The 144,179-nt window shown below is 46.1% G+C and overlaps 3 protein-coding genes and 3 pseudogenes across 3 annotated transcripts; 4 read left to right on the top strand and 2 right to left on the bottom strand.

The window, feature by feature from the left end:
• Nucleotides 1-12,618: 12,618 nt before the first annotated feature.
• On the top strand, nt 12,619-13,587 carry LOC146195193 (sulfotransferase 1C2-like). Its single transcript, XM_084596744.1, has one exon. The coding sequence runs from the start codon at nt 12,619-12,621 to the stop codon at nt 13,585-13,587; it is 969 nt and encodes a 322-aa protein (XP_084452870.1).
• Nucleotides 13,588-35,201: 21,614 nt separating this feature from the next.
• Nucleotides 35,202-36,286, top strand: LOC146195192 (uncharacterized). Its single transcript, XM_084596743.1, has 3 exons — nt 35,202-35,402; nt 35,641-35,812; nt 36,161-36,286. Exons 1-3 carry the CDS (start codon nt 35,269-35,271, stop codon nt 36,284-36,286), a joined length of 432 nt encoding a protein of 143 aa, XP_084452869.1. The 5' UTR covers nt 35,202-35,268.
• Nucleotides 36,287-37,495: 1,209 nt separating this feature from the next.
• On the bottom strand, nt 37,496-44,744 carry LOC146195191 (uncharacterized; annotated as a pseudogene).
• Nucleotides 44,745-60,024: 15,280 nt separating this feature from the next.
• On the bottom strand, nt 60,025-104,943 carry LOC146195190 (uncharacterized; annotated as a pseudogene).
• A 269-nt stretch (nt 104,944-105,212) lies between these two features.
• LOC146195189 (uncharacterized) lies at nt 105,213-106,993 on the top strand (annotated as a pseudogene).
• Nucleotides 106,994-136,657: 29,664 nt separating this feature from the next.
• On the top strand, nt 136,658-140,222 carry LOC146195188 (uncharacterized). Its single transcript, XM_084597721.1, has one exon. It carries the CDS (start codon nt 137,184-137,186, stop codon nt 139,656-139,658), a length of 2,475 nt encoding a protein of 824 aa, XP_084453847.1. The 5' UTR covers nt 136,658-137,183; the 3' UTR covers nt 139,659-140,222.
• Nucleotides 140,223-144,179: the final 3,957 nt, after the last annotated feature.

The following is a 144,179-nucleotide window of genomic DNA, read 5'->3' as shown; positions in this document are numbered from 1 at the left end:
CGGTGAACTGCAACTTTATTTTAGTCGATGCATGCATATATATTTCACATATGACATACAGGGTACCTCATCATTCGCGACAGGTCTCCAGTAAGCCGTTACCCTAGCACAACTAGAAGTTTTCACTGACTTTCGAAATGCTTTGCAACGACCAAGTTTGGTACACGCATATAGGCAGCCTACTGCCGACAGCAATGAAGTTCACAGAAAAGCTAGTGAGCTACACCACAGTATTATGCTGTTCTCGGTATTTCCTTACTGTGGTATTGCAGGCAGTGATGCAGTCGTCAGCGCAGCAAAGGCGGCCCATTGTCGCGTATAAGAGGTGATATTCTTTCCTATCTATACCCTCTTACAGATCCGCCCTCATGTACCCTCGAGAGCTCTGCCACCTTCATCCACTGATACATAAAATGCTCCTAACCTAAGCAATCCATCGTCTGGACAAAGTTGCAAAAACATACCCCAACCTCCATTTCCTCAAGATCCAGCTACGCATCCAGTCCTGAATGTGGCAGTACGCCTACCGACTACACCGTCACCAGAGCCAGTCATGCATGCATTACATTCTTCTCCGACTTAAATAGTTGGTGGCCGCGCTTACCGGGCTGTCTTTGGAAGGCCAACTTGCAGTGATTGACCGGCCAACTCGTGCATCAAAACAAGTTTGACCTTTGGAGCTCTGGAGAGCCCACCTGTTGCTACAGCAAAACATCCCCCTAGCTAAAACGCTTTCCGACTCGACTAGACCTACTCCCTTTTCTCAACGTGATACCGCAAGACCTGCGGCTGGTGTAGCATGCCGGTGGCAACGCTTCTTGTGGTGTGAGCTAACCTTAAATTACAGTACACTCCGCTGCAGCGACCACACTCATGATTTCCGCTTGCTATGCAATGTGAATAGACGTATCCGCAATAACCTGCTCCGAATCGTCAGAACGTTTTAAATTCGAACAAATGGAGATTTCAAATTCAATGCAGTTAATTCTGTTCGACATGTCATGTGTGCGACTTGACGCTTTCATAATTTCACTGCGTACCACCGGACATGGAGCATTGCTTCAAATGTATGCATTCACTTAGCCTCTGTAGTGATGCAGCTTCTGTGTCAGGGAGAACAGCAGCCTTCATACGTTTTATGAAGGTTTATTTGGGACACGCGTCTAGCGCTGACCCTTTGAAAGTCTCTATTTGTTACTGAGTGCGCAAATCTTTTCTCTGCGTATTTTGTCTTGTCTTCATTCGCCCTTTACAGTGGTAGCTTGCCGCGTACACTGAAAACAAACACCTCGAACAATAACGAAAAGCCGACACTACTGACTTAATAGGAACATCGGGCTTAGTTAGGCATTCACCAAATAAGTGTTGACACCAACTATTCGCTACACCAATTTCAATAAAGCTCTGTGTGCACAGTGGTGGGTACCGACATATTCCCACCCTCTTTCTAGCTGGCACTGCGAGCTGGCCGCAAGATGTTACTCTCAACTATAGATGCGTTTGTGTGGTATGCTTTGGCAGCGTTTGAGATAAAAATGATAGCCCCATGCCCTCCTTTTGCGTTTCCTTTTTTGTTTTCTTGGCTAACATTTTAACCCCTCGATTTTTTACTTGCTTTTTTATTTCGCTTTACATGCTACATTTTGTATTTTGACGAGCCAAACGCTACCGGTCAAGTTACTGCCACATTGTCAACATGACCCGGTATTTTGTGCACAGTCGCATGCAGAAATGTCCTAATTCTTATTCTCGCAGGTGATAATTTTTAACTTAACGTCCATGAGCTGTCAAAAAAACAATAAAAGTACTACTTTCCCTGGGCGAGTTATTCCATGTAACAGATTTCACTTTGTGCTTGCTATTTAGAACTGAAAACTTGCAATTTACATTTATCATGTCAAAAAGCTAGAACTTAAACCTCTTCAAAGAACTAGCAGCGACTGGCGAATGATTTCGCTGCGTGATATCTGTTACCGTCTCTGTGAGATAAAGCCTATGAGAGGCGAACTGCAAACGCTGCAATGAAAGTCAGTCTGCGCAGAAGATGAGCTTTCGGACAATAAGCATTGTGAACAGAGCTATTTATTGTGAAAGATTTCCCGTTGACTCTGTCAGGCAGTTATTTCATGACATATCTAAATCCAAGCAAGAATCTAAGCTTGCACATCTCACACACGTTTGTACGTCAAAAAGTAATTTCTATCCTGCTCAGCACATCGTAAACACAGGCACTGATTGCCTGTTTTTTTTTTTCTTGTTCTCGTTTCCGCACAACACCACCAAGCAATCAATTAGTCTTCGCTGCCGCAACATTTACTCCATTTTCTGTAGAAACGTTCATTTTGAATGGCCTCCTGCATTCCGAAGCCCAGTGTGCAATTGTTAAAATGCGACTCTCTTCGTTCCAGTTGACAAAGCGGCAGTCTGCAGATGCCAGCAACAGATGACTCAACGAGATCCCTTGAAGCAGCTGAGCGAATGGTGAGGTCTACAGACATCCACAAAAGACGCTCCGTCTGCGCATTTTCTGTCCGATCCGATGCTTGCAAGGATTATATTTAGACTCCAGACTAGCTGTGCCACCATGCGATCCCCGACAAGCGTTCCTTCATCAGAAAATTGAATTCAAGAATAAGATAGTTGCACTCTCGGCCGCATTTTCTTTGTAGAGGTCCATATGCTTTGCGCCTGGCTCTCTATGCGGCATAAGCAGAATCATTGTGTATTGTGACCCGCAACTTTCTCTCCAATGCAACCGTTATCAAAATGGGCCTCGCCACTAATAAAAAGAGGTACCTTCGTTTTCGCGAACGTGCAGCCTGAGAAAATGTTATTCGTTGACCCTACATTGTAACCACTCATCTTCGATACATTATTTAAGGATCTCCTATGGGTCAAGCTGCTTTTGAAGGTAGCAGAGCTAGCGAAGTAGGCTTGTCAATCACGGCTAACTACGTCGGATGCGGGCGCAATGCGTGTAACGTGCACATCTCCTCAATCGTAGTGTTTCAGATCTACAGCATGTGCAAGAGCAGCGCAAGAAAATGTTTTCTTATTGACCACGATGACAATTACACCTTCGTACCAGAAGCGCAAAATATTTATCTCGATTTTTTCGGTAAAGTTCTCGCCTTATTTCCTTGCGAACGCGGCACTGATATTATGCAGTCACGTGTTGTTTTTTTTTCTTTCTACCACTGCCGCCGCTTTGGCTAGCTGAATATATATATAAAATGACGGGACGTTGATTCGGCGATGGATATCGAGCATTGGCTCATTGAAAACTATCTGTTGACACCACTGACGCCGCCGCGGCGGCTCATTAAGAAGTCTGCCTACTGAACCGGAGTACCTGGGTTCGACCCGACCGCCAGCGTCTGCGTTTCGATAGAGGTGAAAAGGAGAGGCGTGTGCGTGTACTAAGCGATGTCAGTACATTTCAAATGTCCCCTGGGGATCTTTAACGTGCGCTGACATCGCACAGCACACGGACGCCTCTTCGATGGAGGCGAAACGAAGAGGCGTCCGTGTGATGTGCGATGTCAGCGCACGTTAAAGATCCCCAAGTGGTCGAAATTACTCCGTGGCCCACATCGCACAGCACACGGACGCCTCTTCGATGGAGGCGAAACGAAGATGTGTCCGTGTGATGTGCGATGTCAGCGCACGTTAGAGGTCCCCAGGTGGTCGAAATTACTCCGTGGCCCTCCACTACGGCTCCTTTTTCTCTCTTTCCACTTTCACTTCCGTCTTCCTTCCTTCCCTTACGGCGCGTTTGCGGTGTCCACAGAAAACAAGCGAGACAGTTACCGCGCCTTTTTCCTCCTATAAATAAATAAACAAATAAACCAGTCCAGGTGGTCGAAATTACTCTGGAGCCCTCCACTGCGGCACCTCGTTCTATTTTCTACTTTCCTTCCTTCCTTACTTACTTCATTCCTTCCTTACTTCATTCCTTCTCTTAAGGCGCGCGTCAGGTGTCCACGGAGAAGTCTGACCGATACCGCGTCTTTGCTTTGCTGTAAACAAATTTACAATTTACATAGGTCAAGAGGTACGCCTTGCTGTACTGCGATCTATTGCTCGATGTCAGTGCACGTTAGAAATCCACAGGGGGGTCGCAATTACCCTCCAGCCCTGCGGTAATGCACCTGTTTCTATCATCCGACTTTCATTTCCACCTTCTTTCCTTACCTTACGTCAAGAGTCAAGTGTTCAGGTGTCGCAGGTGGTCGAAATTACTCCGTAGCCCTCCACTGCGGCTGCTCTTTCTCTCTTTACACTTTCACTCCCACCTTCCTCCCTTCCCTTACGGCGCGGTTAAGGTGTCCACAGAAAGCAAGTGAGACAGTTACGGAGCCTTTCCCTTCCTATAAAGCAATCCGTTTTTTTTTTTCAGGTGTCGCACGCGCTGTGGCTATGTCATATATTATTCAAGGTCAAATTTCGGAATAACGCGACTTCGAAGAAGGTCAGCATTATAACTCATGCTCTAAAGGACGAATCACACGCCAATCAACAATGCGTTTCTTCATCATCGCATTCATGTTTCTTGCACTTAAATTTTTACCTTTGTATATATCATATATAGATATGAGCTCCTGCACCAGAATGTTGTTCCTCCCTTTTTTCAGGATTGGTTGTTTTTTCTATTTTGGGCGTGCTTATAACATATGTGGAACACTTTTCAGCATTGGTTGTTTTTATATTTTGGGCGTGCTTAAAACCTATGGGGAACACTTTCCAGGATTGGTTGTTTTTTCTATTTTGGGCGTGCTTATAACATATGTAGAACACTTTTCAGCATTGGTTGTTTTCCTATTTTGGGCGTGCTTAAAACCTATGGGGAACACTTTTCAGAATTGGTTGTTTTTTTCTATTTTGGGCGTACTTATTACATATGTGGAACACAATGTGCGTTATTCGTGCTCTGTTGCTCAAGGTTACTCATTTTGGCTTTTATTTTTTAGATTGTCAGTTTTTCTCTTGTTTACATGTTTAGAACACGAGAAAGATCAGCGCAAGATGGAGCTTCACATTTTCCGCCTCTAAACATTGGAAAGCGGAAGGCAACTAACGTGGCTAAATAATGAAATCGACAACGCATACTCGCAATGAATATACACTAAAGGAACTAAACTGTTGCATGCAAAAACAAAAATAGAGACTGCATCATACATGCTGAACTAGTCACGCAGCGTAAAAATTGTAAAATGGGCAGATAAAAACAGACCGGTATAGGGTGCGCATGTCAGGTAGTTGTTGCATATTTAAGCCATGAGAGCGGCACATAAACAACGCGCGTCTTTCCAGTCGAATATCACAATATCCTCGAGATACTGTGTTCCACTCACAAAGTGACCGGTTTCGCCGAAAACGCAGGCCTAATAAGATAGAAAAGGCAAAGCGAAATGCAGATGCCGCCAATTAGGGCTTTCTGAGCAATCTTTAATTGCGAAATATTTATTACCTAAAGCAAAACCTAGACTTTAGTCTACACGCCTAGACGATGGCCAGGAGATATCGACTCTTAGCAGCGACCTCGGCCAATCGGGTGGCTTCTAGTTGAATCTCTCAAATAGAGCTGAGTAGAAACGCCTCCCATTGGTCGAGTGAAATGAAGCCACTTAGGGGAGGGGGGCAAGAGGGCATCTTCAAAGGATATTAGTAAGGCTAGCCTTATATTTACAATGCTTATAGAAATGTGAATATTGATCCGGATAATGAAAGCTGCGCATCTTCATGACAACACGCATTGCTTGCATGCGCAAGGAAACTGTGCGATGACAGCGACTTTTAGGATCGAATGGCTGAGTACGTGCCGTGCCGTTCACTTGGAAACGAGAATAATTCCACTTCGGTGTGGACAGCAAGATTTTTAATTGAGGAAAGGGAAAACTGTTAAACTCCAATTTCCTCGACTAAAAATGCGTCGTTTGCCCATTCTAGGTTAACATTTAACACGTTACACAACACGAAGCAAATGAGCAGTTTTAACTGACAGCAACTGTTGCCTACGGAATTCTCTCCAGTTTCTCTGTAGGCGAAATATTGACCAAGCGTGCAAGTTGCTCACATTTTCTTGCATTTTGTTGTATCTTTCACACAAATCAGACATTATTCATTTCAAATATATTCACAGTATGACAGAAATTGAATAAATTAATTTTTAACCTGTGAGTGATATTACCTGCTACAACTTCAGACTTCGGCTATAAAATGTATAATTTACTGATCTTGGTGGCTTTAATACTTGCCCGAACTATGTGGATATAGATCATATGCTAGAGTCTTAACATTGCCTAAGACTAAATTAAAGCACCGGTGAACAATACCTGTGACAACAGCAAGCTTCTTAATAATAGCATTAAATTGTCCCTTCCCACCTAAGTTAAAATGTGTCCTTGATGTCTTCATATCGTTCATTGACTATATGTATTTTTTCCAAAGCCAGCTTCAGATGGCCAGATAGGGTGATCCTCACATATATAATGCAATATATAATACCCATCTAGCGCTTCAGGTTGTGTTTTCACTTTTCCCTGCCATTTTCCTGCATCTTAATTCCTATGCTGTTCTATAAATAACTTTTGAATTGAGGCAATAGTTGATGGTTAATCTCATGCCATGAAATATCCTAAGTGCGGTGGTTAGGGAGCTCTACTACTGTGTCCAAGAATGCGAGATGGCATCCCGGCTGCAGCGGCCACTTTTAGCTGGAGGCGACAAGCAAGAAGCCCACTTACTGTGCAATGTTAGTGCATGTTAAAAAAGCCCAGGCAGCCAATATTTCAAGAACCCTCCACTACAACGCCTGTCATAGCATGAGTCAATTTAGAACGTTAAAACCCCACAACTCAAACCAACGAGTTTTATTATTTGCTTCACGTGTCTGATTTCATGCCCGGGGCCATAAGGAACTTGGAAGTGCAGTCAGGTTTCATGCATTTTTCCTCTAGAGAGAAACGGCGCGTGAAACAATAAAGAAATGATAGCAAATACAGAATACTGCCATGTATTCATGCTTGGATTCTGAACACTAACAAGACAAAAGAACATAGAAAAAAAATAGAACACGAACGCCGCGCTGACTGAGAGCTGAAACCTTTATTTAGACAATAATAATATATGCGCGTTTAAAATCGAATCAAATCCCGATCGCACGGACCTATCATATTCCCATGGTGTCAGTCAACCGCCCAAGTAAGCCCGTATTCTTAATGTGCGATGAAATTCTTTTTTTTATTTCACCTGTTATGTGTATTTCTTTTGTTGTCGCATATCCAGACGTCACCTACAGGTAGTGCCCGCGCGACGCTCGAAAGGAAGTCACATGTCGCTCTGCTACTTTGCTTGGCACATCAGGCCGGTTAGTTTCGGCTCTAATCGCTACTTCGTTTACCTCATGCCCTACATCTGAAAAAATTAAATCTACTTCTGTCTTTAATGAAGCTCCTCGCCGAATGAACTTGCATTTGCTGTATAAGAACTGAGTGTCCGCTGTTGGAATGCTGCGGCAGTGAACAATGCCCAGCCCTACCTCAGCGAACACGTTGCTGCCACCCTGCACATACAGCACTCGAACTGCTCAGAAGCATTCAGGAGCTAGCTCAATCCTGTGAGAAAATATACGAAAAGTGGAAGGTGCGAAGCTCCGCGGCACTCTGCGTAACGCCATAAACAAACATTCATGAACGAGGGAAAGCTCAATGATGGTTTATGTTCGTGGTGGCGAATGAACTATATTTAAACTGCTCGGTTAAACTTAGAGTTAACGAGTAAGTGCTGGACTCGACGTCCGAACTTGGATGCATGGCAGAGGGTATTTTTGAAACGCTCAAACTCTGGGGGTGTGCTTCACTCAGCAACTCCGGCGATGCTATTAAGCAATTTAGCTTCAATGCTGGGAGAAAAAAAAACTGTTGCTCCATAAAATGCTTGCTGCACACACCACAGTGCGCACTCACTGCAGCACCTAGCAGATACAACTCAATGTCTTACATACGCGTGTCGTTAAAAATTAAGTGAATAAATAAATTACGTGACGTCAATCAGTGCAACACGGAATTCGCTCTAACACAAAACTCAGAGAGACTAACTAGTGTCTTTTAAAATAAATGTTTGGAGTCAGGATATCCGCTTGGCTGCATCCTTCAGCGTGCGCCCTATACGTTATTTTATGGCTGAATAAAACATCTTGTTCTGAATCAGCTCTCGCCCTGGGAGATCGTTTACCGCTGTGTTTTCTTCCTGCTCGCCCTGGTTTTCGGGAAGTAAACTGTATAGACCAGTGATGCAACGGCACTAAAGGCTATATGGCATCTACTGCTAAGAAAAGCCTAGAATATCAAGCGCAGCCCAACCAATACTATACACTCGGAGAGAACATGAAACAAGCATCACGTGCCACTCCTGAGTGAAAAGGTGCAGGCGTCAGGTAGCTTTCGTTATAAACATGAAGTGGGTCCATAAGGGAATCTGTAAGATGGGCATTAGCGCAGGAAGAATAAGAATTCCGAGCTCGAGGAAACACCTACTTGTTTTTCGCTCATTTCTTACTTCGCCAGTTACCCTTTTCCTGGCCAAGCCTCTTGTGTCGAATGTTATTATTCCGGGCCACCGACCGATCTTCCCCGATCGAGGATTGACGACCGGAACGGAGACCGAAAGCAATGACCTGACAGTCACAACGGCGTCATTCTTCAGTCATTTTGGTCATTTGGTCGCGGCGATGTAACCCGGCTTTGTACTCATTCCGCGCACTTTACGCGCAGCCGTCTATCGGCACTTCCTTGTACCTTTGCCACTGTCCATAGCTCAATGAAATTTTTCTCTTGCAGAAAAATTGGTATTACCGTCCGTAAGCTTGCGTCCATCGCTGACACATCCATTGCCTCGGGCCCGACGTCAACGTGGCCCGAATCACAATTAGCGGTACCGCACAAGCGGCGACGCAAAACCAACGATCCCCTGTGTCTAACCATCGCTTGGCTGTGAAAGAGGTGCCGACAGTGACATCATTTCGCACATCTCATACATAGGTTAGTACTGTCACTTCTATTTAAAGTTTCTTCTTTTTGGTTTCGGCTGTTCTGGAGTAATTGCCATGCTAAGATCTCTAGTGCCTAAATAAACTTTTAATTTGAAACATTTCAACAATTTCCGCCATAGGATTCATGAACAGTGGAGAAAAAAAATGTTGCGAAAATTTGTAAACAAATTAAATATCTACTGACACTAACGAAGGTAGCCTGTTGGCTCCGTCTGCGGAAGAAGGTAAAATAACAACGGTATGGTAAGGAAAGAAGGTAATGTTCACTGTGATGACCTCCGAAGGAGGAGGGAGGAGGAAACTACTTTATTTAACGCATTACTAAGCGTCAAGAAGTAGACAACGCCTCCCTAACTCTGATGACAGTGCTTAACATTAATTCGAGTGTCATAGTTCAATACTTCAAAATTTGAGGTGCACGAGCCCCCAATAAGAGAACTGACAAATGGGAATTTTTTTGGTGGCTGGACATCGTGATCATAAGCCAGTCCCGATATGGACGCATATAATCTGCCAAAGATAGACAGATGATGTTCCGTTATTGTTGCTTATTTCGCTCCCGAAGTAAATGAAGTGCAATATTTAAAAATGTTTTAAAAGATAGAAAATGTTTTTTCTCGATGAATTATTTGTTCGGTTATGAAAATTATCAGATTTTCCTGACTCCGAAAAAATCTCGGAGGCAGTACTGATCGTAAAATGCAAAACGTGTGCAAATATGTAGTGGCACATTGAAAAGTGACATAAATGTGGGAAGGAAAAATGCTGTCAGTGATTACGATAATGCAAAACGTGTGCAAATATGTAGTGGCACATTGAAAAGTGACATAAATGTGGGGAGGAAAAATGCTGTCAGTGATTACGATAATCATAAAGTTCTCGATAAAATGAACTTCTTTTGAAAGTCACGGAGGGCTGAAGCCGCAGAATTGCGGCTCTGTCTCATGATACTAAAATTTATCCTCGAGGAAGTGTACCCTAGATGCCGAAAGTAACGAGGCGGTGAAGTTGTTTCTTAGCGTTGTAGAGAAGCACTTGTAGTACGCCTCAAGCTGAGAATCACTGGGAGGTCATCAGAGTCCTTTTATTTACATTTCGAAGTTGTTTGGCTTTCGGGGAAGCCGTAAAGGCCCTGGATGTCTTTTGTAGACTTCAAAAATACAATGAGCTCACAATTAGTACCAGTACCTATTTTCCTTCATGTTTTATGTTTACCTACTGTCTGTGGAGCTCGCGAAAAACTGTGATACAACTTGGTCTTATAACAAACACTCGCTAATGGAAATGAGTAAAAATGAATGAAATTTCAGCACGTATACGCGTCTCTTGTTTACGTAACTAAAAACGGCTCAGTTAAATTTATAAACGGAATGACCGCCGCATTGAGGCTGCGTATGCCTCCGGCATAGGCCCGCGTACCCGGATAAAAGTGTGTGTGTGTGGAATTGATTAGATGTGCGAAGATTCAAGAAGTAAATTTATCCAGCGTTTAAATATGGCCCAACCGTTTTTCGTTTTTATTGTGAACAATAAATCCGAACGGGTTCCAAAGCGTCATTTATTTCCATTCTTTGCCTTTTGGCGAGTATTTATTTTGTTTAGAATCAATAAGCTTTCATTGAACTTTGGACTACATGTTGACTTTAAGGTACTGTTTAGAGAAAAGACGACCTACAGTGCTATGATTAAGTGCGGAAGCCCTGTAAAGCAGTACAGGGCATGGATGGATGTTTTATTCCTCTTTTTCACTCTAACAAACGTGTATTTTATTTTGTTTTACGTCACCTTCAAAGGAGGCACGTGGTCAGTTTCGTTACCTTCATGAATAAGTTCTCATCTTGGACCATTGGAATTGTGTATCAACCCGCCTTCGGTTCCAACGTAATTCTGATGCTGTGTCTGTCCTGGAACTAATGAGACACGTCGTGGCGTTGAGCGGGTAGGAGCGCCGTTGGGTAACCGCGTTCGAGAAATGATGGGGGAGCCTTCAGCTTCACAACATGACGAGTTCAGTTGGCTTCGAACAGGCGAAGCGATTGGACAGATTTTCATGTGTACCCAAGTTTCTTAGCAGCGTCGAGGAATCGGCTGCGAGCGTTGGAGCAGCGAAATTCAGTGAAGTTTTGCAATAAACTGACCAAGCCATCTATTTCTGATGATTAAGGTAATGATGCGATGTGCTCAGTACGAATATTGTGATGGCAACAACCCCCATACAGACAACCATGAAGAAGTCGAGCTCGGAAACGGTCAAGGCGCCCGCCCGCCACGGATATGGACGGCCATAATGATTGTGTGCGTTTTACTGAAAACTAATTGGCATTTTACTTTCCCTACGATTACAGCAAAATTACGCATTCGGTTTTAAACATTCCCAATCAATGTATGTTAAATGCATGAAAGTAAATGCTCTATTGATTTATTTTTCTTATTATCACATTAACAAGACCTTTCTTCGAAAGGAATTTACAGACCGTCCAAGGAGCACAGATATAAAAAGAAAAAAATTAGGTGTGATTTAGCTAAAGTTAAGTCTAGATATCTCGAAGTGAAAAGCCGCTCGCCTAGCCTTGCGCTTTTAGTATCTTCGCTGCTTTTTAAGCTAACTCCCAAGCTTCCACTTCAGGATCGGTGATTCACTGCCGGCCGACTGTTGCTCCTTCTTTTTCTTCCATGGCGAGTGTCTGCGCCTATTGAGTGAGCGCGCTTATATACACCCCTGCCCACCCAGCCCCGCCCCTTTACAAATGCGCCCTGCGCACAACTGCGGCGAAAGGTCAAACGGTGGCGAGGAGGAGAAGCGGCGGCGACGGCGGCCACCTGCCTCGTGCATGACGTTAGTCGGTTTCGCGCATGCGCAGAAGTGGCAAATCTCGTGCTTCGGCACACGCGAAGCGCGGTGTTGACGAGCCTAGTGAAGCTTTTCGCTTCTAAAGAAATGAGTTAGGTTAGGTGTACTGAGTCAATCAATCTATCCATCTAATTTCACACGATACCGCAGGATGCACAATAGGTTCTCAGAAGAAATTACGAAGACAATACTAAAGCAGAATTATTATTCTAATGAATCTCATTAACTTTGGGGTAATCTAAACGGGCATACATTGTAAGAAAGTGGGAATTCCATTCTATGAAGTCTAATTTTTTCGCCTCTTAAATATTATAATATGGCGTTTTATTTTCGGTTTTGAACGCTGTTTTTTATGCGTTATATATACGTGTCTTATGCGCACGTGCGTGCGTGCGTGCGTGCCTGTGTGTGGAGATGCGCGCGCGCGTGTGTGTTTATGTGTGTGTGCGTGTGTGTGTGTGTGTGTTGACAATCTTTCAGCTACCTTTGAAAAGCGAACAAGAGTGAAATAATGGAAAGCAGTACGTACTGCATAACAGCAAAGCCCGAGTTAGTGTTATCTATGTCCTAATGTTTCCAATTAAATAATATTAACATAGCTTGACCAAAGTTCTCAAGTTATAAGCCCACCTGCCCGTCTTGTGTCTTATTTCCAGGTGACTTCACGTCCACTTCTTGACTTGGCAACCGGTGAAAAAAAAAGCAAAAAGCGAGGATGCCCCGCGCGCGCGTGAAGCCTTTCTACCAAGTCATCGATGGGGTCGAACGCTGTCCGCTCATCACACCAGATCGCCTCAGCGACATCTTAAACTTTGTGCCAAAGAAGGGGGACATCCTGCAGTTTTCTTATCCGAAAGCAGGTGCCCACTGGCTCCAGTTCACTGTGCAAACGATACTACAGGACGGTGAGCCCGTGCAAAATTATGACGATTTCACGACAGCCACATGTCTGCTCGACTACATTGGTCTGCGTGACTGGGACCGTCCTACCTCGATTCCCTACGGTCTTTACATGTCGCACGTGCTGCCGCCTCCGGAGAACTTCAATCCGGAAGCCAAATACTTATACATAGCTCGAAATCCCTGGGACTGCTGCGTCTCCTTCTACCACATGGCTAAGGCACTCGATGTGTATTGCTTCCAGGCGGGAACCTTCGAAGACTTTTTAGAGTCCTTCTTGGAGGGGGACTTCGGCTACGGGGACTACTTCGAGCACTTGCTCACCGGATACAGCCTCAAGGACAAACCGAACGCCCTGTTCCTCACCTATGAAGACATGAAGCGAGACACTCGCGGAACGGTCATGCGCATTGCGCGTTTTCTGGGAGAGGGTTATGCGCGGTCCCTGGAGAAGAACAAAGGGGAACTTCTAGAACGTATTTTGGAAAAGCTCGCGGTGGATCGCATGAAGGGCATTCTCGTCCTCAACTTGGCCGCTCACAAGGACCCCAGAATAGACGCAAGGCTCAAGGAGAAGAACGTAACCGCGTCGGAAGGGTACGAGGGCTGCCACACAAAGTTTCCTTTCGTGAGGAAAGGGGAGGTAGGAAGCTGGAAGAGCTACTTCAGCGCCACGCAGCTCCGTCGCATGGAGGAGATGATCGTGCGGAAGACACATGGCTCTGACGTCATGGACTTATGGCGCGACATTCGTGAGGAAGCCCGTCGTCTATGCGAGCATTAAGTGCGTTTCCCTCACTGAAACTGAACACAAACATAAAAGCACGACCCCAATTCCGCGGGGATCACTATAAACATGATATCAAACTTCACCAAATAGGCTGACACAAGAAATCGTGTCGTTTAGCGCAGTAAATTTGCTATTTATCTTATTCCAGCAGTAAAGCTACGTGTGATCATCTTGTTTGGTTTGGTTTGTGGGGTTTAACTTCCCAAACGTTTGTAACACCAAAGTACAGTGTATAAACCTATGAATAAACAAAATATACAATGGCTGCCCTCTCTCCTTATTTGACGTTTTACAAACCATTTCTTCACAAAAGGCCTTCAGTATGCAAAGTTCAAGTCAACTAACTTTGCCTTACGTTTTGCTTCACGGCTAATCTAATTATGAAGTGAGAAAATTTCAGTGCCTGACAGATTCAAGCAACTGTTGAGAACTCAAAAGCTGATGTGTGCACGGGCGGAAGTGCTAAGCCGACATTCGACTTGAATGACGCACTATCTTCCTCCTGCCACATAATCAGCACTCCAAACCTCCAAACATTCTATGTTTCTAGTGTGAAAACGCCCATACGCTCACCTCCACCGACCAAGAATCTTGTCCATCCGATCTTCGTACTTTTTTCGTCCCCTTTGATTGCTAAGTTGTGATCTGAGGTCAAACCCAAATGTCTCCGCGCGCGCAATTCAAACTCAGTCAGCTTAGCGGGTCATATAGCCAGCCCCGAAATTTGCTCTCACCTAATTTACCCTGAAATTGCTGTTCAACCGAATTCGACTAGGGCGAAAACGATGGTGATCTCCAATTTTGCCGCTCCACCCCTTAATTTGGCCCGCCCACCGCCGAAATTTTACGGGGGCCGATGTGGATGAAAATCAATATCCAACCTAATGTGACTACACTTCAAATATGACCCAAGCCACCTCTGTTTTGGCCCAACCATCCCCCGAACTTTGATTTGCCCAATAAGCAGCAAAATTGATGTCGAACAATGATTGGTCATCCCCAACACGACGATGCCTTCCGAATTCGGTCACGACTATTTCCAAAATTTGTCTAGTGCCACTCCCAAAATTTGGCCCGCTGAAACTGCACCAAAACCGATGTCCAACTATAACTGACTATTCCCAACACAATATGGACATCCAAAACTGGCCATGGGCATTTCAAAAATTTAGCCCGAGCAATCGCCAAAAAATCCCGTGCTTTAGGACTATAGTCAGTTTAACAGAGGTAACATCTGCCAATGTTTTCCTAAACAAATATGAAACTTCTGACGTTGTTCGAGTACTCAGCGTGCAGCGGCTCCACCGCATAAAGGCGGATGATGACGGAAATTCTAACAGTAGTAGCTAGTGAGCAACGGACATCAGTTGTGGGTAAATCTGAAAATGTACAAAAATGCTTTCGGATACATTTACTCTGTGCGTCTGCAGATACTACATTTGTCCCCTTAGCACTCCATCGTACTAAAAACAAATTGGCTGTGGTTTGACCAATGGCCATCCCGAGTAGAATTGCAGAAGCGCTCTTCTCGTTGTTTCGGTGTCTCCGCTGCACGCTCGGCTTTTATCTTGTCTAGCTTTCTAAGATCTGCTGCCATATGCCAGGCTGTAACTTCTGAATCCGACGAATTACGAAGATTTGCTTGCCTACGCTCTCAGTCTCTGATCGGCTCAGCTTCTCCATGGCTGAGTGGTTCGGTACCGGCGTGATGCCATATTATAGGGTGCGTTCCAATACCCCTAGCAGACGTCTACTTAGACGGCTAGCCGAGCAGCCACCATTTTGGGACGTGTTTCAATTATCGCGAAGCAGTCTCACGTAGACTGCTTCGCCGAAGTCAACATCGATGCAGACTATACTTTGCTGTCTAAACAACATGGCGGACAGTGCGCAGTTCGCGCTGAGCGAGCCGTGCTTGCGGTGGTTGCAATAGCTGTACGGTGGTCGTGTTCTTTGCGAACACCGGAGTATGCATAGGCACGATCTTTCAGTTTTGAGTTGTTACGTCAGTGCGTACGGTAGCTAGAAGCTAATGTAGCTGCATTTAAGGTAGTGCGGTTCATAGCACTGCAGATTCTTGAATCGCGCTCTAAGAGGAGAGCGTGCGGTTGAGATTGTAAGGCGGAAGCCTTTAATGGCTCATCCGTGTCAGTAGAAATGAGTCGACAAAAATGTCCAGCTCTTCCCGTTTTCAGTTGGTCGATCGAGGTTTGACGTCACAGGCCGTGAATTTCAAACGAGACCAATTGTACTTAGGCAAGTAGTCGCTTAACTAAATAGAGGGTTGTTGTGGCAGTACCCAAATTGAGTCTGGGTTGACTTAATTAGTTAATTACCCAATGAGACTAATTCACTAACCAGTACTAATGTCTAACTAGTCACTGAGCAGTACTAAGTAATGATTACCTAGTCATTAAATACTTCTAATTAGTCATTAGCCATGACTAATTCATATTCATGAGTAATGACAGATGACTGAAGCCATCACATGGTGACGTCATCACCAGCAGTCATGACTGGTGATGACGTCACGTAGATTCACTGCCTGAACATGGAGGAGCATCTGCAAAATTATACGGAGATTCTTTAAAATTACAAGTTAAGTAGGAGACTGGTGCCACCACCTGATAAAAGTCCAAACAATAGGGAGGCCATCGCATGGCGGCGCCTGCAAGCTGGGAACTTCGCAAACCCGGTCCAGATGGACGATAGAAAAAGCGATAAATGCAAGCACTGTAAGGAAAGAGGGACCCTAGACCTTATAATCTGGGAATGTGCCAGCAAATACAATCTTTGATGTGCAACGCTCAGTCGCCTGCAGCCAACGCTTTCGCTCCACATTCGGTTCAGCAGCATTGAAAGCCTCAAATGCACAGGTGGCGCAGCGGCGACGGCACCGGAGACACCCGCGCAGCGGAGGAGTCGGCGGCGGCTCCGCGCTGCTCCAGATGAGCGCCATGTGACGTCACTCGCTCCTCGCGCTCCTCGACAATGTGAGATGACTCCACTTGTCATTCTTTTTTACGCGCACACGTTGTTCAATTTGCAAACCTACCAAGTTATTGCGCGAAAAAGAAACGGTTGCGCGTCAAAAGACTTATCGCTCGCTTAAGATTTGCCGACCAACAAATTCTCATCTGTCGCGTCGTGCGATGTTTGTGTGCTCCCCTAACAATCAAGCTCGCCGCTGTTGCCGGTCCGGTAGCGCGATAAGATCTACAGAGACGTACGGCCGTGCAGAAATGAATCCAACATTAATATGTACCTTGCCGCATTTCTGTTACAGGTGAACCATTCACAAAGGTTGCGAGACCAACCTCTACAGGTGTGGATCCTTTGTAAAAAGTGGGGTTATGCTCGCAGTTCATTGCACCTGTATGGCAGGAACGGGAGTGGCATGTTCGCATGTTGGGGCCTACCTCTATGCAGATGAAACAGGTGTAAAAATGAAAAACTCCACTAGCTGCACTTCAAAAAGCAACATCTGGCTTCCTACATACGTGGAAAAGGTGCAGTTCCAGAGGCTCAAAGGTATAGACTTCACTTCATCCACGATGAGAAAGCGAAAGCTGGACAATTCGGTCAACAACAGCAGTTTAGCCGAGACAGAAGCGAAGAAACGGATGGATATTCCACCGTCAACCAAAAAAGAGCTTGGAGACCTCTACAGCGCTTTCCAAAACACCAGTGGTGCACCCGCAATATTTGCAGTGCTGCCACAATATTGTGAGAGCTTCCAGGAGCCAGTCAAAACACAGCCTTCTCACCTGAGAAAGTTGTACCACAGGGATAATTTGGCTGATAGTCTTGAAGTGCTTCTAGAAAAGGCCAACAACTTTATGTCCACATTCTCAATTCAAGAGAAAACAGTGACGAGAGTTGAGGGTGCAACAAGAGGCCAGAGCAACTCGCAAGATTGGTTTCTTTACCGGGCTGGCAGAGTGACAGCTTCAGTGATGAAAAGTGTGTGCCACACAAGTGTTAACAGTCCCAGCTTGTCACTGTTGACATCATTATGCTAACCTGAAAAACATTGTGTGAAAGTTCCTGCCGTCATGTGGGGTTTGGACCGTGAGCGAGATGCTTTCCAAGCTTATGTAGCTAAAGAAGCTACCAATCATCAGGACTACCAGTGCCGAAGGTCTGGGTTGCACCTGAGCACTACATACCCTTTTGTAGGCGCGTCACCAGATGCCATTGTCTCATGCTGCTGCAGTAGGAAACGTGTCGTAGAATTCAAGCGCCAGTTTTTGCTGAAAGATGCCAAGGAGATCACTATCAACAAATAATGTTTGAGTGATGCCAATGAAAAACTTAAACTTCACGAAGGTCACGCTTATTACTGCTAAATCCAGACCCACATGACTGTGTGCCAGGTCGAATTCTGCGACTTTGTGGTGTGAGGGCCAAATGTATTACACATAGAAAGATTAAGCCGTGGCGACCTGTTTTGTATCAACATGTTTGCTCGAGCAAGGCAACTTTTTCAGAGGGTAATTTCACACTAGCTGTTCAGCCGCTATTATACCAAGCAACAAAGCACTCTTAAAGACAAGCCGTCTTAAGGGATACAATACTGCTTTTGCCGTGGACCACATACAGGCAAAATGATTGCTTGTGACAGTGCGTCACGCCAGTACAAGTGGTTTCACTTTTCGTGTGTTGGACTCAAGCGCAAGCCAAGATCAAAAAAGTGGTTTTGTCCTCAGTGTAAAGAAAACAAGAGTGATTAGTCTTTTCTCTCTTTTTTTCTTAAAGTTCAGGTTTTCAGTTTGTTTCCAAAGCTGTGCCTGTCGATGCAAAGGATTTGACCAATATGAAGAAATTTGCTGCAAAGACTATGAAATGTTTGTCATGTTGGGAATAACCAGCACTTGCAATCTCAAGAAAGCATGTTTCTTTTTTCAATCCCTCTGTGTCATGGTGCTTTCTATGCAACGTGCAGCTGGCAAACAGAATACAAATAGTGTTCAAGCTGAGTTGTAAAACCACTTTATCTGCGTCCGTCTACAACCATCACAAAGCTATAAAATACATGGTGGTGTACATTATGGTGTCCATCATGAGCATTGACAAGGGTAGGAAAACAATTGTACTATCTATGTTGCTGTAAAAATAATGAAAGATCATGACAGGCAGCACGATAAACAGTCTTGAAATGCACTCACGGCCCTCAAAACTCAATAATCAGTCACACCGGTACTTGGAGATATCACACACAATATAAAAGTAGCAGCTCAAGGACGGAACATAAACTTCTGGGCCCTTAGCCATGTCCGAATTACAGGTAACTACAGAACAGATGTGTGTGTTGTTCAATGAAGCGACTTGATGTCATCTCTGCATGGACACACACATCTAACACAACTTCATATTAACAAAACAGGAGAAGCTTTTCATGATGCATGTGGAGATGAGCTAATCACAAACCACATTTTAATATTGTGCTCACAACTTGAAGCACAAAGAAAGAAAACATTTTACGCTCTTTTATAGTGAACACATTCTTTCTGCCCATCATTACTTCTAAGTGAAAATGTGCTTTCTGATATGTCATGCATTTTGAGGTTTCTAAAAGAAGCAAATATCTTATGCAAAACATAATTTGGCACAACTACACTCCATAAATATAAAACAGGCGTGCAACCTAGTGTCTGGTGCATGAAAGCCCTACTTGTTTATTGGCCATAGAACACGAGTAAGACAAATTCATATTTGCATATGTTTACAATCACTGCAGGCCACAGTATGGCACACCCGAAAAAGATAAAAAAGAAGAGGTAATGTCAATTTTGCCACATTTTTTTTACTGCCGCTCTAACAGAAACAGTTCACCTTTGCTATGACGAGATTGTACACATTTAGAACATGAAACTTGGAGCAGTAACTGACAAAAAACACTCACAAAAATTGAGGGGCAACCACACAGATGCCATACGCTTCTGCGATAGCATTGAATCTAATAAGGGAGCAATTACTAACTGACATCTACCCAAACGCAGCCACACGGCTACAAAGGAAAGCTCACCTGCTGACCGTCCTGGTTAACTCAGTTGGTAGAGGGACTGCCCCGGTAAGACGGTGGTCCCGGGTTTTTGTTTTTCTATTTGAAACAATAATTTTACAATAGAATATGCACTAAGATTTTGGACCATAGCCAAGGGCTAGTGTCGGGTCCATACACAATACAATACAATGCAACATAACTGCAGCACAGAAAGACAAACACATTCCATTCATGAAATAAACGTCAGAAATTCGCAACACATCAAGAGAAAACAAGGAAAGCAAACACAATACACTTAAAAAAAACACACAATTCACACCATAACGTTACATGTTCATCAGGAACATTTTCAGAATTTAGCAAAAACTTTGTTCCAATTTTAATGTCCTAAGGAATGCCATTCCAAATCAAAGCTCCACTGAACTCGATTAGACGTTGCCCATAGCTATTGCGACACACTGGTAAATTGAAGTGTTTACCACTAGCTGCTCTTGTATCTCTTTTCGGACGTGCGAATATGCTATCAGGAAGTGGTTCATTAAATTGTATGCTTTTGTGAATTGTCTGCACTACCTGGATGTCAACGAGTAATTACTTCCTTACTGGAGGCGAAAAGCACGGCGGCTATGTGCTGTGCGATGTCAGTGCACGTTAAAGAACCCCACGTGGTCGATATTTCTGGAGTCCTCTACTACGGTCTCTCATAGCCTGAGTAGCTTTGGGACGTTAAACCCCACAAAGCAATCCAATTACTCCCTTGTTACAAATCTACTCCACCTTGGAGGTTTCCCATAAATATTCGAACAACATTGCCTCTATTTCAAAAATTGGTGCAATACGCATAGTATTTAAATTCTCCCTGTAAGGTGAAATAATTGGTGAAAAGGAAGAAACGTTGCTCAGAGCCAAAACTTCCATTATCATTACCCAGCCGAAGGAGGAACTTACTTTGTCTCTTTTAGCGATGCAACTATTGAAGGGCATAGAATAGACATGGCGCAGCACACAGTGACTATCTTGTCGAGAGGTGTGAGCTTGTCTCCAGGTCTACAAACAACATAATCAATGGGCAGCGTGGCTTTCAGAATCGCATACTTATTTCTGATCAGCTCGATAACTCTTTCAACATGTATTCTGACATTTGCTAGTTTTCGAGTGGTCAGAACATCTGCTGCTGATAGTTGCTTTTTATCTTTTGTAAAAGCTGGAACATGAACTTCAGCACAGTAGAAGCCGACGCTTTCAGCCACATTGAACCCGCGGCCCACAAGCACTATGTCTCCTGGAAGTAGGTTGTCTAAAAGACCACAGTGCTCAGTTATGTGCTGGTCACATGCACAATTAATGTCGCCCATTAGCACAACATTCTTATCACAATATAGGAGGTTAGCCATGGCTTCAAATATATCAATACGCTCAGCTGCACTATTGAACGCATAAATACTGATAAATCTCCACTGCTTCCTGTGGAGCGAAATACCACAGCTTATTAGCCGCCCTTCAGAGTCAGTATAGTAAGATAACGCAGAATAAGGTAGAGCTTTTCGCAGAAACAAGAAGCAACCCGCCGAAAAACCAATAGCATGCGTCACAATAACATTGTAATCACAAAAAAGGGTCCTAGTGCCCTCTCTGCATCCTGCTCACTCTCAATCTTCGTTTCCTGGACGGCGACAAAATCAAGCCGCCTGCTGCTGAAAAGTCGACGAAGTTGCACTTGCTTCTGATGAGACCTAAGGCCTCTCACATTCAGCATTGCAAACACTAGCTCCTCAGGAGTCGCCATGGTGACCACACAAGTGCTAGCTAGGCTTGCATTTGTCTCTGCGGAGACGGCGACGTCGCCTCCGGACCTCCACCCCGACTGCGAGAACACGAACGTTGGCCCTTCCCCTTGTGTTTCGACGTGCGCCGGCGGCGGCGATGCTTAACGCTTACCAGATCACCATCTTCGCTCGAGTCAGATGTGCACTGTGCCCGGCGCTTATGAAGATGTTCTTCAAGAGGAGGGACAGCCTCAGTTGCAGGTCGAGTGGCCTGAACTGCAAGCTCTTCCTTGGCATTGACCTCAGTGGCTGGAGTAACCGGGGCGGCATCTTTGGCAGGATTAGAACAGGTGGCAGACTCCATATCATGTGCCGGATTCGGCGTCTCATATCGAGGCAGCGTCTCACATTCCTTGGAATCACCTTGAGGAACAACCGTTATATTAGCTGTGGAAGCCGTGTCCACAGCAGCGGCTGAAAGGACACCAGCCGCGTCAAGCACTTCTGTGGCGTCCATAATATGTTCTTGTAGAGCGTCGTCCGGTGGCCTCACACGATGCCGCAGCTTGTCCGCATAGGTAACGACGCACTCTTCTGCGGTGTGACCGAAGCGTCGGCAGTAGTCACAACGCGGCGTACGGCAGTGCCTACGAATGTGGCCAACACGGTTGCATCGGAGGCAGAGCGGTGGCCTGCCTGGTATTAAAACAAGGCTTTGTTATACCACAAATAGTCAGTAAATGTGGGACGTCGCCAATGCCGACTCCTTCAGCGAGAGACACAACATCCCGGTTCAGCATTCTCAAATCTTCCATTTCCGCCACTTTTCAGTTTTCCGTCGAAATCGAAGTCACCTTCCTCACGTAGTGCCTGTAGTGCCTCACGTACGAAGGCGTCTTCCAAGAGTTCGGGAAGACACAGAAGCTTCAATTTCACCACTTTTGGTTCTGGGTACACGACGACACAACGACGGTCCTTAACAGCGAGGTCACCGCAAGCCCCCAATTTCTCTTTCCATTGTGCCGATTTGCAGGTGACCATCCATACATGGGACATTTGAAATTGGCCAATTGGCCTTGAGGTCCAGAACATTCCGAAGGGAGTCTGAAGTCTTGCGCCCGGTACGGGCATCCGGCAAGGTCCGCATGCAAGAAAACGGAGTCAGCGACCAGCTTACCAGTTGGGAGACGGGGCAAAACAATCCGGTATTCATTACTGCTGGCATTAGTCTGAGCAGTACCTCGGCCAGAAGCCGATTGAAGCCTTTGAGTGAAGAACATCGAGAAACGCAACCGCTTGGAACAGAGTCTTTGTCTTTCTCACAAAACGCCACTAAAACGACGGGAACAGTGGCCTTTAAATGCGTTCTTTTTTTTGCGAAGTTTATTGCCTCAGGGCATAAAAGGAATGTTATGATGGATGAAGGGTGTGGTCAAGTAAATGAAAAAAGGTTGGCTGATGCAATGAAATCGAGGAGTGAACGGTGATGCGGTCCTAGTGTCCAAACAGCATATGACTGCGGATTATGGGGGGAGAGGCCAGCTGCCACCAGGTGCCGGATCCGCGTTGGCTTCAACGCTGGACAATCCCACAGTAGGTGATGGATGTCAGCTTCTATATTTCTAGACTTGCAGATGGGGCATCCAGGGTGTGGATATAAATACCGAAATTGTGGCCACTTTCGGATCACTGCTGGTGTTAGGGCCACCCCAACTCTAATCCTCCGAAGCGCCACCTCTTCCGCACGGGTTAGACCGCTGGGGAGGCTTACCGTACACGGAGGTATAAGAGCACGTGTACGGCGCCGAATGTGTCCTTTCTTGTTAAAAGCAGGGTGGCATTGTCCAATTTTATGAGGTTTGGCGTTCTTATTCGTTTTAGACATTATATACACTATTTGTCGCTAGGTGGCGCTGCTCAGAAGAATCGCATCACGCGCCAAAGCGTCGTCTGCTCGAGTGCTCCTATGGGATATGGTTTACTATACGCATCAGGGCCAGGAGCAACCACCCCATTACAGCTTGGAACGATTCTGTTAATATCTTGGTGGTAACGCGCGAACAGCGCGCCGGGTGCTTTCGCTTGTTATAACCAGGTTTAAGTGGGAGTAGACCTACATTTTTTATTCAAAGGTCGCACAGATTAACCCTACATACAATCGTTAAGCAGATAAGTCGAAGCTTTTCAGCTAGTGCATTGAAACGAATAAATTGCGTTTGAGAAAATGGAAGGCGCTGTAATAGCCTCGCTTCATGACCAGCCTTTTATAGGCCCCTTATAATAATAATTGGTTGGAAGGGAAAGGCGCAGTATCTGTCACACTTGCTATGTGGACACCTGAACCGCGCCGTAGGGGAAGGGAGGAAGATGGGAGTGAAAGTGGAATGAGAGAAGGAGGAGCCGTAGTGGAAGGCTACGGAGTAATTTCGACCACCTGGGGATCTTTAACGTGCGCTGACATCGCACAGCACACGGACGCCTCTTCGTTTCGCCTCCATCGAAACGCAGCCGCCGAGGTCGGGTTTGAACCCGGGAACTCCGGACAGTAGTCGGGCGTCTTGCCACTGTACCACCCCGGCCCCTTGAGAGAATAGAGGAAAGTCGGAGTGAACGAAGAAGGAGCGAAAGAGGTGGCGTAGCAGAAGCGCGGCTAGCGCCGCCGATGCCAAGGAACGTTGGACAGTTCTGGATCACGTGAAAATGGCTCCCTCTACTTTGATCTCCTTTGAAACGGGTGGATCTGAAATAAAGGCTCGTACGCTACTTAAATCCGACGCTTATCAAGTGCAAAGTTGGTATAATATTCCTTTTCGCTGCTGTGCAGTGATTGCGAATTGAAGCCCAGAGAGAGATTTAATTATTTATTTTTAACTCTCGCTCTAGAAAGCGACAACGGAGAGGCATTAAAGTCATTCGCCTTAAAAAAAAACACGGCGATCGATGCAACTGCACTGAAACGCACAAGTGTCGTGGCACGGTTTTCAGCATCAGCTGTATTTAGCCACCATTTTAAGCTAAGTCAGGCAACCATCGTTTTGAAACAACGGGGTACTTGGTGTCGAGCACGAACATGATCTGAGGTCGAACATGAAACAAATATTTTACATTTTTCTCCGAAATCGTATACACCATGAAAAGCGAGCTTAGCCCTTTCATGGTCTCAGCGTCTTGATCCTATTCCTCCTCGTTCAAGTGGAAAAGAATGCGGACGATTCCTGCGTCAGAAACGCTACGCTCTGCGCGGCAATAACAAGAGCTGTTCTAGCATCTTCAAGGCCGTCACAGCGCCTCAAGCAAAAAGATGCGGTAAAGTTCGCCAATGCCTGTTGCCGGGAAATACAGCGCGGAAGATAGGCCTACAAATGGCTCATGCACACGTACTGTAGCCTAACAAAACCTGTCACCATCCTCATCAGCGAAGGCTAGCTCTCCCATATTACTCCAATTAAGCCAGTCTTGTGCTAGCTGCGTCCACTTGACCGCTGCGAACTTAATTCTTAACCTCGTCCGCCCACCTATCTTTCTACCGCCCCCTGCTACGCTTTCCTTCCGTTGGAATCCAGTTCGTTACCTTAAGCGACCATCGATTATCCTTTCCTCGCACTAAATGTCCTATCCTTGTCCATTTCTTCTTGATTTCTACTTAAATGTCAGTAACTTGAGTTATTTCTCTAACCCACTCTGCGCACATCATCTCGTCTGTTTCTCTCCAGCGCTTACCTAAATCTAATAATGCTTTTAACAAATACTTCCTACCAGCCGCATTTCAAGATGAAAACCAGCGTCCTGAACATATAACTAAACGTGATCCTGTATGTTTTGTTACATTTGGGGTGCGCGAGCGCCTGAGTAGCGTACCGCTGCGGCGCGCGGCCCCTCGGTAGCGTTGGCCTGGCGGCTCCGTGGACGGCGGACGGCATCAAAGGTGCCAGCAAAGACGAGGCGTCTTTTAACGAAACAACCTTTACTGTAACATCAGGAAGAAACGGGCAGTGAAGCTGACCCGGAGAGATTACACTCTCACACAGCTGGTGTCTAGCGTCGTGCCAACGGCGCGTCAAAGTAGTCTCTGTCCCAGCGGAGTCGGCCGCTGCTTTTTATAGTTTTTCCAGTTCACAGGGAAAGGGTAAACCCTCACAGGAAAGGGAGAGCCAAACATGTTGGTTCACGACGAATGACTCAATCGCAGGTGTTCCGACCTCATCTCCTCCACCTCCTGCAGACAGGAGAGGGCGACGCACTTTCCCTCGATCTCCAGGCTTGGCCAGCTTGTGCACACACACGCACGCACACACATTTGGCGCGTGGCAGGAACACGCTGAGACTTGTCGGCGGGAGGAAGCGTTGCGCGGCCGATGAACGGCGTCGAAATGGCCGATCCGCTCGCGGTTCTGCCTGTTGCTATGCGGTGGCCGCGTCAGCTGTCCCACTTCTCGGTGGAGAAACGTAACAGACTGCCCCGCCGGGGGAGGGAGATCCCGAAGGGCAGGGGACTGCATCCGCTGTCCGGAGGGATCGGGATGTTGCTGCTAGCCGGGGTCGTCCGACTCAGCTTCTCTTGAGCTCAAACAGCCTGAAGAGTCCTTGGCAAGTCCGGTTTCCAAGGCACTCTGCAACTTGTCTTCAGGAGAGATTTCTGACAACCTACAGCATCACAACCACGCTAAAAACTCAACCGGTCAGCCAGCAAGCACGGCACAAACTTCACTAAGTTTTGCCAGACTATTTCCCTCTTATGCCCCCATCTACATTAAAGGGCAGCTTAGCAGCACTTGGAACGCGTCCACAAATTTGAAAATCGCATTTTCAAAAACACCCTTCTCAAACAAAAATAATACAATGCAATATGTTTAAAATCCTAGGCCAGGAAGAAAAACACCAACAAGTGAATACAGGCTTCTTACGTTAGGGGCTCCGACTTAAGCCATCGGCGTTACCGTTGAGATCACCCTCTTCACTAAAACTTCGGTTGTCCGTTTCACGGAGCAACCTTACCTTCCTGTTTCTGTGCGAAGAAACGCATGAGCATAAGTCACTCATTTTTCTAAACAACCTATCCCTCTCCTTACGTGTGGCGCACCAATCACGCATTTTCTTTACACGTGCGCATTTGTGCCTCTGGGATAGTCGCTTTCTCTTTCGCGATAGCTTCAACTTTCTCGCTTCTTTCTCGCGCCTGCCTTTCCGTTTTTTTCTACGGCAGCACTGAAACACATGCTTTGTGCTTTCTTTTCGCAATCTTTGGAGTTTGCTCTCCTTACGATGGCAGCATTCTTTCTCGCGCCTGCCCTTTCGCGTTTTTCGTCGGCAGCGCTGGAATACTAGCCTTCTGCTTTCTTTTTGAAACCGTTTGAGTTTGCTCTGCTTACGATGGCAGCATTCTTTCTCGTGCCTGCCCTTTCGCGTTTTTCGGCGGCAGCACTGGAATACTAGCCTTCTGCTTCCTTTCTGCAATCGTTTGCGTTCGCTCTCCTTACGATGGCAGAATTCTTTCTCGCATCTGCCTTTCCGCGTTTTTCGGTGGCAGCACTTGAACACTCTAGCCCCACTTTCTTTCGGCGCGAGCAATGGCAAACTAGCGGTCAACGTTCTAGCTGTAACCGGTGCTAGTAGGGCACCGGTGTCGTCTGAGTGGTCAAAGTGCGGTGCCGCGTCTGCATCGCGGCCAGCAGCGCATGACACACTTTCCGTCAAGTCCGAACGACAACTGCTCACGCCAGCACTCAAGCTAGGCATTTCCTCTGGCGGCGCCGCGGCTGCATCGCTTGACTCACTTTCATTCAAATCCGAACAACCGCTCATGCCAGCCCTCAAGCTAGGCATTTCCTCTGGCTCGCCACTCACGTTACACGGGTCCTCCGATGAGCCGCATTGCTCAGCGCTAACCGGTGCACGATCAAGCTCATTCGAAAGCTGGGGCGCTTCGGATTGCGTGAGGGCCATATGTGCCACGTCCGCGTTCGCACCGGAGTTGCTTTCGCGAATACAACCTAGCGTGGTATTGAGGCACGAACGATTCTGACTTTGCACTGGTCGTTCACTGTCGCCATCGCAAGTCTCGCTCTCTACAGCGGACACGCACTCCTCGTCGGTCTGCCCTGGCTGATCACAACTCGCGGGCTGCGCTGTTTCCCTGATCGGCACTTCGTTTTTCTGCGTGCCCTGCTCTACGACACAGCTGATTTCGGAAACCGAAATTTTCTCATCTCCGTCGCGCTCTCCACAAGCTTCTGCTTTCGACTCGAGAGACGGTTCAGTTACTACCAGTTCCCCACTCTCATTTGATGGAACTGTATCTCCTACAGCTACTTGGGTTGGCATGCAGTTCACCTTGCTTAACGGCGTCACTTCGGACTTCTCGCCGATTAAGCATGTGCTAACCGTCTCAGCTAGTGGCTCGACCAAGGTAACAGGATACTCTTCTGTTCGAGGCTCGGTCGGCTCGCTACTGCGGTCACATTGCTCGGCCGCTTCCCCAAGCTGTTTCTCACACTCCGGTGCAAGTTCGATTTGCTCCGGAACTTCCGCACTGTCTAGCCATTCGCTTACAGCGGCTTTCAACTGATACGCCAAATCAAAGTACGACTTGTAACAATTGTTCTCGCTCTCATATCTCTTCCGAAGATCATGAGGCGTTATCTGATATCGTATCAGCAATGACTCTTTTAGTGCATCATAATTTTGAAAGCTGTTGCCAACCAATCGCTTGATTTCTTCTGACGCTTCAGCGAAGAGAACAGCTACCAACTTTTGCGCCCAACTGTCTCGCCCGATGCGTTTATTTCTGCAGACACTTTCGAAGTCTGCCAAAAACTTTGCCATATCCTCGGCGATGAGGAACGGTGGCGGACCGTCTCGCGGTATTGAACTGTTACAATGAATGGCATTAAAAGCTTTAATCTTTTCCACGCTCATTCCATGTGCTGAAATCTCCAGCTGTATCAGTTTGCTTACGCGGGCGTCCTCTTTCTCGTAACGTTCCCTACGTTCACGATCCTCTTTCTCGCGACGTTCACGTTCCTCTTTCTCATGACGTTCACGTTGCTCTTTCTCATGACGTTCGTCAATGATCTCAAGGCATTCCAAAAGCTCGTCATCTTCAGCTTCCAACTCAAGAATAGCCTTTAACACTTCTAGTTTTCTGAGTTTGTCTGACAAATTCAGACCCAACTCCTCCGCAAGCTCCAGCAATTTCGGTTTGCGCAACGACTTCAGATCCAAACCCATGGCTGTTCCGAATGCTGCCTTCTCTACTGCCCACTATTGCCTTGCTGCAATTAACCCAGCAACAACGACAACACAATTACCAGCTCTGTTCTCTACTTAACAAAAGCCTGGCAAAACTCAGTAGAAGAAAGTCCCGCACTCACCAAACCTCGCAGCCAAGAATCCAACGCAGTCGTTCCGCTGCAGGCAACCAGTCATCACACAGGGCTCGTTGCACTGCTCCCGCCTTTCCGCTGAGCTGCTTTGATTCACGGGTCACGCCTGTGACATCTCCGCTCTTCCCACCAGATGTTGCACCTCGGTCAGGCCTGGCTCGTTTCACCGACCACGGTCACTGCTTGGTCGTCCTCGTCTCTCCGCTTTCCGCTGTTCACCAGTTGTTGGACGACGGTATCGCCTGGCTCGTCCCTCCAACCACGGTTACGGCTTGGTCGTCGTCATCCCACCGCTGTTCACCAATTGTTACGTTTGGGGTGCGCGAGCGCCTGAGTAGCGTACCGCTGCGGCGCGCGGCCCCTCGGTAGCGTTGGCCTGGCGGCTCCGTGGACGGCGGACGGCATCAAAGGTGCCAGCAAAGACGAGGCGTCTTTTAACGAAACAACCTTTACTGTAACATCAGGAAGAAACGGGCAGTGAAGCTGACCCGGAGAGATTACAGACACTCTCACACAGCTGGTGTCTAGCGTCGTGCCAACGGCGCGTCAAAGTAGTCTCTGTCCCAGCGGAGTCGGCCGCTGCTTTTTATAGTTTTTCCAGTTCACAGGGAAAGGGTAAACCCTCACAGGAAAGGGAGAGCCAAACATGTTGGTTCACGACGAATGACTCAATCGCAGGTGTTCCGACCTCATCTCCTCCACCTCCTGCAGACAGGAGAGGGCGACGCACTTTCCCTCGATCTCCAAGCTTGGCCAGCTTGTGCACACACACGCACGCACACACATTTGGCGCGTGGCAGGAACACGCTGAGACTTGTCGGCGGGAGGAAGCGTTGCGCGGCCGATGAACGGCGTCGAAATGGCCGATCCGCTCGCGGTTCTGCCTGTTGCTATGCGGTGGCCGCGTCAGCTGTCCCACTTCTCGGTGGAGAAACGTAACAGTTTGTAAGAATGCCTGACTTGTCATCTTGCACAGTAACTTACTGTTTCCACTCCTATTAATTACTGTACCTCCATCAGTTGAAGTATGTATTTGTACTTGAACCTATTGAATATTTATGCTTCTTTTTGGGCCATCAATGTTTAAGTTATTTTATGTAATACCTCCACACCCTTTAGTATTACCCAATCCGGAACCGTTAAGGGTTAAATAATTATAATGGTGGCGAAAGGATAGAGCGAGGATGTGCAACTTTCCAAGCATCATGACAACAAAACAGGAGAAATAAAAAAAAAACTTCATATTTCTTCTACGCATTTCGGTGCAGAATAGCGGCAATTTCGACACTGAACGGCGAGAAATATTTTTGCGTTGTGTCGCTTGCTCTTACACCGAAGCGCAACAACGCGCGCAGTGAACTATAGATGGCTGATTGTTTTTGTTTTTCACACAATTAATGTTCTTTACAGAAAGCACGAGAAAATTTACCCAATAGACATAAAGGCACGAGCTCCGTCGCGTTCCAGAATTTCATGATGGACTCTTTGTCACACATTTAGGGGTCGGACGACAGGTGAGAGCAGGGACACGTACACAAACAGACATTCACCTTCATAAACACGTAACACAAGGGAAAAATGACATTGGTGGACGACAACAAATGATTGATTTCCGTATCTAGTGGCATAGCTCAAGCGAACGAAATGCCGCAAACAATAAGCGTCGAGCTGTCTGCCCATTTGATGTAAACACGCTGGCATACCCAAGCGATTGTGGCGCAGCAATTTCTGGCAAATCGTATGGCTGCTTTCGCACACCATGGGGCTGCCGATTCAAAAGACGCCTGCTGCTAGCTAGAAATGAGATTGCTGTGCAGCTCAGCTGCGGCAAGTGGCGTTGGCAGAAGCCAGGGATAGAGATCCCGTCGCACTGCTATTATTCGGGATAGAACACTTCAGGAAGATCCGGGGAACGTGATGTTTGCTCCCAGGTGATCCGTGTAGAAAGCTACATTAATGGATGTTATCCAGACGAGGAACCGGAACACGCCAAAAGCAGGCCTTGATTTCTGCACTTAACACTGTGAACACACTATAGCTGCATTTCGATCGCGTAATCCTTAGAGGGAGATCGAGGATTACGCGACCAAACTTTGTGAACGAAATTGGTGTAGCCGATGCGACGATATGCTAAAATGCATAAGCCTCTCTAAGACGTGGTCTATTGAGACACCTGCAAAACCCAAGTAAATCAAAACCTCGATCAGGAATCAGATTATCGAAAACCAGACATGTTTTCGAGGGGATAGACGAGGAATTTCTGGACAAAGTTGCAAACACGTACATGAAGGACACCATAGGATCGCCCTCCCACAGTACACTGGAGCCATTAACAAGGACCTTGATGCGCATATCACAGAAGCAGAGGTCAGAGCGGAACTTTTAGGACTTCCAGGACTCGACGGGGTCACCAGAAAATGCCTGAGGAACCTAGATAATGACTCAGTAAGTGCCCTAACAAAGTATTGGGCGCGAGGACATACCGTGGCGCCACCTCTCAGCAGCGCCCGGGTGACGTACTAAGTGGGATTGCCGCGGGGAGCTGCCGCAGTGCGAGGCTTTTTCAGGGGGCTTGATAGCGCTATATTTATTTATTCATTCATTGCACACTTCAGATTGGGCCTGTTTAGCTTACTTGAGGTACCAGGCTTCCTTATTTAGCAACAAATACCGCACCGAATCAGTAAGCTGTTGATACCCAACGAGTTTTAGCTACCGACGACGACGGCGTGCACCGACCAGCGCTGTTTGCGTCGTTATGGCGAGCACGGAAGCCGGCACATCGCCAGTCAGAGGTAAGCGATCATTGATACTCTAAATTAAAGACACCTCTGTCACGACTGCTCAATCTCGTGACTCTAACTGTAGCGGAGCCGTTGTGTGCTGCGCGGGCGGCGTCGTTCGGCTCCTCCCTTCAGCTTGTTAGAGTAGTCAAAGTGAGCGCTAAGCATGACGCAGAGAAGTCCTTAAATGTAAATGTGCGGAGGTGCGCTTCAGGCAACGGATTTTTGCGCGCTGAATACGCTCATTCCTCGGGCTTCGTGTGGATGTTTACCCGACCATAGAGTAGACCTTTACCAGAGCAAACCAAAACATTCAATGTTCCAGCTCGTTTTTTTTTTAATTCGGGCTTCATGTGGATGTTTACCCGACTACAGAGTAGACCTTTACCTGAGCAAACCAAAACATTCAATGTTCCAGCTCGTTTTTTTTTTAATTCGGGCTTCATGTGGATGTTTACCCGACTACAGAGTAGACCTTTACCTGAGCAAACCAAAACATTCAATGTTCCAGCTCGTTTTTTTTTTAATTCGGGCTTCATGTGGATGTTTACCCGACTACAGAGTAGACCTTTACCTGAGCAAACCAAAACATTCAATGTTCCAGCTCGTTTTTTTTTTAATTCGGGCTTCATGTGGATGTTTACCCGACTACAGAGTAGACCTTTACCTGAGCAAACCAAAACATTCAATGTTCCAGCTCGTTTTTTTTTAATTCGGGCTTCATGTGGATGTTTACCCGACTACAGAGTAGACCTTTACCTGAGCAAACCAAAACATTCAATGTTCCAGCTCGTTTTTTTTTAATTCGGGCTTCATGTGGATGTTTACCCGACTACAGAGTAGACCTTTACCTGAGCAAACCAAAACATTCAATGTTCCAGCTCGTTTTTTTTTTTAATTCGGGCTTCATGTGGATGTTTACCCGACTACAGAGTAGACCTTTACCTGAGCAAACCAAAACATTCAATGTTCCAGCTCGTTTTTTTTTTAATTCGGGCTTCATGTGGATGTTTACCCGACTACAGAGTAGACCTTTACCTGAGCAAACCAAAACATTCAATGTTCCAGCTCGTTTTTTTTTTAATTCGGGCTTCATGTGGATGTTTACCCGACTACAGAGTAGACCTTTACCTGAGCAAACCAAAACATTCAATGTTCCAGCTCGTTTTTTTTTTTAATTCGGGCTTCATGTGGATGTTTACCCGACTACAGAGTAGACCTTTACCTGAGCAAACCAAAACATTCAATGTTCCAGCTCGTTTTTTTTTAATTCGGGCTTCATGTGGATGTTTACCCGACTACAGAGTAGACCTTTACCTGAGCAAACCAAAACATTCAATGTTCCAGCTCGTTTTTTTTTAATTCGGGCTTCATGTGGATGTTTACCCGACTACAGAGTAGACCTTTACCTGAGCAAACCAAAACATTCAATGTTCCAGCTCGTTTTTTTTTAATTCGGGCTTCATGTGGATGTTTACCCGACTACAGAGTAGACCTTTACCTGAGCAAACCAAAACATTCAATGTTCCAGCTCGTTTTTTTTTAATTCGGGCTTCATGTGGATGTTTACCCGACTACAGAGTAGACCTTTACCTGAGCAAACCAAAACATTCAATGTTCCAGCTCGTTTTTTTTTAATTCGGGCTTCATGTGGATGTTTACCCGACTACAGAGTAGACCTTTACCTGAGCAAACCAAAACATTCAATGTTCCAGCTCGTTTTTTTTTTTAATTCGGGCTTCATGTGGATGTTTACCCGACTACAGAGTAGACCTTTACCTGAGCAAACCAAAACATTCAATGTTCCAGCTCGTTTTTTTTTTTAATTCGGGCTTCATGTGGATGTTTACCCGACTACAGAGTAGACCTTTACCTGAGCAAACCAAAACATTCAATGTTCCAGCTCGTTTTTTTTTTTTTAATTCGGGCTTCATGTGGATGTTTACCCGACTACAGAGTAGACCTTTACCTGAGCAAACCAAAACATTCAATGTTCCAGCTCGTTTTTTTTTTTAATTCGGGCTTCATGTGGATGTTTACCCGACTACAGAGTAGACCTTTACCTGAGCAAACCAAAACATTCAATGTTCCAGCTCGTTTTTTTTTTTTAATTCGGGCTTCATGTGGATGTTTACCCGACTACAGAGTAGACCTTTACCTGAGCAAACCAAAACATTCAATGTTCCAGCTCGTTTTTTTTTTTAATTCGGGCTTCATGTGGATGTTTACCCGACTACAGAGTAGACCTTTACCTGAGCAAACCAAAACATTCAATGTTCCAGCTCGTTTTTTTTTAATTCGGGCTTCATGTGGATGTTTACCCGACTACAGAGTAGACCTTTACCTGAGCAAACCAAAACATTCAATGTTCCAGCTCGTTTTTTTTTTTAATTCGGGCTTCATGTGGATGTTTACCCGACTACAGAGTAGACCTTTACCTGAGCAAACCAAAACATTCAATGTTCCAGCTCGTTTTTTTTTTAATTCGGGCTTCATGTGGATGTTTACCCGACTACAGAGTAGACCTTTACCTGAGCAAACCAAAACATTCAATGTTCCAGCTCGTTTTTTTTTTAATTCGGGCTTCATGTGGATGTTTACCCGACTACAGAGTAGACCTTTACCTGAGCAAACCAAAACATTCAATGTTCCAGCTCGTTTTTTTTTTAATTCGGGCTTCATGTGGATGTTTACCCGACTACAGAGTAGACCTTTACCTGAGCAAACCAAAACATTCAATGTTCCAGCTCGTTTTTTTTTTAATTCGGGCTTCATGTGGATGTTTACCCGACTACAGAGTAGACCTTTACCTGAGCAAACCAAAACATTCAATGTTCCAGCTCGTTTTTTTTTTTAATTCGGGCTTCATGTGGATGTTTACCCGACTACAGAGTAGACCTTTACCTGAGCAAACCAAAACATTCAATGTTCCAGCTCGTTTTTTTTTAATTCGGGCTTCATGTGGATGTTTACCCGACTACAGAGTAGACCTTTACCTGAGCAAACCAAAACATTCAATGTTCCAGCTCGTTTTTTTTTTTTAATTCGGGCTTCATATGGATGTTTACCCGACTACAGAGTAGACCTTTACCTGAGCAAACCAAAACATTCAATGTTCCAGCTCGTTTTTTTTTTAATTCGGGCTTCATGTGGATGTTTACCCGACTACAGAGTAGACCTTTACCTGAGCAAACCAAAACATTCAATGTTCCAGCTCGTTTTTTTTTTAATTCGGGCTTCATGTGGATGTTTACCCGACTACAGAGTAGACCTTTACCTGAGCAAACCAAAACATTCAATGTTCCAGCTCGTTTTTTTTTTAATTCGGGCTTCATGTGGATGTTTACCCGACTACAGAGTAGACCTTTACCTGAGCAAACCAAAACATTCAATGTTCCAGCTCGTTTTTTTTTTTTAATTCGGGCTTCATGTGGATGTTTACCCGACTACAGAGTAGACATTTACCTGAGCAAACCAAAACATTCAATGTTCCAGCTCGTTTTTTTTTAATGTTTGAAATACCATCAGCACTACTGAAGCTCCTTAAAGCGGCTCATTTGTGTACCGCGCCACAGTATTTTTGTCTGTTACTCTACAGAATCTTTTACTTTGTTTCAGTGAAACTTCCGTTGTAAAGTATTAACGAGTTTATTGAGAAGAAGTTTGAGAACTCCAGGCTTTTAATAGAAGGGGAGGCCGTCTACGAGGCAAAGCACGTCGTGGTCTGCAGCGTGAAGATGTACAAAGACAATGAGGTCACATTTGTTGGCCTTGTCCTTCAGACCTCTGCTGTCAACAAAGAACCTCACCAGCTGGAGATCGAAATAAAAGGAAGGACAGTGACTGCTGCATCTTGCACCTGCAAAGCAGGGTATGAGTCCCAGCAGTGGTTCAATGAAAGTGATATCACTGTCAGTTTTTCTTCTATATACTTATTTAACCATGATGAATATTTCAAAGCAAATACTGTAAAATATCCACTCTGTATCTGCTGCTAAAACAAAAGGGAACATTTATAAGATGTTTAGGAAGAATTTTCAGATTTATCTGTATTTGCATGTCTTACTTCTGAAAATAAAAGTTGTTTACCTTCCTCTTTTTTTTTGCAGCCAGCACAAGCGCAAACACATGGTAGCTCTCCTGCTGCACATTCATGATACAGAGACCTTTGACCTCGTGTCATCCACTGATTTACCTCAGCAATGGGGAAAAGACCAGAGGGCTAGTGTGAAAGGCAAATATGCCGCGAGAAAGATAGTGGACCTGCCCTGCACCAAAAAGGTAAGGACAAGTCAGTTTTGTGGGGTGGTTAAGGCATCAAAATACTGTCTTAGCCTAGCCCTGGCAATTACTACTGCTATACTTGTACAAGAAATAAACTCCCCCCCCCCCCCCCTTTTTTTTTCAAAGCTACACTTTCGTTTAGTGCAAGCTTCGGTTTTGTCTAAACATACAAGTTGTAGCAGCAAAACCAAGCGCATAGTTTGATCTGACTACTCCTTTTAACTAGGAATGCGATACAGTTCAGTTTTCATAATCTTGATACGGATTAAAGTGTTTGTATGTAGTGAAGGACTATTTTGGGGATGTGCTCAGGAAATGTATCTGATGGAACCTTTCTTGTTTTAGGCTAAAAAAGAAAACATCAAGGTGCCTGAAGGTGATATCCTGAAGAGATTGCTCCAAGAATTGCCATACAACAGTGCTGCACTTCGCCACAGCGAGGGCAGTAAGTGGATATGTCCTGCTTCATGAGTTAGTGCTTTGAAATGAAATGCCAGTTGAACTGTAACAATTAGAAGCTTATTTCTTGCCTCTAACAAGTTTAACAAACTACACTCTCATTGTTTGTGTATGTTATTTGAACCTCTGATTCCCCATAAAATAATCATTTTAACCAAAACAAAACTTACACAGATTTTTTTTTTTTGAAATATGCTAAGCTTTTTTTCCTGTCATTTCAGGGAGTCAGAATGACCATGCAGACACTGAAATCCACACAGTGTCAGTTAACGTTGCTGACAGCATAGCAAGTACAGCACCACTGCTACCTGCACAGGATACGTCCTTCACTGTTCAGCTATGTGAGCTTCATGAAGGAATTGCTGCAGGCACAGCAAGCCAAGCGATCCCTGGCATAAAAAAGCCACCTAAACTCATGGAAGCTGCCAGGAAGGCTCTCACAGAAGGAGCAGTTTTAGTAGAGGATATTTACTGCTACCTCCAGCAAGCATACACAAACTCAGAAATCGACTTAATACATAATTTAACAAAAACCCAAGCAAATTGTCAAGATTGGCTGATCTACAGAAAAGGAATGGTAACAGCATCAATAGCATACTGTGTATACACACGAGTCAACACAATCAGGACACGGATGGGCCCACATGATGTGCGGGCTCTTCTAAAGGTCGTGCTCAAAGAAAACTCTGTGCAGACCACTGCTATGCTAAGGGGCACGCTGCTCGAAGAGACAGCAAAGAGGGCATATCCAAATGGAAGTCTGCACAGAAACTTGAAAGTTTAGCAATGCGGACTTATTAAGCCAGCACCCATGTATTGGTGCCAGCCCAGATGGGTTAGTGACATGTGACTGCTGCACTCCAGGAGTGCTTGAAGTCAAGTGCCCCATAAGCTTAGAAAAGTTCAAGGCAAAAGAAGTAGTAAATGATGGCTCAAGCTTCTGCTTAAAAAAAAAAAACAAGCAGGTACTTCTGTCAGGTACAGGTCCAGATGGGATTGGCGAAGGTCTCAAGTGCTGATGTTTTCGTCTTTCAAGACAGCGAGAACTTCATGTTGTTGCCTGTAAGTTTCAACGAGTCATTTTTTAATGATGTTGTAGACAGGGCCGTCTACTTCTTTAAGCCCTATGTGCTACCCTGCCCTGTTATCTCACTAACAGTGAGCACCTGTTAGCGAGATAACAGGTGCTCACTGCTGGCAATGAGCAATAAAGAGTCAGTGTTCTCTTTGTGCGTTACAAACCACTGTTGAGATTATGGATAAAATGCACGTGCACCTAATGTCCTGTTCTTCCCTGCATATACACTGATGTAGAGGAATGCCCTGAGAGTCTAAATGAGCAAAACTTTGCATGTAATCACACAAAGTAAAATCATGAACAATATGAAAACTAGAAAAAAGATTACAAAAAAATGCTTCATTTCAGACATATAATACAACACTGTTTCATATACAGAGCAAGTGAAGAAAGTGAGGGATATAATGAAACCTTCTCAAAATAAGATGCAAAAAATATATCAACACAGTGGCAAACACAATGTCAAGCTCACTTCAGAAAATATTTGAAAAAAAGAAAAGTCCGTTACTGGGTTGAGGCAAACTAATCAGCCCTAGGAAACATCATTTATAGAAAGAACTGCTATAACACATTGCCCATAAACTTTGCTACACTTTTCTATGACGCCAAAAACTTGCCGTCACTGAATATTGGTTTAGAGAGGTTCACAATTCCAGCAATAACTTGTACAATATCATCAATGTAAGCGAAAAGCTCAGTGGCCAAATTCCCTGTCAAAATCTGAAAGGCTTTCATACGCTGGATTGCATGCTCAACATGAACACGAGCGGCTGCTATGCTTTGATTTTTCTCAGCTTCATGTTTTTCAAGTTGCTTTCTCTTGCGCAGGAACGGAGGACGCACCAGTGTGATGTGATGCTCGAGGCAGAGTTTATCTATCAGGAACCCTTTATCCACCATGACACTATCAACTGACGGCAGCAACCTTTCTAGTATCTTGCTTTCTTTTGTTATGTGGGAATCAGATGCCCGGCCACCGTAAGCTTCACTTACATAACTAATGTGGCCTCCTGGGGTCTCACAGACTACAATTTTAGCTGTGTACATGCCTTTGCACCAGCTGTACGTCAACAGCTGGGACTCCACATCTTTCGGTCATTGAAGCGGTACCTCTGTGCAATCTAACACAGCCCTTACACTCGAGTATTCCTTGAAGTACACAGTCAAATTATCCACGACAGCTTCCTTACTTGGCCAAAACACTGCATTTTTCATGATTGCAGCCAAGATTACCACACTAGTCTTGAAAATTTGAGGTGCAAGTAAATCGGAGAATTTGATATCAAAGTGGAGGGAATGTCTATACAAAAGGTTCACCAACTACGAATCCTGGAGCTATATATTTAAGAGAACGGATACAGCGACGGGATATTGACGCGGTAGCGTTAAGGAGCTCGTGTCGCAGAAAAGCTGGTGTCGCCGGCGGCGTTGGCCGTGAGCGATAAATCCCGGCATGCACTTCATAAATAAAAAGCAACTTCCAGGATGGGCTGGGTGGGAATCGAACCAGGGTCTCCGGAGTGTGAGGCGGAGACGCTACCACTCAGCCACGAGATTTTTTTTCTTTATTGCCGACTTGGACATTCAAAACAAGACGATGAACAATAAAACTTGCCAGCACACTTGCGCGTGACACGGCGGGTCACTCAGCCACGAGTTCGATGCTTACAAGCGGTACAAAAGCGCTTCTAGTGAATGCGGTGTTGCCTTAGAAGCGTGCCGTAGAACGTTATACTGCGGTGTATTTCGGTAATTATGAGCATGTTACTTACAGAAGTCGCAGTTACACGAGTAGCGAAGTACGTTTCCGCTACATTTCTTCTGCTCTCTGCGCACATGCAGAGCCATCTTGCGGCAAACACAGAACCCCTCCTCGCAATCTGCGGCGCTGCCCCGACACGTGGCGCGCCACTCGCCCCTGACGTTTCGCCGTGCACCCTCACGGGTTGTAGAATCAAGCGTCTTTCCTTTCTTTAGATCACTATCTTCGCTCACCCGCTTCTCCCCTTCTAGACCCAAGAGCATACCGAGCGAATGAGTGGGCGGTGCGAACGAGGTGCAATAACGCTATCGCGTTCCACTCTTGAAGGCGAAGCTTAAGCGTCCTCCAAATTTTTTTTAAAGAAACTGGAAGGCTACACCCCACAAGTCTTAGGCATATTCAGGAGAATAACATTGAAGGGCCTAGGCTTAACCCCCTCATGCATAGCATACGGGCCTCATATGAGGACACTTATTAATTCGGCTATAAAATTCCTTCAGTCGCTCGAAGCGTGTCACTGCCGCATGGAGTCCTCAGCTGAGGACATGTGAAGTTTCCTAACATGTTTCATAGATTGCACTAGCTGTCCATGTTTTTTCAAACGCCAGGCTCTGAGGGGGAGTCGGCTTGTTTGAGGTTTCTGAATCTTCCTAAGAGACAACATTATAGCTCTTTTCGACTATAAAAATTATCTGCGCCAAGTATAACTCTTGAAAATTGTCAGCGAGATTTGTTGCCAATTTTTTCTCGATTTTGACTTGTATACGGAGAAGAGAACATGTGTTATCAAGTGGGGACATCATGCATTGAAGGTGTAGGCTCACCTAGAGCGCCACCCAAAAACCTTACCTGCAGAATGCCAGGCCTGGGCATTCTGCAGGCGGGTGATGTCACCAGACTGTCCGAGGGACTTCAAGGAAAAAATCATAAACTTTATGCCAATAACTCCTTCACACCATGGCCCTCATCAGGAAACTGAGAGAGGATTGCATAATGTTTGTCGGGTCATGCCGAGCAAACCGTCTGCAAGGAGCAGATAAAAAGCTTAAGTCCTTGAAGGAGCTCAAAGCGCTCGGAAGAGGAAGCACATCCATTTGCACATAAGCAGAAAACATCACGGTGACAAGGTGGCTGGATAACTCGCTTGTTCACGTTGTTTCAAGCTATGCAGGACGGGACCCTGAAGACACTACGAAAAGATTCAACAGGAAAAGAAATCGATGTCACCAGTCCATACTCCGTGGAAGTATACAACACATGGGAGGTGTCGACCTCATGGATTCCTTGATTGCAAGGTACAGAAATGACGTGCGGAACAAAAGGGGCTACTTGAGAATGTCCTTCCATCTACTAAATGCGGCAGTTGTGAACCCCTGGATAGTGTGGAGGTGGGACAAAGGCACGGACCAATATATGGACCAACTTGAGTTTCGAAGTCACGTTGCCAAGGCGCTCATATTCTGCGGTGAAGTAGCGCAGAGCTCGAAGCGACGAGGTCGCCCATCCAACGATCCTCCTCCACCATCACTAAAGAAGAGGGTGTTTCGCCATGTGTCACTGGGAAAAAAGGTTGGACGGCGGGCAGCATTTCCCAAAGAAGAACCTCCTGAAGTACGCCAGCCGCTGTCGAAGTCTTGCCTGCCGTATCAAGACAAGGTACCTCTGCGGTCGCTGCAACGTCCCCTATGTCCAGAGTGCTTTTAGTCTTTCCACAGCGCATAAGCAGAGTATGCAAGACTCATCGTCATCCTTTCAATGTGATTTGTTGCCTCTTTCAGTGTTCTGGTATGAAAGCTCTATATTTTTGAGACTGTCGCTACTTTTTTGCGTACTTAAGGGAACAGGGTAGGCAAAGTTTCCGGAAAAAAAAAAATCGATTTTTTGTTTTTGTGTAATTTAAAATCTTTATTCTTTCCTTAACATAGCCAAGTCTTTCATTTGCGCGCACGCGAAATATTTACCTCAAAATCAACATTTTTCGAAACCTAGGCAGCATCCAGCCACACCCCCTTTGACACATGCTCGGGATCTGTGCCTTTCCTAAGGTAAAAAAAAACAACTTCAGCGCCTATTTTTTTCCACGTTTAGCGGAATGGCAGTTACTCATCTGGCAACAGTGAAAACCTAGCTAGCATACTTCATTTAGCCAAACGAATCCTAAGACGCAGCTGGATTACTCGCAACGCGCGGCATTTTGCTTGTGTTTCGGCGTGTTTTTGCGGACATACGAGCTTGTTTGTACCTTTGCGCTGGTTATTTAGCGGTAATGCAATGACAAAGCCAAAGAAGTGCTTTAAAAAACGTCTCTTTTACGGAAACCGGCATAAGTCGATCTCCAATGGCGCCAATTCTCCGCAACACAACCCAGGAGTGGGCGCCACGACTGGTCACTAAGGAGGCCCGGAAAACAAGACAGCTAGCGCAGAAAAGAAGTGTTGATGATGGAGGGGACTACCAGGCTAGTGGCTATTGAAAAAATGCGTGAGAATTTGTTTCTACTGTCCTATATTGCAATAAAGCTCTTTCTTCCACTTCAAAGCCAATTATCTCAAGACACCAAATTTTGCTGCATTTGACCCTTTTTTTAAGAAACTACATGCGTAAGGGAGATAAAATTTTCCAGACATTAAGAAAACATTACATATGGTCTACTGAACTAAAATTATAAATATTATTGCAGACGATTTTTATTTACAGGCTATTTACTGCAGATTATGGCTCTAAAAATTGGTGGGTCCAGTAAAAAAAAAGATAAAAAAACTTATCTTTAAAAAGAAATTATCCTAGTTCAGTAACACTACCTAACATTGCTGATTACAATGCCACCAGTGTTATTGTTCTAACCCCAGCAGATCATGAGAAAAAGGTCACGAACATAGCCTAAAATGCATGGCAAGAATAGGACCTACCCTGTCCCCTAAAGCCAATTACCTAGACCACCTTATGGCATGTTGTGCTCATATGGGGACACATAAAAAATATAAGGATGTTGTTGATTACTTGAAATAAATTATTTTTTTATCTTTGTGGCATATAGCGACATTTTTAGGCGATAAGTAATATTTTTATACACTGTGCTTAATTCATGAATGAGAGGGTTAAAAGAAAGAAGCTTGATCAGACTTATGCAGGCATATGTCATAAGCCGCATAAGCTACTCTACACCATATTTAAAGCTTAGAGCAGAGGAAAAAAGAAAAATAAAAGCACTCATTAAACGATGCATAAGGAGGGCCCTAGGCCTACCAATGATTACATCCACAAAGAGGCTGCTCGCTATGGGGGTACACAATACGTGGGAAGAAATAGCAGAAGCAGTCAGAGTGTCGTAACTCGAAAGACTAAGCCAGGCAACTACAGGAAGAGCCATTTTAAAATGGTAAGTCTGCAGACAGACAGAGGGATGCAAAGAAAGTCGAGCATCCCACAGCTAATCATTTCCCCTCTTCCTCGAAACATGGACCCCATATACAATGCGGAAAGAGGCAAAAGAGAGCAAAAGCACTCAAAAAGCGATTCGAGCCACTGGACAGCAAGGCAGTTGCATATGTTGATGCAACGAGTAGAAAGTCGGGTGCGGCGGTAACCTCGGTAGTTGACGGCCGAGGTGCCCCAGTATCGGCAGCCACCATCAGAAGCCGCAACTCCGAAACAGCTGAAGAAGTTGCGATAGCGCTCGCTTGCGTAGGAACGGAAGCAAAATTCATAATGAGAGAACAAAATAGCCATCTACAATTACATGAAGGGCAGGATCGCACAGGAAGCGGTAAGAATCCTGACCGGAAAACAGCTTAATAGAAAAGTAAGCTTAATATATGGACTCCAGCGCACGCGTCTGTTTCTGGTAACGAGGCGGCGCAGGAGTTAGCCCGAGCTCTCTACTTCCGGCTAACTTCCGGGTGTAAAGAAAAGGAGAAATGTGGCAGTGAAAAAAAGAGAGAAAGAGGTGCCGTAGTGGAAGGCTTCGGACGACCACAAAGCTTCCTTCATGAACTGTTAGTGGAGTGTTTCTTGAAGGAATATGTGTGAAAAAATTAAAAAAAAAAGTTCTGTAATTTTACATGCCTTGCTCGAACTCTTTTCCTCATTCTATAGAAAAAGGTGAAACAGCTGATAAGCTGCGCTCAGATTTCGCATTAGGAAGTAGCGCAATCTTCGGCAATTTTTTTTTTTCTCGTCTCTGGCAACGGGCGATCCGGCGCTGTGCTCTTTCTGTGTAGGCTTTTGGTTCTATTTTACTTTTTTTCCCCTTCTGGGCAGTCTTGAGAGGCGGTGAACAGAGGTATCGCGCTTCCCCTTCCCTCCCCTTAAACATGCTTTCTTGGGAACCGCTTGGTTTCAGAAACTCGGCTTGACGACCTGCCATTGTGAATGAAGGGTGACAAATCTTCCGAAAAATAAAAAATCACGTAGGCGTGGCCCCTTCTGCTGCTCGATTTTGACCACTAGTCTCCGCGCGTAGTACTTTGTACATGATCGCTCAGTATGAAAGGGGACGCTTGCGCAAAAAGACGATTCCTTTTTTCTCTACCAAAGTGGAAAATGACAATTGGGCATTACATATGCCAAGAAGGATTCTAGTAAGCAGAACAGAAATACAGTTAGACCAAGACCAAGCCTTTCGACTGTTGTCAAGCCAAAGCAGTTTTATGAGTGAAAATACTTGTTCCGTCATTCTCGTACTCAACGGCGCTGCGCGCTTCGCCTTGCGGAACGAACGCCACGTTTGCTCGCCTCGGTAAGGTCTGTTCATGGCTCTCTTGAAGCATATCTCAATATGGACTCCAATGAAATTCAAAGCTAACCAGCGAAAACAAAATGATCAATGAAATAAAATATTTGTTCACGTTTTATTCCGCGTATTAAAGTGAAAAATCTGGGGCATATAGGTAGTAGAAAAGGAGGGGCAGGCCATGCGGTAGCTGTCACGGAAAAAACGTAACAATAACAATGATTCAGTGAAGAGAAAGTCAAAGTTCCTCAGTGATTTTTCATGAGAAATGAAATGCGTCAAAGACCACAAAAAATACGAACAGAGTTTAAAAAACGAATGCTAACACATTCCCTGCTCCCGTATATATTTTTTTCTCTTTGCCACCAAGCTTCCCACCTCGAGTGAGCGGAATGCTAGTAAAGGCGCACTTGCCTCCTGCTCTTCTTCGTGCTGTTTTATCTTGCGTAGTATGAACTAGTTCGAGTTATTCAACGTGTACGTATAGACCAAAACCGATCTGTGACGTAAGCAAGATGCGGTGGCGCTTCTGTCACCAGGCTGGGCAGACTGGGAGTGAAAAGTAGGGTTAGTGCCCATAGGAATACATGAAACCGAAAGATTTAAAAGCAGTTTTCTCATTTCACGGGGCATCTATGATGTCGTTATTCGGCAGAGAGCAACCATGAACATCCTAGAACAGATCGTGAAAGAATTAAATCTCATTACCGAGCCGAAGTATCTTTAAATCACCGCGAAATGTATGGAGGTGCGAAATGGGAGGGCGACACATAGAAACACATGTAAACTCAACTTACCGCAGCACTTTTCTCCTCTCGCGGTGCACCAGAAGTGATGGCCGGTCGTTGAACGTTGGCCAGCGCTTTGAAGAAGTGTGAGACAAAGCATGCTGCTTCATTGCGGAGGCAATCTACTTTTAAAACCCCTCGTTGTCAAGAATCTGTTAGAAATGCATTGCGGTAGCCAAGCCCATGCGAAATATATGTAAACAACGGTTCTCAAAGAAGCTAACTCAAAGAAAAAGGCGAAAGCAGTCATTTGTTAAGAGCTGGTGCATTCTTTCAAGACCATGAACATACGTATGCAACAAAATTTCGTGTCTGACACCTCTGTACAATAAATATGTCAGGCGCGTTTCCAAACGAAACCCCACGTCTAGGAGGCGAGTCGCCCAAGCGGCGTTTATTTTTTTATTTTATTTGGTGAACGTCTTGTGCCACGCCCCGAGATCATGTTGCATGGCGGAGGTAAAAAAAAGAGAAAAAAAAAACATTCCAAGTGTTGTCGAGGCGCATGAGCCGAGTAATGATGCCGTCGACGCTGTTCATTTGTAAATTGGGATGAATAAAATGCAAAATAACGGGCACGACGTCATTCCGTTCTGAAAACATCGATCGTGGCTAAGTAGAGGGGGTATTAAAATGAATGCATATGTAGTTGAGTCGCGATACAATAATGTGATGAGTAAGTCATAAGTAAATATTTTAAGAGGCTTTATATTCCGACGTCCGTGCACGCACTGGATGGCCTGCGTCATACGGAAAGAAAAAAATAAAGACGAGGAAGCCGCACAGAAAGCGCAGAACGATATAGGGAGCTTGCATGAAGCGATGCATGCTGGGTAATCCGCCATGATGTTGTCACTGGCAGCAGACGGCAGGCAGGGCAGCCAGGCTTAATTGAGAAAGTGCCTTGTCATTTTCGACGGTCCACTGAGCAAATACGCGGCTTTTCGTGCGCTGCCCTTATGCGCGTGCAATTGTCGGCAGATTCCTAAGGAACGTACGTGTCGACGCTCCGCCCGAAAAATCGGGCGCGCTATGAAGAAATGCAAAGCAGTGCGATGCGAGTCTGTTCACGCTACGCGAGAACGACTGACTCCACTATACGTCTGGACCTGGCTACCCGTCGACTTCGCCAACATTCATGATTTCTAGTTTTGACAAGTAGTTTGATACTTCCCCGGATTGGCGTCTATCTCGAGTGTGCAGGCCCGTGCGTGCCATTCGCGTCGGTGTCGCTAGAAGAATCCCTTGCCTTCTCGCCCTCATGCCGACGTATATTTGGAATCGTGAAGAACTCGCAGTCGGCCTGTCCGATCGCGCCAGCATCGTCTGCGTGCACTACGCGACCACGTAAACGAGGCTACGTGGTAGTGCCGTGCTACGTCGTCTGCTGCCGGCGACATCGTCATGGCGGATTACCCAGCATGCATCGCTTCATGTAACGGTGTTTACAAACAAAGGGGGCGCTCGCGGCGCCGCAGCCGACTGAGGGTTAAAAGTAGGGTTAGCGACCATAGGAATACATGGAATCGAAATATTCCAAAGTAGTTTTCTGATTTCACAGGGCACTTGTGATGTCGTTATTCGGTACAAAGCAACTATGCACATTCTAAAACAGATCGTCAAAATTTGAAATCACGTTACCGAGGCGAAGTATTTTTAAAATACCGCGAAACATGTTGGGGTGCGAGTTGGGAGGGCGATCCGTAGAAAAACATGTAAACACAACTTACCGTAACATTTTGATCGGTTCAACAGCGTTCAACCCTTCTGATTTTTTGGTGAACGCCTTGTACGACGACCCCACGTCATGTTGCATGACACCACTACATTCTCTTGCAAGTAATAAAAGTCTGACGACTTGCGGGACCGCTCACAGCACGATAAACTGACCGCGTGCAGTTGCAGACAACCATGCACCACCCGCTGACGCTAGCAGACGCTCCAGAGCTGGAGGCGGCCGCGGTGGGTAACGCCAGCTATGCTGTCGTCTGCTGCAACGCGCGAATCTCGTTGTGTTCATTTTGTTACGTGGCGGCAAGCGATGACAACAGGAGAATAGTGGACAGAGAGAAGATGCTCGATGGTCGTGAGATAACGTTTAATGAATCTGTGTGCGGGCCTACCGCGCGTGCTCCTGCCCGCGCCACTGCCCTCTTCTTCCTCCTTCGTCCGTAACATGACCCGGGGTCACCGAGCGATCGTCCCGATCGTAGACGACGAAGTTTACCGATGATGATTTCATGGCATGATGATGGGCGTGTCTGGATGAAGAAGAGGAAGAAGTAAGAATAGAACGGGCTGAGCTCGCTTGACGATCGGCTAAGTATTGGGTTGCTGGTCCTGGTTTTGTCTTTCCCCTTTGCTTCTTTTGTTCTCTGTTGACTAACGCACGCGGTGACGATGTCAGTTTAAGGTAACGTCGACGCAGTCCCCCGGCCAAGGGCGCTCCCCTTGGTCGGCTTCCTTTCTGACCGATGATCTGCCCTTGGAAGCTTTTCAGAGCTCCGGTGTCCGCAACATCCTTGTGGCACTCGTACCTAAGGATGGGGGCACCATTAAAATGAACAACCCAGGAGCTGTTCGAGCTACCCTTCAGGAAACAACTTTCTTCTACGAAGGAATAGCCGAGGTGCGCCAGTTTGGTCGCGGGGGGATTCTTTGCCGTTCACCAGACCTGTCATGCATAAAGGATCTGCTAAAATGCTCTACTTTTGCCTCTCATCAGGTAAGCAGTTTTATCCCTTCGCACCTGGCCTGCACAAAAGGTCTAGTCCGAGGTGTAGATTCCTTATTAAGTCCAGAAGAAACCCTTGACCTTCTTTCCGCGGCAGGCGTTGTTGCGGTCTATCGCTGTAGCCGGGAGGTCAATAATGTTCGTGTGCCGACAGAATAGGTTATTGCTACATTTGCAGGCACAGTCTGTCCATCGGAGATTAAAGCGTGGCCTTTAATATTCAGAGTAGATCCCCTACCATCAAAGCCTCTGCAGTGCAAAAACTGCTGGCGTCATGGCCATACTGCTGGCGGTTGCAAATCCACTTTGCGGTGTTGAAAATGCGGCGATGCCCATAAAGCACACTTATGCTCTGATCAAAATGTCAAATGTTGTCTTTGCGGCGGACTTCACTCAGCAAATTCTTTGGAATGTCCTTCTAGAGCGCATGAAATGCAAATTCTGGAGATTATTGACCGCAAACGTTGCTCGAGGCGTGAGACAATTCAAGAAATTAAAGAGAGAGCTCTTGGGTATGCAGGTGTGTCAGCCCGTTCAGTAGCATCATTAGATTCCACGATGTCTAAGACCATAATAACTGCTGTGGAAGCAACCATGACCAAAATGGTGGATAGGATTGTGACAACAGTCACAGAATGCATATCCAACATTCTGGCAGCACACATTTCTCCGGCTGTGCAAACTGCAATGGTTTCTCCTACGGCACCTGGGCATTCACTATCAGTGCAGCACTCATTAGCTGCAATGTCTTGCTCGCAAAATGAGTCTCTTTCCGCATCACCTATGCAAAATTCCGACAAGTCAGACGAAGCTCATGATGCAGATGTGGGAGAGACAGATACGTGATTTCTAAAACGTAGTGGATCCCCGTTGTCAAACCCGTCATCACCTCGCCCACAGGCAAAATCAAAAAAGCAACAGCTAGGATCTAAACCAAAGGAAAACATTTTGGGTCAGTCTGTTGCTGCTGCCCGGATTACATAACCATAGGAACGTTAAAAGCTCTTCAGTGGAACTGTAGATCTCTTCTTTCAGCTACTACAGATTTAGTTTATCTTTCTTTAAAACATAATCCAGTAATAATTGTTTTTGCAAGAAACTTGGCTTACAACTGAAAAACATTTTCACTTACAAAATTATCGATCATTCCGACAAGATCGGCAGTCAAGAGGTGGTGGGTTACTAATTCTAGTTTCTTCAAAATTTTGTCATAGGGCTAAGATTTTTTTTCAATATTCTACTTTAGATTCTGAATTATTGGCTTTAGATTTTCCTCATGGTGTTCAGGACACCAGATCTCTAGACCACCTACTAGTTAATTGTCAAAATTCGGTTATTTTGGCTGGAGATTTTAATTCGCACCATGTTTCGTGGGGTTACAAGACGGATCCCTGCGGCAAGCGTCTGTGGGATTGGCTTTCAGACAATAACCTTAACAGCATAAATTCTGGCTTACCGACTTTTGTACGTGCTCACAGTCAATCTGTGATAGATTTAACTTTTTCAAGCACTAGTGTTTCTATACTAAATTGGTCGACAGTTAATAGTGGCACCTCTAGCGACCATATACCTATTGTTTTTGAGGTTAACTGCCGCTTAACTCCATCGACATCTCAGTTGAGATCATATGTAAATTATAACCAGTTTCACTCATTTTTGATTTCGTCTCTTGAGTCAGTGGTTGAGGCTACGGAAGAGTTAAAATCGCAAACATTATGCCAGGCTATTGCATCCTGTCGTAAGAAGTGTGAATTCTTAGTACGTGCATCTAAAGGCAATACATCAACAAAATGGTGGAATGCAGGTTGTTCGCGTGATTACAGAAGAAGAAAGGCTGCATGGAAGAAGCTCCTTCACAACCAGTGCCCCAAAAATTGGCATGATTATAAATTTTTTGCATCTACATTTAAACGCACAGTCGCACAAGCGAAAGATAATTATGATACTGAGCATTTCAATTACCTTTCACAATTTAATAAACTACGTGCACTTTTCAGGTTTTTAAAATCACGGAAAAAGATTCCTGTCTCAGAAAATTTACCCTCACGTGTTTCGACTCCTAAAGAAGCTCTTAAAACAGTAGAAAACATCGCTAAAGGTTTAGAAAAGCGTTTTTTTGTCAACACTTCCCAAATGCCCCTATGTTTGTAGGCCCAGTATATACGGTTAAGGATGTCCCTAAAATTACATTTTCTCAGCTTTCTTCGATTGTAATGACATTGCCAGTTGCTGCGCCTGGCCCTGATGGAGTAACGTCAAAAATGTTAAAGATCCTCTTTGAGGTGTCTCCAAATTCCTTGTTAGAATTGGTAAATTACTCAATTATTCATTCTTGGATACCTGGTGACTGGACACTAGCCAAAGTGATTCCTTTACGGAAACATAATCGTGGTGGCTATACTTTGGACAATATCAGACCAATATCTTTAACATAAAACTTGGTAAAATAAATTGAAAGGGTCGTACTCCAACGGGTTACCGAGTTTGTGGAACAAAAACATATTCTTAGTCCCTGTCAAATCGGGTTTCGCGCAAAATGTTCAATATGGAATGCACATACCGACCTTGAGAGTCGAATTCTTCTTGCGCGGCGCAAAAAAATGCATGCTGCATTGGTGACTTTCGATATAGAGAAGGCTTATGATAGTGTAGAGCCCCGAATTTTATTGCACAAATTAGAAACTCTACGTTTTCCACAATATTTAATTGAGTGGATATCTACATTCCTACAAAACAGACAATTTTACTGTTCATTGAATGGAGTGCATTCTGGCAGATACCAACAAACCAGAGGTGTCCCTCAAGGGGCAGTTCTCTCGCCCGTGCTCTTTAACATTTTAATTAACTCAATTCCCACTCATCAAGATGTTCGCACGTATGTCTATGCGGATGACATCGTATTCTTTACGGCTGCACCTGACATTCAATCCCTCAACAGGCGCCTGCAATCGTACCTAAGCTCCCGTCAAGATTGGTTATGTGACTTAAGATTTACATTAAACGTTAAAAAGTGCGCTTTCCTTGTTTTCCAAATTCAGGATCCGGTAAATCTTTCTCTAACATTTAAGCAGGAAATGATTCCTCAAGTTAAGTTTTTGAAATATCTAGGGGTGATTTACGATGACCATCTGGCATGGAGGGATCACGTTGAACATGTTGCAGCGAAGGGGGAGTGTGCTGTGGGTATGTTGCGCAGGTTAAGCAATCCAAGGTCTGGGATTCGGCGAGACGCACTTATAATGATTTATGTTATGTATGTCCGAACAATTATAGAATTTGGATCTTTGTTATTTTCTGGTTCACCTGCTTACAAAGTTCGTCCGCTTGTTCTTTTAGAGCGGGAAGCGCTTAGATTGTGCCTTGGGCTCCCCAAATTTGTGGCTAACATTGTATTATATCTTGAAGCCCGAATACCACCGTTGTTAACTAGATTACAATTCTTGACTGTCCAGACATATCTAAAAATATATGAATCACAATTCCACCGCTCCATATCAATTTTTTGTTGCGAGCCAGACTCCTTTTTTGGAGTCGGATGGCCTCGGTTTCATACCCCGCAGGTAATTCTAGTGCAAAATCTGTTACAACCTTTGCACGTAGTCCTTTCTAACATTCTTCCAAAAAAAAAGTAAGTGTATCGTCGGTTCAAATTGTCTATGATGACATTTTCCCAAATAATGCAAAACACTTATCACCTCACATTTTAAATGGATTATTTATTTATTTTTATTTAAGCATACTGTAAGCCTTGGTAGGCTCTTACAGGAGTGGGTGAGTTGATGGGACCGTTATACAAAATGAAAAACATCAGAAACACAAAAAATGAAAAACATACGCACTGCAACACTCTAACGGGCATTCAATTTGTCGCATATGAAGCACTGTAAAGAACCGCGAAGCGACACAATAATAGAACACGTTAGACAATAGGTACTAATAAGATAAAATCCTAAACTGAACACTCGCAGCGAATAACGAAACACATTTTAGGAACGAATTTTTTTTTTGTTTACACCATTTGCTTCTGAAAATATGACTCAACGTTTTTAAGAAAAATATCAAGGCAGATATCGTCCATAAATTCATGTGGCAGCCTATTCCATTCTTCAATAGCTGAAGGAAAAAATGAAAATTTGTATGCGTCGCATCGAGCTGGGATGGGTCTGATGCACTTCCCATGATTTAGCCTCTTCGAACGATGATATGATGCCTTGATGTACTGATCTGTATCAATTTTGATTCCACCGTTATAAAGAAGGTATAGAAATTTCATGGAAGCTACTCGTCGCCGACAAGAAAGGGTCGGAATACCCGCTTTAGTTCGCATGGACGATACACTCTCGTGGCGTGAGTAGCTGGAGAAAATAAAACGAAGGGCCTTATTTTGAATTTTTTCTAATTTTTGGCTGAGGTATGATTGATGAGGGCTCCAAATAATGCTACCGTACTCAAGAATGGGCCTTATGAGGGTATTATAGGCTGTTAGCTTTACATGAGAAGGAGCTGCTGACAGTTTTCTACGAAGAAATCCAAGTTGTTTGAATGCTTTTGCACACGTGTTATTTATATGAGTGTCCCAGCTTAGTTTATGGGTAAATGTGATGCCTAAATATTTCACCGTATCAACCCTCGTTATGTTACATCCTGATAAACTGTAAGAATATACAAGAGGCGCTTTTTTACGTGTAATTGTGATGGAAGAAGTTTTGTCGATATTAATTTCCATTCCCCATGATTTACACCATTTGGCAATACTATTTACAGAAGAATTTAAATTTAATTGGTCATCCCGTGTACGTACCGCAGTGTAAAGAACGCAGTCGTCAGCGAAGAGCCTTATTGTCACCCCAGGTTCGGCGCAAGCATGAATATCATTAATATATATCAAGAATAGGATCGGTCCCAAACGGATCCTTGTGGGACCCCGGAAGAAACACTTATTCGTTCTGATTGAGCGCTGTTTACTTCCACGTACTGCATACGACCTGTGAGGTAAGATGCTATCCAGGTTACTACTTTTGGGTTAATGCCAATGGCACGAAGCTTCTCTATTAATTTGAAATGCAGGACACGATCAAATGCTTTCCTAAAGTCAATCAGTATAGCATCTGCTTGAAGCTGAGAATCAATCACTTGTGCAAAATCATGAGTTATTTCCAGCAGCTGGGTAACCGTTGACAGACCTTTTCTAAAACCATGTTGTCTAGTGTAAATTAGGTTATTTTCTTCCAAATACTTTGTGATGGATTTATTGATGATATGCTCCATTAGCTTGCAGCAGCAGCTAGTTAGTGAGATGGGCCTATACATGTCTACAGACAGTCTGCTGCCGCTTTTATGAACCGGAATAACCTTTGCACATAGCCAGTCCGAAGGAAGAACACCTGTTTCAAGAGAGAGTGTAAAACCTTTGTGCAAAAATGGAGCCAACTGCTCCGCGTATCGCTTCAGAAATGTATTTGAGATGTTATCTGGACCAGGGGTCTTTTTAACGTCAATCTTCAAAAGCAAGTTAACAATACCAGTCTCGGAAATCTCAATATCCGGCATCAGTGATTGTGGCTCGCTTGTGATAGCACTCGTGGCAAGCTCGTGAGCAAAGACAGATTGAAAATATTGATTGAAAGAATTTGCGATAACGAGGGGGTCTGTGACTACCGCACCATCTATTTCCATTTGTGATAAACGGGGTTCAGGGTTCGATAAATATCGCCAGAACTTTCCTGGGTCGCTAGTGATAAAATTAGATAAAGTTGTCGAAAAGAACTCATTCCGCGCGGTTTTAATTTCCAATTTTAGTTTGCTCGCCAGTTCGCATATCTGAGTGCGATTTCCCTTCCTTGTACGCATTCGCTGTAATCTTCGCTTCAGATGAATGGCGGTGCGTGTAATTCACGGGGTTTTTCTTTTTGTTCGTTTTTTTCTAGTAGGTACAAAATTTTTTTCGCATTGTGTTATCGCGCTTTTTACCTGTAGCCACAGGTTGTTTACACTGCAGGAATCTGTACAAGAAAAACTATCGAGAATCGTTTCTAGGTAATCTATGATGCCTACATCATCTGCCCTGCTGTAGTCTTTGATAGTGATTGAAGAGTTGCTGTCATTACGGTCAGCGTTGTGGCGCAGGTGAGGAAAAGTAAGAAAAAGATACAAAGGCTAGATCTAATACGGAAATAGCTTGTCCTTGGAGGCGCGTTGGCTCATTTACTACCTGAGATAGCGAAAAACTAAGCATTATATCCAGGAGCTTTTCACAGTTTGAAATTTCGTTCCTTCCAATTGCTAAGTTTGTCCATTCGATACCTGGTAAATTGAAATCGCCTGTTAGGATGAGTTTTGTGCGATCGTTAATTTTGCTATGCAGGAAGTCGTGTATCTCAAGAAGATAATCAAGGGGTGCATTCGGTGGTCTATATATACCGCCCACTAGTACCAAGTTGCCCTGAACGTTAATAGTGCACCACACACTTTCATGATTTGGTATACCACTATCTTTTTGGAAAGGAAAGTCTTGCTTTATTGCAATGGCTACACCACCTCCTCGCCCATCACGATCTGAGCGGATCAATGCGTAATAGCTTGGAACTATTTCTGAGTCATGGATATCCGAATGCAGCCAGGTTTCAGTTATTACAACTACATCTGGTGAGTACAGCAACAGCAATTCTTCAAATTTTTCGTTTTTGTTCACAATACTTCTAGCATTGAAACATAATAATGTAAATGGAACTGGAGCCTGTTGTCAGTCACTGCCTCCCGCAGCACTGTTGGCAGACTCCCGCTCGGCACGCCTCAGTAGCATTCGTTTGTTTTCGCTTTTATCCCAGATGTCGTCGTTTATGTTCAGTTTATTAAATATGAGAGCCACCTTATCAACGGTGTCGCGATTTATCTTAGATGATTGCCATAGCTTCTTGCGTATTTCACGAACCGGTACAGAATAGTCCTCAGCGATTGAAAATTGGCTACCTTTTAGTTTGAAGCAGTTTTGAAGTATTATTTTTTCCGAGGAGTCGTATAATCGGAGTATGACCGGTCGTCCACGATTTTGATTACTTTTTCCAAGCCGGTGGATACGCTCGATAGACCTAACTTCAATGCCTAGTGTGCCTTTAAATATTTCATCCTTGACCAGTTTTCCAAGATCCGCAGTGTTTTCGCCTTCGTCTTCTTCAATGCCGTAGATGATAATGTTGTTTCGGCGACTTCTATTTTCAAAATCATCAAGTTTGCTGTTCATCTGTTCTAAGTGCTTGTGCATAACACTCAAGGCTTCCTGGCATTTTTGTACCTTCTCATTGTACAGCTGAAGTGAGGCACGGCTTGTTTCAATTTCCAAAAGCCGGGTTTGTACACTTTGCAGACCGGTTTCTAAGAGAGCTTGGGAAGATTTTATATATGTGACAGTTTCAAGAATTTTTTCTATCTTTTCGGTATTTGGACCAGGGTTTTCCTCTACATCGCCACTGAGCTTTAACAGCAAACAAATAACTTGTAACATATCTCTAACACATTGAAAAACAAGGCCAGGGCTCGGCAGCACCACTAGACAAACACAATTGCTCCTTAGAGTATCAGGATAAGGTCGTTTTTTACCAACCTGGACGAAGTAAACCACGAAGTTTAGCATCGTGTTCCGGGCGGTGCTGCCAAGCCCACTAAAAGGCGTTGAAGGATGGACCGGACTTTTATAGGGCTCCGATGATGTCGCTGGGGTCGCTGTAGTGCCGAAGGAATGTTCCAAGGTGTACATCACAGCGCAGCTCTCCACGTGCGGTAGATACGTCATATGCAGCGCGACTGTTGGGTGATCAGGCATGCGCTGGGGCGTCATTGCCGATGTCACCCTGCAGGCATAGGCGTCGATTGATGGATGATAGTCACTGGTGTTCCCGATGAGTCCCAGCAAAGCCTGGACGAAGTAAACTACGAAGTTTAGCATCGTGTTCCGGGCGGTGCTGCCAAGCCCACTCTCATTTACCCACTCAGAAGATCATTTACAAAGTCTTCCCGTTAGCATAATGATAGCAACGGATGCTTCTCAATTTAATGAAAAAGCCGGCGTTGGAATGTACTGTCCGCTTTTAGACTGGGCTTTTTCAGTCCGTCTTCCGGATTTTACTCCAATTTTCCAGGCGTTGCTGGCGGTGGTGCTTGCTCTGCGCAAACTAGACCCACCATACTCAACAGTGGCTGTAATTACAGACTATTACTCCTTGTGCTTGTCGCTTTCTTCGAATATGGATTTGCCAATTTTAAACACCTTTCATTGCTCCCCTCACATTTGAGCCTCATACATATAGTGTGGGTACCAGGACACAGCAATGTGACAGCCAATGAGGTTGCTGACAGACTAGCTAAAGAATCTCTGAATGGCCCTGTATTGCCCATCCTCCCGGCAACAGCGTACATAACAGCAGCACGATTTCGGAGGCGTGTCTTATAAGCACGCAGTCTGGATCTGTTTTATCATCGGATGACTGCATCTCAAGTATTCCCGGAAAAGGAAATCATGTCAATCAAGACAGACTGAGGTATCTCTAACCAGGCTACGCTGTCGTATTCCGCCCCTAAATTTCTATATGCACAGGTCTGGTTTGGCGCTTTCTCCTGTCTGCGCATTCTGCGGGGAACCGGAAACAATAGACCATTTCTTGATATTTTGCCGCCGTTTTACCATGATGAGAAAACGGTATTTAGAGAAGCCGTTGCAACAGCTGGGTGTTAATTTGAGCAGCCAAATTTTATTATCGTTCGGTGCCACCATGCTTGGGTACAGCCACAGGCCTGTTTTTAACGCCATTCAAAACTTCTTAATAGAAACAAAACATCTACCTTGCTAATATGCTTTGAAGTTTTAATCTGCACATATAAATCTTACTATTTTCCTACTGCGTGCGTTAGTATTTACTCTTCTTTATTTTGGTTTTTCATATTTACATTTCCTTCTCTATTCCCTAGCATTTATCTCTATTTATTTTTGCGATGTAGATATGCATCTCAAAATCTAATATATCTGCACCCCAATTCTTGGCCGATCCCCCTGTGTGGGTATGTGCCATCAAATTAGAGGAGAACAACAGCAACAACAACGATGTCTCATGCGTGGGTGATCCACCTTCCCTGGAGCTGCCAACCATCTGTCACCACAGTCCACGGGACCGATGGCTCGAGGACACGTCGGGCAGCTTGGGCGGGGGTTGCGTGTTCGTGTCCATCGGTTCTTTCGGGTCCTTCGTCTCGGTTCTCATTGGTCTGTCTGTTCTCCTTGTCTTCAGGTCCGGGCTGGGGGCTGGGCGGTGGTAGTTGGTCAGGTCTGGGCTTGAAGGGCTGGGGCAAAGCTGCTCGGCGATGTCCCTGGGCCCTCGGTCGATGGTGCCGGCTTACAGATGGCGTCGATGCTCCTTGGCGAGGATGGGGATGACGTACGCCGCACTTCCAACCAAATGTTACGATGCGGCAAGCCGATGAAGAAAGACGACAGAACATGGCCGATGGCGGTGGTAGATGGCGCTTTAATGAATTAATTGCTAGCGGGCCTAGCAATTAATTCCCTGCCCTGCTCCTGCCCGCGCCACCGCCCGCTTCTTCCTCCTTGCTGGTCCGCAACAATATTGTCGTGTGGCGTTTGACAACTGCTTTTTAAATGTAGTTCTGTCTAGCACGTATTGGAGCTACAGTATTATCAAGCTTATTTACCCTATGCGGAAGCATATCAGACTGTAAGCAAAACTCGATTCGCTACACCCAGCTTGCCTTTTGGCGGTGTCCGGATTCATAACACAGATTATTCGGGGAGTTTTAAAAGTAGACTGCCTCCGTAATGACGCACTATACTTTATCACACACTTCTTCAAAACGCTGGTCAACGTTTAACGACCGGCCACCACTTGTGATGCTCCGCGAAATGAGTAAAATATTCCGGTAAGTTGTGTTTACATGTTTTTCTACGGGTCGCCCTCCCAACTCGCACCCCAACATGCTTCGCAGTATTTTAAGAGTACTTCGCCTCGGTAATGAGATTTCATATTTTGACGATCTGTTCTAGGATGTTCATAGTTGCTTTGTACCGAGTAACGACATCACAGGTGCCCCGTGAAATGACAAAACTTTTCGATTCCATGTATTCCTATGGACACTAACCCTACTTTTTACTCCCAGTCGGCTGCGGCGCTGCGAGCGCCCCCTTTGTTTGTAAGCACGGTGTTGGTCTATACGCGGCCTGGCTGCGAAGCCTAGCAATGCCTAGCTGCCTAGCCGTGCCAGTAGCAGACGACCCTCGCTACCGTACGGAAACCCGCCAGCACTCGTGGCGCCGCAAATAAGAAGAAAAAAAAAGCGAACGAGAGACCGATTTGGTAGGGTTTCGCAGTGCGTGACAGCAGAGTGGCACCAAGGTGGCACATCACTCCATAAACTTCCTTCGTGCTGTAGCGATCGGCGCCGAAGAATTTATGCATTTCCAATCTCTGCGGAACGCGATGAAAGTGACTTCGAGAATCTACATTTATTCTGCCAAGTGTTTGTTGTACGATTTCTTCCTTGATAGCAAATGCCTCCCACTAAGCTTTATAAGGCACATAATACCTTCGATAAGTACGGGTGAACATAGCGCATTTTTAATTCGTGCAGCAGAACGTCGTCGTACGCGTGTGAGCAGTCTGCGACCATGCTACGACGATCGGCTGAATTCTTCACGGCTTAATGGGCCTTGAGCGGCACTGCATGCATGCGCTTGCCCTCGGAGCGCTCGCTTTATGAGACGGGCCTGTTGCTCGATCGCTCATTAGTTAGCTTATTATATCGCACTTGAATAATGGTCCTTGGGCGACAGACATGTTCTAGCTTTTGACATGACCAACTAAACTTTTCAGTTCTTGCATTTACGGTGATAAAGAGGTGGGCTAGACAATAACTTCTCTTTATCTTATCTAGGCATTTAATGAAAAGTTAATTTAGTCTAGATGTGGTAAACAATCTTCATAGTTTTAGAACTGGAAATTCAGATTACTGCCCGTATCAAAGAAAACATTTTCGCAGTCTTCCTGATGCAATTTTATTTTTATTAATTTCGTCAATAACACGACTTCCAACTAACCATGCTTGTCACCACTTCAACACCAGAAAGCTGTGTGCACAATTAAGTAAAAGTTTTGTCTGTATGAGAAAATTGAACATTTATATAATTTGATTTTTGGAATGCAAGGCTTTTTTTTTAATTTTGAAACTCTCGTAACTGAGAAATTTGTAGAGGCTTGTAAAAAGACTTTCATAAACATTTGTGCCATTTCTTTCTTCTTACAGTAACCTTACATGAAATCCAATCGAGATGGTGAAACTTGAAAGACGCCACACAAAGCAGCTACAGAGGGGCCGCAAAATCAATATTGCCATGTGTGGAACAGATGCAGTTAATGAAAGATATATTGCAACCACGTTGGTGAGTATTCATAAGCAAGTGAAATAGTGAGGTGGAATAATTGCAAATTGTGATGGGGAAAAATACAAGGAAATACTTAAACACAAGGTTGTGTGTCTTTGAGCCCAATTGCACCTCGAATCATATGCTCAGCTAGTGTACGTGTTTCATTTACTTACTGCATCTTCGTCAACAAGGCCATCATGTGCAAGCTGAAGCATTGCTTTTAAATTTATTTTGTCTTTCAGTCAGTGTTTTGCTCATTTAAATATCCAGGACCAAGATACTGCACACAACTGCGAAACTTCACATGAAAACCTGATTTACTTGCAGGAGCCATATCAACATGCTAGCCGAGCCCCAAGGGATTTGCGAGGAACGTCAGCTGCCAGGGTACGATTCCCAGATTAACACATCATTGCAAGATAAAGATTCAAACGAAATCCTTTCACCAGCCAATGAAGCGGCTGAGAATGAGATGTATGCATGTCTGGCGATGCATTGGTGCAACACTGTGAAGAGGTCACAGTCTGCTAAAAAAAAGGAAACGCAGCTCAAAACTAGATGCCCTCGAAGGCCAGATCGAAGCAGTCAGAGCTGCTATTGCGGCTGAAAGGACCACGGACGATATAAAGCATTTTCTGCTGTCACTGTGTGCAATAATGTCAGAAGTGCCAAAGGAAATCTTCAACCACTTAAAGATAAAGCCAATTCACATTAGCTCCAGCTATGCCGGGGGCTCATAACCAAAGTAGCTTGTTTTCTACAGGTGCCCAGGTATTCGACCACACTGTGGATGAATAAACTTTTGTTTTAATAATGCATACTACAAGTCTGATGATATGACTATACTGAGGTACATTTATTCATTAACAACCTACAATGTATGGCCTCAAGCTTTCTGAAGGAAAATCGGTGTTTTTCTGTTCTTCAACTGCCAGTGCAACAAATTTATGTAGTAAATTTATCAACATCCTATTTGTACTTACTGGAGTTTTCTGCAGGCCTCCTGCATCTTGTGTATTCTACTTGATGCAAGTAAACATTATTATTATTATTATTATTATTATTATTATTATTATTATTATTATTATTATTATTATTATTATTATTATTATTATTATTATTATTATGGCAGAACTGCTGCGGGCTGATGTTTTGAAATTACATTTACATAGCTATGCCTAGCATATGGTTTAGAGGCTTACATTACATTGGGCCTGGGAGTCTGTGCGTATTATGGCAGCAGACCTGCAGAAGCTCGCTGCCATGGCACTGAACCTGAAGCACTAGAAAAATATGCGCAGAACAAGTCCCTAGTTTCAGCAACTAATGTAGTTGTGCCCGACTGGTGCTTGCAGGAGTAACATGCCCTGTCCATCACTTGCACTGCTCGGCTCGTCATCGCAGGTGGCAGACATGTCAATGACATTGTCCCGCAAAACGTTGTGCGGGACGCAACCTGCCATTACAACAAAATCTGCGTTATGTGGCAGCAGATTTATCGTTCTGTGGAAAATTCGGAATCTGAATGCAAGATTCCCAAATGTATTTTCCATGCACCTCCTGAAAGTTAACCACAAAAAGAATTAGATCCACACGAGGACAATAAATTTTTTAACGTAAAGATGCCAACCATGCTTTCCGTTTGCTCAGCCGGTAATTAAAATTCCTTTTTTCATCACTCTGACCTCTACGAGAGTAATGGCATAGAAATCCGGCAAAAGCTGGAAGGCCTCGTCTCTCACAAATACGTAGGAAGCTGGGGTATCGGGGCCTGACAGGTGTGCAGAGCTAGGGAGCCCAAGAAGGCCTTTCTCTAGAGACTGGCCAAACCATGACACACTTAGAGTGCCTCCATCACTCTGGCGGCCGTATAAACCCACATCTATCATGACAAACTTCAAGTTGCTATCAGCCACAGCTATCAATACAATGAAGTAGGTGGCCTGAAAAACAATGTAACGACACAGTAAAATCTCTACTTAATGCACTGGAACTGAGAACGTTATACCTTATAGTTGTACTAAAGGCTGCCAGAGTGTGGTGGAGCCTGATTTGCACATTTTCCGTCCACGGCACCAATGCAGTTCGGAAAGTTGCACCTTTCTCCAAACCTTTTGCCACTTCTTTCCATTTTTCGGTTATTGCAACCTATGTGCACAGAATGCAAACCTTCCAATGTACTCTATATTCCTGTAGCAATAACAATGTATGTATGTATGCAAGCTGCAAAAGTGCTGTTGGACTGATATACGAGAAAAGAGCAACACAGACATCACGCTAGAAGATTACTAAATAAACATATAACATGCTTGTCTGGCTGGCTGCACAAATGACCTCAATAGGGACCGTGCGCTGGAGTTTTGTTTTGAGTAGGGTGGCGCCGCCTCGTAGCGGCCAAGAACAGCCTGACTGGGTAGTACAACGGCGGCTCTGCCTATGCTGCAACGCGTATCTCGCAGGCTTTCTACGTCGATTCGTGCTTCTTTTTGACGCTTCGTGAGCGTGCAAAGAGTCGTCACGTATCATGGACATCATTGTGAACCACCAGTGGCCTAACATTAAAAAAAAAAAAAGAAGAGCTGCGGCTGCCTTCCGGCGAAATGTTCAAAGCATGTGTCATTGATCTTGCCGTGTACCATCCATCCCAAAACATCGTTACCGCTGCTATTTTCGCTTGCATCGTAGGGTGTCATGGACAAGTTAACAGTTTCATTGGTCAACTCTACTGATTTCTTTCAAGCCGCACGAAACGGGGCTACAGTGCGATTGGTACGGGCGGTCATGTGCATGCATGCACCGGTTAGAGAAACGCCGTTCGCTCTGAGCAGCCCGCTCCGCCGGCTCAGAGCTGAAATTATATAGAGTACAGCTATATGTTTATCTGTGATCGAGAGCGAAACTGTCCGTTATGCTACTGTTTTCGGCAGCTGTGTAGGTAAGAACTGCACATGCGTACGTCAAGCAACGAAAGGTGAGGACAATAAACTAGAGTTTACTTAAAACGTTTGCTATCTCGATGAAAGCAGCCATTCACTTTCAAGAGAAAAGAGTAATAGACGTCATTTAAGGCATATTTAAAATTACTAAGCAGCCGACAATAGCATTTCGGTCATGCACCGCGCGTTCTTGATCTGATAGAGCGCTTAATTCTAATATGCAAAGTCCCCACTGCCCCCAACAGGCAAAAGATCTGGCTCGAGAACTGTAAGCACATAAATCACAGCAGTTGAGCAGTGAAACGAGGTTAGCGTGCCTTCTGAATGATTAACACAAGCGCCTGCCGCGGTGTAATTCGAACGTTTCTGCAGTCGCAGCTCCAGCTTTCTGTGGGACTTTCCAGTACGCGGACCGTATTTCCAAACATTACGAGTGTGACTTATCAGCTAAACGGTGCGTAAAAAGCAAAAGCCAGCTTAGGATCTACTTACAAAATCACATGCATCCATTGAACGCAAACCCCAATGGTATGCACGGCCGGCTCAAGGTGCCCATCGAAAGTACTTTTTGTGCCTCAGAGGGGTTGCTTACGCTGCCCATATCCGTGTTGCGGTTTCGTGTATTCACTTGCTTCAGCTCATCTGCGTGTAAAGCTTTCTTAGAGCTCCACGAATTCACGCGACTCTCGCCTGGCTATATCGACTGGCAGTGCGCCGAGACTCCGCCTAGAATTGCTGTATGTCGTACAATCAGTATAATGCCTGACGCTGGATTATTTATTGCCTTTTTTTACGTTATGGTAGCCCTAGATGAATTTTCAGCGCCTTAAATTCGTTGTAATTCATACATATTAGAAATTAAAGCGGTGAATCCATATTGACTCCAAGCATTCGAATGCAGACGCTGGCGATTTGTACTACCCAGCAGACGCCTAGGCGGCGCTTTTTAGCACCGTTTTCGCGGCGCCCCCTGGGAAGTGCAAGGCTCCTATTATCTCTCTTTTCTGCTCTCTTACATGTGGGCAAGTAAACATCTTGTTCAGAACTCTATGGAGTATTACTTTGTTAGGGTAAAGTACATGAGCTGATAGAATATCTCCAACACTGACACACAGAGGAAGCAAACAAAAAGCTAGCTGTATTTGTGCAGAAAGAAATGGGTGAATACAATGAATACCTTTAGGTACAGAGACTGTAATGTGCTCTAGAGGATTCAGCATATTGAATGTGCTACATTGACCATAGTTGAAATTCCAACTCGAAAATCAATATAGCAACATTTCGCTTAAGCATGCCAGATTCCAAGTACCTAAAAAAAGTCATTTGACAATTGTGATACTTTTTTTTCTACACTATAGCGGTAGTGTGGCCACTAATTTGCTTTATTGGGTAAAATGAAAAGATAGAGAATAGGATAAGAACAAAATGGATCTTTCTAGTTAACTAATGAATATTTGAAAACAAAAAGCGCTGAACCATAGCACTTTGTCAGCGGTAAAGTTCGGAACATACTTCCATCCAGCCTCAAGTCCCTCTCGAACATTGCATCTGCTCTAAGAAAACACATGATATCAGAATAGTGTACCCCCACCGGCTATTGAAATGTTCATATATATGTTATAGCCATAATCAGCTGGCTAGATATATAGCAATTTTGTAAGAATCCAGATACCTCCATCAACGTGAAATTCTGTATGTTTTCAGCGCAATAATGAAGAAATAAGTCCTTAAAAAAAGCATGACACAGAGCAAACATTCCGTTATATGTCCACAAATTTAATGGTACCTCAGCACGATTGCAAGTCTCGCTCGAGAAAGGATTGGCTCCCATACGACATGCAGTTTCGTCAGAGGCTGTTTCAGAAGAAAGTGCACTTCCTTTAACTTTTCAGGGGTCATCCTGTAGTAATTACACATGCCATCCAAAGAAGACGACGGAGAATTGAACGGGCGTTAGGGAAACGATGATGAAGTGGGACTGTTCCGTCTTGCCACTGGATGAAGAAGGACGTGACCACTCCAGCGGTGAGTGGGTGGAAGCGCGTAGCCAGGCGAGACTGCAGAATATATCTTGCCGTGTGCTAGCTACAGCTAGAAGAAAGCTACTCAAAAGCGGTCCTGGGAGTCCTCAAGGTGTTCGGTGCCTGGTGCTTCTTCTGGTGAGGCCTTTCCACGTTCAGGGGGGTTTTGGTCAGGGTTCAGGCTAGCTTTATAGGATTTGGTAATGTAAAGGTATCATTATCTTGCGCGAAGGCATGTCTTTCACCTCCCCGGGAGGGGGCTCGCCAGATTGGTTCGCCAGCCTGCCGATTGAAAGCTTGCCTCTGGAATCATTAGCTAAAAATGGTTTCGATGTGATTCCTGTCGAACTCATACCGATAAGCGATGGAATGCTGAAAATGAAAAATCCGAAAACTATTCAGCAACAACTGAAGAGTCTGATGGATCACTACCTTGATATCTCTGAGGTCCGACCTTTCGGGAGACGAGGTATAGTTTGCAAATCTGCAAACGTTAATCGTGTGTCAGATCTGCTACGCTGCAGTTCTTTTACGTCGATTCCTGTCAAAGCCTTTATTCCTGAACAGCTGGCTTGCACTAAAGGTATTGTGCGCGGAGCGGATCCTGCTTCTACTGCTCAAGACATTTTGGAGGAATTTCAGGACGCAGGAGCTGGTGTTCTTTCAGTGGTGTTCTCGCATGGTGGCCGGGGTGCGTATTGCTACAGAGTCAGTTACAACAACTTTTGCCAGTCTCATGTGTCCATCTGAGTTAAAAATTTGGCCAATTATTTATCGCACTGACTTGCTACGTCCTCGCCCCCTTCAATGTATCAACGGTTGGCGGTTTGGACACATTGGAAGAGCGTGTAAGTCTGCGACAAGATGCAAGGTGTGTGGGGAAGGACACTCTTCTAATAGCTGTACCACTGCAAAACCTAGCTGTTGTCTATGTAGTAACGAGCACTCGGCTGATGACGCCAGGTGTGAGAAACGTTCTCAGGAGCAGGCGTTACTAGATTTAATTCAAGAGAATCGTTGCTCTCGAGCAGATGCTTATGCCCTTCTTGATCGGAAAAGGCACACTTATGCCACCTGTGTGCGCCCTTCTACTCCAGACTTTGAGACCATGTTGTCTACCGCAATTGTCAACGCAACAGCTGTTGATAGGCCCAGGCCAGACAGCGATAGCCACTGTTGGCTACATGGATGCAACAGTCACCTGGCGCAACACTGAAGTCCAAGAAGCAGTCTTCATCATCAAAGGATTAAAAGAACCGCTGCTCAGTCGACCAGCTATAGAATCACTTGGGATTCTACAGCGCCGTCTTGAGCTAGACGAAACCTTCGCACAATCAACTGATGTCCCCAACTTCTTGGCGTGATACCCAAAGCTAACGTCTGGGCTTGGAGTCTTGAAGACTGCATACCGCATCAAAGTCAAAAAGGATGCTGAGCCATACGCAGTCAGGTATCCTAGGCGCGTGCCTCTTCCACTTGTGAAGAAAGAACTAGAAAGGATAGAAGACTTGGGTCATCCAGAAGATCGAGCGAGCAACCGAGTGGTGTTTTCCAATGGTTGTCGCACGAAAAAAGAACAATGAGCTGCGCATCTGCGTGGACTATGGTCAACTCAACCAACAAATAATACGCGAACGTGTGCTCATGCCTGCGATGGACGAGTGTGTTGCAAAATTAGCAGATGCAACAGTTTTCAGCTGCCTAGATGCACGAGCAGGGTACTGGCAGGTGCCACTGTCCAAGGACTCTTGCGAATACACAACCTTCATCGCACCAGTTGGCAGGTTCTAGTTTTTGAGGCTTCCCTTCGAAATCTCCACAGCGCCAGAGTTCTACCAACGAGAAATGGTCCGTGTGCTCGAAGCACTAGATGGTGTGAGTAGTCTACAAGACGACATCATTGTCTCAGGGAAGACAACTGAGGAACACGACACCAACCTACTGCTGGTGCTTAGGAAGCTGGAACATGCAGGTGTTACCCTCAACATCGACAAGTGCTCCTCTCGACAAGCACAAGTAACATTCTTAGGACACGTCGTAAACTCAACAGGAGTCAGCGCCGACCCGGAAAAAGTCAGCGCCTTAGTCCAGCTCAACCCACCATGTGATGTGTCAGAAGTCAGGTCTTTGTTGGGCTCTGCAAACCACCTAGCGAACTTTCTCCAAAGCTATCAGACTTTACGAAGCCTATCAGAGACTTGCTCCACCAAATGCCGGCTGGCTCTGGGGCCCAGCTCAGCAGCAGAGTTTTGACAAACTCAAGCAAGCTTTAAGCAGGACGCCGGTTCTTACTCACTACGATGCTCTGTCGCCTCACACAGTGTCTGTGGATGCTTCCTCATATGGTCTTGGGGCTGTACTTCTACAGCAGTCGCACGAAAAGCTCCTACCTGTGGCATATGCATCATGCTCCCATACGGATACGGAACAAATATATGCCCAAATCGAAAAGGAGGCACTGGTAATCACATGGGCTTCCGAACAATTCCGCAAATACCTCCTGGGATCAACCTTTCACGTGGAAACGGACCACAAGCCGTTAATACCGCTGCTGACGACTAAACGACTTGACGAGCTGAGTCCTCGCCTTCAACGTTTCAGCCTTTTGGAGTACGACTACACCATGTCCGATACTCCCGGCAAAAAGCTGTGCACAGCTGACCTTACCCGGAAGCCATCTGGGAAACTAGCAGAAATAGAAAGAACGCTCGAGAGTGTAGTGCGCGAGTTTTAAGAATTAGCACTTGAATAGCTCCTTAATTGCTTCGAACCAAATGCTGGACAGCATTTCAGGGCAAGCATCCAGTCAGAGGAAACACTTTCCAGGGTGGCTACCTTCTGCACAACATCATGGCCAACTGTGCATGGGCTGCCACCTGACCTGAAAAGGTACGTCGAGGTGGCTAGTGAGATTTCGCTCGTTGACGGTCTGCTATTCAAAGGCGACAGAATAACCATCCCGCGAGACATCAGAGTAGAGGTTCTGGAAAAACTCCATGCAGGCCACATGGGCACAACAAGGTTCCGAGCGAGGGCAAGAGAATGCATATGATGGCCAGGCATAGGCAAGCACATTAAAGACTACGTGTGGAAAAGTGTCCAACTTGCACAGAGCACAGAAAGCCAGAAACAGAACCCCTGCTTCTAACCCCATTGCCAGCACACCCTTGGGACACAGTCGGCATGGATCTCTTCACGCTGGAGGGGAAAGAGTATGTTGTAGTAGTAGACTCCCGACTTTTCGAGCTAGAACAGCTGCCGAGGACAGCTACAAAAACGTAGCCCTAGTCTTGGAGCCAATGTTTGCACGGTACGGTGTTCCCCGGACAATACGCACAGACAATGGGCCGCAGTTCACTTCCACAGAGTTCAAAGAACTAGTGCATCACTGGGCAGCCTCACACACAACCTCAAGCCCTTACTACCCGCAGAGCAACGGTATGGCTGAGAGGGCTGTGCAGACAGCAAAGCAGCTTTTGAGGAAGTCTTCCAACATACACGAAGCGCTGCTTGCCTACAGGGCCACACCCAGCGTGGAAGGGTTTTCACCAGGAGAACTCCTAATGGGTCGTCATCTGAACACCGCAGTACCAACCACTTTGAAGTTGCTAGCCCCAAAGTGGGACGACAGCGAATTCAGACAAAATAATGAAGCCTACAGAGCTCATGCAAAACGATCATACAACACCCTGCACAAGGTACGGAGCCGAGAGCGTTTACCACCAGGCACAGAGGTGCGCATCCTCTCTGGAGCTGCATCACACGGCGTGGTAACACAGCCAACATCAGAACCAAGGTCCTACGTTGTACAAATCGACAGAGGACAAGCAAGACGTACAGCAAGACACCTGCAACCGTCGCAGGACACGAGCACCACTACAAGTGGACGTGTTTGTAAGCTACCAGAACGCCTAGACCTGTGAGATCAAACCTTTCAAGAAATGAGGGTCTTGTGTGCGCCACTGACGACAGCGCCCCAAGCGGCAAGCTAACCAGGCGGACCGCCGAGAGACCCCAGCATGGGCGACCGCGCCAAGCAGAGCGAATACGGGCGCCATTACCTGATGTGTAAATAAACAGTTTTGCTTGTTATACCGGCTACGTCTACCACACCCACCTCAACCTGTGCTGACTCCAGCATCTATTTCATCTCAAACCTGTGCTGAAAGTTTAAATGCAGCTTCTCCTCTAGTGCTGGCTCAAGTGCAGCCTATCGACAGTGTCCCTGTAAGCATTTCTCGCAAAGGTATTTGCTCTAATGATGTTGAAATGGCATGCCCTACTCAGAAGCTCGCCCACTAAGTCCTCCATTTCCCAGACCAAAACTAAAAAAAGGCCTTCCAAAGTTTTACAGCAAACCGATGTGTTAATAGAGGCTTTTGCGGCCTCAATTTTAGGTAAGTAATCATGGAAGGTGTACAAGTTCTGCACTGGAATTGTCGCTCTATTGTATCTTCACTTCCAGATTTATATCTTCTCTTTTCAACACATAAGCCAGACAGAGTGCTTTTGCAAGGAACTTGGCTCTCCCCCGCAAAATAATTTACCTTAAAGGAATTTCATGTTTTCCGCGCCGATCGTGTAAACGGTAGGGGCGGTGGCTTATTAACTTTGATATCGTCAAAATTATGTCACCGGGCAAAAATAAGCAAAACATCAATGAATCCTGAGTGTGAGATTTTGGCTGTAGGTATCACATTGCCGCATTGTGGCCCTGTCACAGTCGCTAACGTCTACTGCCCTACAGGTGTACGTAGCACAGACTATTTTGACAGATTACTTACAAATTCCAATAGGGTCGTTATTGCAGGTGATTTTAACTCGCACCATACTCTTTGGGATAACTACTCCGACGCGTGTGGACAGCTGTTATGGACGTGGATGTCGGCAAATGCTGTGCGCTGCTGCAATTCTCGGGCTATAACCTTCACGCGCGGAAATTCGCGATCTGTCATCGATTTATCCCTGTCAGCAGGTGGGATAGGTATAGGAGGATGGTCAGCAGTAGACAGTGGTACATCTAGTGACCACTTGCCAATAACATTTACCATCATGATGAGCACAACACGAGATAGCACTTTTGACCGTAAACTAATAAACAACGCCGAATATGCAGCTTAGCTACGCTCCTCCCTCAATCAAACCTTTGTTCATGCAGGACCGACAAAGCACAAAAGGTATTTTCCTCAATTGCGAATGCTGCTGTAGATTCCCAGTTCACTGTGCGGTCTGCAGTGAACAATAAGTCGCCATCCCCATGGTGGAATGACGCGTGTGAGAAAGCCTTCCGCCGTAGGAAAGCAGCATGCAAAAGCCTTTCTTATAACTAGAGCCCAGAAACTGGATAAACTACAAATTTTGTTCGGCGTCATTTAAAAGAGCAATAGCGCAGGCAAAGGACGAGTACAACAAAAATTTAAATTTAAGCACAGGAAGGCTTTGTATCGTTTCATAAAACGAAATAGAAACTCGCACATTTCTCAGTCATTAAGTTCAGTAGTGTTGTCTCCACAGGAGGCAAATGATGAGTTGAAACAAATTGCACAAGAGCTAGCATTACGTTTCCGGGAGCAGTGCAGAGTTCCCTTGCACGCTCCCATTTCCTGCTCAGACTATGTTGAGGTTGATAAGTCAGAACTCCTATCTGTGATTTCTTCCGTGCAAAACTCGGCTCCAGGTTGGGACGGGGTTACGGTAGGTAGGCTCAAAATTTTCGCATATGAATTCCATCAGGATCTCCTGGATCTGGTTAATGAATCATTAGAATCTGCATGGCTGCCGCACGTCTGAAAAGTGGCGAAAATTACATTGCTCTTGAAAGACCCTGGTAAAGGATTTAATGTTGAAAACATTCGGCCGATAGCTTCGACTTCGAATGTAGTAAAATTAATAGAAGTAATTGTGCATGGCCGCCTTTCAAAGCATATCTCAGAGTTTAATGCTTCGAGTTCTTCCCAGATTGGTTTCCGCAATGGATGCTCAATATGGTCTGCATATGTAGATTTAGAAAGCAGGATTCGCCTTGCAATGTGCAACAAGGAGGTATCAGAGTTAGTGACGCTCGATATTGCTGAGGCCTATGAGAGCATTGAACATTCCATTCTACTTAACAAGTTGTCATTATTACGTCCTTCGTTCGACATTTATGCGTGGACCAGGGAATTTTTGAAGGGGCGAGAATTCTTTTGCACTTATGGCTCATTACTCTCAGACACCTATGCACAGACAAGAGGGGTGCCTCAGGGCTCTGTGCTCTCACTACTCCTTTTATATATTAATGTGCGATATTCCGGTTCATCCTGATGTCACTGTATATGCATATGCAGATGACATATCATTCTTCGCCTCTGCAAAAGATATTCATGACCTATATCGTTCACTACAGGCTTACCTAAATGCACTTGAGGTCTGGTTGGACAATATAAATTGGTTTTAAATGTGTCCAAAAGTAGTGTGCTAGTATTTAAAACCATAAAACCCCCTTATATGTTTCCTTAAACTACCGCTCAGATGTCATACCTCAAGTGGAATGTGTGCGGTATTTAAGCATTACGTATGATGCTAGTATGGATTGGAGGCTTCACATCAAGTCTAATGTTCGGAAAGGTGAGCGTGCCTTGGTAGGCTCATACGGATAAGTAATAGGAAAGTTGGTACGCGTCGAGATACTCTTCTACTTTTGTACAAAGCCTATGTGAGACCGATTCTGGAATTTGGGTGCATTCTTCTTTCTAGGTGTCCAAAATATAAGCTGCATCCTTTGCTGCATTTAGAAAGACGGGAGCTGCGCCTCTGCCTAGGGCTTCCACAGTCAGTCTCTACCACTATTCTATACTTGGAGGCCCGCATTCCGGACCTTAACTCCCGTTTCCGCCTTCTAACTGTCAGATCATTCTTGTGATCATTTGAGGCTACTCCCGGTGTGGCTATACCTATTTTTGTGTTAAACCCTTCCCTCTTTTTCACTCACCAGTAGCCAAGGGTCTGCAAGTCCCAAGTTGTTTTCACGCAGAGCATTTTAGCAAACATTGGTGTGGACCCAATTGCTTCTATATGTCCTATTGGTTGCTCAATGTCCTTTGTGGATATAAATTATGATTCTATATCTCCATCTAATGTGAAGCACTTACCCTAAAGTCTAATATCCAGTCTCCTATGTGAACACCTTGAAAAGTTCCCTGATCACACTGTAATTGCCAGTGATGCGTCTGTGATTGCGCACAAAGCAGCGATTGGAATTTTTTCAGTCTCTTTCCAGGAGTTCTTTGGTGAGTGTCACGGATTATACACACCGATATTTCTAGCAGAGTATATGGCAACTGGGCTAGCACTACTAAATGCTCCCTGCAGTCAATCAAAAATAATTTTTCTATCAGACTCTCTTTCTGTTTGTCACTGAAGTCGGCACGGGATGCTCTGGTGAGCCGCTCACCAATGTATTTCATACCGGGGTGGGTGAAAGAAATACGCTTCATCTGGGTCCCCGGTCAGAGGGGTATTTTCCAGAACGAAGCGGCAGATTTCCTGGCTAAATCTGCTCTTGATGCATGTTTCATGTACCATACCTAATATCACCATTTTTGGAATGTCCCGTTTCCAGCGATATCAATACCTAGCCGCTTCATGCATTGATCCTTTGCTCTCTACAGCCGAATACCAGCGTCTCATATACTTATGGAAAGTTCGTTCATGTAAATCACAGCAGTGTGAGGTAACGATGACTCTCCTGAGATGCAGGATTCCTCGCCTAAATCTTTATTTATGTAGATGCGGGATCAGCCCCACAAACCTTTGTGAGGCTTGCGGTGAAATTGAAAATATTGATCACTTCCTTCTCGCTTGCCGAAGGTTTTCACATCAGAGGGTGGTGCATTTAGAAACTCCAATTGCACGCTTGGGATTTACGTTGTCGGTCCCGCTTCTACTCTCCTTCGGTGCGAGTGCGAAAGGATTTGCGTTGCCTCAAATTTGTCAGTACTTACATAAATACATCACAGCTACGGATAGATTCCCTTTCTAATTGTATTCCAAATTTACAAAATTCCAAATTTTTGCTACATGTTTTTTCTTTCAATAACTTTTGTGATCTTAAATCTTATGTTTTTGTTTAGTTGTCAATTACTCTATTGCACTAATTCAGTTTGTGTAGGACATTTGGCAATCCACGCTGAACCCTGGCCAATCACCCTTCGTGGGTATGTGCCAAATATCAAGGCAGAAGAAGAGTACCGCCTCGAGGCCGACGTTGCTGGCATCAGTATGTACTTCGGTTGCGGTGTCTTCATCGAAGTGGGCCAGCATTGGGGGTCTGTGTAGGCGATTTCGGAGCTCCTGGAAGGCTTGTTCTTGATCGCCTCCCCACAGGAAGCGTACGTCTTCTCTGGTTAGTGCTGTCAGCGGTCCAGCTATATTGGAAAAATTCGGACGAAGCGTCGGTAGTAAGAACAGACCCAGAAATCTCCGAAGTGCCTTTTTGTCGGTGGGGCGTGGAAAAGTTGACACTGCCGTAGTCTTGTCGGGATCAGGGAGGATGCCCTGTGCACTAACTACATGGCCGAGAAAGCGTAGTTCCTTGAAAGCGAAGTGGCATTTCTCAGGCTTGATCGTTAGTTGTGCTTCAAGCACTCAAAAGCGCGCAATTCGCAACCGGTCCAGGTACGTGTTGCTTGAAAGTAGGCGAGAAAATAGCCCACGCACATCCTGTGTCATCAGCTGCGAACACTTCCGTCTTTTCATGACGACGTGTTCGAGGACACCGAGGACTGGCTTGAGACCTACGAGCGAGTCGCTCGTTACAAAGGGTAGACCGATGAGAGTAAGCTTCACAACGTGTACTTCGCTCTTGAGGAGTCTGCACGGACAAGGTTTGAAAACCATGAGGCTTCTTTTCCATTCTGGGAAGCCGTCTGTCGTGACCTCAAAGTCACCTTTCCTAATGCCGATCGCCGGGAGCGAGCAGAAGCTACACTGGCGCAGTCAGCGCCAGAACAAGGGCGTGCGTATGTTCTCTGAGGAGTATGACACGCCTCTTCAAGCACGCAGACCCGCACATGCGGGAAGAGAAGAAGCTGCGCCACCTGATGCGGGGCGTTAAGCAAGAAATCTTCGCGGGACTGGTGCGCAGCCCACCGCGCACTGTGGCGGAGTTTCTCAGCGAAGCTGTGACCATGGAGACAACGCTGCAACACCTGGCCTGTCAATACAACTGTGACGTGAACACCATTGGGTCCGACGCACTCCCTTTGCATGTCGGCAGCGACATGAACGCATTATGCAGCCTCTAGCGTTCTGTAGTGTGAGAGGAACTGCAAGCCCTTCGGATGTCTTGCAACATATCATTTCCATCAGTGGCTGAAGTTGTTCGGGATGAGGTACGTACGAGTTTGCGTCGTTATCATGAGTGTCGCTATCTCCCCGACCTCGAGTCACCTGACTGGTGGAAACGCTGAAAAATGATGTTGCCCTGTTTTCCGGTTCCGTAGTGGCAACACCCGGTTCCGGCGTTTCGACCAATCAGATGACTCGAGGTCACGTGAGATAGCGACACTTCGATAGCGACGCAAATTCATTATGCGGGCCCTGTAATAAGCCATGGTCTCGCCCGAGAATATAGGCTTTACAAAAGTTAGCGCCATCTAGTGAAAGAAACAGAAACTGTGCGCGGCAGCCATGTTTTGTTTAGTCCGCCCGCGCCTCCCATCGAGTACGCTGTCAACGTGCGCCTTCGTAGAACCCGTGCATGCACCGAAAGGTGCATTGGAATGCTCACAAGCGATTGTTTCATCTTTTAACATCACAGCAGTCGCTGTTAGCTCCAAGCTCTATTCGGAATGATGCCAGCATGTTGCTGCGTACCCTTCTGCGGCAAGCGCACCGTCGCAGACGCGCACGGAAACAAGGTATACGCGTGTATGCGACCGTTCGTTTGCAGTCCTAATCGGCTTTACAAGGGTCACTTGCATCAGTAAAGCATTACTGCGCGTCCCTCTGACTGGGAACTAGCTCACAGAATGTGCTATCACCTAAAACAGCAAGGTTGTTTTGCGCGCTATGGAGCCTTGTGAACTTGAAGGATAAGCTTATGCTGCGATGGAGGACACTGGAGAAGGAGCAATGCATGTATAACGTTATGCTCATGGAGCTATAGATTATTAGTCATTCAGTTATTTTTAGCTGTCTATAGAAATTTGAATGCCTCTATAGCTATAGACTACAAGCCATAGAATCAGTTTTAGCAAACTATAGAAACATTTATGCTCCTGAACCTATAGAATATTAGTAATACCGATATATTTAGCTGTCTATAGAAATTTGAATGCCTCCAAAGCTACAGACTACAAGCTATATAAGCTGATTTAGCTGTTTATAGAAAATTTATGCTCCTGAAGCTATAGACTACTAGTCATACAGTTATCTTTAGCTGTCTATAGAAATTTAAACGGCTCTAAAGCTACACACTGATAGCCATATAAGCTGCTTTAGGTGGCTATAGAAAAGTGTATGCTCCTGAAGCTATAGACTAGTAGTCATACAGTTATCTTTAGCTGTCTATAGAAGTGTCAATGCCGCTAAAGCTACAGACTAGAAGTCATGGTTGGTTGGTTCATAGGAAGGGAATGGCGCAGTATCTGTCACACTTGCTCTGTGGACACCTGAACCGCGCCGTAAGGGAAGGGATGAAGGTGGGAGTGAAAGTGGATAGAGAGAAAGGGGGGCCGTAGTGGAGGGCTACGGAGTAATTTCGACCACCTGGGGATCTTTAACGTGCGCTGACATCGCACAGCACACGGACGCCACTTCGTTTCGCCTCCATCGAAACGCAGCCGCCGAGGCCGGGATTCGATCCCGGGAACTCCGGCACAGTAGTCGGGCGTCTTACCACTGCACCACCCCGGCGGGGCTGACTAGAAGTCATATAACCTGTTTTAGTTGGCTATAGAATATTGTATATACCAAAAGCTATAGACCAGTAGGCATACACCCTTATATGAAAGTACATATATCGTAGGTTCGAATCCCTCGTGCGACTTGTACTCCAGCTTGATTAAGAGTTGGGTGCTGTATGCAACGAGAAACCGTATGTCATCAGCTACAACGCTGTACTACAAATGGATTTCGTCACAATCTTAGTATAACTGGTGGGAGCCCTGTCGCCGCATGGAAGTACGCCTGCAGTGAGTACCTCCGACCCATGATAGATTTAGTCGTGGGGATTGCTGGCCAATTTTCAGTTATTTATTAATCGATTTGAAAATAAACATCCGAAGATATAGAGCATGACACAAATGCACATACACACTTGCGCATGCACAACACACACACGCACACGCGTGCGCGAGTATTCTATAGCTGACCATAGAAAATGCTAAAGACTGTAAGTACGATTGGACACCAGAATTAGTCCATAGGTTATAGACTTCTATAGCAGGCTATAGCTTTTTGGGCCAAATATCTATAGCTGATGATACACGGGATTTCCTATAGCTGGCCATAAACGTTTGTATGCGACCATAGAAAATGCTAAACACAGCAGTACATAGGGCACCACAAGTCTATAGAATAGGTTAAAGACTTCTATGGAATAGACAATAGAAAAACCTAAAGACTACCAAAGGAACGGCTATAGCTTTTTGGGCCAAATATCTGTAGCTGACCATACAAAGGATTTTCTATAGCTGACCATAAAAGTTTGTACCTGGCGATAAAGAAATGCTAAAGACTGCAGTAAATAGGGAGCCATATGAGTCCACAGAACAGGTTAAAGACTTCTATAGAACAGACTATAAAAAAGCTAAAGATGGTCATAGAAGCGGCTATAGATATTTGGGCCAAATTTCTATAGCCTACCATACAAAGGATTTTCTATAGCTGACCATAGGAAATTTTTGTATGGGCACCTTGTCATGCTCTTCAATCCATTAAAATTAGCCCGGACTTGAGGCCCGATCAGAGTTATCTTGTCTCGGCTCTTCTGACCGATTTCTCACTGCTTCCCCAGATGAAAATTTGTTGCTGGGAATCTACTGGTTTGTATTGGGACCATAAAGAAACCTGCTGGTTTTTACTGGTTTCTACTGGAACCATTAGGAAGCCTGCTGGTCTTCTAGTGGAACCATTAGGAATTCTTAATGGTTTTCTGCTGGCCTTACTGGTTCCAGCAGGGTGGCTAATGGTTTTGTCCTGGGACCAGTAGCAACTGGTCCCAGTAGCTACTGGGACCAATAACAAGGGCGCTGGTCCGAGCAGACAGCCTAATAGTTTTCTGCTGGTGATACTGTTTCCAGGAGAAAACCAGTAGTAAATACATGTTTTCAGCATGTTGTTTACAGGGACCAGTAGCGCTACTGATCCAGGTTGGATAACCTATGGTATTGTGCATAAAGAAGCGTCATAGAGGTCTCGTTCAATCACAGACCGCCACCACAATATGCGGAATGCGTGTGCGTGCCTTTTATGGCCATATGTTAATCAACAGTCAATTACTAATAAATGGGTAATAGTGGAATAATTAATCAATAATCAATGACAAATAAGTAATCCAATAAATATTTATCTACCTAATTACTTAATTAAAACTAGTTACTGCCAGTTGCGTAGCAGAATGTGGCACTCCGGCTCTCGCCTTTCACTACGTTAGTCGCTAATGTCCCTCGTAATACTTTTTTTTCATTTATATTATCAATGTTTACTCCAATTTGGTTCTAGTCATTTCATGAAAATAGTTTTAAACAAGTTCAGTATTTTTCAAGTAGTGGCCACAGTGAGCTAACTGCTGCTATGAGATATTGGAAGCGTCACGGACCCGTAGAAACTATTTTCTTGTCACAGCATAGGGTCCAAGGCTTTCCTTCATCTGCTGTCTGCTAGCGCGGAGCAGACGACGCCAATGACGCATCTTCATTCGATCGGCTACAACGCTCGAGGCGGGACGAATACAGTTGTGTGTAAGAAGTATAAAATAATATCAGTAATTTGGATTACTTTGCGTGTGCATTACTTTAAAATTTGACAGATGCAGGTTTTTAGCGCTACGACCTCATCGTTTCCAGTTTTCTTCCCCTCGGCTCGAGCCTCTGCGAGCCAAAAGTAGTCGTTCCGAAGTATAGACCTGAGGTACAGTGCTCTAGAGTATTGGGTAGTGCATAGAGTTCCTTACACTACCTAGAGGGAAAGCTGAGGGCGCTGCACTTCAGCCACCATGGGCGCGCTAAGAATCATGGGCCGGTGTGCTACTTGTTGCGGGACAGTCGGTTTTTCTCGGGTACGTGGAGTGGCGTTACTGCAATGTTTCTTTTTCGTCATCATCATCATTTGAAGGTGCGTACATAGACCGCGAAAGCCATAGTAGCGAAGGCGCAAAAGCAGACGTCGCGAATAAATGGTTTCTGTTTCCCGAAATGCCACTAAAAACTTCCTTAAGTGATTGCACAACCATAAATATTTTTATAACATTTTTGTATTTCAAAGTTTGCCTATTAAGTGCGAAATATTGGTATTTGTGCTGCTCAAAACTAAGCCAATAGGAGAAAGAGCCATCACTTATATTGGATAAATCTCACACTGGTATTCTGTTTCTCTCTCTTTTTGTAATTTATAGTCACAATATTCAATCTTAGGACATTATTTACGATAGAACAACGTTTATCTTTGCATTAGTTTTGGCCAAAAGTTGTAGTTCTGCACTCGGTAGCTCTCCGGCCCATGATGCTTTGAGCGCCCATGGTGGCTGAACTGGCCGTCTGGAAACTCCATGTAAACTCCCATAGACGGCAGCACAGCTTTCCCTCTAGGTAAGAGTGAGAAACTCTATGGGGCAGTGTCTCGTGCGAGGGCGGAGCATGGGCTCTTTTTGCGATGACTGCTGCGCCATCGGCCAGAGGGCGCTTCGTGTAACAAGTGTGCGCAGCAAGCCGTCAGCTGGCTGCGCTGCCGTGAGCGTCGGCTCATCTTATCTGCACTGCGTGGTGCGCTTAATTCGATATTTAAGGCTTGGTGATCGCCTACTTGCATAAGAATTTTAACATTTCAACCATAATGCATTGTTCCATGGTCTGCGCTGCTGCATGGCGCTGTAATGCCAGCGGCGATATTGGTACAGTGAATGTAATATTGGTGCGGTGCGCGCTATTAGCCACGAGCTAAATACAGCTTAGATCGCACTTCGCGTGTGTTATGAGTGCATCTCGTGTTTCCGAACCTATGTGAGTCTATTGCAAACACTTGGATAAATATGTTGCACAGAAAGAAATTCATTCGAAGCCTGCGGTGTTTCGAAACTCGCGAATCTTAGAATCCTGTCTGAATAGCAAAGTGTTTTAGAAAGCTCTTGCGTTGTGCAAAAAAACAAACAAAGAACGTCATTCTGCAGACAGTCATTAATTCAGGTTCCAAACATGGCACAACATGCAAATCAGAGCCCTGGTAGGCCGTACCGTCCTTGACCACAAGAGTACACTTCTGGGAAAAGAAATTTCCGCTGAACGACGAGCACTCACCAGCAACTGGTTGTATATGCCTGCACCAGCTAGGGCACTACTGTAGCCCGCTAACATGTTCAATTAGTGCCACCGCCTCTACTGGATTTGAAATGTCTTGCGAACAACTTTTTCCTCTTATAGAAACTTCCGCCACAAGAGCCTCCTCACCCGATTTTGTAGCCGACATATCAATTTTGACAGCTTATTCAGGGCCAATTTGCTACAGTCTCCGGCAGCTTCCAGCTCACATGCACTCGGCGTAGTGGAAAGCTTTTTCTCAGCGTGGCAAGGCGATCCTTGACCACATTTCGGGTGTTTTAGTAACCAGGCTGCAGGATCTGCTTTTCAGCCATGTAGTAGTAGATTCATACTAAACTTCTGAAGCTCTAAATCTCAAATGTAAAGGCGAGCACCTGTCCTCACTTCTTAACTAGTTCTGATAAAGTGGAAATCCTCATTGGCTTTTATTACAAGTGAGAAGCAAAACATGCAGTCTGGTTACTTTTGGCAAAGACGGCACATTCGTTTTTCTTTGCAAACTCCCCCCTGTTGGGCTCCTCGGGACTGTCGCCGTCAGATGCTCTTCATGAGCTGGCTTGTAAACACAGTCTCCGCTTCGCTGCATGAATTGTCTGCTCACAGATGTTCCCCACTTTCATTTTCTTCGGCAGCGACTTTGAAACATATTTTGGTGCGTCCGGAAAGATGGTCGGAACGGCGTCATCAGTAAGCATATGTGACCGACCTCTACTCTAGTTCACCGCTGATTGTTTTATACGTGCGCTGAATGAAAATTTGTTCAAAAAAGCGCTCGCACACAACGCTTGCTTCGTTCAGCACTCTGTCTGCTTGATGTTCTGTGACCAAATCTCACAGCGATCGGCGTCGATGGATGCACGGAAAAGAGAGGAACTCCCTTGCACAAGCTGTAACCGCGCAGCCCAGCGCTGTCCCTTTGTCGCGTTGTATTTCCGTCGTCGTGCACGCATTGCTTAGATGTTCCAAGTGGAGAGCACAGATGAGGTTTCAACAACACACCAAGAAACCCCAACAAACGGCGAAGAACATGCAGAACAACGAAATACGAATTCCTCAAATAAACACGCGAAGACGGTCTGCGCTCATCTTTGCAAGCAAGCGAATGGAGCTCGGCTCGGCGCACCGCACCCCTTGGCACACCTGTTACTGGCAACGCCCCCTGGATGTCACGCGCGCTTTCATCGCGGCGGCTACCTCGCTCCTCTATTGTTCTCCGGCGCGGACGACACACTGCCCAAGATTCTAGAGCACTGTACCTGAGGCATGGCGGCGGTTTATGGCGGCAGCATGTTTTTGTGAACGCAGCACGCGGCTCGTATTTTGCGGTTTTAACACGATTTAAGCATCGCCGATAGTATGAATGATTTCAGGGCATTACTTCCGGAGTGTCTAGGGAAATTTGAACAGACCTGGCGGTCTCAGAACTTCTGGCAAGGCTAAAAAATGTGAAGAGATTTCTATAAGGCCTAGGACCGGTGATTGTTGGGTAAGTAAAAAAATGTCTTTCGCTTCTTTTGTGCTCCTTCAGTTGTGAAAGGTGTGATTAGGTTGGGCTGAAATCCAGCAGCACATACAATGACGAACCGTTACGCAAGCGGGCACAATGGCTGCCACTGCAAATCGGCAGTGATGACCGCCGCTAATCAAAATTAGCGAAATATCTAAATGAGGTCACGTTTGTTTGTTGTCCCGAAGTTTGAAATGAGCCTTATTATTGTTAGGCATGTTTGGCTTTATATGCTGCCCGTAAAAGCTTATCTCCGTTGCCTGATTATTGCTGCCTCGGATTTGTCACCTCAAGCCGGTGATCACGGAGACGGGATTTGGCAACAGAGAGGTGCGTTTTCAGCATTCCTTTCTTACCGCCGCCTCGCCGTTCGGTCAGAGGGAGTACAGTTACGCTATATCCCGTTTGTAACAGGAAACAGCATCAAGTACGATAAAACTGATTAAAGTTTTTGTAACGCATCGTGTTTAAAAAAAATGTCACAGCACAGCGGTGCGCTACTACACTGCAATGAAGATCTGCATTGCAAGCAGCGACTTTCTCCTGCTCCTTTCGAAAATTAGAAATAGCTGGCCATACTAGTTTTTTTATTATGAAAGCAATACTACTTTCACTTTCAGCTCCTCGCGTGGCGAGGCCGCGGTAGCTACCATTGACCTTTAGCTTGACCTCTGCTATGACGTCATACAATCTGCCGCAAAAACCCGACCCGAAGGAGGACTAGATAGACTCCTTAAACGTGGAGCCGCATATTTAACAAGAATGATCAGGGCGTCGGCGGGCGTAAATATTAAAGAAACGGAAGATGAAGACATCGTGTTACCCAACACGAAACAACATTCCATTCTCATCGCTACAACAAGTGGGGAAAGGAAAATGAAATATGCGAGCATAAACCGAATTAAGCTAGGGGAAGAAGAGGTGACAGTCTTCGCCTACGTGGGCACTCTGGACGGGTGCGGCAAGGGAGTGGTGCACGGGGTGGATAGGATTTTCACCCAAGAGGGCATCATGCAAATGCTAAGTCACAAGGCAAACCCGGAGGCTATCGGGGTAAGAAGACTCGGGAAGGATTCCACGACTATATTAATACTCTTCAAGGAGGAGAAAGTACCGAGGACCGTCATCCTCGGGGGAGCCCCGCACAGATGCTACCTGTATAAGAAGAAATATGAAGTATGCAAGGCATGCGGAAGACTAGGCCATAGAATCGACGTATGTCCAAACCCGAAAAACATCAAGTGCCGTGGATGCGGACAGGAAAGTCCACCAGAGGACCACACCTGCAAGCTGAAGTGCCAACTCTGCGGGAAAGAGCACATGCTGGGGGACAGCAAATGCAAGCTGATCCATCGTACACCGTACGAAATCAAAAAGAGAATTTGGGAAAAGAAGATGAAGAAAGAAGCGGAATCGGGGGAAGCAACCAACCAAATCGCAAAAACCCAAGAACACCAGAGCCGCCCAAGAGCCAGACAAGAAGGGGAGAAGAAAGGGTACAAGCCCAGGACGAGCTCCTTCCCTAGACTAGGAGAGGAGCAGCGGACAGCCTCCAGGGGACGAAGCTCTTCCAGGCGGAGGAGGCAATCTAGGGGACTGTCAAGCTCGAGAGCCAGGACCCCCAGTCGAGACCGAGACGAACCAACAACCGAGAATGGTGAGAGCAAAGGCGTGAGCTTCGCAGGCAAGGTTACCCAGGGCCGAAATATTAATAAGGACAAAAAAGACGAGGAAATAGAAAAATTAACAAGCATTATTAAGAGCATGAATGCAACGATCGTTAGTTTAAAGGAGGAAATACAAAATTTAAAAACAGCGCAATACAGTGGCGACTAAATCTCAAACAAAAGCAGGCGGATCTGAAATAGGGGCGCCCAACAAAATCGAAGGCCAACATCTTACAGCTCAAGTCGAGAACAAGGTAGCGGAGAATAATATGATGGTCGAGGATACCTCTCCACCCACATCTAAACGCAAAGTTAGGGAGGACAACAGCTCAGACCTAACAGTGGATGAAAAGCAAGAGAAATTAAATGCGAAACTGGACAGAAGTCTTAAGAATTTCGCTAAGGAAAGGGACAGTAAAATTGAGGACTTAGCCAAGCAGATTCAACATATGCAGATACAGAAGCAAAATCACTTTCGCGTCATGACGGAGGCGCTCCAGCAATTAAAGGGTGAAACCGCCAACCTATATGCGAGAGCGACTATACTTGAGGAGAACAAAACAAAGTTGAATAATGGACAGACCGCCCAATAACATCCAAATTTGGCAGTGGAACTGTCGCGGGTATCGACGCAAGCGACCGGTATTGCAGAGCACGCTGTCGCTCCGCGAATCAGCCCCCCTTGCTATAGCGTTGCAGGAGACCGGCGGCCCGGCCAAACTGCAAGGGTATCGCGCCTTCCACAGTGGGAAAGGGGACAAATCGAGAGTTACAACACTGGTGCAGAGAAACATAGCAACAATCCAACACGAATTAGAAGACAACGTCATAGAAAACGTCTTTGTAGAAATTCTAACAGGAAAAAAGGAGGAATCAAACACTTTCCTACTCATATCTACAGCCCACCGAGACAACGGAAGGTCCGCTTCAGGGCGATAATGAGCAAGGCACTTAAGATAGCAGGGAACCAGCCGCTAATTATAGTAGGGGACTTTAACGCCCATCATCCGGAGCGGGGGTACACTAAGGAAGACGCAAAGGGGAGACAGTTGTGGGAGGATACGCATAACCTGGGGATAACATTGCTGACTGACCCATTACACCCATGCGGGCGGGGAACAGCGTTACCGCCGATACCTCACCGCACCTGACCCTGATTAAAAACGTAGAAACAACGCAATGGCTAAATACGGAACTCAACCTGGGAAGCGACCACTCAGTAGTGGAAACCACGGTTGAATCAGGAGTAAACTCAAAGGAAAAAAGTGCTTCCGGACGAAAATCACAGGGACCGATTTAGAGAGATTAGGGGGAACAGAGACCTAACAGAGATAGGAAATATAGAGGACTTGTGCGAAGCGGTAAAGAAACACACCAGGAAAACAACTAAGACGCTAGAAGGGGAAAAAGCTCCGGAAATAGCGGATGCCCGACTCCTACACATGTGGGAGGCCAAACAGGGCATGGAACGTCGACTTAAAAGGCAAGGCAGAAACAACAAAAATCTCAGAAGAAGACTGGTGCGTCATAACAAAGAAATAGAAGATTACGCCTTTCAACTATGTGAACAAAATTGGACTAACAAATGTGGCGACATGGAAAGGAATATGGGTTGACATTGACACGAAAATCAGGGCGCACCTAAGAATCCTTCCCCTACCCAAAAACATGCGCCCTGAGTTTAATAGGGAAAGGCGACAGAAAAGGGCGAAAGCGATAGAAACAATATATCGGAGCAAACCTCCAAATGAAGTTGCCTACGTAGATGCGGCAGGAAAAAGACACAGTCGATACATGACCATAGCGGCGGTAGATGGGGGAGGGCACCCTCATCACGGTGGCTACCATACTAGGGAAAGAAACCGAGATAGCGGAGGAAGCTGCGATAGCGATCGCTTGCGTTGGCACCAAAGCTAGATATATTATTAGCGACAGTAAAACTGCAATCCAAAATTTCAGTAGGGGGAGGGTAAACCCCCTTACCACCAAAATTTTAACACAAGGAGTGACTGATAGGACGATCAACATCATCTGGACCCCGGCGCACAAATCTGTCAGCGGTAACGAGGCGGCCCACAGTGCAGCTCGAGATCTCTACCTCCGAGCTGTACAGGATGGCTCGGCTCAGGCAGAACATAACAGAGAAGGGCGATTAATCTCGCATCAAGACGTTACAGAACACTACAGGCAATGCCGGAGGCGTTTTCCCCCACCAAACACGGCGTTAAATAGAGGTCAGGCAATGGCGTGGAGACGCCTGCAGACTGGAGTATACCCAAACCCAGTACTAAATAAACATATCCGATCGGACTGCGAGGACGATAAATGTAAAAAGTGTGGGGCGAGACGAACCCTCGACCATATAATTTGGGAGTGCGCTTACTCCCCAGGCAGGGCGCAAAATGTTAGCAGTAGGGAAGCCTGGGAAACCTTATTGCGAAGCTCGGACCCTGAGCTCCAACTCACCGCCGTCCAACTGGCAGCAGAGGCCGCCGGCGAAACCAAACCGGCCAGCATCTAATGCGACCATCCCGTGCCGCTAAGTCCCCTCCCCCTTAAAGGGGGGTGAGACAGAGTGGTCCAGGCGGTGTGGTCCTTCTCTGTTGGACAATAAAAGTTTTCAACAACAACAACAAAAACCAGGGGCCCAACTTGTGTCATCGCGAGGCGAGGCTGCGCGTGGTGGCTGCATGGCCTCCGAGATCACCCCCGCGCGCGTGTTGCGCGCGGAGGTGATCTCGGTGGCTGCTGCCTAACCCCTGCGCCCGCCGCGCGCGGCGCGCCTAGCGGTGTGACGTGAGGGAGATAGCACAGCAAACGCAGATAGTTGTATGCACAGTACCAGAGGTGCTAGGATTGAACGGAAAGCTGGAAAAGGACGTGGTGACAGTTAATCAGGACATAAGGAAGTTAAGCCTGGAGAAGCGTTTCGAAGTGGTTGAGGTAAACATGGAGGTACATAAAGCCGGTTTTGGTAGGGCTTTTCAGCGAGATGGCATTCATTTTAACAGGGGGGTGGGAGCAGAGATCGGCTGGCGCCTGGCAGGCAGGGCTGTAGCTTTTTTAGGGGGTCCGCGAGGATTCCGTGCACAGAGGTAGTCAGAAGTGAAGCAGAAGAAAGTGTAATAATGGAGGCTGAGCCCCCCAATATGGCAAAGAGTAGATCGAGAAAGAAAAGTATAAAAAAGAAATTTAGCACTAGGATCAGCTACATAAACATGGAAGGAGGTAGAAAAAGAGCGAAATGGCTAGATAGAACAGCAGTTGAAGGATGACAAAATAGGTGTGTACGCTCTTTGCGAGACTCATCTCAGGGATCTAGAAGATCCGCCGTTTATAGAAGGCTACGTCTGAGAAGGGTGCAATAGAACGAGAACGGAAAAAAAGGATGGAGGGGTAGGTATGTTGATACACCAGGGAACAAATTGGCAAATAATTAAATCATCCTGTAAAGAACATATCTGGGTTGCAGGAACAATTGCCGGCATAAGGACATGGCTAGGGGTAGTTTATTTAGGAACAGGACATCAATGCAGGCAAGAAAACAAGGATCTTTTTGAATGTCTCAGTAACGATATAAGCCAGTTTGGAAACGGGGCCAATATCATTCTACTGGGGGACATGAACGGCCACATCGACGATCTGGATGGATACACGGATTGTAACGGGAAGCTAATGCTAGATTTCTGTGAGCGACACGATCTGGTTATAGTAAATGAACAAAATGTGAAGGCGAAATCACGTAGGAATTCCGCAACATGCAGACGACCATTGACTATTGTCTAATGTCGCAGGAAATTTATAGCAAGGTCACAAAAATAGAAATAGACGAAGAAGGGGAGTGTAGTCTGGGAAGTGATCATAAACGTATTAGTCTGCAGATGGGGCCCTTGATGAAAAGAGAAATGGAACTTAGACAAAAATGTAAACGCAAAATTAAACGACGATCAAATAGCGCAGATAGCAGCAGACATAGAGGAAGCAATAGAGAAAAGCCCCATGGAAGACTGGGATTATGAACAGGTAGAACTACTCATAAGGAGAAAAATTCAGGAGGTTAAACTAGCAAACCGCTGGAATGGAAAGAGGAAGCCACGGAGCTGGTGGAATAAGGAAATCAGGGAAGCTATTGAACATCGACGGGCTGCTTCAAGGGAACACCAAGTGGCAAAGAAAGCACAGGTATCTCAGGAGGAAATCGACCAAAAATTGGAATCATATCGACAAAAGAAACTTGAGGTGCAGGCCCTCGTCCAAAGTAAAATAAAGCAGTCCACCGATCGCTGGATGGCTGACATACACGATGCCTCTAGAGGCGGAGCAAGAAAATTCTGGAACCATATAAGCTGGCTAGGGAAGAAGAATCAAAGAAAGCAGGATCGGATTCAAGATAACGAGGGAAATTGTTTAAAGGGAGACAACGCAGTGAACTACATTATATCAGTTATAGCCGAGTCATTTAAGAGCGACGATAGGCCAATGTCCGCAAATCAGGAAGCAACAAGGTAGCAGAATACAAAGCAGCTTAGAACTAACCAATCTAAACTGGAAAAAGGCAGAAAAAAATATTCCTAAAAACACATCTGCAGGAATAGATGGAATTCCGATCAAGCTGATTAATGAACTCGGTCCAAAAAGTAAGGAAACGTTGTTAAAAGCTCTGGAAACAGTCATAACGAATAAGCAAATTCCGGACAGCTGGCGGCAGAGTAAAATGAATTTGATTTATAAAGGGAAAGAAGACAGGATGCACATAAAACCCTACAGGCCGATTACCATAACATCTGTTGTGTACAGGTTAGCCATGCAGGCGGTGAAATTAAAGGTGCAAGCATGGGTAGAAAGTAACAAGATACTCGGAGAACTTCAGAACGGCTTTAGAAATGGTAGGCGCTTAGATGATAGCCTGTTCGTGCTAACCCAATGCATTGAAATATCTAGAGTGGAAAATAGACCTTTGTATTTGGCCTTCCTGAACATAAACGGGGCGTACGACAACGTAAGCAGGGAACTCCTGTGGAACATATTAAAAGGAGAAGGTATCGGTTATGAGATAATAGAGTTCCTACAGGAAATATACCGGGATAACAAAGTAGAAGTTACGTGGGAAGGGATAAGAAGTACGGAGGATGTCAAAGTATGCAAAGGATTAAGACAAGGCTGTCCTCTATCACCGGTGCTGTTCATGCTTTATATGATAAACCTGGAACGGAGGATACAAGACAGTAACCTAGGTTTTAACCTGTCATATAGATTAGGTGGAAAGGCAGTAGAGCAGCGCATCCCCGGTTTGATGTATGCAGACGATATTGTGCTGCTAGCTGACAGTCTGGAAGAATTGCACTCTAGTTAAGTATTGCGGAGACGAAGGGGACGCTCTAGGCTTCAGTTTCAGCGCAGTTAAGTCGGGTCTGATGATTTTCAACGGCTCAACTGATCAGGGTCTTAATATACAAGGCCGTGAAATACCTAGAGTAGCTGAATATAAATATCTGGGGGTATGGGTAAACGAAGGATTGGCATACATTGGAAAGCATGAGCAATCACTTAAGGCCAAAGGGCGAAGGAATGCCGGGATAATGAAGCATAAGGCATTGTGGGGATACAATATGTATGAGGTTTTGAGGGGTATTTGGAAAGAAATTATGGTGCCCGGACTTACTATCGGAAATGCGGTTTTGTGCCTAAAATCAGAGGTACAGTCGACATTAGAAATAAATCAGATCCGTTGGACGATTAGCACTAGGTGCCCACGGCAAAACTACAAATGAGGCGGTACAGGGAGATATGGGCTAGGCATCTTTCGAAGTACGGGAAGCTCAGAGTAAAATATATGAGGAACGCCTGAGGAAATTGGACAGTAACAAATGGGCAACTAAAGTATTTAGATACCTGTACTTAAAAAGCGTGGACTCACAATGGAGGAAAAGAACTAGGAAACTAACTAGTAAGTATGCTAGTCACAAGGACGAAGAAATAAAGAGCATTAAGCAACAGGTGAAAAACAGAGAAGGTAAAAATTGGATCAATTCGATGGAAAAAAAAAAGAGTGTGGAATTGTACCGTAAGTGGAAAATGCAGATAAGGAAGGAAGATTTCTTTGATAACTCAAGAGGCAGTGCCCTACTTTTTGAAGCTAGATCAGGGTGCCTTAGAACACGCAACTACAAAAAGAAATTTAACAATGGAGATGACGCATGTGCTGTACGTGGAAACTCCAGTGAAACAATTGACCATATTATACTCGAATGTAATGGTATCCATCCGGAAGTTGATGCAGGCGCAATCACTGTTCCTGAAGCTCTGGGGTTTAGCGACACCAGTGGCCGGGTGAATAAACCGGCGGTGGAAACTAGCAAAAAACGACTGGAAGATTGGTGGCTTAAAAGCAGAGAAGGGACATAATGTTAGTAATGTAGGATCAAAAATTTAATAAATAGAATGATGGTTTAGTTAACCATTCTAAATCAGTAATTAAATATATGGAGAAAAATGAGTATGATAGCTACTGCTACCACCCCGTTTCAAAGGGCACGCGCCTATATTCCATCCATCCATCCATCCGTCACGCCATATGCTGTAAAACCAGGCGGGCGGCGTGCCGCCGGCCAGATGTTGCAATACCGCCTACCACGAAAGCCGCTCGGCAGAATGCGAAGAACGGCGAGCTACGGAGACCGAAGAAGAGCGTGAACAGAGACTTTCTAAGCGGAGTGCCCAGTATGCCGCTCGGCGACAACGTGCAGCCTCTACGAGAGTTCCGTTTATGAGTATGCTTAACGCCATGGATGACGATACAGAAGCGAGCAGCGTATCTCTAGCTCAACGGCAACCCTCTACGGAAGTTACTCTTATGAGTATGTTCAACACCATGGATGATGATACAGCAGGGAGCAGTGTATTTCTAGCTCAACGTACAGCCTCGACAGTAGAATCTTCGGAAGAATCTATGGACGCGTGTCCTGAGTATGCTAAACGCCATGGATAGCGATACTGCAATGAGTAATAGTTGTACACAGAATAACCAGGTAATATCACTGCATAACCACTAGTCCAATCACAAGCACCACTAGCAACACGACCAGCTGAACTAAGCGTAGCTACGGTATTGCTTTCGCAATCACCAGGCTTAACCAAGCTAAGCCTTCAGCCAAATTTTTTTTTCGTTTACTACCCTACCAAGCTTTTACTGAATTGTCTCGATGCGCTTATATATGCACGGATCAGACGAATTAGCATCTGCAGGTTCTTCACTCAAACCCTCCTTGCTCAAACCGAACTAGGAAAAACTTCCCTCGCAAAAAAAAAAAAAAAATGGAATTTGCGTACCCCAAAGCCTTCTGCAATTGGCTGCCTCGGGAGCTGCTTCCGGGCGACATGCACAGTTTTCTACAAACCCAGAACCTGAGCGACTGCGACTAGCGGCAATGCTTCGGCAGCCCTCGGCCCACCTCCCCATGCGGTTAGTGCGTATAGCAAATGTCGCACATCATGCACACACACTGATTACTTCTATATTTATCTTGTCCTAGTTAGTCATTTGAAAGAAATTTATGCATGTAAGGTGTTTATTGGAGCACCAAGACCGTAGGCGTCCGCAAACCAAAGCGACGGGGGTAGCGTTCGAACCAACAGCTTGCCAACAGTGCAGTGCCAACAAGGCTCCGGCTCCACTTCGTCTACCTCTCCGGGTTAGCGCGCGAGCTGATGGCGATCGGGATTACTACAATACCCCCCGGCGGAATAGGAGCCATCCTGGCGACTTATGGTGAGGAAAGGGTAGGGGGATCATAATACGGCTTGAGGCGGTCGACATGTACAGTTTCTCGGCCGCGGCGGCGATGATCTGGAGATGGGTTCAAGGGCTCTACTACGTAATTTAGGGGAGAAGATTGTTCGAGAATGCGGTAAGGTCCATGATAGCGCGATAGGAGTTTGGATGAGAGGCCGGGTGCTGAGGAAGGCACCCAGAGCCAAACGAGAGCACCTGAGGGATATGAAGGCGCTGGATTAGTAGGGTCCCGGTTATGCTTTTGTTGAGCCTGGTTCTCCGTTGTGAAGGAGCGCGCCAATTGTCGGCATTCTTCGGCAAATGTGTGCGCTTCAGACAGTAGAGTGGTCTCTGAAGCGTAGGGTGGTAGGGCAGGATGGTATCCATGGTGGACGTGGGTTCACGACCATATAAAAGAAAGAAGGGGGAGAACCCAGTCGTAGAACGTAGCCGTATTGTAGGCGTACGTTACGAAAGGCAGCACTTGGTCCCAATTAGAGTGAGCGCTATCAACGTACATGGCTAGCATGTCACTAAGAGTGCGATTAAATCGCTCAGTCATGCCGTTCGTTTGGGGGTGATACGCTGTGGTGCTCCGGTGAATGATCTGGTTTGAGGCGGGCTTCGACAGTGTCGGAAAGAAACGCAAGTCCGCGGTCACTGATCAATTCTTTCGGTGCGCCGTGACGAAGAACGAGGCGATGCAGAATGAACGAAGCAACTTCCCGTGAGGTGGCAGACTGCAAGGCCGATGTTTCCACGTAACGGGTTAGGTGGTCAACGGCTACGATGACCCAGCGGTTGTTAGCCGAAGTGGTCGGAAGCGGGCCATACAGATCGATACCGACACGGTCAAAAGGGCGGCTGGGGCAAGGCAATGGCTGCAACGGAGCGGCTGGCTGAGGGGGTGGATTCTTGCGGCGTTGGCAGGCGGTACAGGATCGGATGTATTGACGAATGAAGCGGTACATACCGCGCCAGTAATATCTCATACGCAGTCGAGAATAGGTTTTCATGACACCTCCATGGCCGCATTGGGGATCGGCGTGGAAAGAGGCGCAGATTTCAGCACGGAGATGTCGCGGAATCACGAGAAGCCACTTTCGCCCTGTAGGATGGTAATTGCGGCGGTATAAAAGTCCATCACGAGTGACGAAGTGGTGGGCCTGACGACGAAGTGGACGTGACGGAGACAGCTCTGCGGGCGTAGACAGGAATGTTAAGAGGGAGGATATCCATGGATCCTTCTGCTGCTCAGATTTCATGTTGGTAATGTTGAGCGGCGACATATCGTAGGCACAAACGAAGCTAGCCGTCGAGTCGTTAGGAAGCGGTGAACGGGAGAGGGCATCAGCGTCGGTGTGCTTGAGTCCAGATCGATAGATGACGTCGATATCATACTCCTGAAGACGTAACGCCCAGCGGGCGAGGCGGTCGGAGGGGTCTTTGAGGGAGGATAGCCAACAGAGCGCGTGGTGGTCGGTAACAACGTAGAATGGGCGACCGTAAATATAAGGACGGAACTTGGTAATGGCCCATATGATGGCCAGACACTCCTTTTCGGTCACAGAATAGTTCGATTCCGCTTTCGTGAGGGTACGACTAGCGTACGCGACGACATACTCCGAATATCCAGGTTTCCGTTGAGCAAGAACAGCACCCAGACCTACGCCGCTTCCATCAGTGTGTATTTCGGTCGAGCAGGCAGGGTCAAAATGGCGGAGTATAGGGGGAGAGACCAGTAGACGGCGTAGTGTACTGAACGCAGCATCACAGGCTGGTGACCAAGAGGAGAGGTTCGGGCCTCCGGCGAGAAGTTGCGTTAAAGGGGCGATGATACTGGCGAAGTTGCGGATAAAACGGCGGAAATATGAACATAGACCGACAAAACTGCGAAATTCTTTCAAGGTTATGGGCTTGGGGAAGTCTGCGACGGCACGAAGTTTGGTAGGATCCGGTAGAACGCCATCCTTGGATATGACATGACCAAGTATTGTGAGCTTGGTAGCGGCAAAGTGACATTTCTTCAAGTTGAGCTGTAGGCTGGCTTCAGTAAGGCACGTAAGGACACGCAGAAGGTGCAGAAGGTGGGATGCGAAATCTTTCGAGAAAACGACAATGTCATCTAGATAACAGACACGTTTCCCATTTGAGCCCACTGAGAATGTTATCCATCATTCTCTCGAAGGTGGCGGGGGCGTTGCACAGTCTCAATGGCATCACATTGAATTCATACAAGCCATCGGGAGTGATGAAGGCTGTTTTGTGGCGGTCAGCGCAAGCCATCGGTACTTGCCAATAGCCAGAGCGCAAATCTAGCGACGAAAAGAACTCCGCTCCTTGCAAACAATCTAGCGCGTCGTCAATTCGTGGTAGTGGGTAAACATCTTTGCGGGTTATCTTATTCAGACGCCGGTAGTCCACACAGAAGCGGATCGTGCCATCTTTCTTCGTCACCAACACTACGGGGGAATCCCAAGGGCTATGAGATGGTCGTATGATGCCCCGTTGAAGCATATCGGCGACATTGTCACGAATGACGCGGCGCTCAGTGGGCGACACGCGATATGGTCGCTGCTGCAGGGGACCATGAGGACCAGTGTCGATTGCATGAGAAACGGTCAAGGCGCGGACCAAGGAAGGCTGGGACACGTCAAAAGATGCACTGAAGCGCTGAAGGAGGGCGACTATTTGGTCCCGTTGGGCGGACGGAAGGTCGGTCGCGATAGCTCGATGAAGGGCGTCGACAGGAAGTTCATCACTCGTAGCAGCACAAGGCGTCAGGGCAGCGACGTGAGGAAAAACTTTAGGTTCGGAGAACATGTAAGTGCGATCAGGGTCCAGCTCTTCAATGTAGCCGAGGCACTCCCCGCGAAGAACAACCGTCGGGCAGGGAAAAGGGTTGGAAGCATAGATGACACAGCTGCCATCAGAAATCGTTAGAACGGCGAAAGGAAGAAGGAGGCGGTTATGGTGGGCGGAGGCGAGTTTGGGCGTAAAGAGAACAGGACTAGGGAGGGCAGATGTCGAAATAAGAGGAACGAGAACAGAAGAAAAGGGAGGAATGTCGGTGTCTGCAGCTACAAAGAGTTTAGCAGGGCGCAGTGGCGGGTCACACAGGGAAACATTACACACAGGGGAAAGCTCAACTTCAGCACGGGCACAATCAATCACAGCACTGTGAGTCGACAGAAAGTCGTAGCCGAGGATGATGTCGTGGGAGCAGGCGTAAAGCACCACCATCTCGACGAGATACGTAATGTCTTTGATGCAAACTCGTACCGTGCACGCTGCCACAGGGGCGATGCGCTCTGAACTGGCCGTACGAAGCGAAAAGGCAGAAAGCGGCGTCGTGACCTTGCGAATTTTGCGGCGAAGGGCATCACTAATTACGGAAACGGCAGCACCTGTATCCACCAGCGCAAGAAGGGGAAAACCTTCTACGAACACTTCAATGACGTTGGCGGGAGAAGGCTGAGGACTTAACGAGTTCGTCAAACGCGCAGTTCTTGCCTCCGGAACTGCGGCATTTAGTTTTCCCCTTGCGTAGGGCCCGGTCGCCGGAGCATCGGCGAAATGGAACGTCGGCGAGGCGAAGGCGAACGGCGTGTCGAGTACTGAGCCCGAGGTGGAGACGATCCAGAAGAGACGTTGCTCAAGGGCGGCTCGGGATCGTAGTGGTACTGACGGACTGTGTTCTCAGGATGAAGCGGGCGCTGATGGCAAAGGCGAGCAACGTGACCCGGGAGCCCGCAAGCATAGCAAATTGGGCGATTGTCGGCGGTTCGCCATGGGTTCGTAATGCAGCGCCGCGGTCGAGGGCTCGGAGACTGAGGGGCCATGAAACGAGGTGGAGCATAACAGACCGTTCTGGTAAGACGATGTAGGAAGCGGACCGCGCGTTCCAGCGGTTACTTGAGCGTGAGTGGTGCTTGCACAGGAGCGATGGGAACACTAGAAGGCAGCGCTTCGGCGACTTTCTCCTCGATAACTTGGCGGATAGCCGGCGATATGGATGGCGCGTTGGCCGGCGCTAATTGCGAAGTGGAGACGGTCGGCTGAACTCGATGGAGGAGGGACAGCTGGCGTGCAACTTCTTCGCGGATGAAGTCTGATATTCTGCATAAATTGAGACTGTTCCGCCGCCGACGTAGCCAGTGCCAAGCCAGCAATGCCGGCAGGTGCGGCAGCCCACCGCGTAGAAGCGCATTGCTTTCGTAGCTCGTCAAACCTCTGGCACAAGGTTATGTCGGATAGGGAAGTGGGGTCCCTGGCCGACATCATATAGTACGCATCATCAGTGAGACCTTTTAGAACATGTGGGACTCGTTCGGGCTCAGGCATGGACGGATTGACCCGCTTGCAGAGGTCAACCACGTCCTCAATGTAGCTGGTAAACGTTTCCTCGGGAAGTTGAAGCCGTGCATTGAGGCGTTGTTCGGCGCGGAGTTTGCGTACCGCAGGACGGCCGAAGACATCCGCGAAGTTCTTCTTGAAGACAGACCATGTCGAAAGATCGGCTTCGTGGTTTCAAAACCACAGATTTGCCACGTCCGTGAGGTAGAAGAGGACGTTGCTCAGTTTTATGGAATCGTCCCAGCGGTTGTAAGTGCTGACGCGCTCGAAAGAGGCCAGCCAGTCGTCTACATCATGGTCGTCGGTACCACTGAAGAAAGGTAGGTCACGGGGGCGTTGTGCCCCGGGACAGAAGATGGTGGCAGAAGTGGCAGGGATGGGCGCCGATGGTTGGCTGGCAGCGTCCTGCATGGTTGTGACCGAAGGCGGTAGCGTGCGGTTCCGAAGTTCCAGGGTGAAATTTTCGAGGACTGGAGCGACGACCGAGACACCTCCACCAAGTGTAAGGTGTTTATTGGAGCACCAAGACCGTAGGCGCCCGCAAACCAAAGCGACGGGGGTAAAGTTCGAACCAACAGCTTGCCAACAGTGCAGTGCCAACAAGGCTCCGGCTCCACTTCGTCTACCTCTTCGGGTTGGCGCGCGAGCTGATGGCGATCGGGATTACTACATGCATATTAATAAGAGATTTCTTATTTACTGTTTTCTGAAATTTCACCTTGTGAAAGGTGTAAAGGCGAAAGGTATGCAGGCAGCTAAAATACTGCAGAACAAGTCCACACTTGTGAAGGTCACTGAACGGGCCATATGGCGGGATGAAATCCTTGCCATAAGGAGTTTATGATGTGCTAGCCCCAAAACACAAAAGCTCTGGTGAGCCACCCGTTCACATATTCAATTTGGATTAGATTCTAAGTATTAGATATTCCACAGTGCTAGAGCTATGTCCGTCACTGTTTCACGGGCCTTTTTTCAGTCATGCACGTTTGTTATTTTTTATTCAAACGAAAATCCATTTACAAACATACAATACACACAATGCTCTAGGAACCATAGCCAGAGGCTAGTTTCGGGTCCATCACAATATTGTACATTTTAAATGCAGCATGCGAAGACGATGCATTGCGTTCACAAAATTAAAAGTCACATTCTCAACAATTTAGAGATAAACAAAAGCAAGCGTACACAATACACACTTCCTCACACGAAGAAAAACAAAACACCATAACTTCATGTATTCATAGAAACGTTTTCAAAGATTGCACAAAGTTTCTTTTCAGTTTAATATCATCAGGTATACCATTCCAAATCAAAACTCCACTGAACTCTATTAGTCTTTGCCCGTAACTATTGCGACACACTGGTAAGTTGAAATGTTTGGCACTAGCCGCCCTAGTTTCCCTTTTAGGTCTTATAAATATGCTATGTGGAAGTGGGTCATTAATTTGTAAGATTTCGTGAATTGTCTGCGCTACCTTTAAAGTGAATATGGAGTGAAAATGCAGAATGCGGGTTGACTTAAAGAGCGGTTGAAGAAGTAATAATTTTGAAGAAGTAATAATTTTTACCGCTCTCCTGTAATCGGATTACAGGTTCGAGATATGTAGGCATCTCCCTCCCTTCCCTTACGGCGGATGCACGTGGAGAGCCGAAGCGGGCGGACGCGCTTCACATGGGCTCCGCGAATTTTGGCTTTTTCGGCAGCCTGTCGATCTTGCTTTTCTGTCTTTAGTGCTCAATCGACGGCAGAAGAGAAGAGGACCACGAGGATACCATTTTTTCGGCAAGTGGGACTTCATTCTGCCATTTTTTGGCTTTGTTTGTTCGACGCAGCACGTAGCTGAGTTGAGCCTAACGGCGCTAAGCCTAAAATGGCCGACCGGGCCCACGGCGTCCCTACCGGGGGATAGTTTGCAGCTGGTGGTCGTGCGAAAGCTGTGAATCATGGATATTGTGGAAGGAACCACGATTACACCGGAGGAATTTTCGGAACCAGGACAATGGTTCACGAGCGAAGGAGGAAGGCACGTGCCGCTAGAGAAGAGCGGGCAGAAAACTGCGAAACAGCGAGCCCAGGAAAGGCAAGCACGCAGGAAAATGGCGGCCAAGTCGATCGAGCGTCAGCAGACGCGCATTCCAGATGGCGCCGAGAAAATTGTTCTCCGACCTCGTGGAGGCCTACTTAGGCTTACCAAATATGGAACAGCACATCTCACCCAGGCAAAGGAAGGTGAGGTTCAGAGCTCTGCTTCGCAAGGCCCTCAAAATTTCAAACAACCAGCCACTGTTGATAGTGGGGGACCATCACCAGGAATGGGGGTACCCGCACCAGTGCCCAAAAGGCAGACAGCTGTAAGAGGATACGCATGACCTATGGATCACTCTGCACACGGACCCCGAGAGCCCAACGAGGGTGGGCAATAGCATCAGTAAGGATACATCCCCAGACCTGACATTCTCGAAAAACGTAAAAGATCTAGAATGGCATAATTCGGATCAAAATTTTGGCAGCGACCACTACATAATTGTCTCCACACTGAGGAAAGGCGTTAAAACACGCCGGGCTCGCGCGCCGGCCGTCGTTGAGTGGGATGAATTTAGAGATATCAGGAGGGCTCACTGGCGCCTGGCACAAGAATCGGAGCGTTCTCTGGGCGGCGGCGGTGGTCTGCCTTGTTTCGTTTCCAGATTCGGGATAGAGTCCTCGCGGAATTTGAAGTCTTCTTTTACTGTCGGTTCGCGTTATCGACTCTGATGTCCCCAACCAGTCGTCGCTGCATGTTCCATCTTCTCCCAATGTCGCTTCTTCACTTTGTAGGGCGCCTCTGTGACCATCTTATCCTGTCCCTGCGGCTGTTGACGTACTGCCGGGGAGGTCGTTTGTTTAATGGGTTGTTGCGGAGGTGTTGCCTGTCTCTCGACTCTAGATCGTGTTCAATGGCTGCAATGTTTCTTTTCACGAGTGTTGTGACCGAGGATTTCCCTCCCCTGCCACTATGAAATGCCTGATATCCCGACAATTTTGCGGGCCCCCCGGTTTCTCGGAGAGCAATTGCCAATGGAGTCTCATCTAATAGCAGAAGGTACTGCTGCAGAATCGGCCGCTTGCGCCGGAAGCCGCGACAGTTCCACTGCCAGATTTGATTTTCATTTGCGCCTCGAAGGTGATAACGCCCCGGAGATTGCGGACAGCCGTCTTCTGCATATGTGGGAAGCTAAGCAGAGCATGGAGCGTCGTCTCAAAAAGCAGAAATGGAACCGCAACCTCAGAAGAAGGATTGCGCGACATAATAAGGAAATCGAAGACTATACTTTCAAATTATGCGAACAAAAATTGGGACAAGTGTGACGAAATGGAGGGGAGCATGAACCTCTCCAAGACGTGGAGCTTCCTCCGGCACTTGTTGGACCCAGACAACTCGAAGACGCAATCTGGTATAAGATTGGCAAAAGCGGGGCACGCTTTCGAAGGGAACGATGATGATTTCATGAGCAAATTAATTGAGACGTATGTGGGGGAAACTTCACGAACCCCACTTCCTGACTATGATGGAGCGCCTAACGAGGCGCTGGACGCCCCCCATCACAGAAACGGAAGTGAGGGCGGAGATTGTAAGACTTAAAACGAAGTCGGCTCCAGGCCCTGACGGAGTAACGAACAAAATGATCAGGAACCTAGATGATGACTCCATTAGGTATCTAACGGAGTATATGCAGGAATGTTGGGAAAAAGGCGAGCTCCCACAACAGTGGAAGACGGCAAGCATTATTTTAATACCGAAACCAAGGAAGCCTCCTCAACTGGCAAATTTACAACCAATTTCCTTAACTTCATGCGTGGGGAATTTGATGGAGCACGTCGTCCAGACCAGACCAGTTTCATGGAGCAGGGTGATCTGTGGCCACATGAGATGGTCGGGTTCCGTCCTCACTTGTGCACGCAGGACGTCATGCTCCAAATCAAACATGACATAATAGACTCAAAGTCTAAAGATGCGAAAGCAATTTTGGGGCCCGACCTCACGAAGGCTTTCGACAACGTAAAACATGAGGCGGTCCTGGAAGGGCTGAACAAGATTAATGTAGGTACCAGGACATATCGGTACATCAGGGACTTTCTGACGGGTAGAACGGCCTGCATGAAGTTCCAGACGCTGGAATCCCCCGCAATAGAGCTAGGGAGTAAGCATACGCCCCAGGGATCAGTGCTGCCGCCCCCCCTACTCTTCAACGTGGCTATGAGGGAACTCCCCGAGCAATTGGCAAAGCTCGAAGGATTAAAATTTAGTATATATGCGGATGACATCAGCCTTTGGGTCAACCGAGGAAGTGATTCGTGCATCGAAAACCTGCTCCAAGCCGCCACCAACATTATAGTCGATTACGAGGCAGAGAGAGGCCTAGCGTGCTCGCCGCAGAAATCAGAATTGTTTATATACAATCCGAAGCACTTAAGGTGCAAGGCACCGTCGGAGATCAAAGTTAAAGTGGCGGGTAACGAGGTACCAATAGTCGAGCAAATCAGAATCTTGGGCTTGATTCTCCAATCACACGGACATAATGGCGAGACCATCAAGAGGCTGGAGAATCACGCGATGAGGACCCTGAGCCTAATTAGGCGGGTGGCCAACAGAGGCCGAGGGTTAAAGGAAAAAAATTTGATGAAACTGATACAGGCCTACATCTTCAGCCGAGTGAGCTACGCAACGCCGTATCTAGATTTGAAAGTGGTGGAAAAAGAAAAAATTGAGTCTCTAATGAGAAAATGCGTAAAAAGAGCGCTGGGACTGCCCATATGCACATCCACAGAGAGAGTGATGGCTCTAGGGGTACACAACACATGGCCAGAACTGGCGGAAGCGGTGCGAACCTCTCAAATTGAGAGACGTTGCACCACGAAGACAGGAAGAGTCATTTTGACGAAAGTTGGTATAAATCCGGATAGGGGTCCCACGGTCAAGGTGGCGGTAGCTAGAGAAGTCAGACAAAATTTGGTGACTCCCCCGCTGTCAAAAAACATGCATCCGGAATATAACAAAGACAGGAGGAAAAAACGAGCCGAAGCATTAGAAATTAGATTCGACGAAATTTCGGAACATGAAGTGGCCTATGTAGACGCGGCGGGAGGTGGTGGCAGTTTCACGGTAGCAACGGTCGTCAGCGGCCGGGGCAATCCCGTGACAGCTGCCACTTTGCGCGGGCGGAGCATAGAAATAGCAGAGGAAACTGGGATCGCGTTAGCTTGCGTCGGAACGGAAGCGAAGTTTGTCATCAGTGACAGCAAAACTGCCATACAAAATTTTAGCAAGGGCAGGATCTCGCCCTTAGCAGCCAGAATCTTAGGCCAGAAAAAGTTTGATAGGAAAATTCAAATAATTTAGACTCCTGCGCACGAAGCCGTCCCCGGCAACGAGGTGGCCCACAAGCTGGCTCGAGATCTCTACCGCCGAGCCGCTACAGGGCCACTTGATGACCGAGGAAGCGGAGAGCGCTTGCTAAAATATGGGGAGATCACGCAGCACTACAGATTGGATCGTAGACTGGTACCCCCACCATACCCGAAATTAAACAGCAGACAAGCAGTGGCGTGGAGGCGACTGCAAACTTATGCATATCCGCACCCGGTTGTGGCGAACCACATGTTCCCTGAGGCTAGGAGTGACAAGTGCAATCTTTGTGGGGCGAGAGGGACCCTCGACCACATAATATGGGAATGCCCGTATTCTCCCAGGAGGACGAACAATATAGGCTGTAGAGATACCTGGGAGACCCTGCTGCGCAGCTCGGACCCTGAGCTCCAGCTCCTACTCGTCCAATTGGCTGAAGAGGCTGCTGGGACCCAAGACCTCCCGGCCTGCCTCTGAGGCGGCGGCACCCGCCCCTTGACCTGCGTGTCGGGGGGTGGGTAGATCACCTTATCTGTTGGACATTAAAGTTTAGTCCATCCATCCATCGAGATATGTAGGCTACGTGTTACCCCATGACTCTATGCAGTACATTAGTTGGCTCTGCATAAAAACAAAGTACAGTATGCGAAGGATTGAAAAATCAAAACATTCTCGGGCTTGCAATAAAACATGACATCCATAAGCTAACTTTGTGCGAACCTGTTTTACCAGATTTTTCCAGTGCATGTCAGAGTCAAAATGTACACCAAGATATTTGAAATTATTTACTCTTTGTAGTGGCACGCTATTTAAATACAATGCAACATCGTTGTAGTTTAACTTCTTTCCCCTTGAACTAAATACAGTGTATTTAGTTTTCTGAATGTTGATGGAAAGACCATTGTTAGTGAATTAGTTAAGGATAATTTCTAATTCTTCATTTATTTTATTGTTTAGTTCGTTTATCGTGTCTCCTGTAAATATTAAAGCTGTGTCATCGGCATACATTAATGCTTGGGAATATTTGAATATGGTTGGAAAATCCTTCACATATAACGAGAATAAAATTCGCCCCAAAACGGATTCCTGCGGGACTCCGGTTAACACGACCTGCGCCTCAGAGATTACGTTATTCATTACCACCTGCTGTATTCAGTTTGAAAGATACCTATTGAAAAATTCTGATATTTTCCCTCTAAACCCATACTTATAGAGCTCATCTACAAGAATTGCATGATTAACTGCATCAAATGCCTTTTTTACATATAAGTACACAAATATAACAATCTTGTCATGGAGGGCTCTGTTTATAGTTTGTGTTAGCACAAGAACGGCGGATTCTGTTCATCTATTCTGTGTAAACCCATGCTGACTACGGGATGCAATCTTGTATTTGGCGATAAACTTCTTTATTTGTATACACAATATTTTTTCAAAGACTATTGATAATACTGAGGACTGAAATTGGCCTATAATTACTTGGATCGGTCCGTTCTGCATCTTTATAGATCGGTACGACTTTAGCAACCTTTAAGCTCACAGGATATGTTGAGCTCTTGATAGAGTGCATATATTGGTGTTGTAGGTGGACTGCTAATATGTCAATGTTGTCCTTAAATAATTTCACACGGATCGCGTCCAGCCCTGAGGCTTTGCTGACTTGAAGTGTACCAACTACTCTTATAATTTGGTTTAACTCAAGGTCACTCATTACAAAACTATTTATAACTGGGCAGACCAAACTACCAGGGTCAGATATGGGGGTGAGCTGCTGCGCTAAGGAAGGCCCTATATTAACAAAATAGCCTGTACAGCTTACATCATGGAAATGTTGACTTTTCTGTAATGGAGTTGAAGCTAGAAAGTCTGAATGTGCTATCTCTTCCTTTTCTGCATAATATAGTACATGGCCACTTTTATTATAATCTGCAAAAAAAAAGGTAGCATTTCCAGATACGGCATATTCCTAAAGCATTTTTCAGTGCTAGAGTCACAATGAAGACCTTTTCATTACTTAAATTTTTGCTATGGTATGATCTTTCAAGGAGCCTCCATTCATGCCAGTAGCTACACGGTGGATAAGGTCAAGCAATCACCTAATGAGCAATGTGACAGGTGGCCGGCACACACCCTTGCAACCATTCCATTTTGTAGGTTGGCACATCTAGGGATGCTATGCACTGCTATCCTTGACCAAATTTTTCTGCCAAGGCTATATTAAGACACCTTACTAAGTTTTAAACTGCAGTTGCCTGTTTTAACTTAATAAGAAGCTTAATCATGGTTTCGTTTTGGGATTTAACATCTCAAAGCGAGTCAGGCTATGAGAGACACCGAGTGGAGGGCTCTTAAAAATTTCGACCGCCTGGGGTTTAATGTGCACTGACATCACACAGCACATGGGTGCCTAGCTTTGCGGCGCCATCGAAAAGTGGCTGCCGAGCCTGGGATTCGATCACACATCCTTGGGCACAGTAGTCGAGAGTCTTAAATGCTGCACCACCCCAACAACTATATTTCCTGATGTCTCATGAAAAATTTAAAGTGAGGACATGTTGCAGGTATGTCAAGTCAGGGTAGCCATGGCAAATCGTGTTCATTTTAATTTGTGCTATCACCCGCATTTTCTCTTGCAGAGACCTTGAAACATGGACAAAATGAAAGCAGAGGATGTCACCCCCACATTCAAGAACATCAACAGAGTGCTGAGCGAAACGATGCATGGTGTCTTTAAGGCAAAACGGAAGTTGGAATGTGAATAAACATCAGAAAATGTAAACAAAACATGTTTCATTGCCCTTTCAGTCCCAGATCCCCCTTTCTGGTACCGGAAGCTACTGGTCCCTGAAGCCTTATGGTCCCATAAGCTTTATGGACCCACAAGCTTTATGGTACCATAAGCTTTACGGTCCCACAAGCTTTATGGTACCAGCCCCTACAGGGAATGGGCCAATAAACTATAAGAGGGACCATAAAGAATCCTATAAGGAAATTTTCACCTGGGTCGCCACCGGCTCCAAGGTCGGTCGTATTCCTGTCGCCAAGCACCGCATCACCGATGAGACCACGTTATCGGTATGCCAGCGCCCGTACCGTGTTTCTTCTGAGGAACGTGAAGCCTCTAAAATGAAAGTTGATGAAGTGCTTGCAGACGACGTGAACCATCCCTCGACGAGCCCATGGGCGTCGGCAGTGGTCCTTGTCAAAAAGAAAGATGGCACCTTGAGATTCTGTGCCGATTATCGAAAGCTAAAAAATGTGACCAAAAAAGACGTCTATCCGCTGCCCAGGATTGATAATGCCCTCGACCGACTACACGAAGCCAGGTACTTTTCCTCGTTAGACCTCAAAAGCCGATGCTGGCAAATCGAGGTGGATCAGAGAGACCGAGAGAAGACTGCATTTGTGACGCCCATGGCCTATACGAGTTTAAGGTGCTTGGTCTTTGCTCTGCGCCGGCCACGTTCCAACGTTCTATGGCCGTCTCAGGCTGCGTTGTCCTGGTAGCGGCTGGAAGGGGTCCGAATTCAGTGGGCTTTCCACGTAGGCGGTGGCGGAGGCGCTGATGTACTGGGGTAAGCTCCGTAGTGACAGGCTGGTTATGCCGTTCGTAATTGCGGACTGTTAAAAAAATTGCTGTGCTAGTACTTCGGCCCATTCGGTGTCCTCCGCCACATCAGTGACGTTACTTAGGAAGTTGAATCCGCGACCCAAGACCCCTCAAGCCGCAGATGACGCAAGTTCACTGACGTTGTACAGTCTGAATGAAACCCTACCACGACCGCCAAGCTGACTGACCTTGAGAGTGATGGCCTCGCGTTGTGTGTTGTGGTGTTCTCATATCAACCTAGCACACAATCTGTTGTGGGGATACACATATATCCCACTGTCCTTTCTAACCAGCGACGAGTGCGGCTGAGTCACGAGACAACGCACGCTCGCCAGGAGAGGGTGGGGGATAAGGCACTTAGCGTTTCCCTCGCTCCCCATACAATGCTGCGACACCACAGCATCGCGCTGGTAACTTAGGGAAGGGTAACATTCCAAACGCGAGGAGGAACTTGCTCCTCTTGTCTGGTGCCGAGAAGCAACCGATTACTTCTCGGTATACAATACCGAGAGGGATAAAACCGCAGGTCCCGGGAGAGGAAGGCGTCTTGCCTCACCTGCGCCCTGAGACCCTGGACGGATAACCTTGACCCTCCCTACCAGTGGACGCCTATGACGACCCGGTGAGCCACCCGAACTCTTATGTTATCGGATAGAACATTCTTCCACAGTGTGTATTGTTGCCTTGTGTTAGGGTTAATAAATTGTTACCTACCATGCCCAGTTCGTTGCCTATTTCGTCTGGACCTGCCGTGGCTGCAACTTTGCGCCACGGGTTGGGGACACGTGTCGCCTACGAGTAACGCCTGCGTGCAGTTGGTACGGGAGCTCGCCTACCCCGCCGGCTGTGCGTATTTGTGACCCCATACTGTCAGCTCATCGCATTTGCAGCATCGAGGCGATGCTGCCAAGAAGGGGGGCAATGACACATGCCATTCAAAGAAGACGACAAAGAATTGAATGGGCGTTAGGGAAACGACGACGAAGTGGGACTGCTCCGTCTCGTGCTGACCTAACTGGTTTTCGGTGTTCCGCGGTACCAGAGTGCCTTCTGTGTAACATTACGTTACAATATTTCTTGAAGTAGGCAGAGTCCCTCGACATAACAACGGCATCTGCAAACAATAAATTAACTACAGTATGAGAACACATGCAGACGACGAAATGATTTGTTTAGCGTGAACTCACCCCCGAGTAAAACTCCGATTCCTGCTTTCTGTTGAGCCAAATCGGCCTCATCTATCACTGCCTCGGAGTAGCAGCATTCATTACGGCGCCTCTCCTCTTTAGAGAAAACACTGCTGTAATAGCGGAAGGCACCAAAAGCAGCAGTGGATGTATTTACATGTACATGGTCATCCACTTTTTGCTTTTGAAATCAAAATTATGTCAGACGCAGGCTCATATCGAAGCAAAGACATGAAAGCAGCAGAGGGATCCGGAGGTGGTACTTCACGAATGGCCTGCCATGGTGGCCGAGTGGGACGCAGTGGCGCTTTGAAAGTAGTGACAGTGCTACATATAGAAGTGGACGACCCTTAACATACATATGCCAATCCAGAACTACCTTACTGTTAAAAAACAACGGGCATTTTAATTAACTGCAAACATATTGAAATTGCGAGTTCATCATGCCAGTGTTCATAATGAAACTTCGATGAGTAATTTTTTAAACTTAAGATCTTGATTGCTGTTGATGCCCCTTTCATTCATCGTTCTGCAAATTTAGTTCCATGATATTTCATATTTCTATATGTGACATAGTGAAGTAAGAACAAAGTAAACATTTTGCTTTAAGGAAAGGATATCATTAAACAAGTGATTTTACAGACATCAATGCATCATCAGCTGTCATACATACCATTGTGAAGCGACAGTGAATGTAGACTGGCCATACAAAACTCATGCATCTATCTTGCGTATGCACCAGAAATCGTTAGGTTGCACTTTGTTAGACACCTAGGTAGCAAAAATTGCGAGGAACAGTTCTCAACTGCTCTGATGGTCGTGCTGTGTTGGATATAGTGACACATTAGCAACTGAGGCTATCATGCACCAAACACGAGGTTAAATATCTGGTGTATTTATAAATCATAGCTCTTCTGAGCTATAGGAGGTATTCACTGAGACCGTGCTACCATGTGGCGCGAGCGTCGTCACGGCTAGCCCACGATATTGGTGGTCGGGTTCATTAGGTGTACGCGACGGACGGACGGTAGCTGCTTGTTCGTGCGGCTTTTATTTTTTTTTTAAACGCTTTTCTACCTACCACCATGGTGAACTGTGCTGTGTACGGGTGCAGTGCCCACTCGCGGAAGAGTGCGAACGATGAGAATGTGGCAAACGTCGGTTTTTTTCCCCATACCAAGTCATCACTCATCAGCGCGCAAGGACCAACGAAATCTCGGCACGGAAAAGGGCGGAATGGTTTCGCCGTATTAATCGCAAAGATATGGACCGCGATGCGAACCACTACAGAGTGTGTGGGAGGCATTTCATTTCAGGTAAGCACTGGAAGTCCACAGATCGCGGTTCTGCGCTGTTAGCGACTGCTTGCAGTTTGTTGTAAAGCAGCTGCACCTCTTGTCGGGAGATAGCTCGTAAGCGACTGAACTGAATTGCCTTTACGCAGGTCGTCCAGCATACATAATGGACGAGTCCAACCCGGACTGGGTGCCCTCCCTTCATCTTGGGCACGGGACCGAAGGGAACAGCACCGCCGCGTCATCTCGGTACGACCGTCCGCGGTTTGGATGCATACTTACGCACTCATAAATACTGCCACTGGTTACCTCCAACAGGCTTTTAACATCTTCACTCAGAAGAAACCTGATGATTTTGCATTTGTCAAGTAGCTGAATGTAAGACTTCGTTTCCGGTACACGAGGAAAAGGCGACGAGCGGAGCGATCACACAGTCCTTTGGAGCAGCAGGATATCAATGTACAGAATGGAAGCAATGCTGGAAGAGATTCGCCAGTGCCCCAGGAAGACGGTGAACAGCTTTTTAGCGATTGTCCCGATATTAGAGAGACACCTAATCAAGAACGCACCGACGGAGATGCATGTTCCCATGAGGGTGACAAAGGTACTGCTTTACTCGAGTTTATGCATGTTTAGGATTGCAACATTTTCATATGGGTTTCAATGAGAGAAAGGAAATTTTTTTTAATTGATCATGCTGTCCTTGCGGTGACTTGATTTGCTGTTTGCACATTGTTTTCGGTGGTATAACTTTTCAGGGAAGGCAGACTTTTCACAAGTCACAGACATGACAATGGAGCAAATTGAGGCCATTGAAAATGAAAACCGCCACTTGCTTGTAGAGCTGGGAGAAGTGCGAAACAAACTGAACGAGCAGTCTCTTACCGAAGACTGTATGAAGGAGAATGAGGACATGTTGCAGTTTTACACAGGACTGCCAAATTTCACCATTCTGATTGGCCTTCTTGAAGTCTTTAAGGAAGGCATCACACACACAAGCCGGAAGTCTCACCCTCTTCCAGGAGATGCTCATATTTCTCATCCGGCTTCGTTTAAACGTGCCATTGCAGGATTTGGCATACAGGTAATCGCCTCTTACACTTAGTTGATAAGTGCTGTGTGTAAAAATCTTTTGTCTTGTTACTTGCAGGTTTCACATATCCGAGCCAACTGTGTAAAGGGTCGTCAAGAAGTTGCCTTTGCTCGCCTCTCATGCTATGAGATGGCCAGGTTCTGTAGAGCGGCAGGCATCAATGCCTATGTCTTTTCAGCAGTCTTTCGGGACAAAGGTAGCCATGATACTAGACTGTTTTGAGGTGTTTATAGAACGACCTTCTTCTCTCTTGCCAAGATCACACACATATTCGAACTATAAACACCACAATACAATCAAGTATCTAATCGGGATAGCCCCAGAGGGTGTCGTCACATTTATTTCTCGTGGATGGTGTGGACGCACAAGTGACAAGGTCATTACAGAAACATGTGGTGTACTGAATAACCTCCAGCCTGGAGATTATGTTTTGGCAGACAGGGGCTTTACTATCGAGGACAGTGTTGGACTTCGCTGTGCAAAGCTTGTAATTCCTGCTTTCACCAGAGGCAAGCCCTAACTTTCGGCGTGTGAGGTGGAAAAGACTCGAAGGCTTGCAAATCTTAGGATTCACATCGAGAGAGTCATTGGACTGCTCCGCAATAATTACCGAATTTTAAAGTACACACTGCCTGTGGAGGTGCTTGCATCTGCTAAAAACGGTCCCACTGTGCTTGATAAGATAGCTTTTGTATGTGCAGCACTATGCAATACAAGTAACTCTACTATTCCATTTGGGTGACTGCAGAGAAAGATGAGATAGACTATTCAGCTTTTGTAAATGTTTAATGTTCACTATGCTGCTACTGTGGGGAAAAAGCAATAGTTGTTGCACTACAGGTGCTACACCTTTTTGCACTCACGGCAGTACCAATTTCCTTCTGGTGCTGCTTTCACCTTCACGCATTTGAAGTGAAATCACACATAATTGCACGAAGCATTGTCACACATCACCATCTTGCCTGATTCAGGTTCTTGGCAAAAACAATAAACCTGCCCTTGTGAGGTCTCAGTGTCTTTCACAGGGCCTTGTTGGTTTCCATCACTCCTCTCAGTGTCTCCAGTAGTAACTGGCAAATGTCCACTGCTCTCACTGTTTTCAGCACAGTCTTGAAGCTCACGACTGCTTTTCTCTGTCCAGTAGCGGAAGCACAATTCGGGCAGAAGAATTGTCTTGAAGTACTCTTCACAGCGCTTGACCATTATATTGCAGAACTGTGTCTTTGGAAACACGGATCAGAATAAAGTCCTTCAGTGTCCACAGCACAAAATCACAGTAGTGTACTTTGCACACAAACATTTGTAACTGCACCTGGTAGTAATAAAGGTGGTCGGTCTTGAGCTTGACAGCCCCTTCCACAAGTTATACAGGGACTTGTTTGGTGAGCTCCCGGACATGTTTTCCCTGCCATTATACGGGCATTTTATTTCTAGGACGCCTTCTTTGCAGCAGGTGCAATTTATGATGACATCAGGAGAGGCGGCTAAATATGGCCGCTCGGTTGAGATGCGCAGCCTTGAATATTTGCACGCAAAATTTAGGTGTATATTTTCTGACATTTTCTGACAAGGTAATAGTGTATGAGGTGTCCACAGACTTTGGAATGTGCAGCTGGGAAACAGGGCGCCTTTTGCAAGCACCAGGCGCTAGTGCATGAGACTTTTGGAGGACTATTTCCAAATGCTCCCGCACTGGACACTGATGACAGGTACCAACTGGCAAGCTGGCCCTGGGTGACGTGCCCACCTCGAGGGTTCTTGCCTTTCCTTGAAGGACAGGGGCACCCAGAAGAACCCGATGAGGAAATCTGCAACTATGAAGGCCCACAGGCTTCTGAAGCAAGCGGGTTGCATGAAGACCCTCAGCCTTCTACATCAAGACTGTCGCCACCTGATGTGAAAGATGCAGATCAGCCCGAACTTGCCCAGGTACATATTTCCCATAGCTCTTCCTCCTCATAGTTCCTTCCTTCCTCACCAAACAAATCTTTTAGCTGGTTGCTCTTAGCATACCGATAGGAAGAGAACATATGCATAAGCACGATGCTGAGGATTTTCTGCTATACAATTATTGCCTCAATGATCTGAGTTGCACATTTATGTCGGCAGCATTCCAATCATATGAAAGGCAGTACCAAGCAAGGAACAGTGTATTACCTAGTTTTGCCTCTGAGTGTTTGCTGACAAAATATCTGTATGTAAAGCGAGTTTAGCTTCGACAGTCTGTTCTATGACCAGGCCTTCTGTTGCATCAGCATAACAGATATATTAAGCCAGACACTACATATTAAGTAAGATATTTGTTGCCAGAGTGAAGTTTAATTTCTAACAAATGAATATCATTCTCTCTATGCTGCTAATTTATCGGTGATCACAACATCATACAGTAATGCATGCCACAGTCATAGGTGAGCACCCATAGCAATTGCAAAGTGTTCACGCTAATACAAAAAAAGCAATGGGCAAATCCCATAGCCTACCTCTAACTATATGAACCTTCATCACATGATGGCTATAGAGCTGTGCACATTCAGGTTTAGATGTGGGCCGAATCTAGCCAACCAGTTTTAAAAACATCTTTTATGCAGGCTAGAGAAGAGGTGTACCAGAGCTTAGAGCCTCAGCTGCGGCGTCTGCATGCCATGAATGTGCACAATCCAGTGTATCTGGAAATCATAAGGAACCTTGGGCATGAGCTGAGCCATGTGCAGAATGGAAGTGATGCCACAGGGCTCATGATGGCCTTCAAAACAACAGCAGCAGCACGAAAGCGCCGAAGGCGTCAAATCCGGGTTCAACCCACAAGCATTGCAAGATGCCGACTGGGTCTGACAAGAGGGTCAAAGAGAGTGCCAGCTGGACGCCCGCCAAGCCAACCGGCTTCCAAAAGGCCAAAGAAAAGACACCACTCTCTTTAGAGCAGTGTGCGAGACGACGTTCCAGGAGCAAAACTACACTGAGGATGTCAGCATCAGATAAGTCACCTGGGCAACTATATTTTGCAGGTTACAGCAAGGTTTTACTGGTCTCAAATATGTGACGCCTTAAAAATGCAGCCTATACTACAACACAATGAGAGGATTTTGCAAAGGGTGCTCTGCATTCCACAGCATTATCGATCTGGTATTGATGATAAAACATAACAGCTGCCACAGGCTGATCACTGCCACCTTCCTCGACATCAAAGGTTGCTTCGACAATGTTCAGCGCGATGCAGTCAGACCCTCTCAGTGACCGTGGAACTGGAGGGCACCTGCATCAATAGACTGCAAGTTATTTGAAGAACTAGCAAGTCTACATGATGACTGATGAAGGTGACACAACAGATCAAGCTGCCATGTGTGGTGTCTCAGGGAGGAGTGCCTATTTTGATGTTATTTTCATTTAGTGCTCATCGGCCTATTCAAAGTATCTGCATATGGACATCAAGTGTTACACGTGCCCAAGTGGAAGCTAAGATTGCTGCATTTAGTGTTCATTACATTTGTGTACTTACATCACCAAGGGCTTAGATTATTTCCAACCAAAACCATCATCTCAGCTTTTACACATTAGTTGATGGCATGGTACCCTGTCAATTAACAGTCAAATCATTCCATATGTGACACAGCACAAATTGTTAGTGCTGTGCTTCGCATGCCTATACAGCTGCTTACAATGCGATCAATCATTCGCGTTGCCATAATAGTGAAGAGCAGTGTCGCAACTCTAGAAATCAGCCTGACAACCACGAACTGAAATGCAGTCACAGTGCTTCATTTAAAACTCTATATACTCTACATGCCTCGAACCACATTTAACTAACTTTTCGTGACAATTTAACTTCACTTTCTCCAGTAGCACTTTGCTTGCAAGAAAAAACTTAGGGGCACAACAAAAACATTCTAAAAGAAATATTTACTGTAACTCCCTTCTAATTGTTTATAGGGCAAGAAAGTACTGAAGGAGTTCCTTTTCTTTCGAGAGCTTGAACACAACAAATATAACACCAGAACTTCACTCGTTTACCAACAAAATTTCCTCACATAGTAAAAGGTTTTGTGCTGTCAGCATTAAATAACCAACAGATGGATACTGTGGACTCAACTTAAATACTAACTTTGGGTGGAATAGGCATGTTTATTCTGATTTATCAAGCCGCTTGTGCAGAATGCTCTTGTTTAGATAAGCACACTGACTGTCTGCTTTAAAATATGTATCATCGTATCTATGTATGAACGATAGATATGTCATTCTGTCGTTCCATGTGTGAGGCTCGGGCCACTTGGCAGCACATTGTAAACACTGCGAGGATAATTGTGCTCCGATATACAATAAGGCATAGGCCTAAGCACACTGGCATCCCGATTGCACTGGTGGGTGTGTTGCAGGAGTGCTTCCATAGTAGTCGCCTTGGTGATGAATTCCACAACAGTCCTTGGCGGACCACACAGAAGGCCCACGAATAAATTGCTTTACTCAATGCATGAGGGGATGAAGCTTCTCCTTCGCCATGGAAGGGTCGGCATGCTTGAATAGACATGTCATATGCTCCACATACATGCAGGCGCTTTCATTCTTCCACAACTTACGGGAGTGTAGCACTGCTTCAGCTTCCTTCCGGCGGTCTGCGTTGGGGAATATAGCCAAGATTTAGTCGAAATGTTTGCCAGGTGTACAGGGTGCTCTCGTGGTTCTCAAACCCAAACCAAGCCCTAGCGAAGTCCTTGAGCGCAAAGTAGACGTTATGGAGCTTACGGTCGTCGCTCCAGCCGTTGTGGCAGGCTACCCGCTCGAAAGTCCAGCCAGCCTTCCACATCTCTGGCTAGCATCTATGCCTGTAACTTCACTGGTAAATACCAGCAGTTATGAGACCTCACGTTAAGGTGAGGCACTCACACTGTTCCTAGGAATAAAGTTCTCATTGCTGAATGAATGCAACATAGTTGTAGTATGTGGTTCAATGTGCACAAGTTCAGGCAACATTTAAGCCACCTAAAACCTTTTCATGTGGTCCAGTGAAAGCACCCTGCACTAAAAATTTTCATTCGAGGTCACATGATTCTATCGCACTTGACCTGTTCCTTTGTGGATTCCCACCAAATGCATTGTTCCTGAATGACTGCTTTCCTAATTGTTGATATTTAAATTAAAGTAGTGTGGTGCTGCTAGCATGTTTTTCTGAAAAATCTTTCTATGCAGCCAACTTCATTGCAACATCTGATTGAAGTTGGAACACCTGCAGCAGTACCAGACTGAAAGACAAATCTTTCTATGCAGCCAACTTCATTGCAACATCTGATTGAAGTTGGAACACCTGCAGCAGTACCAGACAGAAAGACAAAAGTGTCTATGTAGATTGCAGAACTTTTGTAGACATGGAAAATAATAAAGTATGATTCATACTTACGAAACCTTTGCCCTTGTCTTTGTTTTGATAGTGCGGCCCTAGGCAGCTGCTGCACCAAGATTTTCCTAGGTCAACAGGCCCACCAGAACCAATGCACCCAACCGACCTTCTGCAGGGAGACCCAGCCGCTACTGATTCAAGTGGCTACGGGAAATGTGTTAATAAACCAGTACTATTGGAACTAGTAGGATCCTAGCAAAAAACCAGTAGAAAATTTTTACCTTGGATAAACAATTATTTTCTTTGGCATTTTCAGCAGTTGCTACAATTGCTCTTATTAGAAAGTGCTATACTCTTACTACACAGCTCACAACCCCTAAAAGATATTGGCTACATATCTACTGAAAATCATTTAATAACTCATCAGGAGAAGTGTGGGCATATGTGGGTATTCGGTACATGTCCACTTTGTACTCTCTTCCACGTGGACATTATAATGTATACTATAATATATTATTACCATTTGCGGCAGATATTCACTGGATGTTCAATAAGTTCTTTGGCTAAAATTTTTTTTTGTAAACTGATATTACAAACGTTTACAAGGGAAAGTTATCAGATTGACAGCACGTGACTAGCACTTTGCGTCATCATTTCTACAATTAGTCATTTATCTTCGAAGTGATGACTTCAAAAGTCTCTTCTCTCGCGCTTGCCAGCTAACTGCATAGGTCTGCATGAAAACTATCACCTAATATATTGTGCTCGTGTACTTTCAACTCCAGTATAAACGAGAAGTGTAGCTCCGCTTTTTATTAAATTGACTAAAATCCAACCCACATATAGCACTAGCCGAGTATAAATTATTTGACAATGATTTAAATACACTGCTAAGAGCAATACTGGCTGATCGGCAATGTACGTACCATTCTCCATCTTTTTGAACTTTTTGCACGATCCAAGACGTGTTGGTTTCGACGCTGTAGGCTTCCAGCCATTCGTTGACAGCTGCCTCATTTTCCAAGTTTGCGCGATACACCGATCCGTGCCCTTTTGATGCGAGCTCATCCTTTACGAGCTCGAGCAGATATGGGAACTCGTCCATCACCTATAGTTATCCCGCAATTGACACACAAGTGCGCCAAGCACAAAATCACACTGGTTAGCGCAGCGCGCAACGGATGAGCCAAGTGCACGTGCGTACAACCCAGAAGCACCGGACGAACTGCGCGGAGCTATACGGATGGGGAGAAGTGCAAACTACGGGGTGCAGCCAAGCCGAGCGACGATTCCAGAACAAGAACAGCTGCGCAAGTGACCACTGGACTGAAATTTACGTGACAAGTGACCAGTAACCGTCCGACGTTTAGAACACCAGAGAAAAAGCCCGCGCAGTGGTCACTGAACCGAAATTAACCTCATCGCGAGACCGAACTTTTAGCCAACGGCAACTTGCAAGACTTTTACGTGAACTTCAGCTGACAGCCGTGCGGAAATACGAGCCCTGCCCGAAAACGACACCGAAACATGCGCACCTTTGACAAACACCAGTGGGAAAAAAACGTATGCGAGCCCTGCGCGAAACGAAACTGAAACCATGAGGAGTCTCGTCATAAGGTGCGCCTGAAGTTGTAGCCGATGGCAATTCGCATTATTTTTACGTCAACTTCAGCCGACAGCCATGCGAAAATACGGGTGCTGCGCAAAAACGACACCGAAACATGAGTACCTTTGACAAACACCAGGGGGAAAAAAACGTAAATACGAGCCCTGCGTGAAACGAAACTGAAATCATGAGTAGTCTCGTTGCAAGGCACTAAGGGGAAACAGCGTCGACGCTACTCGCGGAAGTGACGTGTCACGTGCTTGCGTGCCAGAGCGTCGTCTGCTTGAGTGCTCCTACGGGATATGGTTTGTCAATACGCGACCGGTTCGAAGCCCGATGGCTATTGCTCATCGGATTCAGACATCACGGGGATCTGCCGTCGCCTGTTGTACCTAATTCGAGTTTCTTCAACTCGAGGCGTTCTCGCAACTCAATTTTGAGTTTTTCCAGTTTAAAATCGAGTTCTATGCGGCGTATTGCCATAGCCTCGGTCAGTGCCGTTACTTTTCGCAGCACGCCTGCCACCGGCTCAGTAATCGCCACTTCCTCCGCTGGTCCAGCCGTTGCATCCTGTTGTGATGCCTCACGCGACTGACCATTGCCCTCTAAACCATTCTCCTGTAACACATTCCCCTCTGCCTATTTGCCAGCTGAGCTCGCCATCATACTTCTTGTCAACACCATACGCCCACTCTACGCTTGAGCCATACCAGTAGCACAATATGTTTCTGCAACATTGCCAATGTTGTACAATGTTGCGATAACACTGGACTACATTTATCCAACATAACGCGAAAACTTTCAACATTCGATAACGTTGCTACAATGTTAACAAGTAACATGCTGGCAATGTTGCTCTAAAGTGGTCTTTCCACATTGCAGCAATATTGTCTAATGATGTATAAATGTTGAACCACATACGATGGCATGCTATAACATGTACTGTCAGCAGCAAAAGTTTGCGGGATCTCCAGCGCGTGGCGGAGCGACGTAAAACTGCATTGCTGCGCCATCTGCCGCAACCGCGCCTGATGACGAGGCTCGCGGCACTTCCGCGCCAGTCATTCTTTGCGCATGCCTGTCCTATCTTTGCTATCAGGCATGTCTCATCGCTCGCTTCCCCGGGGTTCGCTTTTGACGCTCGTCACAGCCGCTGGAGCGCTGTGGAACCGCCGCCGCGCGTCTGCTTCGCCTGCTGCGATGGTGGACGGAGCGCCTGAGCACCTTTTGCAGGGCGCGCTATATTCCCTGAATAAATGTTATCTTCCAAGACGCGTTGCTGGACTAGCAAGCATTATTTTTGACTGATAACATGAGCATCGATAAGATGTCATGGCGACCCCCAATTCCTGTTCGTCGTGCATTATTCCTGAAACCAGAATTGAGGTTGGTGTCTGTAGTGCAACGATGGTGCCTCGTGTTCCGGAGGATGAAAGACGATACATCGCACGCCTCTTCGTGGAAGGTGTGCCCCAGAAAGAAACATGTCGCCTGACAGGAAGGTCTAAATCGGCAGTAACACGAGTGGTGAAAGCATTCCGAGACGATCAAGGACGAATTGCTGACGCCCACCGCAGTGGACGACCGAGGGTCACTGAGAAAGAAGACGACGGACTGATTATTGCCGCTGCTGTGGTTGATCCCTTCTTGAGCGCCAAAGAAATCAAGAAAGAGCTCGGCATTCATGTGTCATGCGACACAATTAGAAGGCGCCTCAAAGAAGCGGGATTAAAAAATTGTGCCGCAGCACAAAAGCCCTATTTGACAGAGAACCGACGCCGGCAGCGGCTGGAATTTGCTAAGGCGTACGAGCACTGGGGTGTTGAAGACTGGGGCCAAGTCATCTTTACTGATGAATCCACGTTCTGCACCAGGTGGGACCAACAGCAGCGTGTTTGGCGGCCTCTCAACTGCAGGTATGACTGAGGTTCATGTTTTTAACATAAAGTATTTAAATCTTAGATACAAATCCGTACTTTACAATGAAGAGGAATCCGCATTTTATCTTTGGCGAGCAGCTTACTGTCCAATGAAGTGTTCAGAATATACCAGCCGGATCTGTTCACCAGCCACCCTAGAGCAACTAACTCATCTAGCAGCATTCTCGTCACGTGAGCTTTCTTTTTTTAAGTCGGACATTTTTTCTCAAAAGCTCTATTTCTTAAGAAGGCAAACAAACATAACAGTTTACAATATTTTAGGTTTCCTTTTCGTGCGCCGACTCGGTTTACGGCAACTTATTCTCAGTGATGACAGAGGTTGTACTTGCCGCAGGTATGGCGTAGGTCATAATGATAGTTGTTTTTCTCGTTTGTTTTAGATACCGACCGGAGTACACGCAATGCGTGCTATCAAGTGGCCGCTGCAGCGTTGCCGTCTGGGGAGCCATCAGCAAAGATGGACTCAGCCCTTTGGTCCGCATCGATGGAACTTTTAATGCTCCATCATACTGCGACATAATTAAGAAGACCCTGGTGCCGTATGCCCTGGACGGCCCGTTTCCTGACGGCTTTTACTGGCTGCAGCACGACCGCAGCCCAGTACATACTGCGTGCCTTACGGGAGCTACACTTGACTCTTGTGGTGTGCTGCGACTGCCGTGGCCTCCGAGCGGCGCGGACCTGAATCCTATCGAGAATTTGTGGGGCCTAATGAAAAGGCGCCTCGCTGCCCAAAGGCGCCACATCCCCAACGCCGATGCTCTTTGGAGAGCAATTGAAGAGGGCTGGAGCGCACTGAGCGCAGAAACTGAAACTGTAAGGGCTCTGTACGCGTCCATGCCGCGGAGAATCGCTGAAGTGATAGCGTCAGAAGGCCACTATACCGGCCACTACATGGTACCTCCCTAAAGGTCTCTTTATGATCTTTTGTTCGTTTTTGTTTTTCAGGAAAGCACCTCAATTTAAATATATCTCTTTTTCACCACCATCGATTGCGTGCTTTTTGTTCACATTTTCATAACCCTTGGTGTAGCCTCTTGTTCAGAATCAAGCCTGTACACGTAATTTATACTGTTTCTCATCGAACGCCACCATGTAGGTTTGGAGGAGTATACATTCTACAGTTAAGCATGGTGACATGATAAATTACAGTGACAGTATTCTTTTTGCGGGAGCGAAAGCGAGAACCCATGGGCCGTGTGATGACATGAAATGACTGTAAATAAAAGATATGACTCAGAAAACTGCAGACGACCTCCACGTTCATGCTCATAATTGAAGCAAAACTTGGAAATGTCACGCTAGGCAAGCAGCCAGCAATTGTTTTTCGGGAAGGAATCGGGGTGATTTTTGGGTCAAGCAAGTTAGGTGGTACCGTTGAGTGGCACGTGTCCATGAACAACACTGGCAAGTGAGCGGGAGGTAGAAGCTCGATTTCGGTGGTTATTTGGGGCCGAGGGGGGGGGACACGCCTCTCGTATACGTTCGTAGGAAATAACATCTCAATTCGTGTTAGGTTTTTCCTGTGTTAACGGGAAGGTGTACTCGTTGTAAATGGCTGAACACACATCTTAACTGAGTCGAAAGGACTCGAATTACATTTAACGCTCAAGCCATTTATTCAGAGAATATAGCGCGCCGTGCAAAAGATGCTCAGGCGCTCCGTCCACCATCGCAGCAGGCGAAGCAGACGCGCGGCGGCGGTTCCACAGTGCTCCAGCGGCTGTGACGAGCGTCAAAAGCGAACCCCGGGGAAGCGAGCGATGAGACATGCCTGATAGCAAAGATAGGACAGGCATGCGCAAAGAATAACTGGCGCGGAAGTGCCGCGAGCCTCGTCATCAGGCACGGTTGCGGCAGATGGCGCAGCAATGCAGTTTTGCGTCGCTCCGCCACGCGCTGGAGATCCCGCAAACTTTTGCTGCTGACAGTACTTTATAGGCTAACTGTCGTGCTTTCATACTATTTCTGCAGCCCAGACAGAAACGCTGGTATTAGGTCACTCCGTTGACCTTGTCACATCCCAGCATGACAATGTTTATATTTCACCTTTGAGTGCAACCTTGCATGTCATGTTCATGCGATGAACAGTACAAGTGTACTTAACTTTGTTACACTGAGGTAGAAATATTACCATATATTTATTTGCAATATATTTAGGCTGCTGAAATTGCATTATCTTTCAATTAAACATGCAGACTAAAATTATAACTGCTGAAGAAATTTAGTTGTTTTCACTGATGCCCCACAGCGTAATGGTCATGAACATCGTCGCGAAACCAAATCAAGTCCAAATTGCGGCCGCGCCGAGAACTAGTCCCATGTCCTGCCAAACCGCGTGTCAGCGGCAGTCGCAGCAAATTCTTCACGTGTGTTTCCCTTATTCTAGCATAGTTTTCTTGCAGTCACCATGCTCTTGCTGCTGTGTTGCATTACGGCTTCATAAGAATTCAGCTGAAATGACGGAGGCCTGCACAGAGGATAACATCAGTGGTGAGTGATTTCTGACCTACGTTGTTGAGCTGTGAAACGTGTTGGCTGGCACAAAGCCAGTAGTGCATATATGCATGTTTTACCCCATGCTCTTCGTTTGGTAAAGTGCTACATTCGTTGTATCACGAAGAGTGAAGTGTTCACTAAGCGAAGTGTCGATCTGGCAACGACGCCGAATAGCAGAGGCTGTTAACGACAATCTAGAAAACTGTTCGGCAGATGTCAGTCCTGATAATGGTCGTGACAGCAGATTGTGTGTAACAGGAGCAGAACTGGATCAGGATGAGTTTTCACTGCATAACGTAATTTTATCCTCTTTATCAGCGCCAGCGGAGGATACAGATGCAGTTCTCACCCATCAGATTTTGACACCGCCAGCACTGTCTGACATAGGTAGTGCAACGTCAGAGTTGTCGCGGATTTTTGACAATGACGAGTTGGTGGAGTATGAAGATAGGATGACAGCTGAGTCTGGTGCCAATACTCTGTGTATAGAGGACTTGCATGTATGGGAGGTCATGACATTGGTCGGGAAGATTTCATTTTTGCTGATGAAGACGCTGATATTGTGGAACCATGCACAAATGAGGGCATCATTTCTGAAGTGCAGCCAAAGAGCGGAGATAAGCTATCCGGCCTTGCGAGCACTTCGGTGTCTGAGAATTGAAGCGTTTTGTGGCCCTTCAAAGATGCGCCATGTGGAGATGCCCCAGAAACGGAGACGGGATGGGGACTGCTACTGCCCTTCGGGCCACACGTGTGGCTCCCGCTGCGAGCTGCTATTGTTCATTGAGTACTGTTCGTGTCGGTCCGCGGGGCTGTAGCCACGTGTTTAGACCCTCGAGGGTTTCGAGGAAATGCATGGTGGGGGGAAAATAAAAAGCAGTTTCATTATATAGCCCCGGCACCCCCACTGGCTCGCTCCAAAATCATCAGATTGGTCACCAAAACTTAAGTGGATGTTTTAGCACGAAATGGAGAGAATGCGCCGGGTCTCGTCTCCCTCTGGACAGTCGTCTTCACCAGCTTTCTTCATCTACCCTGTATGTTTTTGGCGCCGTCTCCAATAAATGACCTTTATTCAAGACTTCTGCTGTTCTCCAACTTGCAACGTGTCGCCGGACGAGTGGGCAAAGGAGCTTGGCACTCTTCGTTCGACAAAGGCGCTATACGATCATGTTCATCACACTGTTTGACGGAGGCACTTTTGAACTGGTGCCATGATCAGGGTAGTCTGAGCGGCTTCCTGCGAAGTTGGAGACAGCATGTTCGAGAAGTGCCGAGAAGCGAGTATTAGGGTGAACACTGACCATAACCGCTTACATATTTAAATAAAACTGCTTCCTTGATTGTTTTGTTGACTCGGTGTTTGGCCCTTCAAAAGTACAATTTCCAGTTCGCCCACATTAACCCTTTCCCTCCCGATGACGATTATACTCGTCATTGGATTCTGTACCTATATAGCCAATAACGACTATAGTCGTCATGCGCAAAATTTGCTCACGCAGCGAACCAACGACGACTATGCTCGTCCTATTGCATTTAGTTGCGGTTTCTGACACTAGATGGCCATAGTTGTCCACACTTTTCTATTTCTGTGTCGTCTTTCGTCATATTCCCGCCTCGAACAGCAGCGCGTGAAAAATGGCTTCCCCTGTGCCGCACGTGAGTGAAAGCTCGTGCAAAAGAAAGCACTGTGACGACTCCTCATCAGATGATGAGAGTTCTGTGGAGTTGTGCTCGGACACGGAAAGTGACGTGTTGTCATTCGAGGATTCTGACGACGACAATTCTGAGGATGGACCGGAAAATCTCGCTGCTGCACGTGAGTGGTGCCCCATAGATTTATCAAATCCACCTGCTGCACCGCCGCGTTTCCCGTTTTCTCAAACGCCTGGGATAGCTGAAGTTCTGCCTGATGCTGAAGATATAGTGGCGTGGTTTGAAATGTTTTTTGATGAGGAAACTTTCGACATAATGGTGACTGAAACGAACCGGCATGCCAGAAACTTATTTCGGTCCAACTCCAATTCATCATGGAGGGAGGTCGACAAGCAAGAGATGAGAGTGTTTCTGGCTCTTGTAATTTTGCAAGGCATCATTGTGAAACCACAGGTTCAGCTGTACTGGTCGAAGAAGGAAATTCTGAGTACGCCAGTATTTGGAGAGGTAATGAGCCGAAACTGCTTTCAAATGCTCATGCGTTGTCTGCACTTTGTGAACAACGAAGAGCAGGTAGACGAGGCAACTCATCCAAATCCGAGGGCACGAAAGCTGTGGCCTGTGCTTCAGAAGCTGAATGACAAGTTTCTGTCTGCATATGTACCGGAGCAAGACGTTTCTGTCGACGAAAGCCTCTTGCTTTTCAAAGGTAGACTTGGGTGGAAGCAATACATGCCTCTAAAACGAGCCAGGTTCGGGCTCAAATTCTTCCGCCTCTGTGAGTCCAGCTCAGGTTACATTTGTAATTTCATCCTCTACACGGGCAAAGGCTCCGTGCCGGAAGACAAGGCAATGGCTATGGGAACGAAGGTTGTCATGACATTGATGGAGCCATTTCTCGACATGGGCTATACCGTGACAGTGGACAACTACTACAACTCTCCTGAGTTGATAGACTTGATGATCACACGGAAAACAGATGTTTATGGCACAGCCAGGCCCATGCGGAAGGGTATGCCTCCGTTCAAGAAAGAAAAGCTCCAAAAGGATAAAATCGTTGCGTACCAGCGCGGCAAGTGTCTTGCAATGCAATGGCAAGACAAGAAGACTGTGACTTTCCCGAGTATTGTCCATTCTGCGACAATGGAGGAAGTTGTCAACAAAAGAAATGAAGTGAAGTCGAAGCCAACAATTGCATTAGACTACAACAACACCATGGGTGGTGTAGATAAATGCGATCAGAATTTGTCGTATTACCCTGCCACAAGAAACGGTCAAAAGGTGTACTACAAGAAGATATTTCGGCACCTCATTGATATGGCGATTTTCAACGCATTTCTTCTATACCAGAAGTCTGGAGGAAAAGGCACTCATCTTGACTTCCATGTCAAACTTGTGGAACAACTGCTCAGGAAAAACCTGGATGAAGATGGGAAACCAAAGCGAATAAAATCCTCACGAAGCGACTTGCTGAGGTTAAAAGGAAGACATTTTCCCAGAAAAATCCCCCCCACCGAAAAGAAAGCAACACCCACGCGGAGATGTGTAGTTTGCTACCAGACTGGAAAAAAAGGTGCTTCAGAGAAAAAATGGAAGGAAACGCAGTACTGGTGCGAACAGTGTGGAGTTGGCCTCTGTGCCGCACCTTGCTTCGAAAAGTACCACACGAAAGTGTCTTTCTAGTGTGCTTCAGGGACTGCTGAAAATTAGCCGTTGTTCATGTGCTTATTTTATGTGCCGTTCAATTTTTTTTTTCTTCATGTTCTTTTTTGACTGTGTATCGAACGCTGCAAGATGCTTTTCCGCAGAGCAATAGTGACATGCAGTGAAACCTTCTTTAAATATATTTTGGATGAAATTTGTGCAATAAAGAATCCCTATTCTATCGAAAGAATGGTGCCGTTTTACTCAGAAAAAAAAGCTTTATTAAAAGCAAAAAAAAATTTCCGGTATTTTTGGAACGATTTTCCTCATTTCGCGCAGGAGGGAAAGGGTTAAAGGCTCTCTCAATAATTGTGCCGATGCCCTGTCTAGGCTCAAGTGTGACTCCTGGGGCCACATCCAGCGGAGGTTCCTTTCGGGAACCGTTCTTTCATGATGATGTCAATTTGATGTCGGCAAGACAGTGGGGTCCACCTCGGGGGGAGGACGGGAAAGACAGCAGCCAATCAGCGATGGCGCCAGATCGTAGGCGTGTCCACCACAGCATGTGGCCTTTTCTGATATTAAATACTTGTACCAAAGTGGCATTAAGCACGAATAAATCTAATAATTACATAGTAATACAAACTAGTGAATAAAAGACTGAAATATTCTTCCTGTTAACAACTGCCGAGCAATTTTCTTGATCCACGAGTACCTTTTTCGCCGCTAGACGGTGTCGCACGCCGGCGGCATCGTCTGCTTCCTTGCTCGCTGTGAAGTATTTGTAAGTACTTTCGCACAGAATGGCAATAATCCTAAGAACGAGGTCTACAATGCCTGTAGCATGCAGTCTGAATCCCGCTAGCTTTATGACCGAGGAGTAGCTGCCACCGTGGCGAGTACAAACGAGCTGCTTGATACCAACACTGCACCGGTACGTATGTAGCCTTATCGGCCGCTCAAGCTTCGTAAGTGCGCGAACTTTCCGAGGCTATAACTGTCAATGTAGGACGCAGCTGATGCCAGGGAATCTGACTGCACTCTATCCAGTTAGCCATCGTCTGCTCCCCTTCCGCTGATTAGAAGGGGGCAAAAACTCAGCCCGCACATTTACGGACGCAAATTATTTGTCTCTACAACTGCCAGATTCAAATGGTCGCATTGCTGTTGACCGAGAGCTCCCGATTGCAAAGTACCGATCGAAGCGCGTAGACCACTTTCGCTTCTGATGGCAGCCCGGCATACCCCTTCGCCCTACTTCCCTTCGCGCGTGATCGGCAGTCTTAGTGTTGCCGCAAAACCTCCTCAGACATGTAGAAAGTGTAGTCTTTTTTTTTTTACTGCGTCAGTTTACTGAAACAGCAAAGTGCCCCCCCCCCCCCCCCCCCAAATACCACGGCCATACTCATGCAGCTGTGCCACGGGCAGTCGCTCTACTAGAGCGAGGCACCACAGCGAGCGCAGAGCGGTTCCCTCTCAAAGCGGACCAACTCATCGTGGTACCTGCGCCGGCTGGCAAAACGGTTCCTTTTGGAGCGGTGGGCCCGCCCCGTGACGTAGCCGAAAAACGTGGAGCCGCCTGCGGAAGTTTTGGGGGTCACGCCGGACGTGACGTAGCAACCAACTAGGAGCGGCAAAAGGAACCAGTTCCCGAACGGAACCATCGGTGGATCTGGCCCCTGCTCTGCCTCAGATGTTCCACATGGGCCTGAAGCCACGGGTTTGTGGGAATTCGGGAAAGAAACAAAGAGAAACGATTGAAGTAAACACCAGGAAACTGCCGAGTGTTGCTAGGTAGATGTTTCAGACATCCCGGGCCAAGGAATGTACGAAAGGGTAACACAACCTATGTGTTTCGGTTACTGTGAGTTCGGCTGTGGCTGAGTGCTTTGACGTTTGACTCCTTGTGATGCACAGCGATGATCTTACTCAGAGTGAACTTTTTTTCCTCTTCGCTACCGAGTGCAGTGTATAATGCAAGAAGTGTTATGCATAAAAAAGTCTTCGTGAACCTTACGCGTCGTGCTAATGTATGTAAAACGTGGGGAGCGGTCTGCACGCGTGTTTCCTATGTTTCTTTTTGCAGCATAGTGTGCGTAGGCCGCGAAGTGAGGGGCGTTTGTTTATTTCTATGTTGTAGTACGGTAGGCACCCCCAACATTCTTGGCGAGGAGGTGTTAGGTTAGAGCCTCTGAAGCCTATCCGCTAGCCGGCTGCTCCGGTTCCCCTCCTCCCCTTGCTCGCTGACTTGGTCCCCCTCTGTTGCGTGTTGGGCGGGACACCCCGCGGTGAGAGAATGGCCATCGCCAGAGCGCTGAGGTTTTTGTGTCGAGGTGTGCGACTCAGACACAGACAAGCTATCCAGCCATGGGAGCCCTTCGGTTTCCGAGAATTGAAGCATTTTATGGCCCTTCAAAGATGCGCCGTGCGGAGATGTCCCAGAAATGAAGACGGGATGGGGACCACTGCTGCTCCTCGGACCACATGTGTGGCTCCTGCTGACTGAGTGCTTTCCGTGTCAGTCCGCGGGGCTGTAGCCATGTGTTCACACACTTGAGGGTTTCGAGAAAATGCGTGGCGCGGGAAAATAAAAAGCAGTTTCATTATATAGCCGAAACACCCCTCTGGCTCGCACCAAAATCATCGAATTGCTCACCAGAAGTTGGACCATGATTTATGCGTAGGAGGTGCCCCAAAACCTGGGAAAACTGACTTGGGGGGATGTTTTGGCACGAAATAAAAAATGCGCCGGGTCTCGTCCGCCTCTGGACTGTCATCATTTTAACCGCCTTTCTTCATCTGCCCTGTTTTTAGCCCTGTCTTCAATAAACGGCCTTTATTGAAGACTTCGGTTCTTCCGTTTGCTGAAGAACCAGAAATGGACATGAAAAAGTCCTAACGGGGAGATTAAAAATGAAAATGACTTCATACTGTGTTCAACCCCTGCCAATCAGCAAGATGCAGAGGTAATTGGGAAAGTATGATGCAGTCAGTGACCACAGGATTGGTGAGGTCTCGAATGGAAACTTCTGGCATGTGTGAAGTCAAAAGCCCAGGATATAGACGAAATGAAAAGGCATGGTGATCTAGTCGATGAAATGAAGCTTTCAAGCCACCTTGACAGGACATAGGTCAAAGCACATTTGTGGACCTGGGAAAGTGCACTGAAGAATGTGAAAAAAAGAAAAAAAAAGCTGACTACAGGCTGGTGGTAATGTTTCAGTCGTTTGTGGGCAAATAAACTCAAGTTATTGGTGAATGAATTTCATTATTCGAAAATTTTTGTAACAAATCATATTATCTCATTCAATATTTTCCGTCTTAGTTCCAATGGAAATGTGAAAGCAAGGCTTCTGGCAAAAATTATGCTGGAAGCAATAATTTTGAGTGAACAAGCTGGTCTTCGTGTCAATTTATTTGTTCTGATGTTGCCTCTTGGAATCAATAATCCATGTGGAACATCCTAGATTTATGTGGGAACCTCAATGAAATAAACTGCAGTCATCCACTCTTATGACAAGGGCAGATTTCTCCATTTTATATCCGATTTGTATAATTCGAGATGGCGGACAAGAATTCCCTGCCTCAACGGTCACCACGTGAAAAGCACTGGACATGGCAACGAAGCAATCAATTTTGACGGAACAGTCTCAAAGTGCTAAAAATAAAATTGCGAGTTGGTTAAGAAGTCCAACGCGTCAAGATCAACCCTCTCGAACAAGGACAAGACTGCCAGCTCCAACACTAACATAGCGGACAGAAAGTACCTGCGGAAGATCATTTATGCAGACATAGAGGACGCACTGCTCAAGTGGCTGATCGACGCACGGACTCGCAACATTCCTATAACTGGACCAATGATGCTAGGCGAAGCCAATTGTATTGTACTGGCTTTAATGGCACATAAGCAGCTCAGGCTATCATGTACTAGGCACAAGGTTGTATTTTGAGTTTAGTGGAGTATATGTGTCTATTCTAGTTTCTTTAAAACATTTGCTTCCTTTAGAAAGCTAAAAACGGATGAGAGATAAAAAAAAACATTTTCACCTAAAATCAATGCTCTAGGCAAAGTAAAAAACTTTGCACTTCTGCTAGATTTCCCGACTTCTGCCCATGCAATGGCTGGCTAAATCGATTCAAAGTGCGACATGGGATTGTTTTTAAATCAACTGTTGGCGGGCCGTGTTCGGTAAGTGACCAAGACGTTGCTACTTGGCTTGCAACTGAGCCATTATTGCAAGCTATGCGAAGCAGAATGTGTATAACACAGACGAAACGGTATTATTTTATCGGATGCTGCCAGAGAAGACGGACGAAATGAAAGGGGAGTCATGCGCTGACAGAAAACAGTAAAGTGCATGTTACAGTACTTCTGTGTACTAATATGAACGGTGGCAACTGGCGCACTCCTTTTGTAATCGGAAAATCAAAGAAGCCATGTTGCTTTTAGAGCTATGTACCCGTGTGTACAGGTACAATACTAAGTGATGACATGCAATTTATTCGCAAAGGGGGCTCATCACCGTTGACGGCCCTGCTGCTGCTTTGCCGGTCACAGTTTCACTGTATTCAGCCCTTGAGATGGCAAAGGCGGCCTAAGCGGAAGTGACGGCCGCTTGAGCGCGGAACTGCTTCCAAAGGCCAGCTTGTTGACGCAGTGCCGGATATCGGACCTGATGCCTTCGACGATAATTCCGCCGGCAATTTGTGGCAGCGCGTCGACTCCGACATGGGAGGTCATGCCATTGGCTAGGATAATTTTATTTCTGCTGATGAAGATGCTGATATTGTAGAACCATGCATGAATGAGGGCATCATTTCTGACAAGCAGGCCGAAAGCGACGCGGAGGAATCTGATGACAAAACATCGAAGCCAGCACCCACAAGCACGTCAGTAGCAATGGGCTACATAGAGGGCCTCAGGTAAATCGTCGATGCCAAAGGCCTTGGCAATGAGCACATTTCTGCTCCAAATAAAATGGAGACCGCCCTCGTCGCGTCTGCACTGCAGAAACAGATGAGCAGCATCACACTTTTTTGCAAAGAAATAAATTGTGTTCTGATTGCCAACATTTTTAATCTGTGATCCACTTATTACAAAACTTATGGATATAACGAACGGATGCCGTGTGATGCTCAGAATCATAAGCGGGCTCGACTAATACTCTTACCTATGCTAACACGCTACCATATTTCTGCTTATATTATTATTCCTTTCCTGGAGCAGATACAAAAAGAAATAATGGGGATCATGCCTGATTGGGTCCGTCTGAGCAAATCAAACTCGCAGCACAAATACAATAGAATTGGCACAGCACGGCGAAAGTACTTATCAAAAAAATTAAAAAGAGCATTATACAGAAGTGCTAGTTGTCGCAAGTATCGTTTATATAATGAACCATGAATACATTTTCTTTATAATGGTTCATCAAAATAGAAAACACTGCACATAAAGCAAGATGTCACTAGAATTGAAAATCACTGTCATTTGCAAATACGAAAACAGCAAAATCGAAAGGAGCATAACTATACAATTATATATGGTCAGATACAACTCAAGAACAAAATGCAAATACCCCACAAAGGAGGCCTTTCAAGAAATGGCCCCAACGGTGATTGTTATTATGCCTGGTTAATTCTATTTCAACGGGCCCACCCGCTATAACATCCGAGATTTCAGAAGAAGGGATTAACCACCGTGTCATCACAACCAATTGACACTAATGGCTGGACGGCTTCCTGTATGGAGTATTTGTCCCTGTGTAGCAGTATCCGATCACAACAACCTGCATTCAGTAGATATACCCCCCCCCCCCACCCTTGACAAAACGATTCAATGGAAGCACTTCACTCAGTGTTAAGTAAAGATGCATGATGAGTAATCTGATGAGATGGCAATGCCTACAGCACTGTGATACATGCCATTGAACAGAACTAGTAGATTATGCACAAATTAAGCTTTAGTCATTTCAATACATAGTTACAGTTATATGTGGCAAATACACATAACTGCAACTGGACTTTATTTACAGGAATCAGCAGGAACAAACATGCCGCCCCATTGCATGCACATCTGCCAAGCTATCCCATAACAGGTGGCAGACAGGATGAAAGCATGGAGTACTCCTGCTCCTTCTGCTATAGCTGTATGAAGCTCCTGGAGCTTTGTATTCATACAGCACTGTATTAATGCAAATCTTATTTGCGTTAGGCTAATCTTACTTCATCTGAAAGGACACCCCTACCCCCTCCCCCCAGCATGCTTTCCTAAACCAGCCAGCAGGAAGGAAGAGTTACAGGCCCATGAGCAGCAATGTTTCCAAATGTGAGGAGTAACGAAAATCCCAGGTCCAGCAACTAAAAAATCCCCACATTTCATGCACAATTCTGAATGCACAGAAGGCAGTTCCAAATCAATGCCATTATTACTCTCTACTATAGTCGGACACCACTGCCTGTGACTATGCAGCAAACGCTGCGGAGCCGACACACACCAGTTTACTGTGCAGCAGAATATATATCCTCTCCAGAAATTTTGTGGGTTATACTGTGGAATATTGAAGTGGGACACTGACTGTGGCCTACGTTGCTGGAAGCATACTTATGAAGCAGCAAGGAGACTCCTAAATCCAACTAGCTTCATCACTACTCAGCAATATCCACACACAATGATGCTGACAAGCTGTTGGTGTTGTGGTGCCCTTGGCCCCTCTGTTTTGGAGAGTAACCATGCAATGACACATCCGACGGCAATCGGCCGGCGCCAACGCTACTGCGCATGTTAGGCAGCCTGGAATCTAATGCATAATGTGGTATGTGACCTGCTGAGCGCTTAGATAAGCCACGAGCAATTGGCTGCGGGGGGCTTTTTTTTCCACTGGGCGGCCCGGGCAGGGGCCGGGAGCTCTATGTGAGTGTGTGCGTTTTCGAAGCATGGTGTTTTATTGTTGCAGCGCAGGCACTTTCTGGCTTCGCCATACGTGGCTTGGCCCTTGTGTTTCCCCGGCTGCACCGGCCTCAGATTATGTGGTGTGTTATCAGTGCTTCCTCCCTTGTACAGTGCTGTGCAGCAACTCGCAAGATTGACGTCGTTTTCTTTCATCTAGTGTATATTTTTGACTGCTTAAATGAAAGCGTTTTTTTTGTTCACATTGTTGCCAGTGCGTTTGTCGCACGGGTGGCAGCTCACGAACCCCCCTGAGCGAGGGCTGAGGCCCACATTTGATCACGACATCCGCTTTATCATCTAGGGTTCGTGTTCAGCTTTGCACTGCAAGGCAGCTAATAAACACCAATGGGGAGTTCTGTAATGCTCTCAATACAAAAAGTCTCAAACTGCTCAACTTGCCCCGCTCCTATTGGTCGGGCAGACATATTGTAATTTTGGGTCATCACAGGTCTCACCGGTCACTGTAGTTACGTCATAAATAAGACTAAAGTGGTCATATTACCCACGCGCTGAATATTGATTGAAATTGAGAGCAGAACAAGGGAACCCCAAAACTTGAGTAGAGCGAAAACGGTGGCTACATACTCCGAGATACGGCGGCTGAGACAGTAGTGTCACCGCAAGCAACGGCATCGAAGAGTTCCCAAAGATGCATTTGAATTGCCGGACGATCAGTTTCGACGGCTGTTTCGATTTGAGGATACTGCTGTGTGGTTTTGCGACAAACTTGTTGATGAGCTAGGAAGCTTGCGAGCGAGTGTGGTGTCAGTGCAGCGGCAGGTGTTGTGCACATTCCGTATTTTTTTGCAACTGGCGGCTTTCAGGCAGCCATCGGTAACAAGGTGTACATTGGGCTCTCCCAGCCACAGGTTAGCCATTGTGTGTTTCAGGTGGTGGAGGCCATAGTGAAAGTTGGCACGGAGCGCGACTGGATGGGTTTCCCACAAGACCCCCAAGAGAAGGTGGCGGCGAGAGGGCTTCCTTCGCCTTGGCAGTATCCCCGGCGTCGCCGGGTGTGTTGACGGCACGCTCATTGTCATAGCGGCGCCGCGGGGTAATGCTGCTCACAAGGCAGCTTTCTGGAGCTGCAAGGGCTACTACGGAATGAACCCCACGGTTATGAGTATACTACTACCTTGTTATTAACCGCTTAGCTTTGGGTATCAACAGTGGATGTTCACAAGTAACGTGCTTTATCTGTCTTCTCTTAGGTCTGCGATGTCAACGTGCAGATCTTTGCCATCGACACTCACCGCCCCGACTCGTGCCATGACGCCTTTGTGTGGCGATACTGCTGGCCGCACCAAGATATTGAAGATGGCCTGCTGGACGGGGGGGAATATTTTGTCGGTAAGCAGTAACAACCATTATCGGCTATTAAGTTCCACCTGTACATCGAGCCAAATTACTGTGCGCTGGCCGTAATGTACTATGGGTACATGATTGACTCGTGGTAGTTATGAAGGCTCATTATAGTAGAATACACTCGCCTCGTGCCTTTTGCCATTTGCTTTTGTTACTGCAGCATAAACATATGACGTACAAAACATTGTCGAAATGCATATTATTCGCTTACCGAAAAGTCTAGGCAACAGACCTGTGTGCGGCACATGTGTTGGGTATGCAATAATACCAAACTGTTCATAATAGTAATGTTTGGTTCCCTCATGAAACAGGGGAATGCAAGCAAGCGAACAGCCATAGACTCCAGTGACAAATGTAATTAACTCTCAGCCAGCAGCCAGAAAGAGGGCAGTGTCGCTGTCTGTTGATGTCTTCATGACACAACTATGACAGAACGAAGTTTCTACGGTTCTCGTTGCGACATGACAGTCATCCTTAAATGTCATGGCTGACAAAGCGTGGCTGTGGGCTACATAGTAAGAACCTGAATAATTAAGGCATGCTGAGATCATGGTTAACCATAAGCTATTTTTTTGTTATACAGGAGACAGTGGCTACCCATTGGAGCCATGGCTTCTCCAGGACATCCAAGCAAAATCTCGGCAGAGGGCATGCACAATGCAGCAAATGCTTTTATGCGATCTGTGGTGGAGCGCTGCATTCTTCCGCTTCCGGTGCCTGAAATATACCGCATGCTCCATTACCAGCCGGAGTCTGCAGCCTTCATCATCGGAGTGTGTGCCCCCTGCTAGCAGACTAGGACGCCCACTGGGTACGACAGCAACGGTCGGCCACTACTTGTCCGTTACTTGTCAGGATCTGGCGCCCAGCTTACCTACCTGCAGGGGCAAGCTATCAGAAGGATGTAATAGACCTGTTCCGGAAGCCACACCACCAGCATCGGCAGCTTCAACTGCGAGTCTTACCAGTGTAGAACACTGGTAAGACTCAGTGTAGACTCAAGAACACACACAGTGTTTGTGAGTGCAAGTTTATGGATAAAGCATTGTTTCAAAAAGTTAGCAAATGTTCGTAATGCTCATTTGAATCAGAAAGTACCAATGAAGCATTTCTTATTGCCCCTCTGCATTGCAGTACAAATTTATTTCATTGCACTGTTTCTGACCACATACGTTCTAAAACGACACCGGAAACAAATTGCAATGATCTAACAACAGCTGGACCAACTCTGTCATGCAGACAGGTAAAAAAACATTTACAAGACTATCCGGTGCCTGAAATATACCGCATGCTCCACTACCAGCCGGAGTGTGTAGCCTTCATCATCGGAGTGTGTGCCGCGCTGCATAACCTGCCTGGGGGCCCCCCCGCCAGCAGACTAGGACGCCACTGGGTACGACAGCAATGGTCGGCCAGTACCTGTCCGTTACCTGTCAGGATCTGGCGCCCAGCTTACCTACCTGCAGGGGCAAGCTATCAGAAGGAATGTAATAGACCTGTTCCGGAAGCCACAGCACCAGCGTCGGCAGCTTCAACTGCGAGTCTTACCAGTGTAGAACACTGGTAAGACTCGGTGTAGACTCAAGAACACACACAGTGTTTGTGCATGACAAGTTTATGGATAAAGCATTGTTTAAAAAGGTTAGCAAATGTTCGTAACGCTCATTTGAATCAGAAAGTACCAACATTTCTTAATGCCCCTCTGCATTGCAGCACAAATTTATTTCATTGCACTGTTTCTGACCACATGCGTCATAAAACGACACCGGAAACAAATTGCAATGATCTAACAACAGCTGGACCAACTCTGTCATGCAGACAGGTAAAAAAACATTTACAAGACTAAACCCAATATGCTATTTAGGACAGCTTGAGGCAGTTTTACAGGAACAAATTTTGTAACTTACTGAAACATGGCATTACAACATTCGATACGTTTACCTCATTTCATTAAATACCTCTCGCTGTGTTAAGGAAAGTTGAGTGCGGTTCAGCACTTTACATGTGCATACACACTTTCTAAAACATACATACCGTTTCCACACAGGAGAGAGGAACTCCCCTTGAGTGTGATATCTAAATATCACAGATAAGGGCATCAATATGATGCCATGGCGCTAAAGTTTTTGCCAACAGTAAACAGCATAGTAGTTCAATGATATTGCTGCAAAGCAATGCATAACATACGTCTCGAGTTGTAGTGCGCAGTCATTGTAGAAGTTATCAGTTATACAAATATGTAAACATCACAGATTGTACGTGAGTAGATGTTATCACAAGGAAGCAAAGCATATAATAAAGCCATGTACACTGATGTGCACTACACAGAAAGTCCCATTGACGTGGCTAAGCAGTTACATTTGCTTGCGCAGCTGGTGGACCCCTGTCCATTAGTCGTTTTTGATACAGGCAAAACAAGAAATGCACTTGTTCACTCTTTGACATCAGGATACGTTAAAGAAAACTTTGGTGCCTGAGCTGGTGAACCTGCCTGCATTCGGTGAACCCGATGCTAAAGCAGGCACTCGGAATCCTACCAGGCATGAAGGAAGCAGTGAACCACTGGCTATTCAGGAGCCTGGTAGCTCTGATCCTGTAAAAACCCATTCACCGCTGTGCTACAGCTACCATCACTTTCATCGGAGGCCACGCAAGAAACTTCCTGTCCTGCCTTTGCTTCCTGCTGGGGGCTTCTTCCAAAAGAGCCACAAGGAAATTGTTTCAAGCCAGCTCCATTGCGTAAAGCATGTGGAACACAAGAAAGTCTAGCAGTCACAATAATTGCAACGCTTTATAGGCAGGTTGCGATTCTGTCACGGAAATGTGGAAGGCTTGTAAAAATAAAAGTGAAGCTGCAGGAGGAAAGTTTCTTGATGAAGAGAGAGAAGAAAAGAACAGAGGCAGTGTTGAAAAATAAACCTCGCAGCCTTTCCAGGTATGGTATCCATTAGCACATTGATTATACTTAGTGTTTATTATTAACAAACTTTGAAAACCCTTTCAGGTGAAAGTGGAACAACAAAATGAAGGAAAAGCCCTATTCATACAAGAACAGCAGGGTTTTTTTTGGTATGGCAGAGGGTCATTGGCGTGAGGAGACCTTATGCAACTGTGCACTTTGGCACACTATCATGTTATCAACTTTTCAGAGACGTGTGTTGACGCTGCCTTGCAGATCAATGTTGAAGTGTTATATGGGTGCGTGGACGAGAGAGGTTGTCCCATCACTGATCAAGCAGCGGCTTCATAGGGAAGCAAGACCGCATTCTGAAAAGGTAGCAGTTGTGCTGGTGCCCGAAAAATGAAGTTTATATGTTAATGTCTGCAGGCATGGCATAGCTCACCGATTATGGACGAAATGTCCCTGAAGCAAGCCACCACATTTGACAAACTATCGGATGATGTTCACAGCCTGGTTAACATGGGAGGCATTGAAGCTCAGTCCAGAAATCACCTTGAACAAAGCCTTTGGCAAAAGAGTTTGGAAATGGTAGTTTTCCTTACGGTTGTGATAATGCAAAAAAGTGCGAACTGAGAAAAACGAGTTCAGAGATTTCAGGACATGTTATTCAAATTTATGGCCTAAATTATTAAATTATAGTTGCCTGGTGCATACGTTGGTTTGGCCGTCCTTTTCACCATGACACAGCTCTGTAGAGATTGTTTTGAATTGAGTTTTTTTTTTTCAGCTTGCTATCCAGTGCCCTAACCTACGCTTGTGAAATTCTTTGCTTGGCTGCTTGCTGAGCCTTCCTCTTTGTCCAGACTCCATATTCTACATCCAGCTTGTCGAGCACTTTGGTTAGAAAGGCTCCCAGTGGAGCAAAAAACGTTTGAAGGTTACATGCTGTGTTTTTCAATCCAAACTTGTATTTCGGTTTACCAGCCAAGCCTCTGTTACCATGGGCCAGAATTTGCCTTTTCTGTCAGTTCTTTTTTTAATTGTCTGCTGTACTCTCGACAGTAGGTCCATTTTGGCTAGAACATAAAAAGAAGCATTCTAGCTTGGGGATGCATTCCACATTCAGCTTCTTTGCCTGTGGCTGTGTCTTGAGATCAGCAATCATATATGCTATTGGAGGTGAGTGCACCCTATCTCACATAAAAATTCATTTTCATTTTTCTACTGGGAAGATGCCAACCAAACTTGGTGAGAAGTTTCTCTAACATGTGCACAATCCAAAATAACAAAAATTCAAGAACACCTTTTTTTTTTATGAAAATGCTATTTTAGCTTTGCATCTTTCCCTTAAGGGCTTAGAAAGCATTCTTTAATTGCTTATATGTGATAAAAAAGCAAATTCCTTGTCAAAAGAGACATCTAAAAGGGTAATTTTGCAAGCCTCACCTGAGCGAGAATAGAACAGCTGCTGTTTTTTGTGGAGAGAATTTAAATCCAGTTTTGTTTGCCAGAGCAAGCATTTCATTCACAGTCATCTGTATTTATCTCTGGCAGGTTTTTCATGATAAGCTGGAGGAAGTGCATGCTATTTGGACATCATTCATACAAAGTGAATATATTACGGATCTTGGGATCACTTTTGTTATAGAATTTATCTCAACTATGAAGAAGTGGTGCTTAAATCACAGGAGGAATACCATTTCCCTGCACGAAATGCATTGAAAAAGTTGAACCTGAGCGGACTATCAATGTATGGTTAGGAAGTCACACAAGCAGCTCACATCCTCCTGCGGATACCTAGCTCTGTTAGGTCACGCAAGATCTCAAACATCCCGAGTTGTATCATAGGCTTCCTCCAGGTCGAAGACCCCAATAAAATGTTGCTTGTTATAATTAAAAGCGCCAAAACACGCACACCCACAAGAAAAGAAGAACGGGCCAGAGCGCCTGGATGAATGCTTCCCGAGTGGTGTTTTCTAGGCAGATGAGGCAATAGTTAATAAGTGCTATTGGCGGCAACTGCTGGGACTTGGTGACTTCCTGGGATTAAGGAGGGGTACCGTAAATGCTTGCTTCCATGGTTTGGGTATCTTTCCAGTTATCCATGTCATATTAAAGAATTTCAGCAATACTTCAATGGCCGCTTCAGAGAGGTGGGCTAGCATATACTGAATGTTATCTAGACCTGGTGCTCTTTGTTCCTAACTATAATACTCTTTTAGTTCCTGTAGTGCAATAAGTTGGTAGTAGTCCTCATACATGCCTGTCCCAAAAGGGAGATTTTGTTTTTCTGTTATTGCTTTATATATCTGGTACGTGCTTAACTAGATGACCTAGATATATTGGCAAAGTGCTCACCCAGTATGTTAGCCTATTTTTCGAGTGTTTGTGTCCCAGGTAGTGTGAACAATGGAAGTGCGAGAGTGATATATATAATCCTTAGTGAATTTAGGGGCTTCATTCCACATCACCTTTCTGCTGTAATATTTTTCAGCATTTCGTTAAACTTCCAGAGCCCTAGCCCTAGCCTTTTTAAACCCGAGCAAAGGCTCTGCACTGGGGTACCGTAGTGTTCCATGCTTTATTCTGCTGTTTTTTTGCCTGCTTGCATTCATCTGTTCACCACACTTTTTCTTTGTGCAAGTCCTAATGTTTGTGAAATAGTGCAGCTGCTGATATAGTGTGTTCAGTCAATTTCTGACTTATTTGTTCTTGATATTATTTTTATAATGTGGCATTTATTGTTTTAAAAAGCAGCCAATTAGCACGGTGCAATTTCCATTGCTGCGGTCTTGTGGGAATGATTGGTGTGGAGGCGATAGATTTAGAACTGTGGGTAAGATGATCACTTGAGTCATCTAAAATGTCCCAATTAAAATCACTAAAACATGATGCCGATTTATGCAGTTCATTTTTTCCAGTGCTGGGACAGCATAATAAGTTGTGATTCTCTTTCACTGGTCTCGGATAGAAACCCATTATGTTGCAGGCAAATATTTCCCATGGGTACTGCCTGGTGGTTCCCTCCTCTCGGCTCTGGGGTCTGCCAGGTATGACTAGTACAAGCATATTTGAGGATGTCCTTTTTTATGCAAAGCCAAGATGTGACACAATTTGTCATGTTTTGTTACCATCGCTGTAACTAATGAGGCGTGTGTCATGGAAGTACTCTAGGAAGGCATTTGAAGGCTCCTAGGGACGATACAAAAGGGGGACTCAACCCCATCCGTGTCAGCAGCAGGTATAGACATTTTCACAGAGGCGCTTGACGTTCTGGCGTCGAGAGTATCATATTGCCTGTTTGGGCTGGACTGCGACTTGCCTCGTGCTTGCATTGTGAAGCGGTAGATATCCATCGATACTGACACAACGATTTTGGGGATTGAAGTGTGCCCACAAAACAGCACAATGCGGGAGCACTGCCGATGCGATATGTTTACACTGCACCGTTTCCTGCATCATCTAATCTGCGCAAGCAGTGGATAGCTGCAGTCAACCGCAAAGATTTTACAGTGAGTCCGTGGTCGCGGGTTTGCTCACGACACTTTGTCGGCAGAATAGTGACGTACACGCTATGCGCGCGCTGCACTTAGGCTACCAGAGAAAGGCGAGTTCCCGTTCTTGCTTTGAAATGCGCACATTCTCATTTTACTTAGCGTTCCAATTTTCTGTAGGTGGTTACGGGATGGCGGCGCCTGGTGCGGCAAGAATACATGCTGCCAGCTAAAAAGGTACTCAAGCGAGTCAATCCAATGGTCGTTAAAATGGTGGTTCTACGCGAAGTAAAAAATATGCCTCGCACGGCGTGTCCACTGACGTCACAGTTGGTGTCCACCAATCAGCATGCATATACATGTCATTTTGGTTTTTTGCTTTGCCAACAGATGGCTCTGCTATCAGCGCATCTCGGCGGAACCTTTTTGGTGAAACTTGTTTCCTTGGCAAAGCTGGTACGTGCGTCCAAGGAGCCACGTTCATTCACGCATCGTGTTCGTTCACGCGTAGTGTTCGGCCAAAATGGACAAGACAACCTTTAACTATAAAAACAACATAACCCGGAAAATGCAGCGCGACAGCGCCGCTCTATTTTTCTCATGCAGGTGCTCGTGCATCGGCAGCAATGCGGGCGTTCGCCACGCATCGCATGCGGTTCTGGATTTACAGCGACGTTTACATGCTGGCGGTACGTAGCTGTAATGGTGCCACTGACCTGCATCATCTGTACGACAGAACTGTATACATTTTAACCATGATCAATAAGTGGATACATGTAGCCAAGATTACAGCTGACTGGACATGACTGAGAAAGCTGTTTGCAGCATAGAAGAAAGAACAAGGAAACAGAGCATGAGTAGCAGATGGTACTAGTACAGGAAAGGCCGCATCACAGCTTCTACCCTTCATGATGTATGCCACGCAAAGGTTAGCAAGTCGTCACGCAGTCTTGCCAAAACAAACTGTTACCTCCAAGAAAAATTTGTCTCCAGTTGTCCAGTATGGAAATAAGAATGATTTAGTTAGTGTATTAAATTTTTATGATGCATAAGCAACTGCAGCTATCATGCCCCAAAAACAAGTTTAGATGGTCTGTTATGTTACATATATATGGTACATATATTTGATTTAAGGGGGGATGCGGGGATCAGATCGCGAAAATCGCGGAAAAAATCGATTTTTGAAAAGTGCGCTTTTCGGAATCTACAACATCATTTCTATGTTGTCCTGAAATATTTCACCAAAAAACAAACTCTAAGTAGTCTAAATAAATATATTTATCGGTGCCGGCGTCGAGATATTCTTCCCGAATCGCGAAAAAGCTGCCAAGTTCACGGCATGACTGCTTGACTTTCCCGCCACGGAGCGCCGCCATTTTGGCATCGTTGGAAAGCCCGACTCTTCAGCTCTTTGTCCCAACCCCTCCCTCCCTTCTCCGCCAGCTAGCAAGCGCACAAAAAAGGAATATCCGCAGGACGGCAGCACGAAGCAGCCAATGAATACCGCGCCCCGATTGGCTCTGCGCCGCGACGTGTTGCTAGGCGCCTCCTCATTGGCTGATGCCGCGGCAATAATGGCAGCCAGCGCAAGGAGCGTCTGCTTTGTCCGCCGCTGGAAAGCAATTCTTTTTCTTGCGTTTCGAGTCTTCGACCACGTGCAATGGATCAGCGAACGTTCGAAAAGAAGTTCCGGACAAAGCATGCTTACGGGAAGCGAAAACGCAAGCCTGTTACAGCAAGGAAGAAGCGGCGATCATCAACAGGTGGTTCTACCGAGCCGAGCGTCCGTTCGGAATCGGCGGAGTACGCGCCCAACGTGCTACGCGATCTCTCTCCCAATGTGCTGTGCGATCTCATGCCGAGTCGGGCACCAGCCAGCGATTGTGAGAACAACGAACAACGTGCTGCGCTGTCGAGGCACGGATGCAATGTTACTTCACCAGCGACGATCGACATGCCAGTGAGCGTCGCCGCACACGTGCGTCCCGCCGTGCACGGACGTGCCACTGCAAGTTCGTCGGGTGAGGCACCAGCCAGCGAAGGTGAGACGGGCCACGATTTCTCGCCGTTGAGCCGTGGGCGCAACGTTAATTCGCCAGTGAGGATCGACACGCCAGTGAATGTCACCGTATGCGAGCGTCCCGGCACAAGCTCGTCGAGCGAAGTGGTCTTGCAACAGTCATCACCGCCTGACTGCACAGTGGAGACACGTTTCCGCGATGTGTTTTTCAACTCCAAAATGTGTCCACAGCCGACAACCGCGAGTGAAGGCAATCCTATGCCATCGACGAGTTACGGTGTTCGCGGGCGCGCGCTCGCTTTCGCGGACGCGCCGGCGGCCGAGCCATCGACGAGTTACGGCGATCGCGGGTGCACGCTCGCTTCCACGGACTCGCCGGTGGCCGATCATCGCAGTGACGAATATTCATCCAGTGAACGTCGCACTATTCAAGCTCACCTCAGAACACGATTTGTGTCCGCGGAAACGGCAAAGGTGCAAGCATCGAGTGTTTGCGAATCGCTTCGCGCGGTTTCAGCTACGGAGCGCAAGTTTGCGCTGACTGACTCAAGAGAAGATGCCATTTCCGCACCTCCAGAAGAGGAATTTATTCTTGTGCAAGTAGCAGCCTTGAACTCGCTGATTAGTTCCATGCTTTGCCCAATTTGTCATCAGCCTGGCCTAACAGTGCATCGGGAAACTAAATTAGGGCTAGCTGTGAAGATGGTACTTTCGTGTATTTCCTGTGGTGCCCTCCAATCTGAATGGTCTTCACAAAGGCAGAGTGGTTCTAGAGCCTTTGATATCAACATCAGATCAATTCAAGCGATAAAGAGCATTGGTAAGGGACCAACTGCTCTCAATGACTTCTGGGCCACCATGAATGTTTCACATAGAGGATTACACCACAAAACATATGAGGAGCATCTAAAAAAAACTTTCAAGCCTGCTGCAGAAGCAGCTGCAAACAACATCTTTGCAGATGCTGTAGAGGCAGTGAGAAAGGTGTACACAGAAATGGAAACTACCTTTTCGAAGAATATTACAGTCGTGTACGATGGTACGTGGCTGACACGTGGCCACAGTTCTCACACTGGCGTAGGCTGTGTAATTGAGTTTCATACAGGGCTTGTGTTAGACTGTGTGGTTCTCTCGAACTTCTGCCTTGGGTGCAGCAGACAGCCAGCTGAAAGTGACCCCACTTATGCTGAGTGGAAGCAACAGCACCAGTGTCAGAAAAACACTGATGTGAATTCTGGACGAATGGAGGTGGAGGCTGCACTGCAGCTATTTAGGCGCTCTTTGAGCAAGAATGATCTCCGGTACACAAACATAGTCTGTGATGGGGACAGCCGCATGTTCCGCACTCTGTGTGACGAAGAAGTTTATGGTTTTGTGCAGCTCTCCAAAGAGGACTGCATAAATCACGTGAAAAAACGGATGGGTGCTGCACTTCGCTCCCTGGTCAGCAAGGCTAAAAAAGGAGAGCCACTAGGTGGAAAGGGGGGCCTGACACAGCAGCTGATGAAAAAATTGACTGACTACTATGGCCTCGCTCTGCGGAACCACTCAGAAGTTGAAGAAATGCAAAGGGCAGTAATGTCGACCTATTATCATGTGACGTCGACGGATGGTGAGCCCCATCATGAGCTGTGTCCCCCTGGCCCCCTCAGCTGGTGCAAACATCGATCAGCAGAGGCAGAAGGACAACCACCACCCCCTCACAAGTACAAGTTATCACCGAAGGTCGCTGAAGCACTTCTGCCAGTGTACCAGCGCCTCTCAGACCCTCAGTTGCTGGCCCGGTGCAGGGGAGGCAAAACTCAAAATGCGGCTGAGAGCCTCCATTCAGTGATTTGGTCACTATTATCGAAAGACCAGCATGCCTCACTGTTCGCTGTGGAAACAGCAGTGCACGAGGCGATTTTGAAGTACAACTCAGGCAATCTGAGAGCATATTCAAACCTGTGCACAACATTGGGCCTGCGCCCTGGAGCCCTTTCACTTCAGCGGGCCGCCGAGAAAGACTCTCAGCGCATTAAGAAGGCGCACAAAGCCCATCTTTTGAAAGGACAAAAGTCTAAGAAATTGCCTGCTGCCAGAGACATGAAATTTTACAGTGCAGGAGCATTTTAGACAGTGTGTGCCAGTTTGGAACTTTCGAGCTTGTTTTCTGAAAACTTCGTTTTGAACTTACCACCTTGCTTGTGGAAAGCGCAGCATCGCAATGGGTGCATGGATTTTTATCCCGTTTGTCTTGTTGTAATTGCTGAAATGTGCTTTACATCAAGACAGTCTCAGATTTGCTATTTAGGCTCACCATTTTTTTATTACACAGTAATTAGAGCATGATACCTTCTAAACATAAAGAGAAGATGTATAATAAGTCATTTAGGAAAAGAGCAGAGAAGTTTAAAAAAATTTAAGGAGAATCTTGACCTAGACCACACTTCTTAGTAACTATTAAGAACATTTACAGACCCATAGCCCATTTTGCTGTCATGCTAGGCTTTCCACGAGCAAGCAACATGTTACCAACATATAAACAATGGTAAAATAAAAACTACTGAAGCTATCATTTTGAAACTTTATACCTTTCTGTTTGATGCTATTTCAAGCCAGCCTGCCAAATTTCATCCCTCTAAGTCAAAAAATAAAAAAGTTTGCTCCGATCCCCTCATCCCCCCTTAAAATATTTGCTTCTTAATAAACATGAAGACAAGAGAAAAATCCACGAGTGCTTCCTCGTCTAAAAGTAATGCAGAATGAAATAGAATGTTTTTTGTGAAATACCATAAAATACTTTTTTAGTTCAAGCTGTGAGCATGGCATTAAAATGTGATTAACTGTGAGCTCATCTCCATACATTTCACACGCAGGTTTGTCTTTTTTTTTTGTTAGTAGGAAATTATGGGTGATCCTAGTGGAAATGAGAATGAAGAAATTGCTTTAAATGTATGAAGTGCTTATGTGTGAAGCTATGAAGATGTGCAACTTAAAAAAGCAGGACTTCCTGTGTCTGGCCACCATTTTTTTCTGCGAGCAACTCCGCATACATGCCTGTTGAGTGCCGGTGCCATGATGAAGGGCTTGTAGAGGTTAAGTGCCCATGGACTATCAGAAATAAAAACATAAGTGACATCATGCGAGACGGTTCGTAACTTAAAGTGAAGACAGATTCCAACTACAGAACGGCCATGGACACTAGTGCCAACACTGTGAAGTAGGAACGCAGCTGTTTGTGTGCCAGCGACAATGCTGTGATTTCGTATTATGTACCAAAGGCGAAAGCTACACTGAAAGGACTATAGCAAGCTATGCTTTCTGGCACCACTTCTTGTGATTGCCGAAGCCTTGCTGCCAGAACTTGTAGGCCACTGGTTTAGGGGACATGCTGAGAATTGATGTCTTGTCGAAAATCAAATTGTCACAGCGTCAGAAGAAGCAGAAGACCAGCCAGCAAAAACAAGTGACAAAAGAGCGTGAAAAAATGAGGACGAAGAAACAAACACAAGATGAGCGCTGACAGGTAGTCAGCACATAACCTGTTTACCGTGTGTTCCTTCATTTTCATTTTTTTGCGCTGTTCTTTCATCACTTAGGTTTCTGGTGCAAAATCCAAGGGCTACACGTAAGCCCTTAATTCAATGACAGATGGGCTGTTGACTGTGCTGGTTGCGGCAGTGGTTTCCTCAAAGTGAGGTGTGCATATTCTGCTAGAGTTGCACACTTAAGACATGAGGTAAAAAGGGCTCTTAGCTTATTTACAGAAATTCAGATATCAAGTTCTTTTGGTGCTACCGCTATTACTCCCAGGTACAGATAGAAATGTTTGTCTGCAAAGGAACTTACTGTAGTTTAGTCGTGTCATGGCCTATTTTCTGACAGCCTTTCTCTTGAAAGATTTTGCCCAGAAATGTTGGAAAAGTGCACACTACTCTGAGAGAGTGGTCTTGCCACTTCGGTGTGGCTATTGGTGGGTATTGGTGGGCAGGCCTGGTGTGAGTGAAGAAGCATATGTTGAAGACAATGAGGACAATGAGAAATTCTGCTATTGTGAGCAACCAGAAAATGGTGAGCGGCCCCGAAGCTGGCTCGCTGGAGCTATTGTGGTGATAATGAAAATGATGGTTGAAGGCTTGGACACTGCACCAGAGGAATTGCAAGGCAATTGCTGGGTCCAGTGAGTTCATGAAAAAGTCAAGACAAGGTGCAGTCAGAATGTTCTAGCAGGTGCCAGCTGGGATGCAAAGATGGCACCACATTTCTGTAGCAGCTAGGGATACCAGTGCCGCCGTACAGGGTGGTGACGCCCTTTGGCATGCACCGCATCACCGCTTTCTCCGCGTTCGCCATTTTGGGACAAGTCGCTTCGTGCTATTGCTGCGGAGTGTCTGAAGTGGTAGTGTTGTGCACCGGGTGCTGGGCGATTGAACTGTTTTCAGTCGCGAAAACTAGTATGCCAGGCTGTTATGTTCCGTTGTGTGGTGACTCGGCCAAAAAAGGCACCAGATGCACTTGACAAGAGCTGAAGCTGACATTGTCACTCATTTGGCTGCGCTTGTGGTCAAGCACTTATCTTGCTGCAAAGTCATGCGCTCCGTGCAAACGAATGCTTCTTTCTGAAGAGGTATGCGAGAAGCATACCCTAGTGCAGTTAAAAGAATACAATGCCGGAGCACGTAACCTTGCTTACGTGAGTGACCAAGTTCTCGGCTTCGTTTTTTTGTGTGAAGGTGCATTCAAAAGCCTATCGGAACAAAACAACATCTGTCATTTGAAGAGTCCAGTAAAATCTGTTAAATGCCTTATCGCACAAACCATTCAGACTCCAGTGGTTGATTACGTGGAACACCCAAAGCTGATAAACAGACTGTTGGAGTGGTTTGTGACGATGCGCTTATGCATTTACTTGAGTTGGCTAAGTCAGCCAGAAGAATCGGAGGATGGGTACGGCAGCAAAACTGTAGCTGGTGCCAACCTTGATTAAGTGTCTCCTGTTTCAGTCTTGACGAGGATTGTTTTGGAATAGGTTTTGTTTGGTTTGCGGGATTTAGTGTCCCAAAGCGACTAAGGCTATGAGAGACGCCGTAGTGGAGGACACCGGGAATTTTGACCACCTGGGGTTCTTTAATGTGCACTGACATCGCACAGCACAATAAAATGCCGTGCGCATCAGTATGTGACACGCGGCAGATTGATTTACTCACCATGGATCACCCCTTTCTGCTATGTCTTTTCAGCAGTTTACGATGAGCCATTGCGATGCAAATAATTTTCGACAAATGCGGCTGACTGAAATGTGAACATGGTTGTTAATCTGTAGCGAATGAAACGTTGCAATCCTGGGCCTCCTTGGCTCTCTTGAGGAAGTTTCCTCTGCCCTTCCCCAGCAGAACCATATGCAGCGCACGAGTGTTTCTGGGATATCCAAGATGGCAGCCGCTAGCATGAGCGCCGGCAATACCATCTCGTCGAATATGACAACGCAGGCTCGTTTGGGAACCAAGAAGGCTCGCAGATGCTATACAGCACAGGAAGATATTTGTCTTCTACGAGAAGTAACAGCAATGGGGCCATTTGGCGATGACCTTAAATGGATAGCGATGATTACGAACGTGAAACAACCGATAAACATAGAGCTCACACTGTGGGGTATGAAGGATAGGACTGATCTTCTTCTGGGCTATCGGAGGCAACTGGATTAGAAGAACCTGAAGTAAGCTTTGTTTGCGTATACTGTTAAAACAGTCATACACTGTCGTTCACTTGTTTATGTGATGTGCGTATTTGGCATATCCAAGTCGGGCATGGAAGAGGAATACTCGGCAAAAAAACAGATCCTGCAGGATTTGCAAGATTATTCCTGGGTTGTTTATCTGCATAGCTTCAGTTATTAGAGCATTACACAGCTTTCCCGACTGAATATAAATTGGGTCCCAGCGAGGGTAGGTATAACCTGCGGCTCCTACGACCAGTGTCAAAAAACTGAAAATTCACTGAATGCAGTGCTTAACAAGCACGCAGAGAATTCTTTAAATTAGTGGCTATTTAGTGCAGGAGTTCAGGTATATATATATTATCTCGCTTCCTTTGTGAATCATTTCAGATTTGAAACATGGCTAAGGTAGGCAAACAGGTTGGACTTGCTTGCTGCAAAAACCAACCGCAAGTTGACAAGTCATACAAGCTGTGCTCACAGCACAGTATTCTACCCCTATTTATTGAATGTACTGAAAAAGCGCAAGCAACACTTTAGGACTGGAAGGAGAGAACACTACTATTTTTATGAAGAACGAACACCTGGCAGAAAAAATAGAGGTCCTGAGACTATTTCCCAAATCACAGACTATCTATGAAGAATACGGCAACAACACCTGCATGCCTGAGCCCCTCTGAACTCTGAAGTTTTAGGTTCGTGCCGCTGATGTAAGATGACAAAGAGATGTTTTTCACAGTACAAAGCTATGCTTATTGAAAGCAGGAGCTTCAAGTTTGAGAACTTGAGAGTGGGCTTTATTCTGGTGTGCTTCACTGATGGCATAAGTACCGTATTTACTCGCATAATGCTCGCACCCCCAACATTGGGTGTCAAATATTGGATTTCTTTTTTTCCTCGCATAGTCATCACACCACCAATATTACCACCGCAAGGGT

Source organism: Amblyomma maculatum, chromosome 3 (genome assembly GCF_055883805.1).
Source record: "Amblyomma maculatum isolate TAMU_Amacu chromosome 3, ASM5588380v1, whole genome shotgun sequence".
Lineage (NCBI taxonomy): Eukaryota > Metazoa > Arthropoda > Arachnida > Ixodida > Ixodidae > Amblyomma > Amblyomma maculatum.
This window is presented reverse-complemented; position numbering and strand designations above follow the sequence as displayed.

Bases quoted from the DNA above. Each gene is read 5' to 3' on its own strand.
- LOC146195193 (XM_084596744.1), top strand. From the start codon at position 12,619: ATGCCCCGCGCGCGCGTGAAGCCTTTCTACCAAGTCATCGATGGGGTC.
- LOC146195192 (XM_084596743.1), top strand. From the start codon at position 35,269: ATGTACAAAGACAATGAGGTCACATTTGTTGGCCTTGTCCTTCAGACC. The intron at 35,403-35,640 runs GTATGAGTCCCA...TTTTTTTTGCAG, and splicing joins TCTTGCACCTGCAAAGCAGG to CCAGCACAAGCGCAAACACA. The intron at 35,813-36,160 runs GTAAGGACAAGT...TTCTTGTTTTAG, and splicing joins ACCTGCCCTGCACCAAAAAG to GCTAAAAAAGAAAACATCAA.
- LOC146195188 (XM_084597721.1), top strand. From the start codon at position 137,184: ATGGATCAGCGAACGTTCGAAAAGAAGTTCCGGACAAAGCATGCTTAC.